The sequence below is a fragment of the Fulvia fulva genome, chromosome 1 (assembly GCF_020509005.1).
Source record: "Fulvia fulva chromosome 1, complete sequence".
Lineage (NCBI taxonomy): Eukaryota > Fungi > Ascomycota > Dothideomycetes > Mycosphaerellales > Mycosphaerellaceae > Fulvia > Fulvia fulva.
The window spans coordinates 9477444-9619424 of NC_063012.1; the positions used below are offsets into that span (position 1 = coordinate 9477444).

Here is a 141981-nt window from a genome sequence, read left to right on the forward strand (position 1 = left end):
GGGAAATGACAAATCTATCTATCTATAACGCGTCTAATATACTACTCTTCCCCCTAGAGCTAGAGCTCTATACACTAGAGGAGTCTAACTATATAGTTATAGAGAATAGAAAGCGCCTACGAACGGCCTACTTCTACTATATACTATACTAGATTATAGTCGCTAATATAATTATCGGCTATATGTCCGGTATACGACCTAGAATACGCGCCTATCGCGATAAGAGCGATCGAAGCCCTATACGAAGAGGTAATAGCCCTCTAAGGCGTATTAATACTACTACCTCTATATACCGCGATAACCTTCCGCCCGAACCTTCTAACTACCGAGCCGCTATAAAATACCGCTTCTCCTAATAGTAGATCGAAGCTATAGCTAAGGAGTCTACTAAAGCCCTAGTAATAGGCACATTTAAATAGGTAATAAAGGAAGAGAAGGATTAGGATACTTAGTAAGAGGAGGGACTTTAGCTACTACTACCGCTAAAGTAGGTATATAAATATAAACTAGACGAGTACGGTATACTAAAGAGCTTTAAGGCTAGGCTATACGTAAGAGGCGATTTATAAGGAACACACTTAGATATATACGCCGCTATACTACTACTAAGTAGATTCCGCCTCTACTATACTATAGCCGCGAGCTTTGACCTAGAAGCTAAACAATTCGATATTATTAACGCCTTCCTAAACTCGGACCTACTATATACTATATATCTATAACTACCTCCTAGAATCGATAGGCTATCCTATAGACACGCCCTTAAGCTAGTTAAGGCCCTCTACGGTCTAAAGGAGTCCCCTTTATTATAGTATAACTCCCTAACCGAGACGCTAGCCTCCCTTAGACTAGTACCTCTATCGGACTCTAAATATATCTACTATAACAATAAGGTTATATTCTTCTTTTACGTTAACGACCTAGTTATACTCTACTACCGTAAGTATAAGGCCTATACTACTAATATTAAGTAGCGGCTACTTACCTAGTACGAGATATACGAGCTCGGTAATCTCTCCTAGTTCCTAGGAATTAAGGTTACGCGCGATAGAAATAAGCGCTTACTATAGCTCTCTTAAGAAGACTATATTAAGAAGCTAGCCGCTAAATTCAGTATATCTATAAATATACGTAAAACGATAGTACTAGTAGATTAATACCTTAATTAGACCGTTCTAGAGGGTTATTAACCTACCTCTATCGCTATCCTTACGTACTAATAACGTATAGGATCCCTTAACTTCGCCGCTATATATACGCGGTCTAATATTACCTTTTCCTTATCTATACTATCGTAGTATCTAACTAAGCTAACTAAGACATACCTTAAGCTTATAGATTAGTACTTACGCTATCTCCTAGAGACTAAGAACCTCTGCCTTATATATAGCGCTAGGAAACATATTACTAGCCTTTATAGTTAACTAGAACACCTCGGTAGTAACTATAAGTTCTTTAGAGTATCGGACGCGTCCTACGGTATAAATAATAATAGGACTAGCTTAAATAGCTAGGTCTTTATACTGTTCGGTAGACTAGTAGATTATAATGTATCTAAACAAATTACTATTACTAAGTCCTTAATAGAGGCTAAGCTACCCGGGCTTTCGTAAGCCGTCTTAGAGCTTATATAGATAGATAGATTTGTTATTCCCCTGTTCTAGGACCCTATCCGGCCTATATAGGTATATATCTATTATTATATATAAAGGGAAACCCGAATAGGTGAAAACCCTTCCCGCCCCCGACTACTCCTTATCTAGTTTAGCTTTCCCTCTAAACGTACGTAGTCTATGTCACTACCCCGTTAGCCCCCGCTCCTAGCCGGTCTCGTCGCGCTACGTCGTGTCCTCTCTTCCTATACTGCTCCTACTAGGCGGTACTGTTCTAGCTAGCCCTTCTCTAGTATCTAGTTCGTAATACGCCGTAGGTCCTTAGCGTTGTTAAGAAGTGCCCTAATCGTCTAGTTCCTCGCCTTTACTATCTACTCCCCCCTTCCTAGCGACTACCTCGGATAGACGAGGAGTACGTACCGTACGTTCTAGGAGCGATAGCCTTAGGGGTAGCTAGTATTCGTGTATCCTAGAACCTTCCTCTACAATAGGTAACCCTAGAGGCCGATGTGTTCGCTTCGTAGATAGGTTACTATACTACTCTATGCCCTCGTAAGGCGGTAGTAGATAAGCTTCGGGGGGTACTTAACCGCGGATTTTGTAGCTAACTATTCCTTAGGTTGTCCCGCTAGCTAAGGGCGTCTACTATACCCTATAACCTAGTTGTTCTACCTCTCTTTCTATAGTTGCTCTATAAACGATTTCCTACCTTCCTATTATATTGCTAGCTATTCGTCCCTTACCCGGTAGTTCGGCTCGTTTCCGGGTCGAATGCCCTTATACGCTAGTACTAATTCGCGGGCCCTTACGACTGTACTAGCGATGACCTTCTATACTAGGTACTATGCCGACTTGCCTAAGTAGGAGGTCTGTAGTCCCTAGATATATAGGTCGATTGGCGGTATAGCGGTCTCGTACTTAAGTATCCTTATTAGTATCGACTTATATACCCCGGTAACCTTCCTTAGGCATTAGTTTTAGATCTTCGCTAGCGGCGCGACGAGTCTCTTCGATAGGTAGGCCCTCTCGCCTAAGGACTATACTTAGCTACTATAGGTAAGGACTGGCCGTATAATAGCCGTATATAGAAGTCGTAACTACCGAAAGTCCGCCCCCTATATAGACGTAGTGAGCCTCTAGTATAATACTATATTTTGTTTAGCTTTCCGTAATATTACCTATACGTACTTCCTCTACCGTAGCGCCGGGTCTACCTATAGTCCGAGGATCCTAAGCTAATTTACCGGGTTAGTCGTATACCCCTATATCTAGATAGAAGCTTATATATTATAGAACCGTAGCCGGCGCGTAAAGTGTATTAGATTGTACTTTTCTAGGGCAAACCGAGCCCCGTGCCTCCTAGCCTAGTCCTCGTAGATCTTGTGCTTCTCTTCTAGTAGCCTATAGTTCTCCTTAGTCGAGGAAGACTACGCTAGGATGTTTATGTCGTCTACGAAGCCGCTCGTAGCGGTGTTCTAGGATTCTAGGGCTAGGAGTAGCGTCGCTATAAAGAAGAGGAATAGAATAGGTACTAGCGTTAAGCCTTACGGGATTCTAGTATAGACTACCTAAAATAGGCTTTTATACTAACCGACCAGGATCGACGTACTACGGTTTTGGAGGTAGGACCGTACGAAGTTGACAAGCCACTCAGGGAGTCCTTTCGACCTTAGGATATAGAGTAGCCGCGGGTGTGACACGTAGTCGAAGGCTCCCGATATGTCTAGGCTAAGTAAGGAAGCCACCTTGTCCCTATTCTTATACTAGATGGCCTTTACCTAAGAGGTGATAAGTTCCATCGCGGATAGCGTCGATCGCTATAGGCGCGCACCTATCTAGGTATCCGGGAGTAGGGAGTGTTCCTCTACCGCCTCGGAGAGTCTCGTTATAACCAGCTTCTTAAGCGCCTTCCTAAGAGTGTTAAGGAGCGCAATTAGGCGGTACGACTTTACCTACGTATAGTCTTCCTTCTACGGCTTACGTAGGACCACTGTCGTCGATTGTTTAAAAGCTATCGGGTAGTACCCGGTCTGTAGGTAGGCGTTAAAGATCGCTATAACTGCTAGGGCTAGTTGATCTCTATACTTCTTTAGTAGCTCGTTTAGGATCCTATCCGGCCCCGGGGCTTTCTTCACCGGCAACTTCCTTAGTATAGCGGCAACTTCTCCCTCGGACACCTCCTATTAGACCGCGATGCTAGGGGCTAGGGGAGTAGAGCTATTTATATCGCTTAGATCAGCCTCGACTAGGGGCGGGAAGAACTTACTAGCTAGTAGACGCGCCTTAGCCTCGGGGTCGCTAACCGGGCTACTAGGCGATTATAGCGCTAGGATAGAGAAGGAGGGGCCCTATATAGGGTCCTATCGGGCCTATTTCGCTAGCTTCTATATCCTCTCTAGCTTGCCGGCGATTTCTTCTACTATAGCCCTCTAGCCGACTGCTTTCTCCTTTCGTATTATAGCTTTCTTCTGTTAGTATACCTCCCTATATACGTTCTAGGCCTCCTCGCTATAGCTGCTTATCTATACCCGGCGGGCTCTCCTTACTTCTCTTACTACCGTAGTGTACTCTGGCGTCTAGTATAGTTTAGACTATATCGTTAGTTAGGTAAGCGGAACGTAAAGTAAGGTCGCTTTTCTTATTTCCTCTATTAACCCCTAGACTGCTTCGTCTATCTCGTCTTTACTATTGTATTGCTACTACGCAATCTAGACTAGCCTCTTAGAGTCATCGAGGTATACCTAGATGTTAGCCTAGTAGGCCTTTCCCTAGTTTAGCTTAGGGGTTCTCGCTAGTATACGTTATATCTATATCGTAATAGAGGTCCTGACTAGTATATAGTCTAACGACGCCTCGAGTTTATGTTCGATCCTATAGTAGGTTACCGTATAGTAGTAGCTATCTAAGATCTAGGAGAGGTCGATTGTGCCTTAGAGTCCCCCTCTCTTCTAGGTACCTAGGTCCTTCGGGGTATTAAGGGCAATTACGTTGCTCGCTATTAAGTCGAGTACTTCGTCGGCTATAGGGTACGGCTATATAAGGCTTCTCTAGAAAGGGTAGTATATATTGAAGTCTCCTACTACGATGTGGTATCCTTGTCTCTTAAGCGCACTGTCTAGGTGTCTATAGACCCCTAGGTCGCGGCTAGACCTCGAGGCTAGCGGTTGTATATATAGGTTGTATATCTAGGTACTACCTATGTAGAGGGAGGTAATATCGCCCCCGCTTTCTTCGTCTACGTAGTACACTACCTCCTAGTCGGATTCTAGTATATCCTTACTAATATAGAAGCACGTACGGGGTCTACCGTCGCCTCGTAGGCATGTCGTATAGCCTAGTGACTTATAGGTCGTTAGTCTCTTATAGTACGGATTAATCTATAGCTCCTAGATTATAAGGACGTAGTAGACGCGCGGGTCCGCCTCGTATAGGAAATGGTTCTAGACTATATCCTTGCTATAGTTGACGTTATACTAGATAATACTAAGCGTGTCGAGGCTAGTTATCGGTATCGACAATTATTTCCTCTATAGCGTCCTATGCCCTACTACCTTATACGTCCTAGTCTACGCCTATCGGCTATATACTAAAGGAGAGCCGGGCCTAGTTAGATTCCCTCGCCGTAGCTAGTAGAGTACGTGGCCTCCCGTACGCCCTAGGTTACGTATCCTTTATATCGTTCTCGGCCCTAGGGCGCTTATACCCGACCGCCGCTAGTTAGTTCCGGTATAGGCTAGCCTTACGGTCGCCGTAGAATCTTAGGGCGACGGTTCTGTTTGTGATTGCCTTGTTTTTCGCTAGTTTCCGCTATAGGCATTCCGTACTATACGATAGGTAGTGCCCCGGACAGTTCGCGTACCGTCTCGTAGTCGATATATAGTCCCTAGATATATAGTCTCCTATATAGTTCGAGTAGGCCTACTTGTTTATGTACGTATAGGTTTAGTGTCTATACTGTTAGTATTTAAAGCATTAGAGGACACGAAAGGATAAGGAGTGCTTTTCTACTATCTTAAGGCTATATTACTAGACTAGGCCTTGTTCTATCGCTAGATCCGCCGCTTTCGCGTCTTATAGCTATACTATTAGCGCCGAGGCCTTCTTGCCTTCTAGCTATTTCCTATAGAGCCAAGTCGCCTTCTAGATTAGAGAGTTAAGAGTGACCGGGTTGTCCTCTTAGAGAGCGCGTAGGTGACCCTAGTTAGTTAGGTCAAACTCCTTAGGTATATCGTAGACTAGGATTATAAATTATTTCGTTAAGACCTTCGCTAATACCGCAACCTTAGATGCCTACTATAGCTATGCCTCTAGGTGCCTCCTAGTAGTAGTAGAGCTAGTATAGATCTGTAGAGTGCCGTTAGACTATTAGTTTACTACGACTACCCCTAGTTAGTTAATTTGTTAGGCGAGCTCCTTGCTCGATAGCTTCGTAACTTCGGCCTAGTCTTCCTTTACTATAATACGGATCGTAACTATATCGTACGTTAGGCGGGGGCCTAGTATCAATACCGCGACCGATGCCTAGCTATAGGGGTGTTAATTCCGGGTGGCCTTACTAATCGCCTAGGACGTCGTCCTTATTTCTTGTTGCCCTCGGTAATATAATAGTATAAGCGCCGTACGTAGCTAAGTGATTATTACCTATAGAGACCGGTATAGGAGCTGATTATTACTTTCTATACTTTTTACGTCCTCTATAAGTTGCTACTAGTTGTCTTAGGGGAGCTTCGCCTATAGAGCTATAGGCGCCGTTAGTACCGTAGCCTAGGCTACTATTACCTAGGAGTTGCCCAATGTAGCTAGGCACCTCCGCGGCGTTAAGAGCTAAAGAAATAGGGTGAAGAGAACTTCAAGCTATCTAGATTGAATAAGGTAGAACTCCCTCAATTCTAGGGGTAGTGGCCTGCTTTATATATCGTTAGAATGGCCTTAATAAGAGCTTTCGAATATGTCGTGTTTTAGCGTAGAGATCGATTACGCTCGTATTAAGCTTATATAGTAGGAACGAGTCTTCGCTAAGATATACCTTTAGTTCAATTAGCGCACCTACTTATACTATAACAACACGTAGACTATCCGCCTTATTAACTAATAAGGGCAAAAGCTTAATACGAAGCTACGCTACGTTAATATCTACTACTACTAGCTCCGATAGCGAGACTAGCGCGGAGACATTAAGATTAAGTATCTTAGTACTAACGATATACCTATAGACGGGCTGACTAAGCTACTTTTACTATAGAAGTATAAGCACTTTGTTAAGCTACTTAATATAGCTAAGGACGGCGTAGACCTACGTACCTTAGTGCCCTCTATAGCCGTATTAAGAGGTAACGGGCTAATAGACGCCTAAGAAGCCCGTAGTAGCGGCCTTACCTTATCTCGAAACGAACACCGAACGGCTTTATCTTTACGGACACCTCTCTAGAAGCGCTAGTAGGCGTAAAATACGGCTACTAGTAGCTACTAATACTATAGACGATAACGAAGCTAGGGCAAAGTATTTACTATTTACCGGTACGGCCCTAGTACTATTATTAATAGGTGTTTCTCGGACTCCTATTAGCTAATAGCGTAAGGGCAAGAAACACCCCTATTACTAGTAGTAGCGTATGCGCGTACGACAAAAGTAGCGCGTCTAATTAGAACGCGAGAAACGCCTCTAACTTACTACTAGTAACAATACTACTACCTTATTACTATATTATCCGCTACTTTCGTACCTTATATATAGTATACACTTGCCTAAAACAAAAAGGTGTTACTACCCTAAGGTAATGACCTTTAAAAGTATAGAAAGTAAGGTACCCTATATCACCTTTTTAACTTTCTAATACCGTTACTCTGGTCTTACCTATTAGAGCCGTATTACACTTTATATAGTACAAGCTCTGTCGTAGATAGCCTAGTACATTACACTACTAACTAGTATCTTATACTCCCTAGGGGTAGAGCAAGCTCTCTTACTATTCGCCGGAGTAAAATAACTTAGTATAGAGTAATTATTGGACAATTCAAGAAGTTAAGCGGACGACAATATATGTTTGAGTATACGATAGGACTAAGGCTACCCCTAGATTAAACCTAGGACCTCTAATGTTTACTAGTAGGTAAGATGATTATATACTTAAGTGAAAGTCTATATAACGAGACTATTACCTAAGCTATCTTACCGGTAACAGTCACACAATCTATACTTTATTATATAGGTAATAATAGTAGCAGTTAAAGTGAGGAATAAGGGAAGGGGTACAAAGCTCACCTCACTCACCTCAGCTCACTTCACTTGAAACAGCTGACTTACCCTCACTGCAGCAGCAGCAACACCGAGGGCCTGACGTCACTGCCATAGGTAGGGGGGTGGTTATGACAGGGTGCACGCGATCACATGGGAATCAGCTCATTCACTCCAGCGCACGAGCTGAGGGGGTGTGTCGCGATCTGAGCGTGCACATGGGCAACATCCCATCATCAAAACTTGAGGCCACGTACGCCAAGAATCAGGTGACTGATTAGTCACCTGCAGCCTCTTCAAGAGCAACACCTGTCTATTCTAGATAGACACATGCAATACACAACCTGCTTTTGAAACACCCTATATGAGCCCGTACAATAACTTCCCACACTTCTAACGTGATACTACCCACCTCCTAGGTACCCCTGGCTTTCACCGAACTTCCCTCCTCAATTTTACAACTGCCGAACTTCACCAGGCCAACACGACCACAATGCTGGCCCACGCAGTCTTCAAATAGCAGTCTGCCATGTTGGCAACATGCCTGGATATCGTCCACCTTTGACCATTTAACCGCCTTTTGCTAGTCGGCTTACGAAGACGACCAACTGCCGTGGCCATGGCGATGGACATGGGTTTGGATAACCGTGTCATCAGCAGTGAGGGCATATACATGTAGGCCTCAATGGCATACAGAATGACCAGAGGTAAGCAGATTGTGCTCCCATCAGAAGCAGCAGCCTTCCGCATCTTCGAGCTCTCGACAATTTCAACACCACGTTCCCACGAGCGCTGCCATTTCAACCATGGCCGTCGTCCACTCGGAGTATAGCGAATCTGCAGTCCTGACTGCACTGAGAACCCTGTTATCATACTGGCCTATTGTTCTTCTCCTCGTCCTCGTCGCTCGTTTCTTGTACTACAAGTACGCTTCGCCGTTGCGACATTATCCTGGACCATTGCTGGCCTCTGGGAGTCGTCTTTGGAAGGTCTGGAGCACTTGGTCAGGGCACACTGAGACAGACCACATCAGGATTCATGAAGTCTATGGTAGGTGTCCCTTTGCAATGCACTCTCGCAGCAACTGAAAACATAGGCCCGATTGTCCGAATCGCCCCCAACGAACTCTCACTCTCCTCGCCCCACGCCGCACGCGAAGTCCTAGCAGCAGGTAAAGGCTTCCACAAGACCGACTTCTATGGGGTCTTCCCACCTCCAGAGAATCCGGATATCTTCACCGAGACTCGCGAAGCCGTCCATGCAGTCAAAAAGCGCTATGCCTCGAATCCGTATAGCATGGCTACGATGCACACAATGACGGACTACATCGAGGACACCGAGCGCCTGTTCATGCAAAAGCTAGATGGAATGTGTCAAACAAAAGATCAGTATTGCGACCTGGGAAGCTATCTGCACTACTACGCCTTCGATGTGCTTGGCGAGATAGCCTTCTCCAGGAGATTTGGCTTCCTCGAAGCGGGATATGACCTCGAGAAGGCGATCAAGACCATCGACGACATGCAATGGTATGATGGAATCGTTGGACAGATCCCAGAATGGGACTTCGCATTCCGTCGGAACCCGCTGTGGAAGTGTGTGCCCTCCTGGCTGCTGACCGGGAACTTCCTGATCACGCGCATGGCCTTGGAAGAGATGGACAAGAGGAAGAAGCTTGGCAAGCAGCTGGATAGAAGGGATCTGATGGCTTCGCTGTTCGAGGCGCATGAGAAGGCGCCACAGAACTTCACGGAAGGAGATGTCTTCGCTGTCGCTCACGGTGCAATGTGAGTAGAAGAACAACGGTTGACATGCGCTCTGCTAACTGATCGCAGCTTCGCCGGGTCTGACTCGACGGCTTCGACAATGCAGAGCTTTTCTTGGCACGTCTTGCGCGATCCTGAGGTCTACGCCAAGCTCAAGCAAGAACTTGATGAAGCTACCGCAGGCGGTAAGCTCTCTGCGATGCCACAGTGGAACGAAGTGCAAGCGTTGCCTTATTTCCAGGCTTGCTTGAAGGAGGCAATGCGGGTTCGACCCGCGGTTGGGCTGAACATCACAAGACATGTACCTCAAGAAGGAGCAGAGATCGACGGCCACCGGCTGCCAGGGGGCACCCGGGTCGCGCTCAATGGCTGGGTCCTACATCGCAACAAGCTCTTTGGACACGATCCTGAGGTATATCGACCAGAGCGATGGATCGAGGGCGATGCCAAGATGATGGAAAGGTATATGTTCCAGGTAAGCTTTCCCCATAGCGAACGTCTCTCTCGCCGCTAACATCAAGCACAGTTCGGTGGCGGGAGTCATCTGTGCATCGGGAAGAATTTGGCTCTGCTCGAGATGAACAAGACGCTGCCGCTACTGTTCCGTGATTACAACTTCGAGCTGCTGAGACCGAATGAGGAGTTGAAGTATCATTCGACGTTCTTTGTGGTGCACGAAGGCTTAGAGGTTCGCATCTCAAAGCGGAAGGTAGATTGAGACCTCAGATGCCGCTTCGTCTCGACCCGAAAAACCAATCACCAGAGTGTGAGCGAAGCCAATGCGCGAATCTCCAAGGCTGAGGTCGTGGCGAAGGCGTGTTGCATATAGACGGCGAATCTGATGAAGTCTTATCCAGGCAGCGGGCTGCTTCCGCCCACTTTGTCAGCCTCACGGCTACACGGTATATGACGGTCTCCACTCCGGGCAGTTCATGAATATTCGCTTCGGAGAGTGATGTCTACTTAAACCAATCGGGCATTCGGTGAAGCATTCGGGACCACTCCATGTGCTCACGTTGACTGAGAGAAGCCGAGTCTCAATGCAATGCAGTGTCAGCAAGAGCGAGCAGCAGCCATGCTCACGTGTCTTTGTCCAAGCATGGTGACTGATAGATGAAAGGGCTGTATATCTTCACTGGGGATTTTGATCCTCCTCCGACAAACGCGACATGTTCGGCCGAAGCCTTTGCAACCACGCGGACGCGGACGCTTCACCCGGAAGGGAGTCGGGCCCACCCAAGGATCTCGAAGATTCACCAACCAGAAGCCAAGCCAAAGCTTGACCAACGCCACTACGCGGCTTGTGCTTTGACGCGAGGCTCTTCAAACTCCACCCACACACATCCTTTGACGACCCACTCGGGCCCACTGCGACAACGACGCATCTCTCTGCTTCGGAGAACGTTCACGGCATCTGGGATTGTAGCACACGTCTCCAGAAAGTGAGGATCGGCTGCGGGTGAATGTGTGGAGGCTAAGATGGAGAAGTACTGCTTTACTTATCTACTTGAGGGGCTCGAGCCAGTAGTGCCGTTGAGGTTCTGTGTGTCTCCGGTATGATGGACTATTAATACAGCGAAGGCGTGGGACAAGGATTGTAGGCGATTCCTCTCTTTTGGTTCCACTTTCTTTGCTTGTAAAGGAACTCCTATCTTCGTATCTGAGGCTGGGCTGTCTTTCCACGGAGCAGAGCTTGGCTTTATTGCTGCTTTTAGGACGAAGCGAAGTTGCTGAGTGCGGGACGAAAGAGCGTCCATCTTGAGTGAAGAGTCTGCAGCTCGTTTCGTCCTTCCGTCCTGCTTTCCACTCCTCGACAATGGCGACAACTACAGGACAACAGGACTTCGCGTCAACGATCGGAAAGCAGAACATACGACAGCCGACAGAGACATTCAAGGACGACGACAGCTCCGATGTGCCAGTCGAACCCATTTCAGATGTCGAGATTGGACACCGAGCCACGAACATCAGTCTCGGCGCAGCAGCGTCACTACCACAAGAGCATCGCGACTACCTCATAGCAAGACATGGCACACTCGATCTGGACCCCATCCCATCAGACGACCCAGCAGATCCTTATAACTGGCCAGAATGGAAGAAGATGGCAAATCTGATCCTTGTCGGCTTCCACGCCATGATCACGACCTTCACAGCGGCGGCCATCATTCCAGCATATGAGAGTATCGCCGAGGAGTTCGAGACGAGTATAACGAAAGCTAGCTATCTCACGTCTATGCAAATCGTCGTCCTGGGCTTTGCACCTCTTTTCTGGAAACCTGTTGCGAACAGGTATGGACGGCGACCTGTGTGGCTAATCAGCACGATTTGTTCGCTGTTGTTCAACGTTGGGTGTGCGCTTTGCCATAGCTATGGATCTATGGCGGCGTGCCGTGTGATGGGAGCATTCTTCATCAGTCCGGCGATTGCGATTGGTAGTGGTATTGTGACGGAGACGTACTTCAAGCGTCAGCGTGCGCAGTTTATGGGTGTTTGGACTCTGCTGGTAACTTTGGGTAAGTCGTTCTCATCTTGCTGGTGATCGATCTCGTTCTGACTGCCGTGGCAGGTCCTCCAGGCGGGCCTTTCATCATGGGCTTCGTCACCGAGCAGACCGGTGACTACCGCTGGATCTACTGGGTTCTGGCCATCATCAACGGTATCCAGTTCATCGCATACATCTTCCTTGGGCCAGAAACTCGCTACATCCGTCGTGGTGTCGAGCACAGAGGATCCGCATTCAAGCAGGAGTACATGCAATTCCGCCGGATCGATCCCAACCCATTCAGCTTCTACGATTTCGTCCAGCCGCTGTCGCTATTCAAATACCCGACCATCGTCATCCCGACCTGCGCTTATTCTATCGTCTTCGGCTTCAGTAGCGTCCTGATGACGGTCGAGATTCCACAGCTCTTCGTGCCGAAGTTCGGTTTCGATTCCCAGCAGATTGGGCTCCAGTTCATAGGAATCATCATTGGTAGCGTGGTTGGCGAGCAGATTGGCGGAAGGCTCAGCGACTTCTGGATGCGGCGAAAGGCCAATGCTCTCAACCAAGCAACTCAACCGGAGTTCAGATTATGGCTCAGCTACCTGGGCTTCTTGCTGGCAATGGTCGGTGTGATCGTCTTCGGCGTACGATACGAACAAGCTGCTCAAGACCACTGGAACGTGACGCCCATCATCGGCGTGGCAATCGCAGCTGTCGGCAACCAGATCGTAACGACGGTGATCGTAACATACTGTATCGACAGCCATATTGAGCAGAGCGCCAGCATTGGTGTCTTTGTCAACGTCGTTCGACAGACGTGGGGCTTCATAGGACCTTTCTGGTTTCCGGACATGTTGACTGCGCTCGGTGGCTCTGGTAGTGGCGGACTTATGGCTGGAATCATTTTTGTGGTTAGCTGGATCCCAATAATATTTGTGCAGTGGCAAGGAAGGAAGTGGAGGAAGGCGGAGCGATCTCCCATATCTTCTCCTCGAGTCGACAAGATCGAGACTGCGCAGAAGGAAGGCCTCAAGGATGAAGTCTGACGGTTGAGGGAATCCCTTGTAATGATCGAAGAAATGTGATATAGCGACAGGCGTTGATAGACAGGAAGTGTGGCCGAGGGAAAGACTTCAAAATAATATTGCCATGCTGATCCACTCACGGTCAGTGCTCGGGCGATGTCGGAAGCTGGTCATATTGATTGTACGACCCGAGCTTCGAAATCGCTGCCAAATCAGGAGACCGGTCGCCAGACGTATCGTGAACTCCGATAGTGCGGCTTATTTGGTCGGCTAGACGTCGAGATGTCCGAGAGGCTCGGAGGTTCTCGATCAGTGCACATCCACTGCATACATTGGAGGTTAGTCTAGCGTTGTGATTTAGAACACTCGTAGGTTTTCTACGTTTGTGAGGTCGTGGAGTCGCTGGCCATGGCGAAGGCGCATCGAGTATATGATGTGCCTGAGAACGTCGGTTATCGATCGTTGTTCAAAGCAATACCAAAATGAATCCTCAGCCGGACATTCGAACCCAGAGCAAAAGGGAAATGATCTCGCGAGCGAGACCGGAACGAAATTGCTTTGACTCAGCTACTTCCCTGATGATACTCCAGTCTTTTGCAGATATATTGGTAACGACTACTCGGGGACGTGGTTGACTTCTTTGGAGCTGTTGCCTGGTAAGCGAAGGGTGGCGTGGAAGCACCTGAGGACAAAAGGCAGGAGTTGTGGGCCACAGTCAGAGTGACCAACAATGGAGACGGAACTCCGTATTTTCAGTTCGTCGAAGGGACCAGAAAGATAACCGCCGATGATTCAATCGTGGCCACAGTCCACCTGCGCAGCAAGTCGAAATCGAGCGCAGCTATACTAGTGGATTGGGGCGATGCGCCAGGGCAACAATGTTCACTCTCCGACTAGACCATTGTGCCAACAGTGGTTGCTGAGGACGAGATGTTCTTTATCGAATATATCGACACTTCCATCCAAGATGGTGCTTGGACGAGTCGCGAGGGGCCGTAGCGTCAAAGCAGTTTCTGAGGGTATCTCGGTGGACAACTATAAATCGTGGTCACATTATCACACAGATGTATACAAGTAGATCATCTCTCCTTCTTAGTAACCCCCGGAGCAGTCTCCAGCCCTTGCAAGATCTCAGCTCCTTGCACATAGGCAATGTAGCCCGGAATGAAGATCCACGGAAGATTCGGGAGAGCAAAGAGCGTGATCCAGTTGAACGCGGTGTTGTGGCCAGTCGAATCGAAGCCGGAGAAGAACTCAATGAGCCCTGTTCCAGCGTTAGCACATCAGTTGTTCATGTTCCCACGTCATCGTCAACTCACAATAAAGCACCGTCTTTCCAAACGTGAAAGTCGCCGTCGTGTAGCAGATCAGAACAGCCACAGCCGCCTCCCTCCCCACCAGCGTCCGGGATTTACTCAACCCCCTCAGTCTACCCATAAGACTTCTATCCGGCGCTCCCCTGCCCTGCTTTGGTTCCTGCTCTCCATATGTGTAGACCATCCAGAGATACGCCAAATACAACGCCGTCTCAATCGCATTACTCAACCCTTGCGCGCTCGGCCATCCATCGTTCCGCTCCAACGCAGGGAGACCGTACATGTAGTCCGTAACCGCGTACAGCTCGTAGGGAACGTACATGGGCCAGTGCAGCCAGCCGCCTTTCATGGTGGCGGGGCGGTTGAGGATGTAGATTGTGTCCCAGATTACGAGAGGCAGGCTGAGGGCGAGCCAACCTAGGGCGCGAGGGCTAGGTGTATGGGTCCATGTTGAAGTGGAGGACCTTGAGCGGCGGGCTGGAGTCGCGCGCGTCGGGGTATCGGGCGGTGATGTCGCTCGGGCGGAGGCGGAGTCTTCGTCGAAAGACAATGCTGCTTTGGCGGTGCGCGTTGTATGCTTTGTTGGAGAGGGCTTAGGGGGAGTGTCGGCGGGTGCTGGGTCGAAGTCGCGGGGGTGGTTTCGTGTCGCGACCATGGTGATGGAGTCGCCGGTGATGTGCGATCGAAATGACGGTGTGCTTGGTAGTCACCGATGTGATGTACGTCGTCAGCATCGATTGTCGCAGAGAAGTGTTGTTCTTTTAGGGGAGCGCTGAGATCGACAGGAGGAGGCTGGGAGTGGACCGAGCGGTGACTCTAGCCCCGGTCAATAGCATCAAAATGCCATCTACATCCGATCGGTGACAGTACGAGAGGAACCGAAAGTGGTGGTCAAGCAGCCGTCATGCCACCGCCGTCACCAGTGATGAGCAGGATCGCATATGGCGTTGCCAGCGCAGTAGGGGTGTATGCCGTGCTCCTGGGTGTGCTGCTTACGCCGCCTATGCAACGATTGTAGGTGCCATTGCGGACGCGACGAGCATTGGCTAATCACGAGGTAAGTGCTCTGTATGCCAACAGCTTCAATACACTCTTCCTGGGCGATGACCTGCACAATGGCGAGCGTTTCGGCTTTGCGAAGAACCAGGTAACGCCATTCAACATCGCCACAGCTGATGGCGAGACTCTCTTCGCTTGGCATATCCTGCCTCTCAATGTATACGCACAGAACGACAAGGCATTGCTGGCAGAAGAGAGGCCTCATGGCCAATGCGTGGAGGACATCACAACTTCACTCGCGTTCAGACTGCTAAAATCGGATGAGGATGCCAGGGTTGTGATTAGCTGTGAGTGCTGAGTTCATATGTTGGAGTACTCTTGCTCCATATACTGATCTCAAACCATAGTCCATGGCAACGCTGGCCACATAGCCCAGAACCAAAGGCCACTCACGAACCGCTACATGACGACACAACCCAACACTCATGTCCTGACAGTCGACTACCGCGGGTTCGGCCTCTCAACGGGATCTCCAACAGAAGCAGGCCTCATTGCAGATGGCGTTGCACTGGTAGACTGGGTTCTTCATGTTGCCAACATCCCACCACAAAGGACTGTGATTCTCGGCCAGAGTCTCGGCACAGCCGTCTCGAGTGCTGTAGCATTGCGATATGCTGATCCATCGAATCGATACGGTCTCATTCCTGTCGAATCTGCGGAGATGAGGTCTATGGAGAAGGGCGAAATCAAGTCGGTCGTCTTCGCGGGCATTGTGCTCGCTGCTCCGTTCAACAGCGTACCCACGCTTCTTTCAACATACCGCATCGGAGGGCTACTACCAATCTTGCTTCCCTTGAGACCATTCCCATGGCTGTCGAGTGCGCTCACAAACCAAATGGTCGACAAATGGCTGACTGCAGAACGATTGACGGCATACTACGAAGCGCTCAAAGGCCACCCGCAGCTATCTGGCAACAACGGTGGGATGGGCAGTCTGCAGATCATTCACGCATTGAACGATGCCGACATCCCATATCATCAGACTGAGATGATCTGCCGGCGGATGCTTGGTCAACGAAGTGCTGATTCCGCGATGGAGCCCGAGGAACTTGATGCGGATCATTGCGTCGATGGGGCGAAGGCGACGGGGGTGCAGGATGTGAAGCGTACTGGGAGGCCGAGGTTGAGGTTTGAGTTGGTGGGTTATGGAGGTGAGTGACAAGGTAATGCTTATTTGTTCATGGCTCACAGAATGCAGGCCATAACGAGATTATAACACACACCCCAGTTTCCTTGGCAGTCATGCGAGCATTCGATGGCCTTTTTGAATAGATTGTAGACTTACAACTTAGATCGACAGCTGATCTGACTCCTACTGATCAGGAAATTGGACCTTTCGTTCGCCACACATGCCACCAGGGCATATTTTTGAGCCCAGAATATCGCTCCTAGACGATCGTGTTCGCCCATCGGTGGCACCTCAGTGGACTGATGGGGCCTCCTTGACAGGCTTTGGCATTGCTCGGCCATTGCGAACCCTTCCTTTTGCTCCCATCTCAACCTAATGGACGGTCACGTGCAGTATATTTGTCTTGGTACAGATGATGTAATCCTTTCAGGGATACTAACACTTCGTCCAGCTTCATCTCAAATGTCCAAGCACCAATGCTCCGGAAGCTCTTCGATCTCTTACCTGCGAGCAACATCATCTCACACCACATCTAAACGACATGAGTGGCCGTGGCATAGGCGGTGGCGGCACCGCCATCCTCGGGTACTTTACACTCCCCTCCCCTCAATCCCATCATCAGTCCACTAACTAAAACCTCACAGTGGTGGCGCTATAGCCGGCATAGTCGTCGGCTCCGTCTTCGGCGCTTTCATCCTAGCAGCTCTGGTCTACTGGTTCATCGCTCGACCACTCTTGGCCAAAAGGCGAGAGAAGAGTGGCGGGCAACCCAACGGAGGACAGAAGTATCCGAGTTTCTATGATGGGAGAAAGCCTCGGGCGGTCAAGGGGCAGAAGTGGCCTAGCTTCTATGATAGAACGAGGCCTGATCGGAGTGCTGGGATCGAGGCTGGTGGTGGGGTGGAGAGGAAGATGGAGGCTAGAGAGGGTGATGGACGGCATATGCCGTATCATGGATGAGGGTCTATCTCTATCGATTTGCACGAGCTTCGAAAAGCCAGGTCGGTCCATATCACGCCGCTCTACTCAAGACAAAGCACCACTTAACGCTCATTCTTCTCCTCCATCTCCGTGACAACCCTATCAGCCGCCATCGCCACAGACTGCTCCACAACTCCCTTCGCCGCATCAACAGCATGACCATTAGCCTCCACAACAGCAGAATAACCCAGATCAACAACAGCCCCCTCCGCACCCGTCGCAACTCCTAAGCCGACCAACGCGCATGCCCAATCCATCATAAAGGGCGCGATCCTATCTCTGCTAGTCTCCTGATGTATAGGCAGCCTGGATTAGCGCGAGTCGGAGGGTGGCGACTTCACGGCGTCGAAGACCGATAGGGACAGCCACGAGACTGACGCCGAAAGTCAGGCCGGCGGTCATAACGCCGCGGACGCTGGAGTATGCGCCGCCGTGGCGGCTGCGGCAGTTGTAGATTTCTTGGTGTTGGAGTTGGGGGTCGGACAGGGCTTGTAGCTTCGCGACGTATTCGGTGGAGTTGAAGTCGAAGAACTCATCGATGGTCATGGCTGCTTCAGAGGGTAGATGGAGTGTTTTACGTTTGTCTGTCGCTTCCGAAGTGATGTTGTGAGAGTGCTTGCCCTGGAAGTAGGGACTATACGTTATGTAGAGTGTCTACCGCGAAGCTCGTTGAATCGTCTTCGGAGACATGCTGCTCTGCAACTTCGAAGGATCTGTTGGTGTAACCACAACACGCTACCAAACAAGGTAGCCCTCATAGCCCCAAGCGAAGAGCATCCAGGATATGTGTTGCCAAATGTGGCAATGCGTCCCTGCATAATCCTTGCATGGCTCAGCTGTACCGAGTTTGGCAGTATCGCGACGTGCCCTAGCTCGCTAATTGGGTCAGACGCCAAGGCCATGCACAGCAGCCTCGTAGGGTGCAGGGGTACCAAAGATTTCTTGTGAGGGCTTTCAGATCTGCAGAAGCAGAGCTGTGGCCGTAAATACTCAAGCAGGCAGGTATGTTGGTCCCATCGCCTGTATGCTTGCTGATCATTCTCTGTATACGCTGTCGCCACCTTTGCCACGCGGACTCTAGGCGTTAGCTTGCTGCAATAGCCTTGGATCCACAGTCGCAGTGCACTGCTGAATCTTTGCATCGCCCATACTAGTCGAGATGCCGCTCCTCTTGTCTAGGATCGACATTGCCACTGCTCCGCCTTGGATGATGTTGCCAACGTGCTGATGATCAAAGTGCACACTAGCAAGCTCTGGCAGAATCTTGAGCAAGTTCAGTGGCCCAGAGTGACTGCTCCCGGTCGAGACACCGAACGCCCCGTACGCACTCCACTGATCCATACGTTGTCGTTGCAGCTTACAGCCATCATAGACTCCTGAGTGGCATATGATCACCACTTTTGCCCAGCCTTTCATGATTGATGTCTGCTTTGCCTCGCCCAAGCCGTCGATATCGCTTCGTAAGGCGATATGGATTTGGCCATAAATGGTGTGAAGTTGTACGATACTGTTATCCCGCTTTCCGGATTGCGCCATAGATTCCTGCTGGTCGGCAACAAGCACGGCTGTAAGAGAGCTGTTGCGAATCGCCCTTGCTCGTTCTGCAAGCATCTGATCAACCTGAGATCGATCATAGGCTCCTTCTCTGATACCCTCGATGATACTGGGCTTCATTCGCATATATCCGGCGGTCATAGCTTTACTCTGGAAGTACTTGCAATCGACTTGGCGGAAGCTACTCGCGTCGCTCATCCTTCTGCATGCTCCTGGATAGTTCGGAGACGTTGGCGACAGACCGGCTGCTCCACTTCTGCTGCGGTATAACAGATCCATTTGTGGTCGCGTATCGTACCTCCCCACTGTCGAGCCACTAAGTCCCGTCTGGCGTAGCGGCACATCGCTTATGGAGCTGACAGATTCCGCGTACTGTCGACCTCGCACGTCATTTGAAGACAGATCTGATTGACGGCTGCTTACGGACGTCGTGTCACTCACGATTGAAGCGGCCCTGTGCGTTGAATGGCCGCCTGTCGTTCGCAGCGTTGAGGATGATGTCTGGCGGCTTGCGTAGGGTGTAGAATCTGGGTTGTGTATCGGTTCAGCGTCTCGCTGCTTTGATTGCCTCCATGTGGCCGGATTGTAGAACGATCGCTTTCTCTCTTTGACTGTGGCTTGAGGGACCGGGTCGGCCGCGCTTATGCTGTTCATCTTGGCGACATGTGTTCGAACGTCATCACCGTCGCCGCCAGAGCTCGACTCTGCTATCGACGGGCTAGTCTGCATCGCGACAGGCTGGATCTCGGGTAGGGTGAGGTTCCCAAACATGCTCTCGAGCGACTCTCTTTCGGCATCAGGTACAGTCTTCATGTAAATTTTGGCGCGATAGTCATTCCCTTGCAGTTCGTAAACACGAGCCATGAGTGCCACCGACCTATAGTAGTCATCGTTCGTCTTACCCAGGAGCCGGCGCCGACCTTGTAGTGCGTTCTCGCAGTACAGTCTGGCTTGATCGAGCTTGTTCAGCTTGACACAGACCTGCGACAGTAGATGACCGGCTTCGCATACTTGAAGGAGTTGCTCATCCGGCCTTTCCACAAGCTGTGACGAGTCGTCTATCACGCTTGTAAGACTGGCTTCTACTTCGACGGGCTCCAAGGTGTGATAAGCGCAAACGCTAAGCATGAAGCGTAGATCCCACGTGTCGCATATCTTCTGGCGCTTCGCAGGTAGCTCGCGAACGATCTTGAGCGTTTCGCGTAGGTAAGAGCTTGCTTCTTGGTGATCTCCAGCTTTGAAAAGAGACTTGCCCCACCGTCTTCCACGATCTTGTTCATGATGTTGCTAGTATCGCCTGGCGGTTCTGTAGATAGCGGTGGTTGGCGGGCAGGAACGATATCACCGTTCAAGCTGGGAGAAGCTACAGATGAATGTCGTACGACACTGGTCGAGCGGGATATGATCGCATCGATCGCGGAGATGTCCTGCATCCACTCTGCTATGTTGATGCCTCGGGGTCCTGACATTCCATGGTCGCCACCTAGAAGAGATCCGCTTGCTTGACTTTTATTGTAGAGGCTCTCACCGTCGACAGTGATACCTTCACTCAATGCCAGCACATCGTCCTCGCTGGCTCGCACCTTGGTCGGGGTACCGGCACGCTCAAGTCGAAGGGCTTTTAGTTGCTCCATACACTCTTCCGTCCGGCTAAGTAGCATACGAAGCTGTTGGTCAGCCTTCTTTGGTGCGAGATAGCATATTTCGCTACACGACATGTTAGCTGCAAGATATTTGATCAGCGGTAGAACGACTTGCATTGCCACTGTTTGCAAGATAGTCTGTAAGCTGGCCGTATGAGACCGGATCCTGTTTCTAGCTTCGCCGATGTCCTTGGTCTGCATGTTGAGCTTCACCTGTCTCCAGGCTTGGGCAAACGCATTCGAGCCGTCTTTCACCAAGCCCGCGATGGCTGCTTCCAACTGGTCGACACTCTTCTGGCTGTCGACCACTTGCGCCTCGACACAAGCCCATAGCTTAGCGCGACTCTCGCTGGGCTTCGTAATTTCATGATCGAAATTCTGCACAATATCGCGTAGGCGTTCATCCACAAGAGTGCAAGCACCACTCAGCGCTTTGATCTCGGCGACCAGTCCGCCGACAGTCTGATCAATGACTTTGACGTCGTGGAAGAACATGTACAGAGCTTCTCCGACAGTCCAGGCGGCCTTGGCAGTGGTTGCAGCTGACCCTGCGATGGAGAGAACGGTGACTGGATCCATGTTGTCTGGACTTAGTGCTGATCTGCACTGAAGGAGTGTTTGCTGAGACCTGCGTTCGAGTTGGGGGTCATTAGTACAACGCCAGACCGCGAGTGGAGCTGTGCCGTGAACATGCTCTACATCCTGAAGAAGAGATAGCGTCGGTCGCCCGAACGGATTGCGGCTATGTTCAGCTCATGATGCCGTCCCGCAGCAGCCACACTGCTCAGACAGGTTAGTGCCGTGCTAGACTACGCGAGGTGAAGCACTGGCAGCAGGATGCCGTTTCTCATCTGGCACAAGTCGACACAGCATGCAGTGGCGACGCAGCTACTGCCATCACATATCGTCTGACATCTGTGGGTGACAGTCCTCGTGCAGTGCCAATTTCCTGCATCGAATAGCCACGAAGAAGTGATCTCCGCAACGAGCTGATGCAGATCACCTTTAGTGATCGACGAGCGGCTGAACCAGATGTCCGCATTAGAACCAAAACGCTCTATGCCTGATGTTGCTGCAACATCCACCTGAGGGCATGGCACTGCAGGTTGATGGAAGTTGATGGTCGTTGATGCAGGAACAGGACTCTGACAGCTAGGCAGATTTGGCAGTCCGCCTTGTCGGAGGTCGGCCTCTTGAACCTGAGGACGAATCGGGACTTGGGTGAGATACCGCTGCTCTGGTGTCTATAATCTTCAATATCACCACAACTTTCCCCTTTTAATTTATCGATGTAGTTTCAAATCCCTTCCAGTCTTCCAACGCACTCACGCAAGCCTTGTGCCATGCTGGAATTCCACCCGCATAAATGAGCATCTCCTGCTTCTTGCCTTCGACGTTGGCACCCATCCACCAGCTCGGGGTGTCTACGATAAGAGTCTTGCTCGCGAGGTCTAGAGTATGCTTCCTCCACGCCTCTTCCTCTTCCCTCTTTGGCTCGACGCTGCGAATCTTCTGTTCTCTCTGCTTCTCAAGAACGTCAACGATCCACTCGACTTGGAGCTCGAGGAATGGCGGGCCGTTGGTGAGGGAGGTAGGAGCCTGGGGGCCATAGATCATAAACATATTTGGGACTAAGAATCGTTAGCATGCTCTTCGACCCAGCTCTCTCGTTGCGCGCAGTACTTACATCCATTGGCAATCATACCAAGATGCGTGATGACACCGTCCTTCCATTTCTCGTCGAGGTCGATGCCCTCTTTGCCCTTGATACCCATAGTGCGGAGCCCGCCAGTGACAGCATCGTATCCAGTGCAAAGCGCGATGATGTCGACTTCATATACCTTGCCATCTTTGGTCCTGACCCCATTCGCCGTCACTTCCTCAATGGCCGAGTTTGTGATATCAACGTTCGCTTGATCGCACATCTCGTAGTAATCCTGTTCAAGCGACGGTCTCTTAGTGCTGATCCAGTACGGCATATCCTTAGGTGCTAGTATGTCGGCTTTCCGAGGATCGCTGATTCGCTCTCTGGTCTTCCTACACCAGTACTTGTAGGCCTCTCGGTTCGCATCCTTGCTGAGGATTGTGTCGGAGAAGCCACCTTGCGACCAATTGAACCCCCCACGCTTCCAAAGCTCGTCCCACGTCTTCATCCGTTCCTCATCGGAGACGTCGAAGGTGTTCTTGCCATTTCCAACGATTGGCAGGCCGGTCCTAGTTTCACGACACGCCTTGAAGACATGCTGGATGTGAGACTTGTTGGCATAAATCTCCTGCTCGGAAATCTGTCGTTGACGCATCGGAATGGCGAAGTTGGGAGTTCGGATGAACTGCACAACTTGGTCGGCTACTTTGGCAGCCTCTTGGACGACTTGAATGCCGGTGCTGCCTGCGCCGATGATCGCCACCCGCTTGCCTTCCATCTCTACGCCTTCTTCTGGCCATGCTGCGGAATGATGCATGGCACCCTTGAAAGTGTCAAGACCCTTGATCTTGGCGATATTGGGCTTGAACGACGTTCCTGTGGCAGCCATAAGCCATGTGCTTCGATACTGCTGACCATCGCGGGTCGTCACCAGCCAGACTCCCGCCTCTTCCTGCCAGACTGCTCCTGTCACCTGAGTGTTAAGCACACAATCTTGGGACAGCTTCCAGACCTCATCGACATGTTCGAAGTAGCTTCTTAGCTGTTTGTATTCAGGGAAGCGCTCAGTCCAGTTCCATGTGCTCCAGATGTCAGGATCGCTATAGCCATAATACGGAAGCTCGCAGTCCACTCTCGCGCCTGGATAGCAACTCCAAGCCCATACACCTCCAAGTCTGGCACCTGCCTCCAACAGTATCGTTGAGAAGCCTCGGTCTCGCAGCAGCTTCAAGAGATAACAGCCTCCGAATCCTCCTCCCACGATCGTGACGTCTCGGTCGATGATGTTTGCTGTTGCCGGCATCGTGAAGTCCTCTGAAGAATTGTACGAAGGTGAGAGAGAGGTGTAACGACGATGGAATAAGTAGATGAGAGGATGTGGGAGAAACTACTTGGTCTTGAAAAAGAGTCCTGTGCCTTGATCAGCAGAGATGTCCATAATCTGGAGCTCTGAATTCTTGACCGAGGTCATTACAATGGCTCTCGACCCTACCATAGCGGCAATACGCGCCACGGAGGACGAGTAGCTAGACTGTTTGTGTGTTGGCTTTCACCTTGCAGCTTGGACGGGAAGTGGCAATTGCCGAGTGTGCCATCCCGATGCAGCAATCCGTGTCCGTTTCCGAGTTATGCCTAGTGGACAGACTCGCCGGGATGCAGGGCAAAGAATCAAAGTAATATGTTGACTCCGTAACCACCCACCACCAGTGTCTTGCGAGTAGACAGGAGTATCAGCTTCATTGGCAGTCGTGTCCCTAGCCTACAATGGCGCATAGGCTGGTCGTCCAACCTCACTGCTGCCCGTACGAGGGCGGAGCAGGTTGTCGAAATCGCAAGCGCAGCCGTAGTCAGCATCATAGTGGCATGCAAGGAGTACATTGGGCGGAACATGTTTGCAAACAATGTAATCATGGTCGTGATGGACTACATGTAGCAAATGAGACGGAAAGATGTGCTCCGGAATTAGGAGGGAGGAAGGAGCGTCGTTGCCAAGACTTGGCCGCCCCTGTCATCTCTCCCGAGCAGCCGATAGTTCTATCGATATCGATATCGATCTCAACCTCACCTCGCACCTGCTTTCTCTTTCTCTTCATCTTAGACACATCTTATTTGACCCTTCGTTCGCCATCAAGCTGCATCACATAGGGAACTCTGTCATACGGCAGTGTCTCTGCAATTCCTACTTCAATGGTGCTATTGTACGCATCTCCGTCAGCCAGCTATTGTTCAGTCGACAATACAAGCTCACTTGAGCAATGGCGGCACCGCATTGTCGTGGTCGACAATAGTAGCTCTCGCGCCTCTGCAAGTATCCTACAAGCATCCTACATTACTTCTCATGTCTCAACTTTTCCAGACTTCTACACTCATACCACAAAGACTGACAGTTTCTTTGTCTGCTTACCTCTTACCCTGCTCGTCTAGCAATTCCCCCCATCTCTCGACATCAACGACAAAGACTTCGACCGGATCTGTACACTTATCACGTTATACTCGTACTCCGACCAAAATCAAAGCTTTCAACAGCGATGGACTGGCTCCATGCTCGCCTTCCGACTTGGCTGCAGTGGCGGGACCATCAAGCCGATGCTGGGAATGCCACAAGACATCCATTGGACGATCTCGCGCAGGAGTCATCCCTTCTTCTCGATGCGGTTGCGCAGAGAGAAACTGGTCAGAGCACGCGCCTGGCGACGAGACGACTTGGCGGTAAGGCCGCTTTCAGTCCTCCAGGCATCAAAACTGCGGAGACATTTGTCGACGTCTTGTCTCAGATCTGTATGTACGAAGTCAAGCGTAAGGACCTGGACGAAGAGCTCGTGAACCGTACGTTGGCCACTTCTTCCACGCTGCGTTGTGACTGACAAACATGACAGTGGAGCAGCAGGCCCGCATTCGGCGCCGCATCGCAGACATTCGGACAGAAGAAATCGCTATCCTCTCGGCACGAGACATTCCTGAGCTGCAACAGTACCTCGAAGATATACAAACGGATTGTGCATCACATCATGAGGCTTTAAGTTCTCTAACGGAGCAACTTGATGCTCGGAAAGTAGACCTCACTGGTTGTGCCAGAGCCCAAAAACATCTTCTTGGGCGTCTCTACAATAATGCACAGCCTTTCCTCGATGCCAGCCAACAGTCTGGAACACTAGGACACTTTCGTCCTAGCCAGTCCTTTGAGATGAGATTGAGACATCTGGTGATCCTCCACGAAGTAATCTTGAAAAGTCAGGCGACAACGAAGATCCTTCAGCAGGACTTTCTTGACGCGAGTAGCACATTCCGGAACCGGGACTGCGACATGTCTGGGGATGAGTACGAAGCGCTCTCTGCATCTCTACGGCTAGCGAAAGACAGTTCTCTCGAGGCACAACGTCACCTGAACCTTCGGAAAGCAGAACAGAGATCCCAGGAGACCAATTTCTTGCTTGAGGTTGTACTGCCAATGCTGGTAGAACAAGATCTTCTACAGTCTCCTCACTCTCCTGCCGCATCCTCGAACTACGACGATCTGATAATCTTCAAGGACGAAGAGAGAGAACGACGACCATGCGACACCATCAAGCTAAGCGCAGGAGAGGGACGTGACATCGCTTCAAGCAATGATCTATTGAAGAAGGTTGTGAAGAAAAGACGGATCATCTTCAAACGTCAGCGTAAAGTGGACTCCAGAAAGAAGGACCGCCAGAACAAAATGGCTCGTTTCCTTGTGCTGTACCCAACCTGCTCATTGGAGGCTTACAACGAAGCCTTCTCTGTTGAGAGTGCTTCTTATGAGGAGAAGCGTTTGTCAAATGAGCGGTGGCTGGACGTCCTCCGAAAAGAGTATACCGATCTGAAGGAGAAGGCCATCAAGGAAAACGTGGATCATTTACCACTATCACCAATGTCATTTGCCGAAAAGTCCGAGGATGATGATAACGATTCGATACGAGACGCGAACACCAAGAGTCGTACACGTGGTGGGCCCAGGATAGAAAAGAGAGTCCGTCGGTGGCAACGCAGAGTCGCCCGTCAGCCATCTGAAGAGCCACGAGAAGTGGAAGTGGCATCACTGAGAAGCATCACAGACTGGTCAGATGAGTATGAGACCACCGTCATGCAGTCGAATAAGAGGTGGGTGCAGCGGGAAGAGATGTACAAGGAAGCAATCAGAGACGCTTTGAAAAGAAGCGAGCCACAGACACCATTAGATACATAGAGAAGCTTTCTGCGCAGCGCGCAGGCCTTGACGTGCTTAAGCGAGACCCTCATCATCCCCGAAGATCTGGGAAACGCATCAACAGCTTGGCACTTGGAGTCTCTGGCTGCATTTGCGCCTCACTCTTCCTCTTCCGGCCAGTGGTTCCAGCAGTAGCCACATCAGAACGCGCACCACTTCCAAGGCCAAACCCGTCAAATAGCCCGCGCACGTCGCTTGTGAAGGACTGGTCGAGGGCTGGCACCATCGCGAGATCTTTGTTGCGATCGGACCATTCAACCAAGGCTCCATCCTCCTCCTCCTCCCCGTCCTCCTCCTCTTCTTCATCGTCATCTTCGTCCTCGTGTTCCTCAGCTAAATCACCATCTTTCGCGTGCTCAATGATGATGTTTTCTTCCACCATCGCAAGACCTCCAATACGGCCCGACCAGTCAGCCAAGCCTCCGTCCTCGTCGTTCTCCTCGTCGTCGTCGTCCTCTTCTTCCTCCTCTTCGTCTTCGTCTCCATCCTCGCCTCCGTCAGCCGATTCCTCATCGTCTACCTCTTCTTCGATCTCCATGGCGTTCACATCGCCTCCGACAGCCTCCAATTCCTTGTAAAAGGACTTCACGCCGTCGAGCCAAGAGCGCGCGTATTTGCCCTGAACATCGCCCACGGAGCACGAGTTGCAGATCGACCGATAGCTTCGAGAGATGGCATGGATGTAGTCGGTGATATCCCAGGGTCCTAAACAGATATGCTGATGTGATTTACACACGACGCAGTAAAGAATAGTGTCCGCTGATACGACTTTGTCCACGGAATGCTTGAAGTTCACATGGTAGTCCCACGACAGTGTGCAAAGCTTTGTTGTGATCAAGTATTGAGGTTCCAAGCCTTTCCAATAACGCTTGCTGTTCTGCAGAAAAGTCAATGTCAGTGACACTCTTTTGATAGATGGCCGCTCGGGCATGATTCGAGGTAAGCCTGGGGTATACGTACCAGTATGAAGAGCTCATGTGGGAAGCGTGAAAGAGGAAACTCTTCCAAGTAGCTGCCATCGTTCATCACAGTCAAGGTGAGATCGGGTGCGAGGCGGATGATCTTTTTCACAGCGCGCGTCTGATCGTCTCACTTCTCGTGTCCTCCTCCACCGCTGCTGGCTACAACCGGTCGAGTGACCTGCTCTTTGAAATCCGCGCCACCTGATTGCTCGTCGTGTCTGACCTTTTGGTGGACATCAACTTCATCTCTGTGGTCGAAGGAGCTGGTGGATCTTCGGCATGGTTCTGGCTGTTCGATCTCTTCAAAGTACGTGATGTGTACTGGCGATACAGGGGTGTCGTCTGCGTCGCTCTCATCATCGCTAGTATCATCGCTGCTGTATGAGGTTGTAGGCTTGCTGGTTTGCTTGCCTCGAGGTGGCGAACCACGATTGGTGGTGGGGGGAGAGGTAGTGCTGGCGGACATGACGAGAAACGGCGACAAGAGTTCGAACAGTCGTGGTGAGTGATGACAGCAAGTCGTACGTCGGATGTATGTTTGAATTGTTGGTCGAAGTTCTGATGTGATGTGAGTATCTAGCGTGGAGTATTGAGGATTGTGTTTACGCGAAAGAGAAGCGCGTTTCGGATGTGGTTGAAATCGAGGTTCCCGAATGAATGCGAGCTGTCTCGCGCAATTGGCGTTGTCTTTACAGGACCCACATTCACGAAGTGAACAAAAGCTGATACATTTGTGAGTCAAGTGTGGGCTGAAGTAAGTTCAAGGTGAGGGGACTCGTCGCGAGAAACATTGGCGTTCACATGTGCCTGGACCCTGAATTCACGCTTGCGCAATATTCCCATGGGCTCTTGACAAAAAAAAGGTCGCTGTGGTCTAAATGGCGAGAATGATTAGAGCCTGCACAAAACGCTCCGGGCACCCCAGGCCGAAGCAGTTTGTAGAGAGAGACGCGTCGTGTAACGCTTCCGCTTCTACATCCGTAGCAATCACTACGCTGCGAGAGCGCTGTCGTAGATACCTAAGGAGGTGACTCTGTAGTTGTACAAGCGGCCACCTCTTTGGTCAGGAGCTGTCGTCCCACAGCAGGCGGATGCCCCCATCGATATGCTAAATGACAATTAGACACTAATCTAGAATCGCGCACCACAGCCAAACTCGAGGATCTAACTGATAACCATAAGCACAGTCAAGCTGATGGACTTCTTCTTCGCTCGTCCAAGACGGGAGTCTACTGGAAGTGTATCTATACAAGCCTGGCACTGACGAAATACAGTGGTCGACTAATACGATAACATCGAGAGTGTCAAACGTCTGAAATTACCATTTCACCAGTGATGCTGAAGTGTTTATCGCAAGACAGCGCGCAAAGCGCGTCGCTCCGACCCACCTTCTCAGACATGAGCCGAGATGCATAGCACAGGCCGCAACGCAGAAGCTTGCTAAACATTGCAGAGAAGATCATGACTGCTGCCTGTAGCTTTCAAACAGTCCCAGATAACTTGTACTTAGCTGAAATGTCGTTTTACAGCATTACTATCACGATACAAAGGACTATATGACCGCGTTAACATACACTGGGCACTATCAAACATAAAATCATCACAACACTCCTACACAAACAATGATGCCACTCCTCCAGATGGGTGTACCCTGCTTCCCTTACTAACCTCTGGCTCTACCCCTGCCCCTCGACTCGCCTCCTCCACCTTGATGTCTTGGACCTCGCTGCCCGCGACCATTGCCGCCTCCTCGTCCGTTATTATTCGCACCTCGTCCCCGATTCCGCGGTCCCCCTCGACTGTGCGATCCCCCTCGATTATGCGATCCTCCTGGATTCTGCGATCCTCCTCGATTTTGCGATCCTCCACGTGTGCTATTACGCGAGTCGCCTCGACCTCGACCTCCATCAGACCTCCCTCCTGGCGCCGGGTCGTCCGGAGCATTTGCAAACCTCGAATTGAAGATACCACCAGAGGATCCTGCGGCAGTCGCAGCTGGTTCTGGTCTGTGGCCTTGATCGGCTTGACTTTGCGTAGAGGTATCGTCGGACTCACGCAGTACCCATCTTCCTTGCTCTGTTTTAGCCATGACTTGCACCTGCCGCCAGAACTCGTCATGTCCGGCATCGTTTCCCCATCTCTTCTCAAACTTCGCCTTGAATTCGGCAAGAGATGGTCTCTTCGCGAGCTCAGCGCGAAGCTCATCCGTGGTTGGAAAACTGCTAGGCTGAGTGGTCGATGCGGTCGACTTGGTACTTTCAGAGGAGCCCTTTGTCGATTTGGCCTTCGTAGTTTCCAACGGAGGGATGCTTGGCTCAGATTGAGACGATCCTTCCGATGGCCTCTTGCTCGAAGTAGCTGCTGTAGGTGGGTTGACCGGCTTCTCTTGTTGTTTCTTGTCTTCCGGCGGCGGATCTTGCTTGGATTGAGTAGCATGAGGCAGGGTTTTCTGATGACCTGCGGCTGCCTCTCGCAGTTTCCAACGGATGATGGACTGATATCTTTTGGCCCTCTTCTTCCCTGCCTTGGGTCCCTCGTCTTCTCTGACCTTCTCTTCCTCGGCCATGGTGTGGACTCTCTTCCAGAATTGATACTCTCCATTGTCATCAGCCCATCTACTGCTGAAGTGGGCCCTTAGTTCGGTATCTAAGGGGTTTGTCCTGAGCACTGCGATGATCTCGTCATCCGTCGGGGCGCCGGCGGGAGGCTTTGTTTGAGGGGCTCTTTGTGGACCTCCGACAACGCCGTCAGATGCTTGGTCGGTCCCTATACTCGTCGGAGTGGTAACGACTGGCTGAAGGGATCCTTTCAGCGGAGCTTCCTCTGCCGGCGCAGTAGAAGTGGACGAGGCCGTCTCCACCGCTGGAGCCCATATGGATGAATCCATGCCAGGTTTGACTACGTCAGACGAAGGTGGCTCGGTCTGCGCTCCGTTTGTAGCCTGACTACTGGCAGCAGGCGTTGGCTGTGGCGCAGCTTCCGAAGCTGGTAGCGCAGTTGGCTCTTCCTTTAGCTGGAACTTGGATCCGCTGATTTGTTTCGAGACGAGCCTACACATTTCCCAGAACGAGCTTCTGCCCTTAATGTTGCCCCATCGGTTCTCAAATCGTTCGCTTAATACCCCTATGTCCCCATTCTCTGCAATTGCAGCTCGAACCTCGTCGATTGTGGGAAAGTTGGGGGCCTCTAGGTCTTCAAGCAGTATAAGGTCACCCTTGATATGCCTCGCCAGTAGCGATGGCGAGGCATTGTCAGGACGGGAAGCCTCTAAACTCTCTTTTCTGGATGCAGAGTCTTTCTGCAAGTCCTCCGCCTTTGATGCTGTCAACATAAGCTCTGCTTCTGGCGAAGAGCTGGGAGCCGAAGCGTCTTGCTTTGCATCTTCGCTGGCTACTGTTGAGCTGGTAGTCTTTAGGTCGTCCTTGTTTCGATCATCTGAAGGCGTGGTGTCATTGCCGAGCGTGGCTTGATTGTCAGCTTCACTTTGGTCGACAATGGTAGATACTTCTCTTGCGGTCGTCCCTGGTTTGACAGAAGTACTCAAGGTGACGTTCGGGACTGTAGGGGAGGTTTGGTCGTTAGCAGGAGGCAGGTTTGGGTTGCCTTCCTCAACGAGTGGTTCCGTCGAGCTCGTAGTGATTTGCGCAGATGTTTGTGTCTGAGGTATTGACTCACTCGAAGCAGGAGCATCATTCTGTGCAGCTATGGGTGAAGCTGTCGCGAGCACAGCAGGCTTCGATCCGGTATCATCATTCAAGATTAGTCTGTCTCCGGACACTGTGCCCATCTCAAGGATTCGCAGAACGAAGTCGCTTTCACTTGACCACCTGTGGCTGAAGCGCTCACGCAATGAAGCGATCAAGTCATTCTCGTGGACTGCTTCACATATCTCCTCGTCGGTGATAGGGTCAAGAACGTCAATGACAGAGCTAGAGCGCTCTGAGTCTTCTCCAGGGGTCTCGCTGGGCCCGTCTCGGACCGGTGACGCGGGAGGAGTCGAAATCAAGTCAGAACCATCGCGAAGGATGAAGTTATCACCTTGCTCAAAGGCTACCTCCCTGACCTTTTTGAAGAATGGTATGAGGTTCTCATTGCCATAGCATAGATAGATATCAATGATGTTACGGCCTTTTGGATTCCTTCGGATATGAGCTCGAATCTCTTCGTAAGATGGGAGCTTGTTGACCAGTTGTTTCCTCGGGACCATATGCGCGGTAAAACGTTGCACGTTACGTTGGGGCTCCTGCTCCTGAGTAGCTGCGAGATTTGAGGACAGGCTATTGGCAGCTCCAGTGGCGCCGCCATGCCCAGAGGCGGGCTGCAGACTGCCTTGTGACTGGGCAGGTTGACTGGCTTGGTCGCGATTCTCCCATGGCCGGTGCGGTTGAACGTTCGGATTTTCACTTGGCCTGGTGGTTGGGCCAGGTAGATAACTTGCAGCTGGAGGATGCATCATACCAGGTGTTGTGGGAGTATTGACGGCTCCTGACGAAGGGCCCGCAGGTTTGTAGGATGCCTTGCCATACTCTTGAGCTGTAGTTCTAGGCTTCGAGAAATCCGTTGGGCGTTCAGACGTGCCCAAATTTCCCCTAGGAGTGAACGTATTCTTTAACGACCGGACGCGTTTGAGATCTTCGCTGGCTCTGCGACCTTGTGGAGTCGTGAGGCCGCTAGGACTTTGCTTCTCTAGTGGACTGCCACTGTCCGAAGTCCCTGTGACGGCTCCTCGATGCTTGCCACTGCTTTTAGGGTCCTTCGGGCCAGTCGGAACATTTGGCGGAAGATTTGTTGTAGCATTAGGTCGAGGCTCTGTCGCCCAGCGCGAGTCGTATATGTCTTCCGATGGTCTGGCAGTAGCGCTGCCACTGGTGACAGTTTCATCGACCGCTGGCTGGGTGCTTCTTGCCGCAAGTGGCGCTATAGAAGGCGTAGAAAGCTCACCAGAGCTCTCGTCCTCCAGATCCTGCGCAGCTGGCAGAAGTTGTGTCGTGATGTCCATGGCAGGCGAAGCCAAAGTTGGCGCCGAAGCGGCGACAGTCTGTTGAGAATCCCCAGTCGCACCTGAAATCGAAGTTTGCGCAGAATTGACTACCTGTGCCGTGGTGGTTGTGTCCTGCTGCCCTCCGCCACTCTTATCCAACTGTTCTTGGGTAGGTGTATAATTATGGGTCTTCTCCCACTGCGACAAAACACCTCGCAAGTAGTTTTCTCGACCCGCTGGTGTCATGCTTGCGTAGCGTTCTCCTGAATTATACATTGCCTCCCATTCCTGGCTTAGGTCAGGAACAACCATGGGTGGCAATGGGGTTGTCACTCTACTCGTTGCTCCAGAAGGGGTAAAGCTTGGCGCAGTGCCACTCAGTGCAGAGGAAGGTCCCGAACTCAAGCCGTGGCCACCTTGTCCATAAGTGTTCAATTGCAAAGAGCCCTTCGACGGCGGTTCCTCCGTTTTAGCCTCTATGAAAGGGTCCTCATTGTCGTCGTCTTCGTTGTCAGCCTCATCGATGTCGTCCTCTTCGCCGCGGGCCATTCTGTCTTCCCATCTGCGAATTTCATCAAGAGCTCTTCCTTGATTGGCACGATCTCGTCTCAGAAAGACGATGTCATACTGTGCTTGTCTGCGCGCCTCATCCTCTTGTGTGGATTGCGGCCAGGGGAAGAAGCCCTCTGAGGTCTGATCACCAGGGCCAACAATGCTGAACAAGTAGTAAAGACCATCACGAGTGATTTGTTGATCCTGGTACAGCTTCATAAGCTCCTGCTCGTGGATGGTCAGCGCCTGGCTTTCGGGCACCGGGCATTTTTCAACCGTGTGTGGTGCTACAGATCTGTCGGTATCCCCGCATCTGGGGCAGGGGTATTGTCGCCAGTGGTCCCTGAATGTACCGTTGATCCACCGGCATCGAGAGTGAAGAGGTTGCCATGTGATGTCTGGGTGCCGTTCTCTCCACGTCTCATTGGTAATGTGCCATTTCTCGTGTCTGCCCAGCGGGCGTGAGATGTCGTCGTCGCGTCCCCATTGATCGGAGCGAAAGTCGGCTGGCTTTTCCCACTGGGTGTGGCCAGTGGTCTCGTGAAAGGACGTCTTCACCGGGGCCCCATCACGCGTAGGGCGAAGAGGGCAAACGAACCAACGTCGCACCCGTGGTGGCTCTTCAAGCTTTCGCTGTGGGTCATGATCGTTGTGGTCATCTCCTCCCTCCCGGTCCTGCTCAAACTTGTCAGGCGAGAACCACTGCCGCCTGCCGCTCGTCTGCACGTAGTACATTCGCCCTGCAAACGGATCCCACCTTCGAAACCAAGTACACTCCGGCTGCACAAGTCTCTTGTCGAGTCTCGCATCATAAGTGTTTGCGTTTGACCGCTGGCTCTGGGGAGTATTCTCCTTCGACATGTGAAATACAGTACTAGCGGGACTCGCGCTCTTGGCATCGGTCTCGTTGTCTTCAGACTGTGCAGTGGGTGACTTCACGTCGACAGACAACTGTTCATCGTTCTGCTTGGGCCCTTCCTCTGCTGCTATTGCTGCGACCGGGGTGGCTGCCGGGGCGTTGTCTCCAGCAATAACCTCATCAGCAGCATTCATCCACTGGCGGAGAGTGTCTGCAGCCTCCTGGACCGTAGATCCCTGCCACCAAGCTGGGTCAACCATCAACAGATAGCGCACCGCCTGCGGGAGGTGATGATCTCCGAACAAGACCGATGGGCCGCTCGTGCTGGTCTGGTCACTATGTGCAGCATAGAGAGCTTTTGCCCGATCGTTGATCAGATGAGCGATATCTGGATGATCCATAGATCTGAATAAGTCTCCTTCGGCAAAGTTTTGTTCGCGGGGGGACTCATGCCGCGAGCGGATGTACTCAACAGCTTCTTGAGCGACTTCGTAGATGCGGGCGACAGCAGGCGAGGGACTGGCTGGGTCTGAAAGCGGCGCGTTTGGCACAACGCGAAGTCGATCTACATTTCGTGGCACACCGTTCTCATGAAAGCCATGTGGCCGTTCGAGGCTGAGATCGTGCTCGTCTACGCGCTCCAATGGAATACTGGCGTCATTATCCATCAGCCTGAGGAGGTCTTGCTGCACCTCGGAAGCCGTGAAGTGCGGTATTGCTTGTGGAAGCAGTTGGAATCTGCTTCGCAGCGCTGTGACCAGTTCGTTGATGCTAAAGACTCCGTCCCTGAACAATGGCGCCTGAAGCACAGGGCGTAGCTCGCTGTCCAACAGATCTAGGAGCTCGAGCGGGTCGTTCTGCTGCGGTTCGCCGCCAAAGGGTGCAGTCTCCGCGGCAATTAGGGCATCACTCGCGGCTTCTTGGGTACCTGCTGCTGGTGTTGAATCTTCGCTCGAAGTCTGCTCCTCCGACTTCTGGTTGTTCTCAGTCTTAACGGAGTCGTCCAAGAGAGTCGAGTCTTCCTTGAACTCCTGATCACCAGTCTCGCTCGTGGGAGGCGCGCCATCTGCAGTTCCTGCTCGCTGAGATGATGAGCCTCCTCGACCCTGCCTGTGTCTAGCCTTGGAGTCGTTGTCGTCGTTTTTGTCTTCGTCCTCTTTGGGCTTCTGATCCTTGGCTTTCTTGTCTCCAGGCTTAGAACCAGAACCGTCACCCCCAGCCCGAGAATCTTCATCTTCCGAAGACTGCCAACTATCATCAGGACTGCCAGGACTTGGGCGCCTTCGTACAAAATCCACTTTGCCTTTTGCCTTTGACTCGGGGTCTGGGAATATCACAAGCTCTTGATTTTGCGACAGCCACTCCAATATCACACGGAGTCTATCATCGCTTGTAGCGAGCGATTCGAAAACTTCAGCCTCGCTAGGGTTCGTCCAATTGAGCAGAGAACTAGATTGGAGCCTCGTCTCCCATCCTCCCTTTTCTGTCTTTGGAAGGATGTAGAGCAGCGTCCTTAGGGTATTGAAATCAGCACCCCTCAGTTCTCTGAAACCCGGTCTGTTCAATATTTCCGCCAAGGCGACTCGTAGGTCATGGAGCAGTTCTCCATCCACGCCTTTGGGAAGACGTCTTGGTCGCGCATTGGATGGTCGGGATACCGGCGGGGTAGGCGTTGCCGACTGAGACTGAGGTAAGGCTGGCGTGTTCGGTTGCGAAGAATTCCGCCCCTTTCGATGGCTTTCACACTCCTCCAACTTCTTCTTCTGCGCTTCGAACGCCTTGCTCAGCTTTGCAAGTTCTTTGCGAGCCTCATCGAGATCTTTCGGAGCTTGCTCGCGTTGCGTCTGAGCGGCAGGATCTCTGACCCGTGGCATTCTCAGCCTAAGCACATTGTTGTTGGCGCGTGACCTTGCTTCGCTTCGACGTCGCTGCTCTGCTCGACTGATGATGGGCATAGCGTTGTAGTTGTCTTCAAGTACGATTGAAGCATCACTGTCATTGGCGTTCTGCGACCCAAATAGTTCATCAACGAGCGCGTCATCCCAAACCTGTCGGGCTTCCGCTTGCTCTTCCACTTGCTCCTTAGCATCCCGCAGCTCCATCTGCAGCTTTTCGTACTGCGATAGAGGAACAGTGGCGACATCAACTGGGTTTAACAGGTCGTTCCTGATTCGTGCTTCGAATAGTGAGTTCTCACCCACTAGAGCCTCCTGCTCACGTTCCAGCCTGCGCATCTCGTTGTGTTTCCTGTCGCACTCGGCTTGCAGCTCTCGATGTATCGCCAGAGGAATGACTCGGTTGTCCTCAGCTTGAGCATTGTTGGCCGTCTCATCGCTTCTAAGCTGTCTTCCATGCCTCGCAATCTCAAGCTCGTGTTCAAGCCTTCTGTTCTCATTCTCCAGATGGTTCATCTGACGCCTCTGCTCATCAAGCTTGGCTTGAGCTTCTTGCTGCATCTGTTGAGCCCAGTCACCGTTGTCGATTTTGGATTTCTTTTGCTTAGGCTTCGACTGATCATCATTGCCTTGGACCTCACTTTGCTCCTGCTCGTGCTTTCTACACTTGGCCAGCTCACGATTTACACCTCTGAGCGTGACCTCCAACTCGTGATTCCTTTTTGCACGTCGATAGATTACCTCCTCCAGGTCTCGTATTTCGGCAGCTGCGAGCTCTGGAAGCCATGTAGACCTTTCTTCCTCCTTCGACCAGCTCGCGAGCCATAGTAATGGAGTGTTCGCCTTCCACCGCTCCAGCTTATGAGTCTGGTCATCGAGCTGAATGCGCAGTAGGTCTCTGTCGGATGCGAGCTTCTCGTTCTCCTCTTCGAGCTGGTGAAGCTGACTCTGGAGCGCATCATACTCAGCTTTCAATGGATTTCCCCCTTTTTCGGGCTCGGCTTGCTGCTTCTTGTGCTGCTCACATACATCGAGCTTGTGCTTTACCTCCCCCAGCTCTTTACTCAGAACTTCCGCCTCGCCCTTCAACTTCTTAACCTCCTTCTCCCGCTCATCGAAACCATTCTTGAGCTTGTCGAACTCTCCCTTGGAAGGACCGTCTCCACTCGCAGGACCATTCTGCGACTGCTTCCCCGCCTCGCATTCAGCCAGCTTGCGGGACGTATCCTCGAGCTCATTCTTCAGCGCATCATAGTCATGCTGAAGCTTTCTCTTGTCAGCCTCTGATTGCTCGTTGGCATCCTTAAGGTCCTTATCGCCACTTCGTGGTCCACGCTGGAGCCCTCTATGCTCCTGACACTCCTTGAGCTCCTGCTTCAATGCTTTGACCTGATTCTGCAACTCCTTGTTGTATTGCTTGAGCCGATCTCTATCGTTGACGTTCTTCGACTGCTCAGTTGCCGCTGCTTCGGGGTCGGGCTTGTCTTTGGCGTCTTGGGCTCCGCCGAAGAAGGATGGTCTTTTCTTCTGCTGGAGGTTGTCCTTGTCGTTTGGCTTTTCATGGTCTGCGTCTGGATCGTTACCCTGGGAATCCTCATTGTCCTGAGTCTTGAGGTCCCGAAGTCGAATCAGTATTTCGTCTCTCTCTTGCCGCACGAGGTCGTAGTTCCTCTGGAGCTCATCGTAGTCCTCCTGAGTAACTCGCTCGCCATCAGCATTGACCAGTCGCCTCTGAGCCGCTGGTCCAGCTGCTATGTTGCCTGTCTTCAGCATGTCGTCGACCTCGTCATCGAGTCTCTTGATGGCCTCGGCTTGTTCCTCCACTTTCGCTTTGAGGTGTTTGATGGTGTCGGCCTGCTCTTGATTCTCATCGACAAGTCCGTCAATCCGTGTGTTGAGTCCCACGATCTGCTCGTCTCGGTCTTGGACTTGGTCGTTCAATATCTTGTTCTGTGACCGCAGGTTTTCGACTTCATCATCGTTCCCAGCCTCTGAACCACCACCACCACCACCACCACCACCTCCCGGGCCGCCTTGACCTCCTCCGTCGCCGCCACCGGCAACTGGAGGTTGCTGACCCTGATGCAGTGCCGGCCAAATCCATTGCAAGACCGCCTGCGTTATAGTCCACGCGCCGATCAAAGCAAGACAACACTCAGCAAACCAGAAGAGCTTCTCGCCCCAACCGAAGCCACTCCAAACGTCCTTCAAGACATCATCCGAACCTGCATACACATAACCTTGACTCCAACTCTCATTCCCACTGCTCGCCGTAACAGTAACAGTGGCCGTCTCCCTTCTCACGACCGTCGCCGTCTCGGTCCTGACAAGTGGGACGGGGTAAGAGTACGGAACCGGGATTGAATCATGGATGATGATCTCTCTGGTGTATGTCGGTTCCACCTCATATCGCGTAGTGTCCCATGGGACATGTCCTTCCCAGTACGCACCTGACAAGAGCCAGATTGCTGCTACTAGGAGCGCCATGTCGAGTTATCGTTGTTGGATTTTCGGATTTGGTGCTGGTGGTTAGTGTCTCCAATGATTCTGTGATACGCACCAAGATGTGTAGCAGCGCGGCTCGCGCAATGGGTCCCAGCAAACGCAGGGCAATTGTTATGCTCTTGTGGGAAGGATGGGAGATGTTTGCCTGACTTTGTTGGAGGGAACTCGTCGAGTTGCCTTTTCCGGCAGACTTTGCATGCAAAGAATGGGAGCTGACATTGTCGACATGGCATAATTTGCAGGCGCCAATAGGCTGTGGCGTCGTGCGACAAAGGCTGCAGCTGCAATCAAGCTCTGGGCCATGCTTCTTTGTTCGGCCTGCAATCAGTCCTTTGTGTGAATGTCCGCATCGTTTCGATGCATTGATGCTCTGCGTTTTGTCAGATGGCATCTGTATGTGTAAGTGTGTAAGATGTAAAGAAATTCCCGGAAGGGGGCCTGAAGATAGTCAATGTGTTGACATTGGGGGTTTTAGCCATGTACACGTCCCTCATGTACCACCAGGATCCTCCATCGATTGGCTATGCGCATCGTGATATATCGTCTCATCGGTATTATCCTCGCCATTGCCCATGTTAATATCGCCATCCACCGCAGTATTCTTTCCGCACGAAGGATTGAGCACGTTGGTGTAGACAGGTACAGGCGGACTGCTAGGGATGTCTTGGCTGAAGTCCACGGTCTCATCTGACTGCTCAACCTGTTTACGCCGGCAAGGTGCACTGGGGCCTGCCTCGACACGGGTATCAGCGTAGCCTTGCGGCATGGGTGCATTGGCGACGCTTCGCCGTGGTTCGACATGTGGTGGCGTTGGCAGACCTGGTCCGTGCAGTCCTGGCCCAGTGAATCCAGTAGCTCCAAACCGTGCTTAGCCAAAAGACACCTGCTTCTTGCTTCCAAATACACCCTTCCTATGCTTTGGTCTAGCACGTACACTATGCTCGAGCCTTGAAATCAAATGCTCAATGGCAGTCTTTGCCTGCGTCCGGCGTAAATGGGTGGTTCCGGCATCGCGAACTCGGCTGACAATGTGCTTCAGCTCACGGCAAATGGCGTCCATCTGTTCGTTGTGGCGCCGTTCGGTCTGCGTGGGCTCAGCGGGCCCATTCCATGGCCCCGTTGATGGCCCTGGAATGAGGTCTTTGTGATCTGTCCAGCCGCTCGATATCGCAATGTCAAGGACGGCGGTCAATCCAAGCAGCAACCCGAAGTCTGTCTCTTCGTTGATCTGAAATTCTGGCCAATGTCTGAGGGCATCAATGATAGTTCTCGCCCATTCTTGTCCAGCAGGATCCTTCTTGCTCGTCGTCTTCGAGAAGCACTCTGAGGCCAGCCGCCTCCGCAGCCTATATGCTCGTGGAGTGGCAGCTGGTAGAGCCACAATCGCTCGACAGCGGAGCTCAAGCGAAAGCTCGCTAGAAGATTTGAGTGCACTGACAACTTCCTCGATCAGCTTGTCGAAGCCATCTGCGGGCAATGCATCCATCATGTCCTCGATACTTTCTAGAATGGTCAACGACAGGCTTGGGTCATCCTTGACTTGGTCGTCAATGTTCATAAGCGCGAGGTCGAGCAGAGCTACAGACGTGTCTTGCGGTGGAGCAGCTGTCACAACACTGTCGCATGCTGGTGCCAAGAACGCTGCAACCCGCACAATATGTCGCAGACCCGGCGGCAATTTTGCACTTGCGACTGCCTCCTTGTAGTTGAACTCGAAGATCGAGCGTGTCTTGTATAGCGAGTTTATTGAAGCAGACGTTCTCCAAACAGATTCTTGATGAACGCTCGAAGCTCGAATGATCTCGAGGTAAGCTTCACATAGAGTCTCATCCGCCTCGTGAAGCAGTTCCTGTGTCATCCAGCGCACAACACTGGCAGGCAGTGGGTAATGTAGAACCAGTTCAGCAGCAAAGCCACTTATGCACGCTTGGGTGCGCGAGGCTGCGGTTTGGAACAGCTTCTCCCAGGGAGCATGCGAGTGCTCGTCAAGCTCAGGTGACGAGCCACCGCGATCCCAAAGTGGCTTGTCATCCAGAAAGAAGCGGTACTTGATTTCATCGTGCAGCGCTTCCGTTCGCTCGAGAGCCATGATCATCCTCTGTTGCTCGTCACTGTCACTTCCTGCCGCCTCGACCAACGCGCTCCCGTTGATGCCAGCCGCCTGCGCGTTCGCAAGTCGTTCCTCCCGTTTCTTGGCCTCGACGACTGAGCTCTCGAGACTCGCAATCGTAGCAGATTCCAGCTGATATCTCTCGTTCTGCGCTACCAAGTTCGCCAAGCTGTTTTTGAACACCTTCTTCGGCGGTGATCGAGGTAATGTGTTCGGCGTCTTTTGCTTCTTATCCTGGTCTGACAGCCTTGTGCTTTTCTTGACTGGCTTGGGCACTGCGAAAGTCGGTGTCGACTTATCGTCCGTGGTTGGAGAAAGTTTCCTCCTTTTCACAGAGAAGCTAGAAATGTCTGCCAGTCCTTCGCTGCTGCTTCCGCTGTCGTCTGAATCAGAATTTGTGACACCTTTCAAGCCATCCTTGGTAGATAGCACCCGTTTACTGTGCGAGCTGACGGGCATCGTCGACGCCTGTGATCCGGTCGGAACGCTCGAGAGGGTTGAGAAGGATGAGAATGAGGTTGCGTTGGTGGCTGACGCTGAAGACTTGGCCATCGATGCTGGAGTCGGTATCGGTGGCGCACACATGCTGCCAGAAGACACTGGTGACTTCGGCTTGGCTGACGGGACCTCAACAGCTACCGCATCGCGTCGCTTCGAGGGCATGTCGGATGCCGATCGATGAGGTGAATGGTGTGTAAGCGTCACGTCTACCGCACCGTGCAGCGGATGAATGACATCCTGCTGAGGCGACTTCCTCGGTGACTGCCGCGCCGGAGGACTCGTGCTGCTATCCTTCAGCTGTTCATCTCGCGCCTGCTGAGACTCTGACTTCCGCGGTCGTCCTCGTTCCCTCGCAGCAGTGCTGCTTTCGCTGGCTGAGCTCTGTGTCGCAGACCGCGACTTGTGCGGTGACTTCTTAGGTCGATCTGGCCTCGGTGGTGATTCAACATTGGAATGGTCCGTCTGTGACGGGTGTGCAGGCGATATGCGTCTTTCGGATGGCTGCCGCGAGCTCCGACCACTTTGTGAGGATGAGGCCACTACGATCTCTTCGGCCGTGTCGGACGGAGTGTTAAACTTGGTGAAGAAGCTCAAGATGGACCGGTTCTGCTTCGCGCCATGTCGTGCGGGTGGCATTGCTCTGAACAATATGTCCTGTCGTTCGTTAGCGAGCATTGAAGTCACGTCAAGTCGCGCTGAGGTACGCGTCGAGATCAATCAACTTGGCGAGCGGGCGTCGGCGTGTGAGGCGCATAGTTGCGATGGCGACCCACTAATATTTCACTTGCACAAGCAACTTCCATGAACCCTCGACTGAAAAGCACGTGTGCAACCATCATACATGTAGATCGCACAGTGCCTGCCAGGACTGCTCCAGCTGTCTACACAATGCAAGCCTAATCCTGATGCATAACGGCCGCGACTGAATGGCATCGATTGCACATGGTGGTGCAGTAGCAACATTGAAGTGCGACCTCTCAAACAATGAAGTCTCAGCTGAGCACAGCCCAGGCGTGCCAGAGGCAGACTGTTGGCGTAGGAGGGAGGAACAAATGTCATAAACCTCGAAGGTGCGGGCTCGAGCTGCAGCGGATGTCAGCGCTGGGGGATGAGGTGTCAGGGTGTGCATAAAATCTGCGTCTCTCATCATGGATCTCGTCGGTCTCGTCCGGTGGCTTCCGCAAAACAGTGCGGTCCCCACCGCCGTGCACGGTGCAGTAGCCCTGATGTTCAGTTTCCGCGTCCGAACGTATGTACGCGCTAAGCACCCACCCCTGTCCGTTATGTAAGATATCCTAGGTACCGTACCGGCGTGCCCTCTGCCGTCGTCTTCCACGACTGTTGGAAGCGAAAGGCTGGTCGTCTCGCGCTCTGGCATGCTGATGTAACTGCAAACCCCCTGCCCGTCAACGTCTTTAGGGGCCGGTGTCCGCAGCCTGTCTCTCAAACACCCGGGAACTCTAGCTTCCAGCGATCCCTCGAAGCAACATCCAACACCACACCCTACAAACCACACCCGCAGACGCCCCTCGCCACGGCTCGCGCCCACCGCACGTTCGTTGCCAACAAACACGTGCAACCACAGCTGCCACTCCAATTGCGCATCTACATCGCATACACACCAATGCACACTTCTCTCTTGATGCTGCGCCATACACGATAGCATAGCGGAACGCCGCGGGCTCCCACGCCCTTCCATCGACAGCAGTCTCCTGCCGCATGAGACATCCACCACCAACTATTGATCCGTCATCATGGCCACCGTGAGCTTTGGGGCCCAACAGCCGCGCCCTGAGGAGGCAGTGGAGGCAGGCAATGGCGCAGAACGGACACAACCACTTAATCGTATGCGATGGGCGACGGTGCGCCAGTCTGGCAAGAAGGGTGTGCAGAAACGAAAGTCCATATTCAATCGCCAGGTGGCACGATTAAGTGGCGTATCCAATAAACGGCAGTCAGCTGGCTCCAACATCAGCGATCTCAAGGCCGATGACATTGCGAACGACAAAGCCGCCCAAGGTCAGACGCATAGAACGATATACGTCAATCAGCAGCTACCGGACTCTGCGCGAGATGAGGAAGGGAGGCCGTTGCAGAACTTCAAGCGAAACAAAGTCCGGACGGCAAAGTACACGCCCATCAGTTTCATACCGAAGAACCTGTGGTTCCAGCTACACAACATCGCGAACGTGTACTTTATCTTCATCGTCATCCTGGGTGTAAGTACCACCTCGCGAATGCCACTCCAAGCTGAGTGTGGATGAGCTGACCAGCTGACAAAACACAGATCTTCTCCATCTTTGGCGTGCAGAATCCCGGTCTCTCCGCCGTGCCCATCATCGTTATTTTGACCATCACGGCTATAAAGGATGCAATAGAAGATTGGCGTAGGACGGTCCTGGATAACGAGCTGAACAATGCGCCGGTACATCGGTTGGTCGGCTGGGAGAATGTCAACGTGTCCGACGAGAAAGTCGGCATTTGGCGTCAGTTCAAAAAGGCAAACACCCGCGCGATCCTCTTGGTTTGGAAATGGTGGAAGGCCAAACAGGAAGAGAAGGCCGCGAAGAAGGGCAAAGGCCCCAGTGCGAGAGATGCGAATTTGGATGCGAAACTGGAAGAGCAGAATCGACGCGCGAGCATGGTCACAGCCCGTTTGGACGCAGAGGACTATCCACATGAGAATGATGAGGGCGATGTTGAGATGACACCTGTTCCGTCTCCCACGCCAGGACAACGGCCACAACATGGTGGTGATGACATGCGGGATCCTGGCCTGCAACGAGACCATTTGACGGTTCCCAAAGAAGATGGTAAAGTCGAGCAGATTCCTGTCCCCAAGAAATTCTATGGAAGCTTGATCAATCCCAACAGGGAACAGCTTGACAAAGCACGATTCAAGCGGGACTACTGGAAGAACGTGCGAGTTGGCGACTTTGTGCGACTCTACAACGACGAGGAAGTGCCCGCGGACATTGTGGTACTTTCGACAAGTGATGCAGACGGTGCTTGCTACATCGAGACGAAGAACCTGGACGGCGAGACGAATTTGAAAGTTCGGACGGCATTGTACTCGGGAAGGCAGATCAAAAGGGCGCGAGATTGCGAGCAAGCCGACTTCATCCTGGAAAGTGAGCCACCTCACGCTAATCTCTACGCATACTCCGGAGTGGTGCGCTGGAACCAGTACGATCGAAAACAACCTTCTGCGGAAACAAAGGAGATGGCTGAACCTGTGGGTATCAACAACCTGCTACTTCGTGGGTGTACAGTTCGCAACACCGAGTGGGTGCTCGGAGTGGTCGCCTTTACTGGAGAGGACACAAAGATCATGCTCAACTCGGGTATCACGCCTTCGAAACGGCCCAAGATCATGCGTGATCTGAACTGGAATGTGCTCTACAACTTTATCATCCTGTTTGTCATGTGTCTGGTTGCCGCAATCGTGGAAGGCGTGACCTGGGGCCAAGGAGACAATTCTCTCGACTTCTTCGAATTTGGCAGCTATGGCGGAACACCCGGCTTGAACGGTTTCATCACATTCTGGGCAGCCATCATTCTGTTCCAGAACTTGGTGCCCATCTCGCTGTACATCTCTCTGGAAATCGTGCGCAGTGTGCAGGCCTTCTTCATCTTCTCGGATACGTACATGTACTACGAGAAGATTGACTACCCGTGCACGCCAAAATCCTGGAACATCTCGGACGACCTTGGGCAGATCGAGTATGTCTTTTCCGACAAGACCGGCACGCTTACGCAGAACGTCATGGAGTTCAAGAAGTGTACAGTTAACGGCCAGCCATATGGTGAAGCTTACACTGAGGCTTTGGCTGGCATGCAGAAGCGTATGGGAATCAACGTCGAAGAGGAAGGTGCTCGGGCAAAGGCGCAGATCGCCCAAGACCGTGTCAGTATGCTGCAAAGGATCCGCAAGATGCACAACAACCCTTACTTGCGGGACGAGGACCTCACGTTCGTTGCACCAAGCTACATCGCAGACCTCGACGGCGACAGTGGTCCCGTACAGAAGGCTGCGACGGAACAGTTCATGCTCGCTTTGGCTCTCTGCCACAGTGTTATTACGGAAAGGACTCCAGGTGACCCGCCTAGGATCGAGTTCAAGGCACAAAGTCCCGACGAAGCTGCGCTCGTAGCGACCGCGAGGGATGTCGGCTTCACTGTCATTGGACGTTCGAATGATGGCATCATCGTCAACTATCTGGGCGAGGAGCGAGAGTACACCGTACTCAACACTCTCGAGTTCAACTCCACCAGGAAACGAATGAGTTCGATCTTGCGCATGCCCAATGGCAAGATTATGCTTTTCTGCAAGGGTGCTGATAGTATCATCTACTCGCGTCTGAAGAAGGGAGAACAAGCTCAACTTCGTGCCTCTACGGCCGAACATCTTGAAATGTTTGCTCGAGAAGGTCTGCGAACGCTGTGCATTGCGCAGCGTGAGCTCGATGAAGAAGAGTACCAAAGATGGAACGTTGACCACGAATTCGCGGCAGCTTCCGTCCAAGATCGAGAGGACAAGCTTGAAGAGTGCGCTGACCGCATTGAGCGTGAGCTTACACTGCTCGGAGGCACTGCCATCGAAGACAAACTTCAGGATGGCGTACCTGACGCAATCGCCCTGCTTGCCCAAGCCGGAATCAAGCTTTGGGTATTGACGGGTGACAAGGTTGAGACTGCCATCAACATTGGCTTCTCTTGCAACTTGCTTGACAACGACATGGATCTGATGTTGCTCAAGGTTGACGAAGACAACATCGAGCAAGCTGAAGCAGAGCTGGACAAGCACCTGGCCACGTTTGGGAAAACTGGATCTGACGAAGAACTCAAGGCAGCCAAGAAGAACCACGAACCTCCCGCGCCAACACATGCGCTTGTCATCGATGGTGACACCCTTAAGGTTGTGCTCGACGACAGGCTGCGGCAGAAGTTCTTGCTGCTCTGCAAAGAGTGCAGGTCTGTGCTTTGCTGTCGTGTCAGTCCTTCGCAGAAAGCTGCTGTCGTCGGCCTCGTCAAACATACTCTCGACGTCATGACGTTGTCCATTGGTGACGGTGCCAACGATGTTGCTATGATACAGGAGGCTGACGTTGGTGTCGGTATTGCTGGTGAAGAAGGTCGCCAAGCCGTTATGAGTAGTGATTATGCCATTGGCCAGTTCCGCTTCCTGACAAGACTGCTCCTGGTGCACGGACGATGGGATTACCGACGCATGGGCGAGTGTGTGGCCAACTTCTTCTACAAGGTACGATCTCTCATCCTTGTTGACGTACCGATGCTGACTTGATTCCTTAGAACATCATCTGGGTATTCGCGCTCTTCTGGTACCAGATCTACGCCAACTTCGATTGTTCCTACGCTTTCGACTACACGTACATTCTGCTGTTCAACCTGGCGTTCACATCGCTGCCAATCATCTTTCAAGGTATCCTGGATCAAGACGTCGACGACAAGGTCTCTTTGGCTGTTCCACAGCTGTATCGCCGCGGCATTGAGCAGAAAGAGTGGACACAGACCAAGTTCTGGATCTACATGTTCGACGGACTGTACCAATCGGTCATCGCCTTCTACTTCACCTACCTGCAGTTCATGCCGGCCAATTTTGAGACCGAGGATGGCCGCAACGTCAACGACTACAAACGTCTTGGAGTGTACATTGTCAACCCAATTGTGGTGGTGGTGAACGTTTATATCCTGATCAACACTTACCGCTGGGATTGGTTCATGCTGCTGATCACAGGCATCTCGATACTGCTCATCTGGTTCTGGACTGGTGTGTACACCTCTTTCACGGCCGGCTTCACATTCTACGGAGCCGCATCGCAGGTCTACGGAGCTTTGACTTTCTGGGCAATCGGACTACTCACTGTGGTGATGTGCCTCCTCCCTCGTTTCGGAGCAAAAGCGTTCCAGAAGATGTACATGCCCTACGACATCGACGTCATCCGCGAGCAAGTTCGCCGGGGCAAGTTTGATTATCTCAAAGATGTCGACCCTACCGCCGTCTCTACGCCAGCACCCGATAAGCTCGCCGAGTCAAGCTCAAGTTCCGAGATGTCCAACGGCAAACCCAAAGACGACAGGGGCCATAGAAGGTACACGCCACCGCGACAAACGTTTGAAGACGATCAACGACCAATCTATCCCCCGAGCATCGCCGCCACAGCGACTACGAATAACCCTCGGAGTAATAATGGCAGCGATGGTACAGACTACACCGGCCACCGCTCGAGCCTCGATCGCCAGTTCCCTATGGTGTCGAGCAATAATGCAAACCCGACCATAACCCGTCAAGACGGCGGCGACCCATTCGGCTTCGACCGACCACAGCAAGGGTCTCACTTTGCAAGGCCTAGCGTTGACCGACCTCGACCAAGCTTCGATCGACTACGGAGCAGTATGGACCGGACACGGCCTTCTTTCGAGGCTAGTAATGACTTCACAAGCGCAGCCTACCTATCGCGGGTGGAAAGCAGTCAAAGCCAGGGCAAAGGGGATACACCCACGACACCCGGAGCAGGGACGGGTCTGAGACAAGACATAAGTCAAGATCTCAGAGGTCCTGGATCGGGAAGGTGACGCCAACGCCAGCGACGGTCACAGTCGAATCTTTACCAGCGGCTTGACTGATCTACCCTACCGACAACTTGGAGTCGGGACGAAAGACCGGTCGCTGGCTTTGTTCGAGATGGCTGAGGAAGAATGGTCGGTTGGTTGGTTGGTGCTTGCATGAGGATACGCGACGCGATGGGATAGACGTAATGATGTTTTTTGAGAGAAAAGAGGGAGTGGGGGCTGGGGTTTTTCGTTTTATGGCTTGATTGAGGCCGTTGTACATACAGATGTGATGCTACGGCACATGTCACAGCCCGCCCCGCCGCTTATTGATACCACGCTCTTTGGGCTTTTGTTTGTTTGAGATGCGATGCGAGGCGTTTGGGAGTATAGAGCAGAGCAGATGAATTGGAATTGAGACTTTCGAGGATCAGGTTTTTTGGTCGTTTTGACGGTTGGGTAGATTGTTGTTACACACCTTATGCTATCGTAGAGAGAAGGAGAATGGAGGGAAAAGTCAGACTAGCATGCCATGCTTCCTAGATTCCATCACTCGCTACCTGCAAAAAAAGTCAGAACATCCACATCAGAACCCCTGACTCACCCAAAAATCCTTCTTCCACCCATTAACAACCTCCTTGCACTCCTTATTCGCAAACGGCACAATCTGCGTCCCAAGAACCCCCGCAAAGCCCTGTTGCATACAAACAAACCACGCAATATTACTCGCGCCACCCCAACACAACACATTCGCAGGCTGATGTATCTCCGGAACAGCCCCCTGCAGTAGAGCTCCTCCTAGCCCGTGATTGACACTTTCGTTCTCCTTGATGGGGCCCGCGACCATTTCCCAGGCTGGCTTGAGCGCGTAGAGCATCGGGAGCGAGAGCGAGGCGGAGATTCCGTGTGCGCCCAGTTGCGGGGTGAAGAGGAGGTCTATAGTGGAGGGGAAGAGGAGGACGGGAGTGGGGCTGATGAGGTCGGCGAGGATGGGGGCATAGTCGTCCATGGTGCAGGCTAGGCCGCCTCCGCCTTCGCAACCCTGTGGGTTGTCGCCGAAGGTGAAGGTGGTGGGTCTCAGTTTCCCGTCGGACGTGCGTTCGGTAGCTTGTAAAAGGCGCGGCGCGTACTCTGGATGGCTGGAGATGTGGAAGGTTGGGAAGGGGGCTTGACGGCCTAGAGGTTTGAAGATGTGTTCGATGAAGTAGGATTCGAGGGATATGTTGTTGTTGTTGAGGCGGGAAATTACTACACCAGGCCAATCGAGGGAGCCGCCGTAGAACCAGCCCTGACCGGGCTCGAAGAGGAGGGGGTTGTTGTAGCGTTCTGTGAGGAGGTTGGAGCCGGTATGGTGGCTTTCTTTTCCGCGCCATTGGGCTAGGAGGGGGTGGAGGAAGTAGTAGGCTAGGCCGCTGGTGTGGGTGAGGAGGTGGCGGGCTGTGATGGGAGTTTTGCTGGGTGTAGGGGTGTAGCCGTTTTCTGCGATTTTGTCTTCCTTGATGATGGGTTTGTTCTCGAGCTCGGGGAGGATTTTGGTGAGTGGTGCGTCTAGGGTGAGTTGGCCGCGCTCGATGCATTGAAGGAGTGCGATGCTGGTGATGAACTTGGTGGCGCTGGCGATTTTGAGGACGGCGTCTTCGCGGATTTCTGGAGCGTCGGCGTCTAGGAAGGAGTAGCCGGCTTTCTTGCTGTAGACGACTTTGCCAGTCTTGTCGACACATTCGATCAAGATACCGTGTAAGAGGGCGTCTCCTTTCTTGGTCACGTGCTGGAGCTGTTGGTCGAAGGTGGATGTCATTGTGCCTGTTTGCGTGATATGACTTGGCCGCTGTTGCTCAAGCTCTGGGAAGAAGAGCAAGCAAAGGATAGATGTATATGTGCAGTTAAATGCGGTGTCTACATAGCCGTGTCAGTCATACCTCGCGCTATGCTGTCTTTGCAGCTACAGTCTCCATGTATGCCGCCTGGGATGATGGCGTGTCCGAACAGAACCGAGCCTACAAGCTGCACCAAGGACGAAGGACGAAGGAAGCAGAAGGAACACTCGACGCCATCTTTCTTGGGCACACCGCACTTGCCGAAGTTGTAGGGCATTGACATGAAGGGCAGAGAAGGAGCGATGTTGGTGATGGAAGACCGCCCAAAGGGCTCACTAACCATTCAATGACATCAATGAATACTTGATTGATGACATCAGTCGCACCTACGCGCTCTCGCGTCGCCCATCTTCACAACCACTCACCAGACATGCCTTATCCATACTACAATGCCATCCGGCCCATTGAATGCTGAGACGGCCAAAGACGCTCCCGTACGACTTTCGCTTCCTCTCGACTTCCAGCAAGATGTCTTCCACGCACTCCGCGAAGAGGACATCCTCCTCATCCTCGCACGCGGTCTTGGTCTTTTGCGCCTCGTGACGAATCTCCTTCACAGCTACGATGCGGCTGGCAACAACCTCGTCATCCTTGTCGGCGCAGACGAACGTGAGAACGACTGGATCGGCGAGTCGTTGGCGGAGCATGCAGCAATGTCTGGCTCGCCAAAGTGCAGAGGCATGCAGTTGGTCAATACAGACTTGACCAACGTCGGAACAAGAGAGAAGATGTACAGGCGAGGCGGAATTTGCAGTATCACCAGCAGGATATTGATCGTTGACTTCTTGTCTGGGCTGCTAGATCCAGCTACAGTCACGGGCCTGGCGGTGCTGCATGCTGAGAGGGTTGCGGCCACCAGCTTGGAAGCATTCATCGTCAGACTCTATAGGCAAAAGAACAAGGCCGGCTTCTTGAAAGCCTTCTCAGACTCTCCCGAACCGCTCACGTCAGGCTTCCAACCACTGACCAGCATCCTGAAGAACCTCTTCCTGCGAAAACCGCTGCTGTACCCACGATTCCATGTCACTGTGGCTAAGAGTCTCGAGGGCAAGAGGAAGGCAGAGGTCATCGAGCTGGAAGTACCCATGTCCGATGCCATGAAGGACATCCAGAATGCACTATTGGAGTGCATTGACGTCAGCATATCCGAGCTGAAGAAGGGCAATACTGGCATCGACATGGACGACTGGAACGCAGACAGCGCTCTGCATCGCAACTTCGACTCCATTGTCAGAAGACAGCTGGATCCAGTGTGGCATCGTACGAGCTTTCGAACAAGACAGATCGTCCGAGATCTGAGCATGCTAAGGACGATTCTCCACCATGTACTGACCTTGAACGCTGTCGACTTCAACAAATACCTCGACACCGTCCTTGCTGCATCGCAGCCACCTCCAGGCTCGACGAGACAGAACCAGTCACCTTGGCTGTTCCTGGATGCTGCACACACAATGTTCGATTCTGCTAAGAGACGGGTATACACGGGCAAAATTACAGAGAATGCTTCGGAAGAAAGTCTCAATGCAACGCTCGAAGAGATGCCGAAGTGGTCACTCCTAGCAGAGATCTTGGAAGAGATCGAAAGAGACGTATCCTTCAATCCACAACCCAACGACGAGTCTAGTGGTAGCATTTTGATAATGGTGGGAGATCAAGGTACTGCTAGACAGCTGCGAGAATATTTGCAGACCATGTTCAAGGGCTCTGATATGCTGGAGAAGGACGATGCAGACGACGAACCGCAGGATCGGAAGCCCAGTGCAAAGTACCTGCTACGCCGGAAGCTCAGAAACTACCTGCAATGGAAGAGAGACTTCGCTCGAGTCAGCAGCAACCTCTTCACCGAAAACCAGAAAGAGATCAACGGTACCTCAAAAGTACATGCGACCGGTCAAGGTCTTCGTGGAGGCAGAGCACCTCCGAACAAAAGACGAAGAGTACGTGGCGGCGGCACTGCCGGCTCTGCTCCAGCAAGAGCAGCCAATGGCTCTGTTCAGATCGCTGGCGATAAAGAGTCCCACATACAATCTCTGATGCACGACTTGACACAGAACGACACGCTTGATGAGAATGCGGCAGCCAAAGTTGACCTTGGTGCTGATCCGCTTGACGACATGGAAGACTATTACGAACTTTTCGACATGAAAGACCTTGTACTAATTCATCCCTACGACGGTGATATGGATGATCACCTACTGGAAGAGATCAAACCCAGATATGTCATTATGTACGAACCAGATGCGGCGTTCATCAGGAGAATCGAAGTATACAGGAGCAGCCATGGAAACCGACAGGTCCGTGTCTATTTCATGTACTACGGCGGAAGTGTTGAAGAGCAAAGGTATCTCAGCACTGTACGCAGGGAGAAAGATGCTTTCGCCAAGCTCATCCGAGAACGAGGAAACATGGCCCTGACGTTCACTCACGATGCGGAGAAGGCCGATCCGCAAGAGAGCTTTCTGCGCACTGTCAACACTCGCATAGCAGGTGGCGGTCGACTGGCAGCCACGGCAGAGCCACCTCGCGTCGTCGTTGACGTTCGAGAGTTTCGAAGCAGTCTACCATCGCTATGCCACGGGCGCCAGATGATTGTGATACCTTGCATGCTCACAGTTGGCGACTATGTCCTGACCCCCGAGATCTGCATCGAGAGAAAGAGCGTTCGCGACTTGATCTCCTCTTTCTCGGATGGACGCCTCTACAACCAAGCAGAGACAATGCTCCAGCACTACAAGTCACCCATGCTCCTCATCGAGTTCGACGCCCAGAAAGCCTTCACCCTCGAACCCTTCGCAGACCTCTCCGCCACCATCGGCACCTCATCCGTAGTCGGCACAGATCTCCAATCAAAACTCGTCCTCCTCACCCTAGCCTTCCCCAAACTCCGCATCATCTGGTCCAGCTCACCCTACCAAACAGCGGAAATCTTCGAAGAACTCAAGAAGCAGCAACCCGAACCTGACCCTATCAAGGCGGTCCAGCTTGGCCTTGAGAATGGCGAGGATCCAGAGACGAGGACTTTTAGTCAGACGCCGCAGGATATGCTACGGTGTGTGCCTGGCGTCACAGGAAAGGCCCTCAACAAACTCATTCTTGAGTATGAGAACGTGCAGGAAGTCGCGAATGAGGATGAGGCGAAGTTGTCGGGGTTGATTGGGAAAGAGAATGCTAGGCAGATTAGGGCGTTTTTTGATAGGAGTGTTTGGGATGTGGATGATTGAAGTACTTCCCACGAAAGTCTTCACTTCACATGGAAAGAACGACTCGCGATTGAGAGCTTGTGCATACAGATACTGGGCGCGTGGTCTCTCCGAAGCCTTCAGCTTCAAGGCCAGCCTTCCCGCGCAGCAGCTCACTTTCGGCGCCCTCATAGCCTATGATCTCTTTCACTGCACATAATATCACTGACGTATCGACAACCTGGCGACAAATATCACACACTTGGTCAAGGTTGCACTGGCATCGACCAACAGTCACCGCATGAATGGCACCGTTCCATCAACGAAACATCGTCGCACAACATCTGCACTCAGCATACCGACCAGAAGAAGACGCCGACTCACTGTTCGAAGCGACCTTCAACACCAAGAACCACGCCAAGATGCCTCGCACTCCTTCCTCCGACCCAGGCTTCAAGCCTGATCTCAAGCTTGAGGAGCAAGAGACCGACTGCGAAGAGCCACAAGCACCACACCGCACTTCCCTTCATCCACAGCGACCCCTCTATCAGCACCAGATTCCAGGCACGTTCGACCACACGTCCAAGAACCAACGCCTCTCCTTGACTTGTCACATCAAAAAGTTCATGAAGGACAGCAAAGCCAACGACCTCACTCCTGACCAGCGTTGGCCCATGCTTTTGAAACTACGAGAGAGCAAGCTCAAAGAGATGGAGGATATGGGCAAGCTGACCCTGCAAACGCACCCCGACCGCCTGGCCAACGGATGGATTGAACACGATGACGAATCCCGGATCCGGAAGCACTTTGCTAGCTACCTAGATGGTCGTACCGCAGGAACAAGCTACTTTCAGTCCACCGCCACCACCGACAGATCCGGAAGGCCAGTACAGAGATGGGACTACAAGGAGAGCTCAGACGAGGAGGGCGACGACGATCAAGACGACGAAGAGCCAGACGCACCTAGGATCAAGCGCGAGCATCTCGGTAACAGCGAGGTTAGCACACCACGCAGCGGCGCCACAGTTGCACAGATTGGCCTAGGCGTACCAGCACACCTCGAGTTGATCGATGGCAAAGCTGTCTCGCGTAGCTTCTGCTTTCGTGCGATGCTGAACGAGGCCAACGGCCTCGCGGCTGCCGAGGGAATGGAGAGCGTGCGGAAGACCTGGAAGTGGATCGATGGGGTGATGGTGGTGTGGCCGGCTTTCGATACAGAGTCTGAGAATGATGGCCGCAACACAGATCCTCCACGGGCTGACTCGGTGGTTCATGGGGAGAGCAAAGTCGACAAGCAGAAGGTTGAGGAGAAGACCGAGGCTTCATCATCTCAATGCGGCCCCGATGAGGTTTCTGGTGGCATTCAAGGCATCAAGCGACCGGGTGAGGATGGCCTTGAGGGAGAGGAAGCTGTGGTGAAGAGGATCAAGATCGAGGCTGCAGAGGTGCTGTGAACACCTTATTGCTTTCGAGACCGGACATATCATAATCTACGTAACTGACGACTCGGTGGAACGACTGCTTCTTTTGCTTCAAGCAGCAATATGTACCATACCATACTATGACCTAGTACCAAGCAGCGATCTGCGCTGCCATTGAAAGTGCACCATGCAAGCATATTCCTACACCTCAACGTTCAACACACATTCAGACCCATCCCTCATCGACGTACTGACTCATTTAATACTCCCCTTAATCTCCGCCTTCATCCTCTCCGCCTCCCTCCGTCGATCCAACTCCGCCTGCACCCCCGCCGCCCTCTTCCTCTCTACATCCGCCTCCCACTCCGTCCAAACTACACACACCCCCAAGTCAGCAAAAAAGAAAAAAGAAACCCACACCATCACAATTCCAGCAAATAAAAAGTACTCACTATGCCGATCCGTCCCACTATACTTCTTCAAATTCGTAACGAAATGGTCAAACTCCTCCTGCTTCTCCTTGCGCCGCTCCAAACTCCTACGCTGTAGCTCCGGGTTGTACTTTAGGAAGAGTTCCTCTTCGGTGGGTGTGACGTAGTAGATTAGAGCGGGACCACCGATGCAGCAGATGCCGCCTGCTGCGACCATTTTGATCCAGGTTATTGTGCGCATTGTTGCTGGTGGCGGGGGAGGTGCCGCAGGTTTGTGGTGGGATGGGGGTTCGGGCTAGTTGCAGGCTGAAGATGGGTGGTCTTGAGGGGGGTAATTGATTGCGAGGGTTGGGTTGATGGAGTGGATGGTGGATGGGATGTCTATGGATTGTGTAGTAATAGCATGAAGTCGATTGCACCGAGATGCAGATTGGCGCTAGCTGTTTTGGGGAAGTGGAGCTCCATGCCTGGGGCAACAATTTCCATCAACGACAGGATATCAATTACTCACGATGCGGCTGGCGGACCATGAGTTATGACGACTGATAAGCGTTGCTGCCACGAGTTCCATCGTATTATGTACCGGCCACTACATACATGTTATCTGATCCTACCTCGTCTCAACCATTCCCATAATCAAACTGCCGCAGACGCAAAGGATCAGTAAGGCTAGGATTCTTTCTGGTGCCGAACCTATTCCCATGTTCCTCCGTGCCGTTCTCTAGATTGGTGAATTGCAAGTTCGATATGTCCACGGTAGCGCAATGACAGCCACAACCTGTCGGGCACGTAAAGTCACCAGCCTCTATCGACGACACTACATCTTCAAGACACGCTGGATGCGTGACGTGCAGGCAAGAAGGACACATCTGTTCCGCCGCTTGAATCAAGCAAAAGCAAATGCTGCACTCAACAGCAAGTCGACCAGTCGTTGCCATGGGTATGACGAAAGCATCGGAAATCGGACCTGCAACCTCAGCAGGACGATCGTCGAAAGCTCCAACATTCTCAAGCTCGGTTGCTTCAAGCACCATATCCCAAGAACGAAGTTGCTCGGCATAAGATTGCCGCCAGGAATGACCTTTTATGGCAAGCTGTTCCGTGAGAAGTGGCTCCGGAGCGGGCAACAGCTCCTCGCCAAAGAACATGTCATTCTTGGTCTTGAACACAACGCTTATGCCGGACTGCTTAGGCGTATGCGGGAGACTGTCATCGACAGTCCTGTCGCTGTCATAATTGTCATCTTGCTGCGCGAGACTCAAACTGCGTCGATCTGTTTTGCCAGCATCAAGGTTTGACGCAAAAGAGACAGTCTTACTCCAGCTGCCAGTAGACCGATCTGGCAGACTTGTGGAAAGCTCGTTTCCAGGACTCGTGCCCAGCCGTTTCGTAGGCGGTGACGATCCGTATGAGGACAGCTTTTCGGCGATCGAGGCAGCATAATTCTTTGCAGCTATGCTGAAGCTGCTGCGGTGATGCTCAGGACTGACTGACCCCGATACAGTGAGCTTGGAGTTCTGTCGTGGCAAAGATGGCAAAGTCAGAGGAGGGGTACTGTTAGATGAATCGATGTATGGTGTGCCTGGCTGCGAGGCATTGCGCGAGGAGTTTTGAGATCCATGGCGCTTTCTCGGTGAATTTGTGGAATGGCCTGAGCGGACGGAGCTGGCTTGCAGTATTGGGATACCAGGAGGATACCTTGTGCTATCTATCGAAGCGACTTCGCGAGTCGGCGATCGCTTGGCTTTTACCACTGATTGTGTAGTCGGCGGTTGTTGAGGTAGTTTGGGAGACTGTAGGTGCCGTTGGGAAGCTTGTTTCAGGATGGCCGACATACATGCTAGGAGCTGCACACTGGCCAAAGCCTCTGCTTGAGCGAATATGCGCTCGAACGCCCATGCTTTATCAAGAGGGTGATATGGGAACGTCAGGTTTGTCGATCCGCTAGGCAGTCCAGCAAGGGGCTGGGCGAGGGAATTGTTCATCGAGGTTTCAAGACCAGCGTAACCCGTCGATACAACAGACATGTCATTAGATCGTTGGGGCTGATAGCCATCTGCGGCTGTTGATTCGGGCAGGAGTGCCAGCAGGCGCCAAAGATCAGCCGTTGCAGGCAAGTCCTCATCCTCAGCAGAGCTAGCGTTCTCACGACAGACCTTACCTAGATCCTCTGTATCGTCTTGCAGCATCCGATACTTGGCAGCGAGCAATTTACGCGTAGGTGTCAGTTCCTCGACATTATGCACCGAGACGTTGACAGTACCTCCATTGAAGAAAGTAGCAGAAGTGGCCTTGATAGGTGATGTCTTGAGCTTCCACGATGGCCTGCTGTCGAAAGACGACGGCTTTATGGCGAATTGCGGTACAGTAGGCTCGGTCTTCTCGGCATTGGACTCATTATCGCTATCCAGGACACTATCTCGGCTAGGTGAGGACGACGCCAAGTTCCCGAAGCTAGGGAACAGCTGCGTGGTTCTAGTACCGCGGCCTGCGGACCGAGTCACCTCGTTTTGCTGTGGCTGCAGCTCTATCTGATCTTCGTACCTTGTGGGGAAGAAGGTCAGAAGTTGACCATTTGCATTGAAAGCCGCCCCACAACTTCTTGGAAGAGGCACGTTGACACCCCCAGGCAAGTAAGAGCTACTGCCCTGCATGTCTGCCGCGAACGTCTCATCATCAGAGTCGCTGTCATTGTCATTCGTGGCCATGGTGCTGATAGAATCGAATGATGCTCGTGGTGGAGGAAGATATAAACTCTCGTCAAGCGGTGCCAGCATCGAACCAGGAGACACCTTGCGCGCCGGAATTGAGGGCGACAAGAATGGCATCGGAGAATCGTTCTCGTCTCCGTCCGCATTGCTTTCATTAGGCAGCTCGAGGCTCGAGGTCATTGCTCGAGAGATAGGAGTTTCAGATCCTGACTCTTCGACCCTGGGAAGCTTCTTTTGTGCTTTCCTTTTCTGCTTGACTGGTGACTTGATGACAGCCTCGGGCGTTGGTGACAGTAAAGGGCTCCGGGACGAAATAATCTTGACACGGCGACTGGGCTCAGCTCTCATCATGCCTTTGGCAACGCCGGAAGGCTTTGAACCACTGTCACGGATCACCGTCTGCTGTAGAGCCTTTCGCTCTGCTTCCCAACCCATGCCATCGAGCACTTGCACGGGCACAGTATATGATTGTGCCGACGTCGCATAAGAAACGAGTACGTTTGCAGCGTTGTTGCGGCTGATAGTGGCAAAGCTGTCGATCAAGATATCGGCATGTAACCGCCACAGCTCCATGAGTTCTCCATGATCCATAGGATAAGCATAGAAGAATAAGGTCGTGCTTTGGAAAGGCAGTACTACTATTCCGTGGCGACCGAATGCGCTAGCTTGCCTGATCCGATAGCCCACCTCGAAAGTTACCAGCAGGGACAAGCTTGCGTTATCAGAGTGATACCAAGGCGTATCATCGTTGTCCAAATCCTCATGTATAGACGCCAATCGCGTGAGGCCGGGCGCCTCCAGTGGATTGGGAACCTTCAAGAGTTCAACAGTGCCCTCAGGGCTGATATTCAGAATCGTTCCGCGGTTGGTTTGGGTCCAGCGAAACACTTTTGGCTTCAAGCTTCGGCGTCGAGAGACTGCAATGGGACGGTTCCGGGCAACATTCCAGGTTGACACTGAACCATCGTGACTGGCTGCCAGATATCGCCAATCGTCCGACTTGAAAGCGATCGCATAGCACGGAGAATTTATGCCTCGCAGCTGATACAGCGGCGTAGATGATGTTCTCAAGGACCAGATGCATATCGCTCCATCAGCCGAACCAGTGGCAAGCGCTCTGGGATCGTCATGAGCCCAAGCAATGTGAGTAACGACTCTGCCATTGCCCTTCAAGACATTACGAGCTCGCCTTTTCTCCACGTCGAAGATCAAAACTTGTGGCCCATTTGCAGCAGCCAAAAGGTTCAGCCTCAATGGACTGAAGGCCAGGGCCAGACATCGTTGCGATCTAGATTGATATCGAACGGTATACTTGTCTTCGTGACTGGCAGAGATCTTTCGAATGACTATGCCGTCCGGACCAGGAGACGCGACATACTCGCTGTTGACGGCCAAGTCAGAGCTGTCGCGGTCATCGTAGTGGTCCTTGATAGTGGCATCCCGAACGTCCATAAGCAGACTTTCAAGGCACTGCTGTGAATGTTGATGGCGCAGTCAGTACCGTGTCCATCAGGAAATGATGCCAAGGGTGAATGTAGAGGTTGTTGTCACATGCTAAGGACGAAGTTGAACACGCGACTGCCTCATGCCGCTGTCGCGATCGCCAAGCCGATGACCAAACAGGTGACGTGGGGCAAGTCTTCACTTGAGCCTCTTTGACTACTTCACGCACCATCTGTTTGTCGCCCACAGTACCTCTCACACAGCGACACAGCGCAGAGGATCTACGACATCTCCACTCCGCATCAGGCCGCGCAAGACCGACCACGAACAACCTCCTAGCCTGCGATCGACCACCGCCCCACCAGGCTGGTACAAACAGAGACACCACCACCACCACCACCACCACCACCATGTCCGCCCCTCTCCCCAAGCGCATCATCAAAGAAACCGAACGCCTCCAAAACGAACCCGTCCCCGGCATCTCCGCACAACCCCACGACGACAATGCCCGCTACTTCGACGTGATAGTAGAAGGCCCAGGCGGCAGTTGCTATGAAGGTACCGCCTACCGTCACCACGAACTCCCACAATCGTATACTGACTAAAAGTACAGGCGGCGTCTTCCAGCTCGAACTCTTCCTCCCCGACGACTACCCCATGTGCCCACCGCGAATACGCTTCCTCACACGAATCTACCACCCCAACATCGACCGTCTCGGCCGTATCTGTCTAGATGTCCTAAAGAACAACTGGAGTCCCGCGCTGCAGATTCGGACGATCTTGCTGAGTATACAGGCGCTTCTGGGAGCGCCGAACCCGGAGGATCCGTTGAATGAGGCGGTTGCGAAGCAGTGGAAGGTAAGTGAGGAATCTAGACATGGAGAGGACAGAGTATGGATGGGGTTCGGATGCTGATAATGAGTTGTAGGAGAACCAGCCGGAAGCGATCAAGACTGCGAAGGAGTGGACGGCGCAGTATGCGCAGCCGAAGAAGTGAGCATTGCCCAGGAAGAGGTAAGACGACACTTTGATATGCAAGGCGACATGGGCGCGGCGGCGGCATGGGCATTCCTGGGACATTTAGCGAGGTAGCGCGTCCCAGGAAAAGAGGGCATGAAGTGGAGAGCAGAGCAGAGCAGATGAACTGACTTACGGTGCTTTGGAACTCGGCGAGGCGGCAATAGCGTGGCGCTGGATATATGGCTCTTACACCCGTGCAGCAGTACGGTTCGACCTTACAATCATCTACATTGCAGAACATCCGACGATATCTCACGTCACATCCGCCTGGCAGCCTCCTCATCCCACAGACTAGGCCTTCTCCTCTGATACACACCACTCCTCCTCGGCACATCCATCGAAGCGTCTTTCCAAGTAACGTCCCCACTCCTCCTCAAACTCTTCGCCACAGACAAAGTATGCTCAATCTTCAAAGTCTGCCTCTCATACTCTACCTCCTCCCTCCCCCTCCGCCTAGGCCACCACTGCCTCAGCCTCAATCTCACCCTCTTCATAGTATAACTCAACTCATCCACAGATAACGCAATCGCTATACAAGGGATAGAGATCGCAAGCCCAATCCCGAAGATATACTGAGATACGTACCCCAGACTCATCTCTGGCTGTCCGCTAGCAGCATTGTGCGGGAAGGACTCGACATTGATAGCGAAGAAGGCGGCGATGAAGGATAAGGGGAGGAAGATGACGGTGACGATGGTGAAGACCATAATCGTTTGTCCCTGTCGCTGTGCGCCGAGAGCCTGTTCGCGTGCGAAGCGCGCTTCGAAGGCGTTGGCGTGTTTTTGCTTGAGGTCGAGGAGATCGCGGATTGATTCGTAGATGCGTTTGGCTTGTTCTTCCATGCGCTCGATGTCTTTTAGTGGGTTGGAGATGGTCTTCTCTTGTTCTTCGAAAGTTCTGGTGACTTTTCGGATTGCACCCAAGGAGCGGTCATCGTGGTAGAGGGTTGTGATGGCTTTTTGTAGGTCTGGGAGAAGATTTTCTTGGTGTCGAAGAACCATCTTGAGGATATCCAGTTCGTCGCGAATGTCCTTGATCTCTGCTAGGAGGTCTGTTTCAGGACCGACATCAAGGAGCTTGTCGATGAACTCTGTATCGGGGTCGTCGTACTCGTTTGACTCAGATTTGTCGATTCTTTTGGCGACGTGGTGATGGACTTTGGATTCTACTTCGAGGTTACGGAGGATCTTGTTGGGCTTCTTGTGGCTCCTTAACCAGATCGAGGCCTGTTCTGATGCCCTTGAGAACTCCTGAAAGCGCTTGGCTTCACGATCCATGGCCACGCCCAGTGACGCCCCGAACATATCGAGGAACTGGAAGCCATCGTCGTTCTTCCTGTGTCTGTCAAAGGTGCCGAAACATCGTCCTGCGATGGTCATGGCCAGCTCGTACACATTCTGTACGGGATCTCGCATCTTGATGGAGTTGATGTCCTCTACAATTCCCTCGAAAACGTCTAGTGGGTCATTGCGAGGCTGCTTCCATCTTTGTGGAAAGCTTGTGACGATGAGATCACGTCCCACGATCCACATCCACAACTGGTCAACCATGAAGATCTTTGGATCCGGTTCTGGTGCATCGCGAAGATCGCGTTGGAATCGGAAGACCACTTGGTCCTCGTCACGGTATCTCGTGTCGATATTGTGGTAGAAGAATTGGTCAAGTGTTCTCCTCACATGTAAAAAGGAGCTAGACTTCGATAGATGGGCACGGATCAAGATCTCGTCGGCTTCGGCGTGCATGCTCAGACCTCGAAGATGATCTGGGTGCTCCAACGCACGCTGCATCTCTTTCCTGCGACGATGTGTTTCGAAGTGCAAGTAGGGCATGAACATAAACAGATTGCACGAGTTCGACACTCGATCAGCAGTGACGTTCGTGCCGCTTCTGGAAGCTCTGCCCGTCACTGGCCTCCTCGAGGTCTTGTTGGTCTTAGAGCCCGTGGTGCTGGTGTGACCGTTCGCTTGGCCAGTGCTGCCACTCTCCGAGGCTGAGACAGTTGAAGCTGTCTCCTGACGCTTCACTTGTTGCTTACCAGGCTTACCGCGCTGTCTTCCAGCACCTGTGGGTTGGGGAGTTGCGGCCGTTGATGTTGAGTCTGTTCGTGGACTTTGTGGTCTGTTTCCTGTCTTGGCTGCATTCTGTTCGTTGCTGGACTCCGCGCCGGAGATGGTAGGCGGTGAATTTCGACGTTCAAGGTTGGGTAACAGTGGTTGATCACCGCCCTGCTTCGTAGACTTGGCTTCCGGAGTTGCTTCTGAGACAGTGTTCAAGCTTGATCTAGGGACCCTCTTCGACTGCGGCGCAAGGGTCGAGCTTGCAAGCACAGACGAATCCTCGTCACCAGCTGCACGACGCACAACTTGGCACATAGGGCGCATGAAGCGAGAGTGATGATGATGGCCACGATGCTGATGGTTGAAAGAAGTCTCCAGAGCTTTGTAACCGTCCACATCGGCGACATCCTCTTCAATGAAGCGCTTCTTGAGCAAAGCATCGCACCAAGCAACGTTGTTCGCAGGCAAATGAATCCATCGCACATTCGTAGCTTTCATCTTCTTCGGCATGGTGGTCCATAAGTGTTCCATGCCACGTCCAGGGTTCTTGGCATACAGCAGATCGTAGATTGTGGGAGGGTTCTGCATGACCCGGTTGCCATTGGGAAAGTCCCCGAAGTCCACTATCTTTGCTCGGAACTTCTTGCATGCATCGAGTTCCTCTTCAGACAGCTCGTTGAGATGGTTCCAGGGTGCGAGCATTTCCGCGATGTCTTTATGTCGGTGTTGAGCAGCCAGTAGAAGCGGAGTGTTGCCAAAGCGATCCCTCGTCGCCGACTTGCAGCTCGATTGCTGGAGAAGAAAAGCGACAGCATCCCTGTTGCCAGTCTCTGCAGCGACATGAAGTGGAGTTCTGCCATTCATAAGCTCGCCATTGATCTCAGCTCCTGCCGTAAGTAGCAGCTCAAGCAGATCTTCCGAGCCGTGTGTGCAGGAATTATGCAAAGCGGTCCAACCTCCATCTGACCTGTTGAGCACATCTGCGTCATGGTCCAACAATATCCGCACAAGATGTCCATGGTCTCGAGAAGCGGCGAATTGTATGGGAGTCATCTGACGATCATTCTTCGCATTGACGTTCGCCTTTGGAGCTGCACCATTCGTACGAGAAGTCAGAAGCGCACGTAGGAGGTCTTCAAGATCGGTGACACAACACCAGTGCAGAGGTGTTCGACCATCTTCGTCTTGAGCTTCGACATCGACGCCTGCTTGTAAGAGGTAATGAACGACCTCCATGCTCCATTTGCGGGCAGGCTTACTTCCAGGCTTTCTGACCAAGCCTTTGTCAGCGGCGAGATTGAGTAGGACATTCCGTTGCCTGTGATCTCGAGTCTCAATCTGGACCCCCCGAGCTACCAACAGTTCAACCATCTCTAACTGTCCTTTGTAGGCAGCCGTCATAAGTGCTGTGCGGCCTTTCTTGTCTCCAGCTTCCAGATTAGCTCCATGGTCGATGAGAGCCTCTGCGATCTCCTTGCGACCGAAGTCAGCTGCACGAAGCAGGCTCGCTGGTTTGTTTGCTGAGGCATAGTCTGGATTGGCTCCGTTTTCGAGCAGAAAGCGAGCAACGGCCGGGAGGTTCTTGTCGCAAGCCTTGATCAGACCAACGCCCAGGAAGACATCGTTGCATTGATTGCGCCCTTGCGCTTCTTCGATTACAGTCTTCACCTCCGAGACACTGTTTGCCTCGACAGCTCGCACTAACTTCGGCTCCAAGCGATCAGAGTCGCTTTGTACACTCGCAGCCTTTCTACCCATGATGATGCTGTGCAATGTCGATGACCACTTGGCAGAGCATCACCATCGTGCGTCCACCAGAGATGTGTTTCGAGATGCTGTCTTTGTACGATGCAGCTCGGAGTATGGCATGATCTACACCCTTTTGAATGTGGGTGCAGCAGTCAGTATAGCTGCAATGGTATCATGAGACGTCGGAGGCACAAGAGGTTCTGCCCCGTATGGATGTCAATGCTGAAAAGTCGTCGAGATCAGCTCATCGTTCTTGATGGGTTCCAGCCACTCCTTCCGTGGTGCGTGCTACAGTGGCTTGATGCTCTTCAGAAGAGACTTCCTGCGACATGTATGGCTTTTCGCGAGGTCCCATCATGGCGGTGATAACGACGAAGACTTCGGCTACCTGGCTTATGGATCTGACCGGAGAATCGAAATTGAGAACGAAAATACTCTGTTCAAGAAGAGAAGGAGTGCTCAAGACATTGTCCGAGGGGCTCCAAGAAGAGCATAGCTCGGGTCACAAGCGAAAAGCCTATTTCGCGAGAGCGACGCGCTCGATATTATCCTTGACCTGTCTTGCTGACAACACTCTACAGTATCACTGACTGGGAGAGGCTCATACTCATCGCATGCGTGTCCCCGTGGGCCATCTGTCAAGACTGGAGGGTTTTCAACGATCGAGGGGAATGCTAGTGGCTGCTGAAAGCCAAGAGCGTATCACCGTTATGACGTGCGTGAATCATGGCATACATGTCCATGTACCGCTTCGAGACCGGGAACCAGATGGCGTCTGAAGACCTCGGAGCGGTGGCTGGCAGGTACGGTAGCAAGCTGAGCTGCTCCTACACACAACCTGCAAATTACCTGGTATTTCGTCCTTGACAATGGCCGTCCGTACAGCTCTTGCCCTGCTGGGTGGTGCTTTCCTGTTGTACTACGCGACGCGTCTACCATTGTTTGTTCAACTGCACTTTGTCCATCAAAGCACACTGAGCCGCTATCGAAAAGCGAAGGGCAGACCAGAGGAATCAGCATGGGCATTGGTGTTCGTAGTACTGGGTCCTTGATGATATTGTGCTGACCTGCTTCAGGACTGGATCCACTGACGGCATCGGCAAGGGATTTGCGGAGGAGCTCTGCGAACGCGGCTTTAATGTCATTATTCATGGACGCAATCAACACAAATTGGAAGCTGTCAAAACGGACCTAAACAAGCGATGGCCAAATCAGCAAGTCCAGATCCTGAAGCTCGACGCCGCCAAAGATGCTGCCAACGCCGAAATCTTCTCTCGTACGGCGGCCAACCTGCGAAACTTCGATCTCAAAGTACTCATCAACAATCTGGGCGGGAATGGTGGCATGGATGTGAGTTTCATGCCTCTTCATGAAAGGACCTCGGACCAGATTGGCACTTTCATAAATGTCAATGCCCGCTTTCCTACTGAGATGACTCGGGCAGTCTTGCCACAGCTTCGCGAGAACGGCCCTGCCTTGATCGTGAATGTTGGAAGCACGACCAGCGACTTCGGCCTGCCTTATCTTTCCATCTACTCGGGCTGCAAGTCTTACAACAAAGGCTGGTCGCGCTCCTTGACAGCAGAGATGAAAGCTGAGGGAGCTAATATTGAGGTATTCTGCTTACTGGTTTCGGCTGTTGCCACAAACTACGTTCCGCGAGCGGCCTCTTTATTCGCCCCAACCGCACGGCAGATGGCCAGCTACAGCTTAGATAAAGTCGGCTGCGGCAAGAGCATAGTCTTTGGCTACTGGGCTCATGCTGTACAGGCAGCTTTCTTCTGGGTCCTTCCTGACTGGCTCGCGGAGAAAATGATCATTGAAGTTGGAATCAAAGAAAGGAAGGAAGATGAGGATCGTGCTAAGAACAGGTAGATGTGTGTGCTGCAAATTCATACCTAAGAGTCCAGCTCATCGACCACGATCTTCTGCAGCGTGAATACTGCGTCCTTTCTCCCACCTTTCACGGGTCCATCGCGGAACAGGGAATACTGCGGCTCTTCGGGGTTGGACAAGTCCTGTAGGATGATTCTGCGGAAGCAATACGGCGGCCAGGTGATCAAGTTTGTGATGGCTTGTCTGGCTCTCTCGGCAGTCTGGAATCCTTTCCAGCGCTGCTCTGTTGGCCGAGTCAACCCGTTGTCGTAATGCGAGGCTTCGAGTGTGAAGGACGAAACCTGACGCACATCATGTGTGTTGTTCTGTTGAGGACCACCTGCTTCTTCTCTGCCGGCGTCGTTCTTACTGGACAACAGGCTTTCTGTTGCTGGCCCCATATTGTCGATATGAGTGGAATCTGGCCGGAACTCCTTCGCCTCGGGGCGCAGACCATCCCGCTTCTGCATATCTTCCTTGTCCGACTTGTCTATCGACGCGTGTGTGCTGCTGCACTGCTTTTGGGACATGATGCGGTGGTAAAATGACCGAATGTCGGGTGGATTCGAGAGATACAGGTTGCAACAAATTAAGTATTGCCTGCGATTTATATGCAGTTGGGAATGAATTGCGTTGTGTTTCTCTTTGCATCACTGACGAGCCCTCTAGATCGTGTCTGACGCAGTGTCTGTGATCATTCACATCGGTGGCCCAAGCAACATTCACTATCTCAATCCTGAACACGGTCCCGCAGAATGTCTCGAGGCGAGATCTGGAGGTTTCAGGGGCCCAGAAGCACTGCTCCCTGGTCCATCTTGGCTCGACCAGTGTGCGCTCGAAGCATAGTGCACCACAAAGCGCCCTGTACCAAAGCAAACAGCAAGTTGTTCACGGTCGCCCATCCGACAAGTTGATACCAGATAGTTGCCCAGGTCCGCAAAGGCACAGTCTGGCCATTGAGATGCCCGTAACATCCCGGAAACTTGAGCCTGAACGCCCAGGAGATACCAACCGCTGCCAACACGAAAGCCTGTGCCGCGAGTCCGGCCGTACTGAGCGAACAATATGGAGTATTCACTTCGAATAGCTGAGCCCAGAAGGATACAAAGATGAGGCTCGTGATAATCGGATTGGTATGGATTCCACTAAACGTGGCACGAACCATGCGTCCGTCATGCCAGGGGTTGTCAATCTTTCGTGGGAGGGTCGTCTCGTATGCTACGAAAGCCAGTGATATTGCCAAGGATGCCACGAAGAGGACGATGGCGAAGCTCTTCACAACGCTGTCGGTTGGTGGTAGCCAAAGCGTGCGGCCAAAACTAAACGGAGACATGTCAGCTCTGAGATGTGCTTGGTTGGAGTGCATCTTACAGATCACATGTCCAGCCCAAACGACCACGAGTTGAGCAATATCTAGCCAGTCGTTTAGGGTCGGTGGCTCACGGTGCAGGAAGCTCTCGGTCTCCACGATAATGAGGTGCAAGCCCAACGCGAGTTGCTCCGTCGCAGACATGGTGATGAATAGAACATATGCGAGAGAGAGAGAGAGAGAGCTGTCTTCTCTCTGCGGAGCCATAGCAAGCGCAGTTGGAACGTGAACGGCCAGGCACTCAACAGAGTCAGAATGCTGCAAACCGTTATCTAATCGTGACCAGAGGAACGCGCACTGGGGACCTACATTCTTGATATGTCAGGTATTTGGTTGCAAAGTATTGCTGACGTTAATTACCCTCGGAAACAATGTGCGGCAGGTTATGACGATGCAGCTTGCCAGTTGAAGGGTGTGGGAGATGTCATGTCGGCGAGTGATTGTCATGAGGAAGCTCAAGAGTGCAGGTTGCTCTTATTAAGCGAAGGGTAGCTTGGAAGGCACCGAGAGCGAGCGCCAGTCGTACCGTAGCGAGCTTGCGACCGTAGGTCAACGACGTCAGCGAGCGAAGGTGTTTGGAAAGCGCCCGTAGCGATAACTACAATCATACGAAGGCCACATTGCGTTGATGCTGGAGAGCCACGTGATGCTGGAGAGCCACGTGATGCTGGAGAGCTACGTGATGCTTGGCGCCTGTATATGGAAGAGAGATAATTTAGAGCGCACGCTCTCATTGGTCAATAAAAATCAGCAAGTTCGTGATTGGCTGCGCATACTCCCGCTAGCGGATTTCCAGCTTAAACATCAAAATTCGTATGCGATGAGCCTACACTTGATGCGACGGCATAGCTCGCGACGCGATTCTCTTGAAACAGTGCTTATGTGAAAGAGCGGCTCCGAAAACAAGCTGAGGGTCCTACTCGGGCATCGATGCGCAGTCATCGAGACGGGCGCACCCTTCGCTTTACCTTGAGACGGATTCACCGGCTCTCCAGCACTACATTTTACATTGACTGGAGCATGAAGTGATGTGGAGTGCTATATCTCTGCTGTAATGCCCGGGTCGGAACATCAGTATCAGCATGCGCTCGTAGAATATGGACCAGTTGATTATGTGATCCTCTGCCACGCGTTGTCATTACAACAGGATATTGACTGCCTCGCCGACAGCGAGAAGGAAGTCTCAGACTCAGACACCCCACGGCTTTCTTCTATCCATGATCTTCATCATGAAACACATATTATTTTCTGCGTCAACATTGCTTCGACAAGCACAATTGCTAACCTACGCGTCCAAAAGTCTAATAGGCATACGTGATCATCAAGGGCTATCTACAGCCGTGGATGCCGCCGGAGACACGATGGACTGCCACGGGAATCACTGCTCCTACCTGCCATTCAAAATCTCTGACCGAGTCGACAATGAGATCACCCCGTGATTTCATGCTTAGGTCGCGATGGGCAGCTCGATGCCAGTATGGGGAGCGACTTCACCTCTGGCCTGATGAGGGACCTACTAGCCTGCCAGACAGAGAAAGACCGAAAACGCTGGCAGCTTCTTGTATGTCAGCTCGCTCCCGGACGTCCTACCGAGTCCGAAGAGTTATACAAAGACGGGGGTTCCAAGGCAATACTCATGCGTCAACGATACTTTATCGAAGTTCCATCATGTCGACTCCGAAGGGCAGGATTCTTCATCCCACTGATGCCTCCGTTAGCAACGAGAAGATCCAAGCATTGGTGAAGGAAGGCGCGGACAAAGCTCGAGCAGCTGGCTACGAAGTGCCATTGACGTTCGTAGAGCCTGTCGACCTTTCGGCATCTATGACTGCTCTTAGACAGAGTCTGCAGTCAGGGGATTGGGATGCCTTGATTGTTAGTGGTGCCCTTGGCGTAACCCCAGCTTACACACCACAATTCGAGCGGACGATCAACATGCTGCCCCGAAAACAAGAATACTCTTCCAGACGGGCCTGGAGATATCTACGAGACAATCCAGAGAGGTCTTGAGGAGAAATGGTAGCCTTATCAGGTATTACACTCGAAGCCGCCGATTGCTTCGGCTGACACTTGTGCCACAGAGGCTTGAAACTGTAGTACAGATGGCTTGACCTGCGTTCAAGCCTGCTAGACGCTCCACACATATTACGAAAAGTGTTTGCTCCCAAGAATACTATAAAGACCCGATATAATGTTCGTAGACAAGCTTTATATAAAGCTAAACCTTAAGAACTACGCTATATAGCCGAGCACTTCCTCTTCGTCTAATATCGCCTTACGCTCCTTAATATTAGCTTACTACCGGTAGATAGTTAATACTTATTAACTCTTAGTATTAGTGACTATTAGCTATTAGTACTAGGTGTCGCAATCCGAGCGTATATATAGGTAGTAGCCTATTATTAAAAATTAAGACTACGTACGCTAAGAATTAGGTAACTAATGAGTTACCTATAGCCTCTTTAAGAGCAATACTTGTCTATTCTAGATAGATATATACGATATATACTCTACTTTTAATATACCCTATAAAAGCCCGTATAATAACTTCCTATAACTTATAGATAACGGATATATACTAGATCTATTGCTACTATCGACGAGGACTATCTATTCGATAGCCCTTATTAAGACGAGCAATCTACTTAAGTAGTAGCGACCCGCCTACGCTAGCGGCGGCGTAATCGTAGTATAAAGAACCCTAAAACTAAGGTTCCGTTCCCCTAACGGTAGACTCTAGAGTTACGGAGTTACGAAGGATAACTACCTAATTAGGAAGCGCGACCTTACCCCGAATAGTAGCGAAGGATAGTAACTAACGAGAGCTATAGCCTTACGAGGCTAACGACATATAATATAGCGTAGACGACCCTATATACGGAGGCGGAAAACTTACTAGAGGATAACGAACACCTAGCCCGGGTATATAAGAACACTATAGTATAGCTACTAGGAGCGCTAAAAGCGCTATTATACTAAATCCCGAAGATAATCTAATAAGTAATATAGAAGGTAGCCTAGAGACTAACTATATAGGTAATAGTAGTAGTAGGTAAGAATTAACCCTCTATAAAGGTAAGTAATACGGTACGTCTATACATTACTAATCCGGCGGAGAAACAAGAAATTATAGCTCTAATAAGTAAGGAGATTGTCGATAGAATCGGCTAAAAGGAGGTAGTTAGGGCGAAGGTAGAGGTAATAGGCGTAGTAAGACTCTTTACCGTATAAGAGTCTAATAGACGAAAACTAGAGACCTATAAGGAGTAGACTACTAAAGTTGTAAAGTCGGTACGACTCTCCTACTAATAGTATACTATCGTTACCTACGGGGTCCCTAGGACATTTAAGGTCGAAGACCCTCCCTAACTCTAAGTATAGAACTAGAATATATCCCTAGGAGTACGGCTGACGAAGGCGGCATAGTTATATAAGATAGTAGACTAAGAGAAGACGTATTTATCGCTTATTATCTAGGTAGAAACAGTAGAACAAGCTAACTAGATACTAGATAATAGGCTATTCTAGAACTACGAGAGAATAGATACGGAGATCTATTAGAGTAGCTATAGGGTACTATAGTACTTCTAATACTAATAGTACGGTTATATAGCCCTAAAATACGGGGAGAAGACCCTAAGGTGTCCTTACTACGTAGGTGTCATAGTCTCCCTATAGAGTATACAGAAGGTAGGGACAGAAGAGCCTTAGAGTGCTTAGAAGTCGTTAAGAAGTAAAAGTCCAGCTTGGTATATAAGCGCTAAGAATCACATACCTTGTAACATTTACTATAGGACCTAGCCCTCTAAACTCACTACTCTACTAAACCTTAACAGATTCACTTCGGCTCGCGACTATATGACTTACGGCACTCCCGCGAGTACCCGCGACTACGCTAGACCCTAGAAGAAGCTCGTGGAAGACTCGGAACGTAGGGCAGGTTGGAATAAGGTTTTGAGTAAAGCTACTAAGCGCGGCTTCGTACGGGTTAGCCCTATTAATACGGGGACACGTACTCGCGAGGGTCGCGTATAAATATCTAGCCTTCCCTAGGCCTCTCTTACTTTCTTCGTCTTTCGTTTTGTGTAGCAATTATACTATACCCTTTACATCTACACTTCGTACCTATATTCTCGCTTTTATTCTTATATCTTATAGGCTAGGCTCTCGCCCTAACATTACGAAGGACTAACAAACCGTCAACTACTCGAGTCATCCTTATAGGTGACTACGCTACCGATAGAGGTGTTAACCTCGACAACTAAGACACTCTATTCCACTTTAGTAAGTAGACTAATATCCCCTTCTCGAACGCCGCTACCTTTAGTGCCTAGGTAAACGCTAACCCCGACACCGCCTACGCTCTTATTAACCGTACCGTCTCCTCTTTCCGCGAGACCGCCTAGTAGGTCGAGTAAGTAAATAACTAAGTAACATACCTTCAAGGTATTATAAACATCTTCTAGAACCTCGCCCCGTACGCCGACGATAACCGCCGCTAGTACTTCTCTAAGAAGGTTAACGACCTAGACGAGTTCGACGGTAATAAGAGCAAGTTTAAGGCATTTAAGACATAGCTCACTATTAAGCTATTAGCTAATACCGACCACTTTCCGTAAGAGAAGGACAAGGTTACGTACGTCTTCTCCCTCCTTCGGGGAGACGCCGCGGCTTAGGTATAATACTATATCGATAACGCTACGTAGACTATCGGCTACCCGGACGTTCTCACCTTAATATAGGACCTCCGTACTGCCTTTAGTAATCTAGACCGTAGAGCTACCGCCTAGAACGCTATCTACAACCTCCTCTAGAAGAACAAGAGCTTCGTAGAGTACCTCGCGGCCTTAAACCGCGATATCGGGTTTACCGGCTATAACGAAGAGACTAAGAAGAGCACTCTCCGCCGTAGCTTATTAGTAGAGCTTCTTCGAGCCCTCGAGGACAAGGACGTCGGTACTATAAGCTTCCGTGAGCTCGTCGAGACCTACTAGCGCCTCGACTCTAATATAAAATACACCGCCTCTCTCCTCGCTTCCCGTTCTTAAGGTCGTTAGCCTCGTAGTCCCGGAAGCCACTTCGCTACTCTACTAGGCGCCGCCGCTACTACGGCTCTCCCTCCCGTCTCTATAGGTAACGCTATAGATCTTAGCGCTAGTGCCGCCGTCCCTCGAGTCTAGGGCCTCGTTAACGGTAAGCTTACTCCCGAAGAGAAGCTTCGCCGTCGCTAGGCCGGACTCTATACCTACTACGGCGGTCTAGGCTATATCGTAGTTAACTATCCGTAGCTCGCTACCCGTAACGCCCGTAACCCGGTTCGCGGCGCTATCGGCGCTATCGAGCCTACTCCTACTACTCCCGCTAAGTAGGAAAAAGCCTAGGTCTTCCTTATCGACGCGATAAAGACTAAGAATAACGTTTACTAAAAGTAAAGAGAGGAAAGAAGTTGAGGATCAATATAGTATAGCTAGACCTATACGACGAGACGGTAAGGACTACGCTTATAAACCGTTCGTTACGAATATAAGTACCGGCTTAAAGAAACTCTCTTCTTCTAATCTCACTCTTATAGACACTAGCGTACTAGGCGAGTCTTTTATAGACTATGAACTCGCGACCTCTCTTAACCTCGAACCCTAGGAACTAAAGTACCCTACACCCTTAAACTCTTTAACGGTACGGAGACTACTACTAGTAAGATTACTTATATTATACACACGTTAATCACCCTCGGAGGCAAGCGTATATCGATTACTAGCTTCCTTACGTCCCTACCGTATTAGAAGTTTATCCTCGGCCTCCCCTAGTTTAGACGATACTAACCTATTATCGACTAGACTTCCCCTACTATTAGCTTCCCTCTAGAAGCTCCTCCGGTACCTCCGCCTTCTCCGCCGCCTTAGCGCGGTCCTAAGTATACTAAGATCTTCTAGGTGAACGCCGCTACCTTTACTACTACTACTAAGTAGCCTAAAGCTTAAGTCTTCGCCGCCTCTCTCCGCGATATCGACATCGCCCTCGAGAAGCTCGATAAGAAGCGTACACCTACCGACCCTACTACGAAGGTCCCTCTTTAGGCACACTATATCCTCTACGTATTCGATACTAAGGCCGTAGACGAGCTACCTCCTTATCGCCCTTACGACTATAAGATTAAGCTAGAAGAAGGTATAGAGATACCGTTCGGACCGCTATATTCTATATCCTAAGAAGAGCTTATTGTCCTTAAGAGATACCTCGAAGAGAACCTAAAGAAGGGCTTTATTCGAGCGAGCCGTTCTAGCGCTAGTAGTCCCGTTATGTTCGTTAAGAAGCCCGGCGGTAGTCTACGCTTCTACGTAGACTACCGAGGCTTAAACGCTATTATAAAGAAGAACCGCTACCTAATACCGTTGATTTAGGAGACGCTCGAGCGCCTCTCTAAGGCCAAGTACTTCACTAAGCTCGATGTCATCGCTACGTTTAATAAGTTACGAATGGTAGAAGGACACGAGTATCTTATAGCCTTCCGTACTCGCTACGGGCTATTCGAGTCGCTCGTTATACCCTTCGGCGTTTATAACGGGCTTAGTACCTTCTAGAACTTTATTAACGACATCCTTTAGGAGTTCCTCGATCAGTTCTACACTACCTATATCGACGACATCCTAGTCTATAGCGAGACTAAGGAGGAGCACCGCGAGTACGTCTATAAGGTCCTTTAGAAGCTCGTAGACGCCGGCTTATAGCTCGATATCGACAAGTACGAGTTTAAGAAGACCGAAGTCAAGTTCCTTAGTTTAATTATTACCGTAGACGGCATTAAGATAGACTAAGAGAAGATCGACGCTATCGTCGAATAGGATGCTCCTACGAACGTTAAGGAGGTCTAGGGTTTCCTAGGCTTTACTAACTTCTACCGCCGCTTTATCTACGTATTCTCGGGCGTAGTACGCCCTTTAACGAAGCTTACGCGTAAGGGTAAGAAGTTTGCCTAGACCGACGAATACTAGGAGGCTTTTGACTTACTTAAAGCGAAGTTTATTAAGAACCCGCTTCTACGGCACTTCGATTTCGAACTAGAGACCCGTATAGAGACCGACGTATCCGACGGCGTAGTAGGCGGTGTCCTGCTACAACGCCGCTCGCCTAAATCCCCCTAGTTACCTATCGCCTTCCTCTCTAAGAAGATGACCGCCACGGAGTATAACTACGAGATCTACGACAAGGAGCTTCTCGCTATCGTCAAAGCTTTCGAAGAGTAGCGCCCCGAGCTCGAAGGCTCTGCTATGCCCGTCTAAGTAAGCTCCGACTATAAGAACCTCGTCTACTTTATAAAGAGTAAGCTACTTAATCGTCGCTAGGCCCGCTAGAGCGAGTTCCTCTCCCGGTTTAACTTCGTAATCTCGTATACGCCCGGTAAGGCCAACTCGATAGCCGACGCCCTTACCCGCCGCCCTAGTGACTCTCTAGTTAATCGAAGAGGGGGCCGGCAAATCGTAGGGTAACAAGTCATTAAAGAGTACAACCTCTCTTCCGAGCTTCGAGAGTACCTATCGAACGGCTAGCCTATACTTACCGCTTCCTTTACTACTCTTATACTCGCTCCTACCTACCTTAACGAGAGTAATAATCATTTCCGAGCCTAAAGAATACGCCTCGGACGCTAAGGACTTGAACGACGATAAAGAGGGCTTAGTAACGACCGACGGCTTATCCGAATTAGACTTTAAGGGGTTTAATAATAAGGAGTAACCTAAAGGTATTATAGCACGAGTACGAATAGCGTACGATGCCGACCTAGGCGCCTAAGAGTTAGTTTAGGCCCTTAGATCTAGCGCGAGGACATTCCCGGGCTTCTCGCTATCCGAGTACGAGCTCTAGAAAGGTATCGTCTACTTCCGTAAGAAGCTTTACGTACCGTAGCCCGAAGGCTCTAATATCCGAGCTAAGATTCTTCAAATCGTCTACGACTCCGCCTCTAGGGGTTACCTAGGCGTAGCTAAGACCTATAAGCTCCTCGCTAGGTATTACTAGTAGCCGTATTCCTAGAAGGACGTCCGCCGCTAGGTACTAAACTACGCTACTTACCGAAGAGCTAAAGCTAACCGCTACCGCCCCTACGGTCTCTTATACCCTCTCCCGGCTCCTAATCGTCCGTAGAAGCACATCACTATAGACTTTATTACCGATCTTCCTTACGGTAAGACCTTTAGCGGCGTGAAGGCAAAGGCCCTTCTAGTGATCGTAGACCGTTACTCTAAGGACCGGTATATAATCCCGTACTAGAGTATAACCGTAAAGGAGACTACTCGCTTATTCTACGAATTCGTCTAGCGCTTTTAAGGCCTCCCGGGTAGCATTACCTCTAACAGAGGCTCCTAGTTTATCTCGTACTTCTAGAAGCGTCTATGTGCTATCCTAGGTATTAAGTATAACCTCTCGACTAGTTTTTAGCTATAGACCGACGGCTAGACCGAAATTACGAACGCTATCCTCGAGTAGGTCCTTCGTTACTTCGTCGACTACTACTAAAAGGATTGGCCTTAGTATATCCCTACGGTAGAGTTCGCTACTCGTAACTAGGACTCGGAGACTACTAGCTACTCTCCCTTCTATACTACGAGAGGTTACTACCCTCGTATAGGTATAGAACTAGAAGAGCCTCTCCCGCCTACCGAAGACGTAAACGAGTAAGTAGTAGACGAGTTCGCTACTATACTCTTATAGATCTATAAAGAAGTCTACGACGAGATAGTATACGTATAAGCAATCTACGAGGATTAAGCTAATCGTCGTCGCTAGCTAGCTCCTAACTACTAAGTAGGCGATATAGTCTACCTTAACTCTAAGAACATTAAGACGGACCGCCCCTCTAAGAAGCTAAGCTAGAAGAACCTAGGTCCTTTTAAGATTACCGAGCGTATTAGTTTATACGCCTACCGTCTAGCTCTTCCTACGAATATAAAGATCTACGACGTTTTCTATCCCGTACGCCTTCGGCCGTCGGCTAAGGACCTATTCCCGAACTAAAACTAAGATATACTAGGTCCTCCCGATAAAGTAGAAGTCGACGAGCCTATTAACCTACCTTCTAACGACTACTTCGTCCGTAAGATCCGGGGAATCCGCGTAGAGCCTAACGACGTTAAAGGACTACCGCCGATTAAGTATAAAGTCGAATAGTAAGGTTGCCCTAAGTAGGATACCTTATAGGAACCTATCTAATATATTATCTTTAATCGTTAAGTATTCGAAGAATACTACGCCCGCGTAGACGGCCTAGAAGTCAATATCGGTAGGCTCTTCGAATCTAAGCTCTTCGACGGGGCTTACTAATAGTATATCGACTATAATATTAGGCCTAGGCCTAGTACTAAAGCTAAACATCCTCGATATATAGGACTACTACGGCTTTATAGGAACTTAGCTTTGTTCGGGGGGGCTACTATTATAGTCTCCCTATAGAGTATATAGAAGATAGGGACAGAAGAGCCTTAGAGTACTTAGAAGTCGTTAAGAAGTGAAAGTCTAGCTTAGTATATAAGCGCTAAGAATTATATACCCCGTAATCTTTACTACGGGACCTAGCCCTCTAAATTCACTACTCTACTAAACCTTAACAGATTCACTTCGGCTCGCGACTATATAACTCACGGTACTCCCGCGAGCACCCGCGACTACGCTAGACCCTAGAAGAAGCTCGTGGAAGACTCGGAACGTAGGGCAGGTTAGAATAAGGTTTTGAGCAAAGCTACTAAGCGCGGCTTCGTACGGGTTAGCCCTATTAATACGGGGACACGTACTCGCGAGGGTCGCGTATAAATATCTAGCCTTCCCTAGGCCTCTCTTACTTTCTTCGTCTTTCGTTTTATGTAGTAATTATACTATACCCTTTATATCTACACTTCGTACCTACATTCTCGCTTTTATTCTTACATCTTATAGGCTAGGCTCTCGCCCTAACAGTAGGCCTATACTAGGGAAGGGAATGCCTAAAAAAGGAGTATAGGTATATATACTACGGTAGAAGGTACCTAGCGTACTTAAACTAATACCTAGCTAGAATAGTAGTATAAGAACGAGCGAGATAAGTAAGGATCTCTATACTAGCTAGGTACCCCTAATAATAGTAGGAGGGACCTACCGTATATAAGGGCTTCGAGCCGAGTAAGAGGAAGAGGGTAGAAGAGACGAATAAGGGAACCTAACCCTAAATATATCTACCTCCCGGTAGGCCTCGACACCTTAACCGGGCTACTAACAAACTAGGCTAAATACGAATCTTTAGGGCGCCCTAGCGGCCCTAGGGCTAGCCGAATAGCGGGATATAGGCTTAGGAGATATAGTAGGCTAGTACGAAAATAGACCTTACGGATAACGAATAATACTATACGACGACATTACTATCGTATAGTATAACGTAAACAAAAGTAGGGACAAGGTCTAGCGCTACTTTCTATAAGAGCTAGACCCGCTACGATACTACGTTATTACGGTATAGGAACTATAGATCAACCCCTACGTAGGACTCCTAGCTACTTATAATAACCGGAGATACTATACCGTAATTACGGGCGAACGAGGCGTTATCCCGAGGATATATATATACGTAAGTAAGACTATAGACCTTAAGTCGTAGAAGGTTATACTACCGTAATAGGGTAACCTAGGAGACATAATATTAATCTAGATCGATATAAATTAAGGCTCTATCTAGAGCTATAACGTCTATAACCCGCTACCGCGGGGTCGGACGAGTAGGGAACTAGGAACCCTCGCCTACCTAGAGCGGACCCTAAGCTAAGATATAAAGTAAGTACTCCTCGGCGACTTTAACCTCTACTACCTATAGTAGAGATTCGACTTTACCCCCCGTACGCGCTTTTAGGGGGAAAGCTACTAGATACAACCGTACGCTACGGAATGGCCTTAGTAATACTAAACGGGATAGAGACGTAGAAGGCCCGTATAAGTATAAGTATAATCGACCTATACTTTCTATTATAAGAACTTAAAGAGAGACTAGTCTAATACCGACCGAACTACGCGCTAGAGGCCTCCTTAGACTATATCCCTATTTAAACGACGCTAGGGGTAAAGGCGATAGAGGAGCTAATAAGCGAACTACGCCGTAACTAGAAGAAGGTACGCTAGGACGATATAAGAGGCTTCTTAATAGCGAACCTACTATAGTATAGAGAACTCGAGACGACAGCTTAGCTAGATCAAGTAGCGGAACAGATTACCTCGGTTATATAGTAAGTAGCGGAACAATATACGCCGTTACTCCGGCCCTTAACGTAGTAGAAGGCCTTCTAGACCCCTAAATACTCTACGAAGGTAAAGGAGGCTAGAAGGGCAAGGCGACAGTAGACGAAGGAGCATACCTAAGAGACGTAGGAGCAATACTATCGCGCGACATAAGAGCAGAAGGCATAGATAAGACGCGATAAGCTATAGGACTAGAGAGCGACGGTCGGGCTCGTTATAGAAAACCCGGAATAGATATATAGACTTACTAAATAGGCACGACTACCTAAAGAGCAACAAACCTCTTACTTCCCTCTAATCGTAGACCGCGACGGGATTGCCTAGGCTACGCGCGGGGTAAGGCAAAAGTATTAGCCGACTATTTCTTTTCGATCTAAGTAGAGGTAGACCTTACGGATATCGACCCGAGTATATACCCGGAACCCCTAGACATAGATTAGGCGGTTAGCTCTAATATAGTAATAGGAGTTATAAGTAAGCTAGAAGGACGAAAAGCCCTAGGCCTAGATAGGAAACTAAATATACTACTAAAAGAGTATAGAGAAGAGATCGCGCCGAGCCTTATAAACCTATTTACCGCGTGCCTACGGCTAGGGTATTACCCGAAGCCGTATAGAGAGTCGATAACAGTAGTACTACGTAAGCTATAGAAGGAGGACTATACTTAGCCCAAATCGTATAGACTAATAGTACTTCTAAACACGATAGGGAAGGTCCTAGAAAATATAGTAGCCTAGAGACTTACGTAGCTAGCCGGAGACAACTACGTACTCCTAGTAATATAGAAAGGGAGAAGAAGCTAGCGATCGATACTAATAGTAATAGAACTAATTACGGAGCAAATTTAGACCCTCTAGTACTACGGTAGGAACCGAGCGGCGTCCTTACTATCCCTCGATATCGTAGGAGCCTTCGACAATGTCTTATACTAAAGGCTAATATATATCCTATAGTAGAAAGGCATCCCCTAGTAGGTAACGAAGTTCGTCTACTCCTTTCTCTAGGAACGGACGACATACCTAGTCCTAGGAAGGTATACGTCCGACCCGGTAAAGGTAGAGGCTAGAATACCTTAGGGATCTACTCTCTCCTCTATCCTATTTCTGATATTTATGTCTAATCTAATCCCCCTACTCACCTCTCCGTAAACCTTAGTATTAGGATTCGTAGACGACATAAACATTCTAGCCTAGTTAGACTCGATAGAAGAGAACTGTCGCCTCCTTAAAGATAGGTATAAGAAATACGAGGAGTAGGTAAAGAAGTATAGTGCCCGGTTCGCTCCTAAAAAGTACTAACTTATATACTTTAGTAAAGCGAGAACATACTATAATATAAAGGCGGCGGTAAGAATCTAAGGCTACGAGACTAAGCTATTAGTAGAGCTACGAGTACTAGGGATCTGGCTCGAACCGAAGCTAAGCTAGAATATATAGATTAAGAAAGCCTAGAGTCGAGCGTAAGTTAATGAAGCCTTAATAAAGAGGCTTACGGCGTCTATATAGGGAGTAACATTCGATAAGGTAAGAGTAATATATAAGGCGATCGTTAGGCTAGCTATATTATACGGGGTATAGATTTAGGGAATAGGAGGCGTAGGCAAGCCGATCCCGAAACGGATAGAGCACCCCCTAAATAGGATATAGGTAGGTAACCTATATAGGACACTAGGCGTATATAAGATAACGTTAATAAGCACGGTAGAAATAGAGACAGAAACACTACTAATCGGCTAATATATCCGGGGAATAAGAATTTAATACGCGGTAAAGACGATAGATTGCCTAGTATAAACTACGATCTAGGAGGCAAAGAATAAGATAGAAAGCCGCTACCGGAGAGGGGCCGGACATAGGACAAGCTAAAAAGAGGATGACCTTACTACCTTTACGGCCGTATAGATAAGTACCGAATAGCTAGTACGAAAAGAGGAGGAGCGTAGGACTCGCTAGGCCGGCGGGAGTAAGGCTAAGACCTAAAGCCTAGCGGAATAGATAGCGAGCTACCTATAGGAGTAGAACTAGAAAAGGAAGCCCCCTAAGATAAAAAGCCCGAAAGTACTCCGAGCATTCTAGAGACATAACTACTAGCTATATAGGGACCTAATAAGGGCCAAAGTAAGTATAGCGATCTAAATCAGGTCCGAATATATTAGACTAAGGGCCTACCTATTTAGGAGACGCGTACTAGATATCTAAAGCCTAGCCTACTATTATAGCTACCTATTATAAAACCTAGAATATATATAATAGATTGTAAGGGCGCGCGTACTATAGAGTCTAATTGAGATAGTTATTGTTCTACGAAGCTACGAAAGAGGAGCGCGAGGCGCGGCGGGCTTATAAGGAAGCGCTAAGCCGCGCTAACCCGATACGGAAGGTCCGCGGTTCAGCCGGGCCGACGCTTCGGTAGTGAAGTGGCGCGGGTCGCCCGTGATAGTACCCCCCCTCCCAAAATACGCCTTAGTCCTCTAAGCGTTATCTATCTTATAAGGCCACTTACCTATACTACTCTATAGTCTCGCGAAAGCCTAATTATCCTCTAGAGCCTTGTCCTTATCTAGTAACACCTCTGTCTCTAAATCTACCTTTAGTTCATCCTTTAGCCTATCCGCGACCGGCTTCCTTCGAGAAACATATTGCCTAGTTAGCTAGCTTACCCTAAACCTAAGTCTGTCTTTGGCTAGCACTCGCGTATAATCCTTATAGCTAAGGTTAGGTATTATTATAGGCTCTATAGGTCTTACTAGAGTATCGGTATAACTACTAGTACTGTCGTAGAGCTAAGGGCGGTAGATAAGACCGGTGACCCTAGTTACGACGGTAGGCTTTCCCGTAATCTAGCTAGTATAGCGGTACGTAGTAAATATATACGGAGTAGATTCTATTAAAGGTATAGTTCGAGGCGACTTATTCGTAACGGTGTCGTTCTACTAAGTAACCCTGATCGTATTAAGCCTAAGCACCTTAGTAGCTAGTAGAGACTAGTCGGATAGAGCTACGAAACCTATAGGCGTGGATAACTCCGGCCGGTTATAGTGAAAGTCTATAATAGCGGCGGCTACGTGTTTAAACATATCCTTAGCCGGTTACTAGGTCTTACTATCCTCCTTATTCTAATATCCTAGCTATTTCACCTTGTACTAAGTGTCTACCTTACGCTTCTGTCCCTTCTTTACCTTACCTGCTCGCTTACGAGTATATATGTCTAGAATCTTCTCTACTTCGTATATCGGGGAAGTAGGTATAGCTACTACGTCGGCGATCGTATTAGCTTCGGTCGTATCGGGCTCGATAACTACCGGCGGCGGCGGTACGAGGTGCTAGTCTTCGAGTAGAGGCAAGTTTAGGTCGTCGGCTTTTTGTAGAAGGGAGGTATAGAAGTAGTTATCGAGCCCTACTATCGTATCTAATAAGTCTAGCTTGTACGAGAGTCTAGTAGGCATCACCTTAGTGATTCTATAGGGACTAGCGTATCGTCTGTCGAGCTTCTTAGACGGCCGTATCGTACGGATGTTCTTTATACTAAGGTACACTATGTCGCCTACTTTATAATCTAGTAGGATGCTTCGATAGCGATTTGCGGCCTTAGCTTATAGCGCTTACGACATTCTTATAGTCTCTTATAGATTCTTATATAGGCTATATAGTTGCTTAATAAACGTCTCGGTAGATTTGCTATCTAATCGCTATAGTGTCGTTATCTATCGGTCTTTGCCTACCTACACGTCGATACGCTCCGTGAATTCTAGATTATAGCTAAGCGTAGTATAGAGAGGAGATACGCCGGTAGTCTCTAAGATATAGTTATTGATTACGAATTGCGCTAGACAAAGCTAGTCTACCTAATCACTTTATACCTCGTTAACAAATATACGTAGGTACTGTTCTATAGCCTAGTTCGTACGCTTAGACTGTCCGTTAGTCTTAGGGTAGTAGGAAGAACTTAGCTTACGATTAATACGTAACATCTTATAGAGCTTCTTCTAGAAAGTCGCGATCTACTACCGCCCTCTATCCGAGGTAATAGTATTAGGTAGGCCTCGACGGCAAAAGACGTGTTTAAGGAAAAGTCTTGCCGCGTTCTGTGCTATTATAGCTCCGATAGGAATCAACTCGACTTCTTTAGTCAGTCGGTCCGTAACGGTTATAATATTGTTATAAGTTATACCGTTAACGGTACTGTCTAGAAGTTCGACGACGAAGTCGACTACGATATGTCTCTAAGGTCGGTTCGGAATAGAAAGTAGGTACAATAATCCTAGTAGCTAGGTATATAGAGATTTCGATATACGGTAGGTACGGTAATTCGCGGTATATCTACGTACGGATCTTACTAGCCTAGGCTAGTAGAATTCACGTACTACGAGTTCGTATATACGTGCCCGCCCTAGATGTCCTACTACTAGAGCATCGTAGTTCATCTTGATTAATCGAGTCTATAGAGCTTAGTCATTTAGTACCTATAGGCTCTAACCTTCGTACTAATTACGGACATATAATATGTTGCTATCTACCTTATAATACGTAGGGTGTATCTTCGCCTTCTATAATAAAGGAGGGATAGTGCTACTATCGTTCTATAGTAGCTTAATAGCTACTTTGAGCTCGCTGTCTAAAGCGTAAGCGGTCGTTATACGGTATTCGAGTTCGGCTTTAATCTAGACTTTATACGTAGGCTATACTAACTACGGTACTAGCTTAGGTTCTAGAATGAACTCTACGGCTTTAGGGTTCAGTAGAGTCGTGTCTTCCTCCTCGGGCGTATCTTCGACGGTAGCTTATATAGAGTCGATCTTAAGGAATCGCTCCGGCGGAAGTAATGTCTAATACTAGTGCTAATTTCTCGGATCGTCCACCCCCTACGGAAGGTCCTAGCTACGTCTCGTTAGGCTATCTAGCTTAGTTCCTTATACCCTAGGGCGATATATAATCTAGAAGTTGAATTACGATAGGAACTCTACCTATCGTACTTGCCGACGATTTAGCTACTTCGTCGTTATAAAGTATTCTAAGTTCTTATAGTCCGTGAATACCTTAACTAGCTCGCTGCTATTATCTACTTTATTGGCTAGCTCCGGTCGCTATTCCTCGAAGGCCTTAATAATTACGAGGAGCTCCTTATCGTAAATCTCGTAATTATACTCCTACGGACTAAGCTTCTTCGAATAGAAGGCCACCGGGTACAAAACGCCTTCGTTATTATACTATAATAACACTCCTACGTTCATAAAGTCTAAGGAATCCGTCTCTACTACGGTCTGTCTACCCGGAACGTAATACGCGAGTATACCCGCTTTACTAAACGTAGCTTTTAATACGTCGAAGGCGCGCTAACAATCTGCTATCTAGTCGATTCTCCGATTCTTATAATTGCTAGGTCCTTCGCTTCTTGTCAGATTGGTCAAAGGTGCGGCTAGTCGTAAGAAGGCCTTAATAAAGCGGCGGTAGAAGTTAGCGAAGCCTAGGAAGGCCTATATATCTTTTAGGTTTGTTAGTGCTTCCTATATCTATATATATTCGAGCTTCTCTAGATCTATCTCAATTCCGTTAGGCGTAATAATTAGTCCTAGGTACTTAACTCGCTACTAATAGAATTCGTACTTGTCGATATCTACCGTTAGCCCTACGTCTCTAAGCTTAATAAGGACTTTACGTATATACTCGATATGTTCTTCTAGTATATCGCTAAAGATTAGTACGTTATCTAGGTATACGGAGACGAAGTTATCTAAATGTTCCTATAATACCTTATTAATATAAGACTAGAACGAGGCTAGGCCGTTATATAGTCCGAAGGGTAATACGAGGTATTCGTATATACCGTACCGTGTCGTAAACGCCGTTAACTATTTATGCCCCTCTGCAATACGTAACTTATTAAAGGCTACTATAATGTCTAGCTTCGTAAAGTACTTCTTACCGTATATACGGTTAAGCGTCTCCTATATTAGGGGAATCGGATATCTGTTCTTGATCGTAATAGCGTTAAGGCCGCGGTAGTCGATATATACTCGTAGCCCTCTACCTAGTTTCCTTATAACTAGGACCGGCGTAGGCGATTGACTTGTCTTTTAGCCTACTTTACGTATTTTGCCTTCTTCGGATTGCTCTAGTATCTACTTCTTCACAGCTTCATTTTCCTTCTTAGCCAAGCCGTAGCGTTTGCGATATAGTGGCTCCTAGGGCCCGTCCGGTTTAATTCGAATCTCGTGATCTATCCCGGGTCGATAAGGTAGGAGTCCCTTATAATCTTTCGCCGAGAAGGCGTCCGCGATGTTATAATATATCTATAGGAGCTTCTCCTTCGGATTGTGGTTGAATTACTTATTTAGGAACTGATCTAGGTCATTAGCCGCTATATTACTTAGCTTTAGGTCGCCGCCCTCGTCCTTACGTCCCGTAGACAAGATATAGAAGCACTTAGCTCTAGGCCGGTACGCGTACCTCTCCTATACGCGTTAAGAAACGCCCTAGTAGTCTACCTCTTCTTCGTCGCCTATACTAAACGATAAGACATTCAACTCCGCCCCTCCTACTATAAACCTACCGGAGGTTCTAGTAAAGGGCTCTAGTCCGTATCGTACTTATGCCTACCTTCTAAGGTAGTTTAGGGACTATACTATTGTCGATGTCCGGTTAGGTAGATAATAACTAAAGCAGTAGTCGGATCTAAAAGCCACCTCACCTATAGCCTAGAAGATGTCGGGATTGTACTAGCTTAACTATAGTAGTCTAAGGACGATGTCGTACTCGAGGTCGGTTACGTAGTATATCATTTGCTCGTAATAACTACCGATAACTATGTCGATCAAGGCTACGTAGGTAATGCGCCGTGCACTTACCTTTCTATCTCCTAGCGTAAGCCTCTTGCTTTTTACTAGCTCGAAGAGGGGTATTATATGTTTACGTGTGAATTTCTAGTTAAGAAAGAGAGATGTGCTCGTAGAATCTAATAGGCCTCGAGCCTTTTTATATTATATTATTACTAGTAGTACTACATAAGGATATATATCTAGTTGTTATCCTTTTAGTACGTAAGCTAATAATCTTAGCTCGCCCTTACTATAGTCCGCCTCTTACATTCTGTGTCTCTTAATCTTATACTCTTTCTAACCTAGGAAGTTCGGTTAACCGCTATCTACTACGCTTAGGTAGCGGTCGTGCCATTTCCCTATTACTATAGGTCTGTAGTAAGGTGTTACGGATCGGACACGACCGAAGGAGCGTCAGCCAATCAATAGCCCGCACTAATGACAGGCGCGGCCCACAGCTAGGCGGGCACAGCCGCTGCAGAGTGCCTGGAGTGCCTGGAGTGCCTGGAGTGCCTACGGACTTAGGCACAGTAGGCACGATAGGCACGGTAGGCACAGGAAAGGAATGGAATTTCCTTTGTATTTAGGAACGCATCGTACCCTTATGGTTCGAGGCGTTCAACTCACTGTTCAATATCACTGTTTGGAATACACCACAACCCAACCTCTGCCTCACTGCTGCTTGGTCTTTACAAGACGAGACAGCTACTGCTTCATCACTCTCCCTCACCTTCCATCGGCCACGAGACAAAACCCGATTGAGCTTGGTCTTCTGATCTTGTGATATCATTAGGTTATACCAAACCTAACAGCTTTGAACGCCCTCAACGATGGGAGATCGACAGAGTGACCGGGGAACACCCGCCCCCAGTGAAGCAAGCAGAGCCCGACGACCTCAGACCGCGAACGATGCTATCAATGCCTTGGCTACTCATACAGGCAACGAATCCCTCAAGGTTGGCAAGCCAGAGTTCTTCTATGGCGACCGAGACAAGTTCGACACTTGGGTCTCTCAGATGGATATGTACTTCTTGTTCAACTCCATGACTGAGAACCTCAAGCCTATCTTTGCCACCACCTTCTTGAGAGGACGAGCACAGCATTGGGTCAAACCATTCCTTAGGAAATACCTGGATAGCAACGGAGAAGACAATGCTGACGGAGTCTTCAAGTCTTACAACCATCTCAAGCATGCTATGAAGAGCGTCTTTGGTGTCTCGAACGAGATTGCCACTGCCGTTCGTGTTATTCAGCACTTGACTCAGAAGACTTCCACAGCCGAATATGCTGCCAAGTTCCAGGAATACGCGCAACTCACCGATTGGGACGACGAAGCACTTCAAGTCATGTATCGAAGAGGACTGAAGGAGCATGTCAAAGACGAGTTGATGAGGGACGGTCGGAAGATCGATGGCTTAGGCGACCTAGTCCAAGTCACGATCGATCTTGACGACAAGCTCTACGAGAGAGCTATGGAACGACGATACGACTCCAAGGTATCTGGAAAGGCCGGATACACGCCAGGCTACGACAACCGTAACAGAGGTTTCAACGACAACTACAACAAACCCAAGGACAAGCCGTACTACGGACCACAGCCAATGGAGCTCGACGTTACCGAGAAAGGTCGCAAGATCAGGAACAGCAAGGGGAACAGAAGACCCCCGAGTTCAAGAGAAACACGAACTTGCTATGGATGCGGCAAACCTGGCCACATAGCAAGGGACTGCCGCGGTAAAAATATGGTGCGCCGCGAACAGTTCAACATGATGCAACGACGAACTAGTAAATCTGAGAGCAGTGTTGAGTCTCTGGGAGACATCGACTATACTCGGAGAGTGGAGGAGAGAGCTAGCAATGGAAGCACGGAGCCTCTCCTGGACCCCTCACAAGGACGAGGAGGATGCCATGGGCAGCAAATGGTGGTCATTCCATTCGAGCTGCAGAACCAGCCACGACAGTTCAACATGATGGCACGAAGAGTCGACTACGAAATCGAGTCCGAATCTCGAAATGGTCACGGAAGCCTTCATTGGCGATTCTGTTACCAAGACTCGTGTCAGGTTCACTACTCCGCGAAATCAGGAGCAGGGTATTGGCCTCAGCAACCGCGAGGAACCCTGGGAGCAACACATAGGCAAGACGCCACGCTCCAAGAAGTGGACATCGACGAATCCTGCTTCGACGACGATGGAAGCGACAAAGAAAATCAGGACCCAGGATGGAACGGATCGTGGTCACCGGAACCACAGGAAGAAAGTCAAGAAACCACCGGGCTGGATACCATCGAGGAAGACCAGGACCCGGAAGAATCAAGCGAAGAAGATTCCTCCGAAGGAGAAGAGAGCGACACTGACGACGACAACGAACAAATGACCTTCACCGTAGACGCACCGAAGAAGCTCTACGACATGATAATTCACCTGCAACGAAGGCATGAAGAATTCCTACCGAAAATAGGCGGACGACGAATGCTACACTCCATTGAGTTTGACAAGACACTCGACACCCTACGAGGCATGGCCTGGGGATACCCACTCATGGAAACGACCGAAAACCTAGCAACTGCTGTCACAGAGCGACCGCCGATAGGAAGTAGAATGATAGGTACCGGATACCTCACACCGTCAGGAACATTCGTATCAAACGAATTGCGCAACATGGTGCAGCACGCACGCGCACTCTACTCAGAAACGCAGAAGATCCAGGAACGTCATCGAGTACAGATGTGGACACAGAAAGGCTCGCGCCAGGTTCAAGCGGAGGCCTCGAGACACGAAGCACGACGTTCCATATACGAACAGGGAAAAGGATCAACTCCCCAGGAATGAGCGACCGAAGGGAGTTATGCAACACAGAAAAGGCTCAAGCATCACCAACGACAACAGTGTTTCGAACCAAGATTATCGTCAACGGGCACAAGACAGATGCCATGATAGATTCCGGAGCGAGCGGGAATTTTGCCTCCGAATCATTTGTTACAAGAAACAGGATCGCTACCTGTAAGAAGAAAGAGGGTTATGAATTGATCGCGGTAGACGGATCATCCTTACCCAGCGTGGAGCGCGAGACGATACCGCTACCACTTGCTATCCAACGGCACCACGAGGAGATTACCTTGGATGTTACTGATATGGCCAGTCATGACATCGTACTAGGTATGCCTTGGTTGAGAAAGCACAACCCAGTAATCGACTGGAGAAGAGGAGTACTCACATTTAGGGAATGCGAATGCGTTATCGACATTCAGCCTGCGCAGTGGCAGCGTTCACTGGCAGATGAGGCAAGGAAACAGCTCAACAGGATACAGCTTGCGCCGACTAGAAGGACAGAAGAACCACCTTCGACCGGGACAGACACTGGCGTGGGGCCGCCGGGTCACGAAGTCACTGGAAGTGATGGAAGTAACGCACCATCGAAGGATACCAACATCTCAGAGTTGAGTATTCCCAAGGAGTATCGCAAGTGGTCGCGACTCTTTGAAGAGGAAAGAGGCAAGGACGCCTTACCTAAGCACCAACCATGGGATCACAAGATAAACATTCAGCCAGGGAAAGAGCCTCCATGGGGACCCCTATATCAAATGTCTGAGAAAGAGCTACAGACCCTACGAGAATGGCTGAAGGAGAAGCTAGCCAAAGGATGGATACGACGATCCACCTCAAGTGCAGGAACTCCATGCATGTTCGTTCCAAAAGCAAACGGGAAACTACGACTCGTACAAGACTACCGAAAGTTGAACGAGATCACGATCAAGAACCGATATCCGCTACCCAACATCGAAGAAGCACAAGACAGATTAACCGGATCAGACTGGTACACGAAGATTGACCTACGAGACGCCTTCTATGCTATCCGAATGGCAGAAGGAGAAGAATGGAAAACCGCTTTCAGGACAAGATACGGACTCTACGAATTCTTGGTCATGCCAATGGGATTGACCAACGCACCCGCATCCTGCCAGGACCTTGTCAACGAAACACTTAGAGACCTACTCGACGTATGCGTCATTGCTTACATGGACGACATACTGGTCTACACAAAAGGATCCCTCCAGGAACATACCAAGCAAGTTCAAGATGTGTTCGAACGACTCACGAAGTCCGGATTCAAGACAGCACCCGAGAAATGCGAATTCCACAAGAAAGAAGTCAAGTTTTTAGGCTTTATCATCAGTACAACAGGGATAACGATCGACCCTGCAAAGACACAGTCAATCAGAGAATGGCCAGAACCGAAGACAGTCAAGGATGTACAGTCATTCCTTGGACTCGCCAACTACAACCGGAAATTCGTTAAGGACTATTCAAAGACAGCAGCACCAATGACGATGCTTACAAGAAAAGACGTCAACTGGAAATGGGGAAAAGAACAGACCGAAGCGTTCAAAAGACTCAAGGAACAGTGCGCTTCAGCCCCAACGCTTCGACTATTCGATGGTAGCAAGGAAGTCCACATCGAGACCGACGCGTCTGATATGGCAATAGGCGCATGTCTAACACAGACACACGATGGGAAAAGACACCCAGTGGCCTATTATTCCCGGAAAATGACCACAGCGGAACAGAACTACGACATCCATGACAAGGAGCTTCTAGCCATTGTTGCCGCCATGCAACATTGGAGAGTGTACGTCGAGGGCCCACCGAAGTTAACGATTCTTTCAGACCACAAGAATCTCACGTACTTCACGACGACGAAGGAACTTACCCGAAGACAAGCCCGCTGGTCGGAGCTGCTTGGGCAGTACAAGTTCGAAATCAAATACACTCCAGGAACAGAGAACGGCCGCGCAGATGCGCTGAGCCGAAGAAGCGATTACATGGAAGGAAAAGAACCAGTGCAACACAAAATACTTAAGACAAACCCCGACGGAAGTCTTAGTGCCAACACGAGAGAGTTCAACAACATTGTACGAATCCTAAGCGACAAGGAAGAACAGTTCCCTATATCGCAAGGAAAGTACCAAGTACCAAAGGATCGAGAAGAAGAATGCATACGACAACATCACGACGAGCCAACATACGGACATCCTGGAACTTCAAAGACAGTCGACCTAATACAGCGCAGCTTCTCATTCCCACAGATGAGACTTAAGGTGCTACGCTACATCAAGAAATGCGTACACTGCCAACAAAACAAAGCTGCACGGCACGCGAAATACGGTCACCTACAGTTCAGGACACCACCAACGAAACCATGGGACGAGGTTACGATGGACTTCATTACGAAACTCCCGAGGTCAAAGGATCGAGTCACAGGACAAGCCTATGACATGATACTAGTCATGGTCGACAGACTCACAAAATATGCACACTTCATTCCTGCATCAGAAATATACACTGCAGAGCAGCTCGGATACCTCGTACTGGACAGATTGATCCGATATCACGGATTCCCGGAAGTATTCATTACAGACAGAGACAAGCTCTTCACATCAAACTACTGGAAGACGCTCATGGGAACGATTGGAATCAAGCACAAGTTGTCAACAGCATACCATCCAGAGACGGATGGGCAAACGGAAAGAACGAACCAGACACTCGAGCAATACCTACGGCACTACATCAACTACGCACAAGACAACTGGGTTTCATTACTGCCAATGGCGCAGATCGCACTGAACAACCACAAATCAGAGACAACTTCGACGACGCCATTTTATGCGAACTTTGGCAAGGACCCTAACCTATCCGGAACACCTGGATCCCACCCACAGGCCGAGAGAGCAATCGTGACGACGGAAACTCTCAAGGAAGTGCACAAAGAAGCACGCAAGGCGATCGAAGATGCACAACAAAGACTGTCTCAACGACGGCAAGACGAGAGAAAAATGGCACCTCTGCTAAAAGAGGGGGATGAGGTCTATCTCCTCACAAAAAACCTGAAGACAAGAAGACAGACCAAGAAACTGGATCACGTTAAGGTCGGACCATTTTTTATCGACAAAGTCGTAGGACCAGTCAACTACCGACTACGACTACCACCTGATGCGAAAATCCACCCGGTCTTCCATATCTCCAAGTTGGAACCAGCGGACGCCGAAACACCTTGCCAGGAGAGCTTCCATTTCGAGCCGGAAGCAGAAAACGAATTTGAAGTCGAAAAAATCCTAGACAAGAAGGGTCAGCGATACCTTGTCAAATGGAAAGGATACGACGAATCAGAAAATACCTGGGAACCAAGAATTAATCTGGCGAACTGCTACCAGCTTCTGCGACAGTTCCAGAAGTGGCGCCAAGATTCCCGGAAACAAGAAGCTCAGGAACGGAGAGCAAGTCCGGATCAGACCAGAAGTCGTCCGAAATACCCTCACGCAAGGACCAAGTAGGAGGGGAAAGAGACAGCGAGGGACCTGGGACCACGTCTTCGTCCGGAAGCTCCATGAGGGCAGCCTCCTCCACTGCGATCGCCTCGGTCTCTCGACGCTCTAGAAGCTCCAGCTCCCTTTGGAGACGGGCCTTCTTCTCCCAAGCGGCGGCCTCTTCCTCCTGTATCCTCCGGCGCACGACCTCTTCTTCCTGTATCCTTCGAAGCGAAGCCTCGTATGCTTCATTAAGCTCCCGCATCTTTCGACGATGCTCCGACACCTTTTTCTCGAGAGCCTCGCGCTGACGGCGCAGACGCGACCATTCCGCCTCTGTAACCTTGACATTACAGTCGCGACGATTTTCCTTTGTACAGACACCACACCGACCAGACCCGACATGGACACGACAGACCGACTTCGTCTCGCGACAGTGGAGACAGGGACGAACCATGATTTCGCCCAGGGCTTCGATTTTCTCGAATTGACGAATGCGACGTTCGGTGCTGGAAGGTTTCAGCTTGGGCATGTTGAAGGAAAGAAGAGAGCCATGACGACCGCTCAAACCAAGGAGACCTCGATTATTCATAAGCTCGGGACGAGCTAAGCTAGAGAGGGGATGGTGTTACGGATCGGACACGACCGAAGGAGCGTCAGCCAATCAATAGCCCGCACTAATGACAGGCGCGGCCCACAGCTAGGCGGGCACAGCCGCTGCAGAGTGCCTGGAGTGCCTGGAGTGCCTGGAGTGCCTACGGACTTAGGCACAGTAGGCACGATAGGCACGGTAGGCACAGGAAAGGAATGGAATTTCCTTTGTATTTAGGAACGCATCGTACCCTTATGGTTCGAGGCGTTCAACTCACTGTTCAATATCACTGTTTGGAATACACCACAACCCAACCTCTGCCTCACTGCTGCTTGGTCTTTACAAGACGAGACAGCTACTGCTTCATCACTCTCCCTCACCTTCCATCGGCCACGAGACAAAACCCGATTGAGCTTGGTCTTCTGATCTTGTGATATCATTAGGTTATACCAAACCTAACATAAGGGAGCTAAGGTTTGGGTTAGCGTTCGCGTTGTTTCGTAGTCGCGGTAGGCGATAGTCGCTATCGTAACCGTATATCGGGCACTCGGGGCTAGTCGATATATACGAGCCTATACGGTAGCGGTAGTACTTGCCTTACTTCTTAAGTTCTTCGCGCTACTTATAGTTAAGCTATAGTAGATTCTACAATTGAACGGGTAGATCTTCCTTCTTCTTAGTACCGGCGTATCACGGAGGACGCTAGACTACGGTACCTACTATGTCTATAGCGGCACTAGTAGCTACTAAGCTATTCTAGTTATTCTAGCCGCCGTTACCGTTACTACGAGGACGCTCCTTCTACGGGTATAGGCGGTCTGTTTTGTAGAAGCTCTCGTATAGGGTAGTATACTCTTTAATAACGTCCTATATATTATATAGTCGACGGTCGACTTCGCGGTCACCGAAGGTCTTAATAAAGTACTTACGGTTTAGTCGGTTACGGAATAGTATAAGCTCGGTCTTATCGCTCTATTCTATCTAGGTACGTAGCTTCGAATAGCGAGCGTAGAAGGCTACGAAGGTCTCGCCCTACTCTTACTTATAGGTAGCGATGTTAACTATAGCCTTAGTTCCTTCGTTACGGATGCTATACTAGCGTGTTATCTAATCTAATAGTTCTTCGCCCGTCTTGAACTTATTAAAGGACTGTTGCCCTAGTATAGGGATCCTCGGCTTAATGCTTCGCTAGGGATCTCCTTAGGTCTATCCGTATACAAAGCGTAGACTATCTACTTCTATACGGGAAGTAGCTATAGTCAACTTTAGGAGCACGCTACTATACTAGCTATCGAAATTCGGATCGTTATCGTTCTTAAAGTGTCTAGGATCTAGTACGCCTTTCCTAATCTCTATGCCGCGAGTCAGGGTGCGGTCGATAGTAAATAGGCGTTTAGAGAGGTCCGTAAGTAGTGTCTATATACGACTAGAACGTAGTCTCGAGTCGTAGTTGTCTAGGCGTAGGCGATTATCGCGGCGGTTGTTACGTCTTCCGCTATTACTATTATTATCGTCATCTCCACTACTACTATCCCCGTCTCTACTAGTAGCTTTACGGTACTTACGTATTAGCTGCTCGAGTAAAGTCTTACGTAGGCGGGAACGAGAGGGTCCGCGACCAGGTCGGCCTCGATTGCCTCCTTCGTTCTATATAGTGCCTATAGCTTCGAGTCGAGCCTTTAAGTCATCGATCTCCTTCTATAGGGCCAGGTTTTTTGCTTTAGCGTCCTACTTCTTTACCTCGGCATCCTGTGCCTTCTTCTTCTCTTTCTCGTAGATCTTACTAAACTACTTATACAAGTTATTAGCTTCCTTATACTTCTTCTCTACCTCTTACAACTTAGCTAGGTCGCAATCCTTCTTACTCTTAAGGTCCGCGGCTATTCTCTACGTTATAGCCTCTTCGCTTTATAGCATCTTATAGATACGGTCGTACTCGGTATATAGCGTAGTGTACTAGTCGTTCTAGACGGTATTAGCTCGCTCTATTATATCGAGTTACTAGCCTTTAGTAATTGTAGTATTAACTGCCTATAGTACTAAATCGTAGGTAGTCTTTAGGTACTAGGAAGCGAGGTTCGCGAGTTTGTCTAGATCGACATTCTAGTATTCGGATACGAGGATATACTCTGCCTCGTCGAGTGATAGATATACCTCGTCTAGTTCGTCGGGGTCGTTAGGGTTCTCTTCGAGCTTGAACTCGAACAGTTCTATAAAGTTAATCTCGCTAGCTACTACTCGGTCGACAGCCTTCTAGTATACTTCGTCAATCTCTTACTATAACGCGATACCGGTATTAACTATAACACGCCGGTTATCGTCCTATGTCTAACTCTAAGGAAAAGAGGAGAGGTCGAGGAAAAGAGAGGTACGTTACTACTTGCCTTTGCCCTTCTAATTAGGCTTCTAGGGTAGCGGTATACCGCTATCTATCTATAAGGTCATGTTGTCTAGGTTGTTCGGGGGAGGCGTAACGATACCTATATCCTAACTATTTACTAACGCGCGACTACCTACTAATAATGTCGCCGTATTACGCTCTCTAGGCATCTACGCGTAATACGCCTTACCGTATTCTAGGGTGTCGCGCTCTCGCGATTCGAGTTCTGTCCTATTATTACGCGTCCCTTACCTAAATCCGTAATCTAGGTAGGGTAGTAGAACAAACTATAAGGGCGCGCGTACTATAGAGTCTAATTAAGATAGTTATTGTTCTACGAAGCTACGAAAGAGGAGCGCGAGGCGCGGCGGGCTTATAAGGAAGCGCTAAGTCGCGCTAACCCGATACGGAAGGTCCGCGGTTTAGCCGGGCCGACGCTTCGGTAGTAAAGTAGCGCGGGTTGCCCGTGATATAGATACCCTTACCGTAGAAGACCGTAAGGAGATTATAGCTAATACGGACCCTATTCGCGAGCTATATCTATTTATATTTATACTATGTTAAGAACATATAGGCCGTAGGACAAGTATATAGGTATAGGTATGTTATATAACTAGATTACGTAACTAGGGTTTACTAGCCTATAGGCTAGTAAACATCCGGACACCTAGTATCTATCTATACTAACACTAGCGATACTATATATAGATATACGCTATCCTATTAGGTCCTTCTTTGTCTTTCGTATAATCCGCCGTCTTCTACTACTACGTAACTCGTACCTATTTAATATACTACTAGAAACCGCGTTAATCAATAACGCGTCTAATATACTACTCTTTCCCCTAGAGCTAGAGCTCTATATACTAGAGGAGTCTAACTATATAGTTATAGAGAATAGAAAGCGCCTACGAACGGCCTACTTCTACTATATACTATAACGTACTTTACTACCGAGCGGGCTATACTACCGAGCGGGCTACTTTTACTAAGAACTATACTATATCTACTTTAATTACGACGGTATCTTAATACGACGACATCCTATAGAATCGTTACTAGGAGGACAATTCCTCTTTAGATTCTTCGCTATCTAGTAAGTCTACTTAATAGGTAAGTACGTTATACCCCGACTCGCTATATCGCTTATAGCGTCGTAGCCTTAGTACTAGCCGAATACTATCTAGCGACTCTCTACTCACTTCCTACCTCCTAGTATCCTCTAGAGGTATCAATTACGACGCCTTATCGAAGGTTAGAGACCCTCTAGACTAAATGTACTTGCGCTTTCGTGCTTTCCGCTATATAAGGGCCTCGTTAGACTTAGGTAGCTCACTAATCTCGCTTCGTATAAGAGCTATCTAATACGCTATCTCTCTACTCCCTCTCTATTACCCTATTAAACGACCTTCCTCTTTCTACTACGCCTTTCTAAACCCGTAACGACGCTGTAAGACGTAATGACACCTATTATAAACCCTGTCTCGTCGAAGTTATAGGTGTCCTAGTTAAGGATGCTATACTTCTCCTTTATATTACGTATAAGTAAGAACTACCTCTCGATAACGTCTAGATCTTCTATTAGGGCTCGCTAATGATCGTATCTACGTATTATACGAACCTTTAGCTCACGATACCGCCTAATAAACCTGTCTATCTAATTGAGACTAGCGGGCTTAAGACCCTTCTCTTATAGTAATAAATCGGCTATTACTCGTATACTAGCCTTTAATAGCGGGAAACCTCTAAGATCTAGCTCGAGTATATACTTAAGTATTACCCTCTCTTCTAGCTCTATAAGCTTCTTCGAATTAGGCTCGTAGTCACCCCGAGGAGGTGGTCTATTCAATCGATACCCTAGTATAGTTCGAGACGCGTCGTATACCTTTATAGTAAGTCGATTTGTGATTACCGCGTCGCGTTTCGTGGCCTAGACAGCTAAGGTCAGTTTGGCCTCGTTAAAAGATAATATACGCTATAATAGTAGTTATATAGCTATATCTATAGAAGTGGTATAGTTCTTAGTAAAGGTGGCCCGCTCGGTAGTATAGCCCGCTCGGTATTAAAGTACGTTACTAGATTATAGTCGCTAATACAATTATCGGCTAGATATCCGGTATACGACCTAGAATATACGCTTATCGCGATAAGAGCGATCGAAGCTCTATATAAAGAGGCAATAGCCCTCTAAGGCGTATTATTACTACTACCTCTATATTCCGCGATGACCTTCCGCCCGAACCTTCTAACTACCGAGCCGCTATAAAATACCGCTTCTCCTAATAGTAGATCGAAGCTATAGCTAAGGAGTTTGCTAAAGCCCTAGTAATAGGCACATTTAGATAGGTAATAAAGGAAGAGAAGGATTAGGATACTTAGTAAGAGGAGGGACTTTAGCTACTACTACCGCTAAAGTAGGTATATAAATATAAACTAGACGAGTACGGTATACTAAAGAGCTTTAAGGCTAGGCTATACGTAAGAGGCGATTTATAAGGAATATACTTAGACATATACGCCGCTATACTACTAGTAAGTATATTCCGCCTCTACTATACTCTAGCCGCGAGCTTCGACCTAGAAGCCGAACAATTCGATATTATTAACGCCTTCCTAAACTCGGACCTACTATATACTATATATCTATAACCACCTCCTAGAATCGACAGGCCATCCTATAGACACGCCCTTAAGCTAGTTAAGGCCCTCTACGGTCTAAAGGAGTCCCCTTTATTATAGTACAACTCCCTAACCGAGACGCTAGCCTCCCTTAGACTAGTACCCCTATCGGACTCCGAATATATCTACTATAATAACAAGGTTATATTCTTCTTTTACGTTAACGACCTAGTTATACTCTACTACCGTAAGCACAAGGCCTATACTACTAATATCAAGTAGCGGCTACTTACTAAGTACGAGATGTACGAGCTCGGTAATCTCTCCTAGTTCCTAGGAATAAAGGCTACGCGCGATAGAAACAAGCGCTTACTATAGCTCTCTTAAGAAGACTATATTTAGAAGCTAGCCGCTAAATTTAGTATATCTACGAATATACGTAAAACGATAGTACTAGTAGATTAACACCTTAATTAGACCGTTCTAGACGGTTATTAACCCACCTCTATTGCTATTCTTACGTACTAATAACGTATAGGATCCCTTAACTTCGCCGCTATATATACGCGGCCTAATATCGTCTTCTCCTTATCTATACTATCGTAGTATCTAACTAAGCTAACTAAGATATACCTTAAGCTTATAGATTAGTACTTACGCTATCTCCTAGAGACTAAGAACCTCTGCCTTATATATAGCGCTAGTAAATATATTACTAGCCTTTATAGCTAACTAGAACACCTCGGTAGTAACTACGAGTTCTTTAGAGCATCGGACGCGTCCTACGGTATAAATAATAACAGGACTAGCTCAAATAGCTAGGTCTTTATACTGTTCGGTAGACTAGTAGATTATAAGGCATCTAAACAAATTGTTAAGATGTAGCATCTCAAAGGGAGTCAATAATCAGGAAGTGATCTGGCAGCCTGAGGCATCCACGATAACTCAGCTTGTAGGGAGATACCTTCTCTCCCCTTTAGCTTAGATAGACATCGAACACAATCAACATATTGGTTCCTGATATATTGCTACATGCTCGTGCTATTAGTCAGTTGAAGATTGATCTCTTACTCCACTCCGCTGCCATCCACCCGTACCTGTTCAACAGGTTATGAGCCCGGGTTTGTGCAGGAATAAGAGCAACCTATATCAGTACAGGTTACTTGTATCCCTTGCTATCGTAGCAGAAAACATCTGGGAATCAGAAGTCTACCCCGTCTATCCTATCAAGGAGCTTAGTTCGATACTAAGTGATAGGTAACCCAGACAAGGACTCTGTGCGGCTTACTCAAAGCCAATACCTTGAAGATACTCTGTAGGCAGAACTGCATCGAGATACTATCAAGAAGGACTTCAAGTAAGTCATTTGAAGCTCTGCTAGGAGAGACAGACCTGTGTCCTAGCCCCGAGACCTCACACCGCTCCTTCTTTACTTTACTAAGCAGGCCTTGGTATCCACACCTACGAACTTTCCCATTCTACACCAGAAGCCTCAGCAGGATCTGAGCCACCACCTTGGAACATACACACCTTGTTTCATTACATCCAATTTATTATGGATTCATACCAAGAGAAGACAGAGGAGAAGGGAGGCAAAATCCCAATTCTTGGGAGGGACAATTGGAAGAGATGGTTCAACCTTCAGAGATACAAGATGGAGAGCCAATCAGCATTCTTTGCAATTGATGACCCAATGGAAGTGTCTTTTGACAACATCAAGGGCAAGACTCTGAAACTCCAAGAAGAGGCTACAACCAAAGAGATCCTCAATACGCCAACATGGACAAGACACAATGCAGTATGCAACTTCAGTATCCTTAGTAGGATCACAGAAGAAGATGAATTTGAGCTTGAGGGCTCATGTGAATCTGGAAGAGCTGCTGAGAAGTGGGTGTATCTCTGGAACAAGTATAGCCAGGTGCTACCAACCCATGCACATGAGCTCACAAAGCAATTTGTGACCTTTGAGATGAGTGAAGAGTTCACCATCAGATCCGCATGGACACACCTGGTTTCTCTTGGAAAAAGGATTGCTGATGTTGACCCAGAGGGTCAGCATTACAGGAAAGCTGATGTGAGGATGACCCAGCTCTTAAGCTCACTGCCACCTGACTACCATGTAGCCAGGGATACTATCATGGCTCAGCCAAAGATGGATCATGAAAGGACCTTAAAGATCCTTGAAGCTCAAGAAGCCAGGTTGGATCCCTCTAAGGCTGAGTATGGCATGGCAGCCACCTGGGTCAAGCCCTCAGGTCTAGCAAGACCACTCTCCTGCCTTCTCTGTGAGAAGGATCATCTGATCAAGGACTGCCCTAGTTTGCCTGAGGCAAGAAAGGTCCTTAGATCTCATTCCCAACCACCATCTTCCCAGAATACAACACATGTCAAGAAGAAGAGAACTCCACCACCCACTTCAAGGAGGACACCAAGAGAGAAGTCCTCTATGGAAGAACTTAAGAAAATGGTGAAGAAACTCAGCTCTGACATGCTGTCACTCCAGAAGAACCAGGCCCAGTCTTATACCTCTAAAGCAAAGAAGACTGGAAAAGGTTTCTCCGCCCAAGAGTCACCATGCAGCTCATCCCCAGAGACAATGTCTGATGATGATGAGTATGATGAAGTGGCTCACTCAACTGCAGAAGTCCAAGGCAAGTTCCCCTCGTCAGAGTGGTTACTTGACTCCTGTGCTTCATCCCATATGACTGACCAAAGCTGCCTCTTTAGATCTATGACTCCCTTGACAAGGAAGAAATGGATCAAAGTGGGAGGTGGGTTTTTATTGGCCACTCATATTGGGAATGCAGAGATGAGTGGGAGAGCTGGCAGAAAAGTTGTTTTGGAAGATGTCCTGCTTGTACCCAAGCTAGGAGTGAACCTGGTTTCATGGAACCAGTTTAGCAAGCAGTTTGGTGTGTAACCTCCATCATTTTCTCTTGTTTCCCCCTCTGGTGAGACTGTTGTCCAGACAAAGCTCCTTGGGGGGGTTCCATTCATTGATGAGATTTCTCCTCTCCTACAAGAACGGGCACATTACTCATCATGTGCACCACCAATGGAGAATGCCTTTGTGACTGCTCAATCAGAGACCGACCTGAAGCAGTGGGAGCTTTGGCATAGAAGATTTGCACACTTTGGGAAGAATTTGCTCCAGAATCTTCACAAGGTAACAGACTTGAAAGAACCCATTCCTATCCCTAAGGATGGCTTTCACCAGTGCAGAGTATGCTCAATAGCAAAGATGAAGAAGTACAAAGGCAAAGTTACAGAGAGAAGACCTGAAAGACTTGCCCTTGTATCTATTGACATATGTGGCCCACTACCAATCTCAAGACTAGGATTCAAATACTGGCTTGAGATTGTTGACAACTTCTCTAGGAAGAAGTGGACCTTTCCTCTTAGGAAAAGAGAAGATGCTCCAGTTGCTCTCCAGAACTGGAAGATCAAAGCAGAGAGGAAATCATCAGCGCAGCTGAAAGCAGTAAGACTTGACAATGCAAAAGAACTTATTGCATTAGTGAAGCAGTGGGAGAAGGATTTGGGGATTGGGCTCGAGCCGACTGAGGCATACAACTCTCTACAGAATGGACCAGTTGAGAGGTCAATACAAACCTCAGAGGACTCTATAAGGGCAATGCTTGAAGAGGCTAAAATGCCGGTTGAATTTTGGCCTGAAGCACTAGAGGCCCAAACTTATATGAGGAACAAACTGCCAAATGGCCCAGATTACGATGGGTTCAAGGTTTCACCAGATGAGGCTTTTGATGGTATCAAACCGACCATCAACCATTTGAAAGTTTGGGGATGCAAAGCTGTTGTCTATATGGACACAAGATCCCAACCTCAATGGGCAAGAAGTGACAAGCTAATGAATAGGGGTAAAGAAGCAGTGTTTATTAGGTATGTTGAAAACACAGCTAAAGCCTGGCTCTTTTGGGAACCAGACATGAGAGCTGTTGAACAACACACACATGCAGACTTCTTTGAGGACCAGCCTGGAGGTGATATGGGTCTCAATGTTCCAACATTGAATCTACCAAGCAGTGCACCAGCTAGGAAGCCCTTAGGAAGGCCGAGGAATAACGTATCCTTAGGACAATCTACCTACCATTCAGGCGTCCATCAGAGCCCCCCCGAAATAGATCAGCCAATTGAGAGCCCTAAAGTCGCTCAGCCGAGAAAGCTGTTTGTGCAACTTCCCCAGCCTCCGGAGAACGTAGGGGAATTTCAGAAAATCGATCAGCCAATTGAGAGAAGCTCCCTAGATCCCCAGGAAATAGACGTTACTAGGTCACAAGTGACGGTCCCTAAATCATCCCTTAGAAAGAGAAAGGCTGACTATGATGTTGAGGGCTATGACATGAAACAGAAAGCCCCAAGATCCATGGTCCCTAAGCCCGAACTAACCACTGAAGTGGGAGAAGCAATGGACCTCTCAGAGAACCTTGCTGCTTTTCACCAAGCTTTCTTTGCAGCCATGCAATCAGTGGACAGTTCAATACCATGGGATAGCGAATTCCTGGAAGAAGTTGAGGAAATGGCCTTTGCAGCAACTGTAGAAGCCATTGCATACAAGCAAGAGGTCCCAATTCCAAAATCCTACAAGGATGCTGTGAATGACAAGAAATGGGGACATCTTTGGAAGGAAGCAATCCAAAAGGAACTAGATGCTCTACAGAGTAACAACACCTGGGAAAATTCTGTTCCACCAAAAGGAGCAAATCTGGTTACATCAAGATGGGTCTTTGATATTAAGAGAAGCATTAGTGGAGCTATTGAAAAGTTCAAGGCTAGACTAGTTGCAAGGGGCTTCTCACAGAAGTTTGGTGTTGACTTTATGGAGACATTTGCACCTACAGTAAGACAGGACACCCTTAGGGTGTTTATGGCTATTGTGTGTAAGAAGGATCTTCATCTTCACCAAGTGGATGTGAACAATGCATTCACAGAAAGCACCCTCCATGAAGACATCTTCATGTTACCACCACCAGGAGTTGAGCTTCCACCAAACATGGTGTTCAAAATCCTCAAAAGCTTGTATGGACTTAAGCAAGCAGCTAGAGATTGGAATCAACTCTGTGTGTCAAAGCTCAGAGAGATTGGATTCACACAGTCAGAAGTGGATCCATGCCTACTTATCCATAAGAAGAGGGAGATCATAATCCTTATACATGTGGATGACATTCCAATTGCTGCACCAAAGTTGACAGATGTTCTCTGGTTCAAAAGAGAACTTGGCAAGATCTTCAAGATCAAAGATCTAGGTGAACCTGAAAAGATCCTTGGCATGAGAGTCACAAGGGACAGGAAGAGAGGAATCCTGAAACTTGACCAAGGACACTTTGTTAGGGACAGCCTAGCCAAGATGGGAATGAACCATGAGAAGGCAGCACCTACACACTCACCCATGGACAGCTATGAGGCCCTCAAACCTTCAAGCCACATGGATGAGAGGTGTGACAAGGCAGAGTACCAGAGTATTAATGGTACTTGGATGTGGCCAGCAACAATCACAAGGCCAGACATCGCTTTTGCCCTAGGAAGGATGAGCTCATTTGTGAGTGACCCATCCACCTACCACATGAAGGCTTTGAAGAAGATCACTAGGTACCTAAGATCATACCCTGATCTAGGACTTCAGTTCTCAAAGTCTGGAAAAGGACACCTTATTGGATACTGTGATTCTGATTATGCAATGGACAAAGCAGACAGAGTCTCAATCCTTGGGTATGTCTTCTTCCTCTGTGGGGCACCAGTTTCTTGGATGAGCAAGAAGCAAAAGTCTGTAGCAACATCCACAATGGAGGCTGAATACATGGCTATGAATGCATGTGCGAAGCAGTCCCAATTCGTAGCTTCACTGCTAAGGGAAATGGATTGTCCAGAGTTAGTGGGAGACTGTTCCCATCAACCAAGAATCACTGGAAACCAGGAGACTGTATCAAATTTGAGACCAGTCCAATTAAGAGGTGACAATCAAGCTGCCCTCACCCTAGTGAAAGATGCACATGTTCATGACAAGTCGAAGCACATTGACATTGCCTATAACGCTGTTAGGAAACTTTGGTGGAGGAGGCTTATTGCTGTTGAGTACACCCCAACCTCTGAGATGGTTGCAGACGGGTTTACAAAACCAAAGACTGGTCCACACTTCCAGAGGTTTGTAAGCCAGCTGAACCTGTCATAAAAAGGTCCAAGTACTATTGACAGGAAGTGAGCAGACTGTAGCCTCCCATACGAGATGAGTGGGAGTGTTAAGATGTAGCATCTCAAAGGGAGTCAACAATCAGGAAGTGATCTGGCAGCCTGAGGCATCCACGATGACTCAGCTTGTAGGGAGATACCTTCTCTCCCCTTTAGCTTAGATAGACATCGAACACAATCAACATATTGGTTCCTGATATATTGCTGCATGCTCGTGCTATTAGTCAGTTAAAGATTGATCTCTTACTCCACTCCGCTGCCATCCACCCGTACCTGTTCAACACAAATCACTATTACTAAGTCCTTAATAGAGGCTAAGCTACTCGGGCTTTCGTAAGCCGCCTTAGAGCTTATATAGTAGGAACAAGTCTTCGCTAAGATATACCTTTAGTTTGATTAGTATACCTACTTATACTACGACAATACGTAGACTATCCGCCTTATTAACTAATAAGGGCAAAAGCTTAACACGAAGCTACGCTACGTTAATATATACTACTACTAGCTCCTATAGTAAGACTAGCGCGGAGATATTAAGATCAAGTATCTTAGTACTAACGACATACCTATAGACGGACTAACTAAGCTACTTCTACTATAGAAGTATAAGCACTTCGTTAAGCTACTTAATATAGCTAAGGAAGGCGTAGACCTACGTACCTTAGTACCCTCTATAGCCGTATTAGGAGGTAACGGGCTAATAGACGCCTAAGAAGCCCGTAGTAGCGGCCTTACCTTATCTTGAAACGAATACCGAACGGCTTTATTTTTACGGACACCTCTCTAGAAGCGCTAGTAGGCGTAAAATACGGCTACTAGTAGCTACTAATACTATAGACGATAACGAAGCTAGGGTAAAGTATCTACTATTTACCGGTACGGCCCTAGTACTATTATTAATAGGTGTTTCTCGGACTCCTATTAGCTAATAGCGTAAGGGCGAGAAACACCCCTATTACCTAGGCTTACTTTACTTTAAATAGCTAACTTACCCTTACTATAGTAGTGGTAATACTAAGGGCCTAACGTCACTACTATAGGTAGGGGGGTAGTTATAATAGAGTGTACGCGATTATATAGGAATCAGCTTATTAACTCTAGCGTATAAGCTAAGGGGGTGTGTCGCGATCCGAGCGTATATATAGGTAATATCCTATTATTAAAACCTAAGGCTACGAACGCTAAGAATTAGGTGACTAATTAGTTATCTATAGCCTCTTTAAGAGTAACACTTATCTATTCTAGATAGATATATATTGTTAAGAACATATAGGCCGTAGGACAAGTATATAGGTGTAGGTGTGTTATATAACTAGATTACGTAACTAGGGTTTACTAGCCTATAGGCTAGTAAACATCCGGACACCTAGTATCTACCTATACTAATACTAGCGATACTATATATAGATACACGCTATCCTATTAGGTCCTTCTTCGTCCTTCGTATAATCCGCCGTCTTCTACTACTACGTGACTCGTACCTATTTAATAGGTTAACGTCTCGTTTCTAAGCCTACCTATTAATCTAGCCCTAAAAATACGACACATTCGAAAGCTCTTATTAAGGCCATTCTAACGATATATAAAGCAGGCCACTACCCCTAGAATCGAGGGAGTTCTACCTTATTTAATCTAGATAGCTTAAAGTTCTCTTCACCCTATTTCTTTAGCTCTAAACGCCGTAGAGGTGCCTAGCTACATTAGGCAACTCCTAGGCAATAGTAGCCTAGGCTACGGTACTAACGGCGCGTACGGCTCTATAGGCGAAGCTCCCCTAAGACAACTAGTAGCAACTTATAGAGGACGTAAAAAGTATAGAAACTAACGATTAGCTCCTATACCGGTCTCTATAGGTAATGATCACTTAGCTACGTACGGCGCTTATACTATTATATTACCGAGGGTAATAAGAAATGAGGACGACGTCTTAGGCGATTAATAAGGCTATCCGGAGTCAACACCCCTATAGCTAGGTATCGGTCGCGGCTTCGATACTAGGCCCCCGCCTAACGTACGATATAGTTACAATCCGTATTATAGTAAAGGAAGACTAGGCCGAAGTGGCGAAGCTATCGAACAAGGAGCTCGTCTAGCGAACTAATTAACTAGGGGTAGTCGTAGTGAACTAATAGTCTAACGGTACTCTATAGATCTATACTAGCTCTACTACTACTAGGAGGCACCTAGAGGCATAGCTATAGTAGGCATCTAAGGTTACGGCATTAGCGAAGGTCTTAACAAAGTAATTTACGATCCTAGTCTACGATATACCTAAAGAGTTCGACCTAACTAACTAGAGTTACCTACGTACTCTCTAGGAGGACAACCCGGTCACTCTTAACTCTCTAATCTAGAAGGCGACTTAGCTCTATAGGAAATGGCTAGAAGGTAAGAAGGCCTCGGCGCTAATCGTATAGCTATAAGACGCAAAAGCGGCGGATCTAGTAATAGAACAAGGCCTAATCTAGTAATATAGCCTTAAGATAGTAGAAAAGCACTCCTTATCCTTCCGTGTCCTCTAATACTTTAAATACTAACAGTATAGACACTAAACCTATACGTATATAAACAAGTAGGCCTACTCGAACTATATAGGAGACTATATATCTAGGGACTATATATCGGCTACGAGGCGGTACGTAAACTGTCCGGGGTACTACCTATCGTATAGCGCGGAATGCCCGTAGCGGAAACTAGCGAAAAACAAGGCAATTATAAACAGAACCGTCGCCCTAAGATTCTACGGCGACCGTAAGGCTAGTCTATACCGGAACTAGCTAGCGGGGGTCGGGTATAAGCGCCCTAGGGCCGAGAGTAATATAAAGGATATATAACCTAGGGCGTACGGGAGGCCACGTGCTCTACTAGCTACGGCGAGGGAATCTAACTAGGCCTAGCTCCCCTTTAGTATATAGCCGATAGGCGTAGACTAGGACGTATAAGGTAGTAGGGCATAGGACGCTATAGAGGAAATAATTGTCGATACCGATAACTAGCCTCGACACGCTTAGTATTATCTAGTATAACGTTAACTATAGTAAGGATATAGTCTAGAACTATTTCCTATACGAGGCGGACCCGTACGTCTACTACGTCCTAGCAATCTAAAAGCTATAGATTAACCCGTACTATAAGAGACCGACGACCTATAGGTTACTAGGCTATACGACATATCTACGAGGCGACGGCAGACCCCGTACGTACTTCTATATTAGTAAGGACATACTAGAATCCGACTAGGAGGTAGTATACTACGTAGACGAAGAAGGCGGGGGCGATATTACCTCCCTCTACGTAGGTAGTACCTAGATATATAACCTATATATATAACCGCTAGCCTCGAGGTCTAGCCGCGACCTTAGGGTCTATAGACACCTAGATAGTGCGCTTAAGAGACAAGGGTGCCACATCGTAGTAGGAGACTTTAATATATACTACCCTTCCTAGGAAAGCCTTATATAGCCGTACCCTATAGCCGACGAAGTACTCGACTTAATAGCGAGTAACGTAATTGCTCTTAACACCCCGAAGGACCTAGGTACCTAGAAGAGAGGGGGACTCTAAGGCACAATCGACCTCTCCTAGATCTTAGATAGCTACTACTATAAGGTAACCTACTATAGGATCGAATATAAACTCGAGGCGTCGTTAGACTATATACTAGTTCGGACCTCTATTATAATATAGATATAACGTATACTAGCGAGAACCCCTAAGCTAAACTAGGGAAAGGCCTACTAGGCTAATATCTAGGCGTACCTCGATAACTCCGAGAGGCTAGTCTAGATCGCGTAGTAGCAATATAATAGTAAAGACGAGATAGACGAGGCAGTCTAAGGGTTAATAGACGAAATAAGAAAAGCGACCTTACTTTACGTTCCGCTTACCTAACTAACGACATAGTCTAAACTATACTAGACGCCGAAGTGCACTACGGTAGTAAGAGAAGCAAGGAGAGCCCGCCGGGTATAGACGAGCAGCTATAGCGAGGAGGCCTAGAACGTATATAGGGAGGTATACTAACAGAAGAAAGCTATAATACGGAGGGAGAAAGTAGTCGGCTAGAGGGCTATAGTAGAAATAGTCGCCGGCAAGCTAGCGAGGATATAAAAGCTAGCGAAATAGGCCCGATAGGACCCTATATAGGGCCCCTCCTCCTATATCCTAGCGCTATAATCGCCTAGTAGCCCGGTTAGCGACCCTAAGGCTAAGGCGCGTCTACTAGCTAGCAAGTTCTTTCCGCCCCTAGTTAAGGCTAATCTAAGCGATATAAACAGCTCTACTCCCCTAGCCCCTAGTATCGCGGTCTAATAGGAGGTGTCCGAGGGAGAAGTTGCCGCTATACTAAGGAAGTTACCGGCGAGGAAAGCCCCGGGGCCGGATAGGATCCTAAACGAGCTACTAAAGAAGTGTAGAGATCAACTAGCCCTAGTAGTTATAGCGATCTTTAATGCCTACCTATAGACCGGATACTACCCGATAGCTTTTAAACAATCGACGATAGTAGTCCTACGTAAGCCGTAAAAGGAAGACTATACGTAGGTGAAGTCGTACCGCCTTATTACGCTCCTTAACACTCTTAGGAAGGCGCTTAAGAAGCTAGTTATAACGAGACTCTCCGAGGCGGTAGAGGAATACTCCCTACTCCCGGACACCTAGATAGGTACGCGCCCGTAGCGATCGACGCTATCCGCGATAGAACTTATTACCTCTTAGGTAAAGGCTATCTAGTATAAGAATAGGGACAAGGTAGTATCCTTACTTAGCGTAGATATATCGGGAGCCTTCGACTACGTGTTATACCCGCGGCTACTCTATATCCTAAGGTCGAAAGGACTCCCTAAGTAGCTTGTTAACTTCGTACGGTCCTACCTCTAAAACCGTAGCACGTCGATCCTAGTCGGCTAGTAGAGAAGCCTATTTTAAGTAGTCTATACTAGAATCCCGTAAGGCTTAACGCTAGTACCTATTCTATTCCTCTTCTTTATAGCGACGCTACTCCTAGCCCTAGAATCCTAGAACACCGCTACGAGCGGCTTCGTAGACGATACGAATATCCTAGCGTAGTCTTCCTCGACTAAGGAGAACTATAGGCTACTAGAAGAGAGGTATAAGATCTACGAGGACTAGGCTAGGAGGCACGGGGCTCGGTTTGCCCTAGAGAAGTACAATCTAATACACTTTACGCGCCGGCTACGGTTCTATAATATATTAGCTTCTATCTAGATATAAGGGTATATAACTAACCCGGTAAATTAGCTTAGGATCCTCGGACTATAGGTAGACCCGGCGCTACGGTAGAGGAAGTAGGTATAGGTAATATTACGGAAAGCTCAATAGAATATAGCATTATACTAGAGGCTTACTACGTCTATATAGGGGGCGGACTTCCGGTAGTCACGACTTCTATATACGGCTATTATACGGCTAGTCCTTACCTATAGTAGCTAAGTATAGTCCTAAGGCGAGAGGGCCTACCTATCGAAGGGACTCGTCGCGCTACTAGCGAAGATCCAAAACTAATACCTAAGGAAGGTTACTAGGGTATATAAGTCGATACTAATAAGGATGCTTAAGTACGAGACCGCTATACCGCCGATCGACCTATATATCTAGGGACTACGGACCTCCTACTTAGGCAAGTCGGCACAGTACCTAATATAGAAGTTATCGCTAGTATAGTCGTAAGGGCCCGCGAATTAGTACTAGCGTATAAGGGCATTCGACCCGGGAATAAGCCGAACTACCGGGTAAGGGACGAATAGCTAGTAATACGATAGGAAGGTAAGAAGTCGTTTATAGAGTAACTATAGAAAGAGAGGTAGAACAACTAGGGTATAGGGTATAGTAGACGCCCTTAGCTAGCGGGATAACCTAAGGAATAGTTAGCTACGAAATCCGCGGTTAAGCACCCCCCGAAGCTTATCTACTACCGCCTTACGAGAGTATAGAGTAGTATAGTAACCTAACTACGAAGCGAACACATCGGCCTCTAGGGGTACCTATTATAGAGGAAGGTTCTAGGATACACGAATACTAGCTACCCCTACGGCTATTACTCCTAAAACGTACGGTACGTACTCCTCGTCTATCCGAGATAGTCGCTAGGAAGGGGGGAGTAGATAGTAAAGGCGAGGAACCGGACGATTAGGGCACTTCTTAACAACGCTAAGGACCTACGGCGTATTACGAACTAGATACTAGAGAAGGGCTAGCTAGAACAGTACCGCCTAGTAGGAGTAGTATAGGAAGAGAGGATACGACGTAGCGCGACGAGACCGGCTAGGAGCGGGGGCTAACGGGGTAGTGATATAGACTACGTACGTTTAGAGGGAAAGCTAATCTAGATAAGGAGTAGTCGAGGGCGGGAAGGGTTTTTACCTATTCGGGTTTCCCTTTATATATAACAATAGATATATACCTATATAGGCCGGATAGGGTCCTAGAATAGGGGAATGACAAATCTAATCTAATCTAATCTAATCTATTTAATAGGTTATAAGCCCGAGTTAGTAACTCGGTATTTTACCCTCGACAAAGCCGTATTAGAGTTATTCCTCTTTAGAACAAAAGGAAGGTAGACTAGAGGCCGTACCCGCCTTATATAGGAAGCTATAGCCGTACTATAGGTATATATAAGACGTGAAAGAGCCTAGTAAGGCACTATTAGACTCCGAGTTAGGGAGCCTATACTAATACCTTAGACAAGTAGGCGAGCTTACTAGAAAGAGTCGCTCTCCGGACATCGTGTTCGTATCGACTAAATATTTATTCTAAGAGAGCCGTAGTGTCTTAGAAACCCCCTGTCATAGTCTCCCTATAGAGTGTATAGAAGGTAGGGACAGAATAGCCTTAGAGTACTTAGAAGTCGTTAAGAAGTAATAGTCTAGCTTAGTATATAAGCGCTAAGAATCATATGCCCCGTAATATTTACTACGGGACCTAGCCCTCCAAATTCACCCCTCTACTAAACCTTAACAGATTCACTTCGGCTCGTAACTATATAACTTACGGTACTCCCGCGAGTACCCGCGACTACGCTAGACCCTAGAAGAAGCACGTAGAAGACTCGGAACGTAGGGCAGGTTGGAATAAGGTTTTAAGCAAAGCTACTAAGCGCGGCTTCGTACGGGTTAGCCCTATTAATACGGGGACACGTACTCGCGAGGGTCGCGTATAAATATCTAGCCTTCCCTAGGCCTCTCTTACTTTCTTCGTCTTTCGTTTTGTATAGCAATTATACTATACCCTTTTATATCTGTACTTCGCACCTATATTCCCGCTTTTACCCTTATAGCTTATAGGCTAGGCTCTCGCCCTAACATTACGAAGGACTAACAAACCGTCAACTACTCGAGTCATCCTTATAGGTGACTACGCTACCGATAGAGGTGTTAACCTCGACAACTAAGACACTCTATTCCACTTTAGTAAGTAGACTAATATCCCCTTCTCGAACGCCGCTACCTTTAGTACCTAGGTAAACGCTAACCCCGACACCGCCTACGCTCTTATTAACCGTACCGTCTCCTCTTTCCGCGAGACCGCCTAGTAGGTCGAGTAAGTAAATAACTAAGTAACATACCTTCAAGGTATTATAAATACCTTCTAGAACCTCGTACCGTACGCCGACGATAACCGCCGCTAGTACTTCTCTAAGAAGGTTAACGACCTAGACGGGTTCGACGGTAATAAGAGCAAGTTTAAGGCATTTAAGACACAGCTCACTATTAAGCTATTAGCTAATGCCGACCACTTTCCGTAAGAGAAGGACAAAGTTACGTACGTCTTCTCCCTTCTTCGGGGAGACGCCGTAGCTTAGGTATAATACTATATCGATAACGCTACGTAGACTATCGGCTACCCGGACGTCCTTACCTTAGTATAGGACCTCCGTACTACCTTTAGTGATCTAGACCGTAGAGCTACCGCCTAGAACGCTATCTATAACCTCCTCTAGAAGAACAAGAGCTTCGCCGAGTACCTCGCGGCCTTTAACCGCGACATCGGGTTTACCGGCTATAATAAAGAGACTAAGAAGAGCACTCTCCGCCGTAGTTTATTAGTAGAGCTTCTTCGAGCCCTCGAGGACAAGGACGTCGGTACTATAAGCTTCCGTAAGCTCGTCGAGACCTACTAGCGCCTCGACTCTAACATAAAACACACCGCCTCTCTCCTCGCTTCCCGTTCTTAAGGTCGTTAGCCTCGTAGTCCCGGAAGCCACTTCGCTACTCTACTAGGCGCCGCCGCTCCTACGGCTCTCCCTCCCGTCTCTATAGGTAACGCTATAGATCTTAGCGCTAGTACCGCCGTCCCTCGAGTCTAGGGCCTCGTTAACGGTAAGCTTACTCCCGAAGAGAAGCTTCGCCGTCGCTAGGCCGGACTCTATACCTACTACGGCGGTCTAGGCTATATCGTAGCTAACTGTCCGTAGCTCGCTACCCGTAACGCCCGTAACCCGGTTCGCGGCGCTATCGGCGCTATCGAGCCTACTCCTACTACTCCCGCTAAGTAGGAAAAAGCCTAGGTCTTCCTTATCGACGCGATAAAGACTAAGAATAACGTTTACCGAAAGTAAAGAGAGGAAAGAAGTTGAGGATCAATATAGTATAGCTAGACCTATACGACGAGACGGGTAAGGACTACGCTTATAAACCGTTCGTTACGAATGTAAATATCGGCTTAAAGAAACTCTCTTCTTCTAATCTTACTCTTATAGACACTAGCGTACTAGGCGAGTCTTTTATAGACTATAAACTCGCGACCTCTCTTAACCTTAAACCCTAGGAACTAAAGTACCTTCGTACCCTTAAACTCTTTAACGGTACGGAGACTACTACTAGTAAGATTACTTATGTTATATACACGTTAATCACCCTCGGAGGCAAGCGTATATCGATCACTAGCTTCCTTACGTCCCTACCGTATTAGAAGTTTATCCTCGGCCTCCCCTAGTTTAGACGATACCGACCTATTATCGACTAGACTTCCCCTACTATCAGCTTCCCTCTAGAAGTTCCTCCGGTACCTCCGCCTTCTCCGCCGCCTTAGCGCGGTCCTAAGTATACTAAGATCTTCTAGGTAAACGCCGCTACCTTTACTACTACTACTAAGTAGCCTAAAGCTTAAGTCTTCGCCGCCTCTCTCCGCGATATCGATATCGCCCTCGAGAAGCTCGATAAGAAGCGTATACCTACCGACCCTACTACGAAGGTCCCTCCTTAGGCACACTACATCCTCTACGTATTCGATACTAAGGCCGTAGACGAGCTACCTCCTTATCGCCCTTACGACTATAAGATTAAGCTAGAAGAAGGTATAGAGATACCGTTCGGACCGCTATATTCTATATCCTAAGAAGAGCTTATTGTCCTTAAGAGATACCTCGAAGAGAACCTAAAGAAGGGGTTTATTCGAGCGAGCCGTTCTAGCGCTAGTAGTCCCGTTATGTTCGTTAAGAAGCCCGGCGGTAGTCTACGCTTCTACGTAGACTACCGAGGCTTAAACGCTATTATAAAGAAGAACCGCTACCTAATACCGTTGATTTAGGAGACGCTCGATCGCCTCTCTAAGGCCAAGTACTTCACTAAGCTCGATGTTATCGCTACGTTTAATAAGTTACGAATAGTAGAAGGATACGAGTATCTTATAGCCTTCCGTACTCGCTACGGGCTATTCGAGTCGCTCGTTATACCCTTCGGCGTTTATAACGGGCCTAGTACCTTCTAGAACTTTATTAACGACATCCTTTAGGAGTTCCTCGATCAGTTCTACACTACCTATATCGACGACATCCTAGTCTATAGCGAGACTAAGGAGGAGCACCGCGAGTACGTCTATAAGGTCCTTTAGAAGCTTATAGACGCCGGCTTATAGCTCGATATCGACAAGTACGAGTTTAAGAAGACCGAAGTCAAGTTCCTTAGTTTAATTATTACCGTAGACGGCATTAAGATAGACTAAGAGAAGATCGACGCTATCGTCGAATAGGATGCTCCTACGAACGTTAAGGAGGTCTAGGGTTTCCTAGGCTTTACTAACTTCTACCGCCGCTTTATCTACGTATTCTCGGGCGTAGTACGCCCTTTAACGAAGCTTACGCGTAAGGGTAAGAAGTTTGCCTAGACCGACGAATGCTAGGAGGCTTTTGACTTGCTTAAAGCGAAGTTTATTAAGAACCCGCTTCTATAGTACTTCGATTTCGAACTAGAGACTCGTATAGAGACTACCGTATCCGACGGCGTAGTAGGCGGTGTCCTACTATAACGCCGCTCGCCTGAATCTCCCTAGTTACCTATCGCCTTCCTCTCTAAGAAGATAACCGCTACGGAGTATAACTACGAGATCTACGATAAGGAGCTTCTCGCTATCGTCAAAGCTTTTAAAGCGTAGCGCCCCGAGCTCGAAGGCTCTACTATACCCGTCTAAGTAAGCTCCGACTATAAGAACCTCGTCTACTTTATAAAGAGCAAGCTACTTAATCGTCGCTAGGCCCGCTAGAGCGAGTTCCTCTCCTAGTTCAACTTTGTGATCTCGTACACGCCCGGTAAGGCTAACTCGATAGCCGACGCCCTTACCCGCCACCCTAGTAACTCTCTAGTTGATCGAAGAGGGGGCCGGCAAATCGTAGAGCAATAAGTTATTAAAGAGCACAACCTCTCTTCCGAGCTTCGAGAGTACCTATCGAACGGCTAGCCTACGCTCGCCGCTTCCTTTACTACTCTCGTGCTCGCTCCTACCTACCTTAACGAGAGTAACGATAAATCCGAGCCTAAAGAATACGCCTCGGACGCTAAGGACTTAAACGACGATAAAGAGGGCTTAGTAACGACCGACGGCTTATCCGAATTAGACTTTAAGGGGTTTGATAATAAGGAGCAGCCCGAAGGTATTATAGCACGAGTATAAATAGCGTACAATGCCGACATAGACGCCTAAGAGTTAGTTTAGGCCCTTAAATCTAGCGCGAGGACATTCCCGGGCTTCTCGCTATCCGAGTATAAGCTCTAGGAAGGTATCGTCTACTTCCGTAAGAAGCTTTACGTACCGTAGCCCGAAGGCTCTAATATCCGAGCTAAGATTCTTCAAATTATCTACGACTCCGCCTCTAGGGGTCACCTAGGCGTAGCTAAGACCTATAAGCTCCTCGCTAGGTATTACTAGTAGTCGTATTCCTAGAAGGACGTCCGCCGCTAGGTACTAAACTACGCTACTTACCGAAGAGCTAAAGCTAACCGCTACCGTCCCTACGGTCTCCTACACCCTCTCCCGGCTCCTAATCGTCCGTAGAAGTACATTACTATAGACTTTATTACCGATCTTCCTTATAGTAAGACCTTTAGCGGCGTAAAAGTAAAGGCCCTTCTAGTAATCGTAGACTATTACTCTAAGGACCGGTATATAATCCCGTACTAGAGTATGACCGTAAAGGAGACTACTCGCTTGTTCTACGAATTCGTCTAGCGCTTTTAAGGCTTCCCGAATAGCATCACCTCTAATAGAGGTACCTAGTTTATCTCGTACTTCTAGAAGCGTCTATGTGCTATCCTAGGTATTAAGTATAACCTCTCGACTAGTTTTTAGCTACAGACCGACGGCTAGACCGAAATTACGAACGCTATCCTCGAGTAGGTCCTTCGTTACTTCGTCGACTACTACTAGAAGGATTGGCCTTAGTATATCCCTACGGTAGAGTTCGCTACTCGTAACTAGGACTCGGAGACTACTAGCTACTCTCCCTTCTATACTACGAGAGGTTACTACCCTCGTATAGGTATAGAACTAGAAGAACCTCTCCCGCCTACCGAAGATAGTATACGTATAAGCAATCTACGAGGATCGAGCTAATCGTCGTCGCTAGCTAGCTCCCGACTACTAAGTAGGCGATATAGTCTACCTTAACTCTAAGAATATTAAGACGGACCGCCCCTCTAAGAAGCTAAGCTAGAAGAACCTAGGTCCTTTTAAGATTACCGAGCGTATTAGTTTATACGCGTACCGTCTCGCTCTTCCTACGAATATAAAGATCTACGACGTCTTCTACCCCGTACGCCTTCGGCCGTCGGCTAAGGACCTATTCCCGAACTAAAACTAAGATATACTAGGTCCTCCCGATAAAGTAGAAGTCGACGAGCCTATTAACCTACCTTCTAACGACTATGCCGTCCGTAAGATCCGGGGAATCCGCGTAGAGCCTAACGACATTAAAGGGCTACCGCCGATTAAGTAAAAAGTCGAATAGTAAGGTTACCCTAAGAAGGATATCTTATAGGAACCTATCTAATATATTATCTTTAATCGTTAAGTAATCGAAGAATACTACGCCCGTATAGACGGCCTAGAGGTCAATATCGATAGGCTTTTCGAATCTAAGCTCTTCGACGGGGCTTACTAATAGTATATCGACTATAATATTAGGCCTAGGCCTAGTACTAAAGCTGAACATCCTCGATATATAGAACTACTACTGCTTCGTAGGAACTTAGCTTTGTTTAGGGGGGCTACTATTATAGTCTCTCTATATAGTGTATAGAAGGTAGGGACAGAAGAGCCTTAGAGTACTTAGAAGTCGTCAAGAAGTAATAGTCTAGCTTAGTGTATAAGCGCTAAGAATTATATACCCCGTAATATTCACTACGGGACCTAGCCCTCCAAATTTACCCCTCTACTAAACCTTAACAGATTTACTTCGGCTCGTGACTATATGACTCACGGTACTCCCGCGAGTACCCGCGACTACGCTAGACCCTAGAAGAAGCTCGTAGAAGACTCGGAACGTAGGGCAGGTTGGAATAAGGTTTTAAGCAAAGCTACTAAGCGCGGCTTCGTACGGGTTAGCCCTATTAATACGGGGACACGTACTCGCGAGGGTCGCGTATAAATATCTGGCCTTCCCTAGGCCTCTCTTACTTTCTTCGTCTTTCGTTTTGTGTAGCAATCATACTATACTCTTTTGTATCTACACTTCGTACCTATATTCTCGCTTTTACCCTTATATCTTATAACCTAGGCTCTCGCCCTAATACCCCCTCTACTAAGAGAGTTACGCTATAGTGTCTTAGTACTAATACGATCCTTCGAATTTCCTCCTCTTCCCGGCGTATAGCTATCCTCTCCGCTATTAACCTCGCGTTCGTTTTATCCTATTTCGATCCGATTACGTACGACCGAATATATCCTTTTACCTAAGGGTAGCTAACCTATCCCTTAACTTACAAAAAATAGAGAACGAGACTAGGTTTATAAGAAAGAGAGCAGTACCTATTCTAATAAGAGAGAACTATAAAACATAGTTCAAGCTAATAAGAATATACCTAGTATTAAAGAAGGTTAACTAGGTCCTTAAAGACATTATTACGGACATTCCCGCTATAACCCTCTCTATAGCGACACCCTCTATATTATCGGAGTTATCCCTTCCTTTCGATTAAGCGATAAGGAAGGCATCGTATAGACGGCATAATATAACGGCCCTATATAAGATGTATATCTATCTGTTAATAGATAACTAAGAGATAATATACGAGATCCGGTATACGAAGGAGTTGTAGGAATAGGCTAAAGCTAAATATAAGAGAAGACTTCCCGCTACTAGAAGAAGTTTGCTTTAGTAATACACTAATTTCGTGATAATAGAGGACTAGTTAATAGATGACGCCTAGGAGCTTAGCTTAATTATAAGGAGGGCTGTTTTAATCTCGCCTTAGTTCTAAGACATTAAGACTAAGGACAGAAAGATCTAGTAACTCTTAGTAGCTCTACTAGACTTATTTAGCTCAATTCGCGATATAATTAATGCCTAGGTGAATCTTTTACTATAAGACATTCTTGTAATCCTTAGGGAGAAGCAAGAATTAATAATTTATTAAGGGACAGCTATATTCGCTAAGAAGGGTTTCTAGGGCAAGCTTACGTACTATCTCTATAATAGTGACCATTTTATAAGCAAGTGCCTACACCTTTCAATAGCTTAGTAGGCTGTTAGGAACAAGGACAAACTAGCTAGGGTTACCTACTCTACTAAGAGATAACCGTCACTACCTCGTAGGAGGTCATTATTACTAAACCTTCGTAATGTCCTTAAGGTAATAACGGACCTTATAAAGTAGATAAAGGAGAGCCGTAAGCTGAAGGCCTCCTCTAGTAAGAAGCCTATAAGGGCCTATACGACCTAGGAAGACGTATTAGACTCTAAGATACTATTAGAAGATAATAATGTTGATAAGGTTGCCTATTCTACTATAGAAGCTAAAGGTAAGTACCCCTTGTCCGAGTAGTTACTTAACTCTTATGTATCATTATATATAACTAACTAAGATTTACTATTTAGGACACTAAAGCCTCTTTAGAAAAGGAAGTGGATCAAGGTTAGGGGTGGCTATCTACAAGCTATATATATAGGAAGTGTAGTAATAGGTAGTCCTTCTAGAAAGCAAATTGTCTTAGAAAATGTCCTATTTGTTCCTAGCCTTAGAGTTAGTCTTGTTTCGTAGAATTAGTTTAGCTAATAGTTTACTATCTAACTACCTAGTTTCATCCTAAAACCCGTTATCTAGACTAAACTTCGAGGAGGAGTACCGTTTATCTACTCGATCTCGGAAATTCTTAAGCTATAGTATACTAGTATACTCTCTTAAGAACGTAACGGCACCGCTATAGCTAATACTAAGTCCGAAGATTAGTAGGAGCTATAGTATAGAAGATGTGCACACCTTAGTAAGGGACTGCTAAGAAACCTATATAGAGTCACTAATAAGAAAGATCCTATTCCTATTCCTTCTAAACACTAGAATTGCAAGGTCTGCTCCCTTATAAATATAAGGAAGTTTAAAGGACCTACTATAGAGAGGAAAGGGGAGAGGCTAGCCCTCATCTCTATTGATATCTATAGGCCTTTTTAGGGCGTAGTCTCTAGGCTAGGATATAAGTATTGGCTTGAGATTATAGACAACTTCTCTAGAAAGAAGTAGGTAATCCCTTTAAAGGCTAGGAGCGACGCTTCTATAGCCCTACGGGATTAGAAGGTCTAGGTAGAACGGTAGTCAAGGTGCTTTCTGTCTACGATCCGTAGTAATAGTACAAAGGAAATTCTCGCCTTACTAAAAGAGTAGGAGAAGGAGTTTAGTACTTAGATAGACATAACTAATGCCTATCACTCCCTTTAAAATGGACCTATAGAAAGGTCAATTTAAGCCTCTTAGAATATAGTCTAGGCTATGCTTAAAGACTCTAGTATACTAGTTAAGTTCTGGCTAGAAGCTTTATAAGTATAGACTATAATTAGAAACAGACTGCCTAATAGTCCGATCATTAATAGTATTGCTCTTTTACTAGGAGAAGCCTTTACTAGCTAAGTACCGTTAGTCGACTTTTTCCGTATCTAGGGATATAAAGCTATAGTCTATATAGACCTAAGAGCCTAACCTTAAGGCTTAAGGAGAGACAAGTTAATAAACCGAGGAAAAGAAGCCGTATTTATCGGCTACTTAGAAAACACTATAAAATAATGGCTGTTCTAGGATCCCGATATAAAAGCTATAAAAGCGTATAGTTACGTCGACTAGTTTAAGAATAAGAAGGGGGGAGATATAGATCTTAGTATCACCTTTACTAACTAGCCGAGTCGAGCGCTATAGCGCAATCCTATTAGGAGGAAGCCCTTTAGGGCGAAATTTTCCGATAGGGGATTATTAGAGACACCGTTACGAAGGCTAGGAGAAAATATTGAGGCGGTTTCAACACTATCGAAGGCCAATAACGGTGGATCTATACAGAACCTACCTAAGTCATTAACACTATAGCAAACGCTATTTGTGTAACTTCGCCCTCCCCTAAAGAACATTAGGGAATACTAGAAGTTTAGAGACTAGGGTACTCTAATAAAAGAAAAAGAAGATGTCGTTCAGTTCGACCTATCCGGATACCTAGCGCTACCTTAGGTTATAGGCAATAAGAGGTTAAGGGGGGACGGAGATAATAACTCTAAAGAGTATAAGGCTAAATACTATAAGACTCTTATTGCCTAGATGTTCTATCTAGACCCTATAATAAGCTAGGTAGAGGAGATTCTGAACGACGTGGAAGAATATACATTTGCTGCTATTAGGCAGGCTATAGCCCATTAGTAGGAAGTACTAATCCCAAAGTCCTATAAGATAGCCGTAGGAGACCCCGAATAGGGATATATATAGAGAGAGGTAATCGAGAACGAACTTATTGCCTTAGTAAGTAACAATACCTAGGAAGTAGTTGTACCGCTAAAGGGTGCGAATCTAATTACTTCTAGGTAGGTCTTTAATATAAAAAGAATGATTAGTAGAGCTATTAAGAAGTTCAAGGCAAGACTAGTTATAAGAGGGTTTTTATAGAAATATAGGGTTGACTTCGAAGAGACCTTTGTACCTACTATTAGATATAATACTCTTCAAGTATTTATAGTAGTAGTGTATAAGAGAGATCTCGAGATACACCTAGTAGATGTGAATAATGCTTTTACCTAAAGTAGCCTTCTTAAAGACATCTATATAATCCTACCGCTAGGAGTTAAAGCACCTCTAAACATAGTGTTTAAGGTCCTACGAAGCCTTGATAGGCTTAAGTAAGTAGCTAGAGACTAGAACAAGCTCTATATTACTAAGCTAGAGAAGATTAGATTTACCTAGTCCTAGGTAGATCTATACCTACTTATCTATACGGATAGAGACCTTATAGTCCTTACCTATAAAGATAACATACCTATTATAGCTCCGAAGCTATTAGATGTTTAGTAGTTTAAGGCTAAGCTTAGAAAAGTGTTTAAGATTAAAGATCTTAGTAGACCTACGAAGATCCCTAAAATGAGGATTATAAGAGGCAGGTCCTAAGGTACTTTAAAGCTTGATCAAGGACACTATGTCTACGCTAACTTGGCCAAGATAAATATAGCTAGAGAGAAGGCTACGCCAACCTACTTACCTATAGAGAGCTACGAGCATTTAGTGCCTACGGCTCCTATAGATAAGAGGTGTAACAAACAGGATTACTAGAGCTATAATAGTATCTAGATGTAGCTAATAATAATAACAAGGCTAGACTTAGCATTCCCCCTTAGAAGAATTAGGTCATATGTTACTAATCCCTTGTAGTAGTATATAAAGGCTTTGAAGAAGCTCTCCCGATACCTACGGTCGTACCTAGACCTAGGTCTTATATATAGAAAGAGAGGGGGCAATCTCTAGGGATACTCGGACTCTAACTACGCTATAGACAAAGTGGATAGAGTCTTAATTCTAGGATACGTATAGTTCCTTTATAGATCACCTATATCCTAGATAAGTAGGAACTAGAAGTCTATTATAACATTAATAATAGAAGCTAAGTTCATAGCTATAAACGTAGGCGTAAAGTAGTCACAATTTCTTGCTACTGTTCTTAGGGAAATAGAGTGCCTAGAATAGTAGGAAAGAGCTCTTTGTAGCCGAGTATAAGGGCAAGCAAGGGCACTATTAACGAGCTAAGGCTAGTCAAGCTTATAGGTAACAACTAAGCCGCTTTAACAGTTATTAAAGATGCCTATATATATAAAAGGTCAAAGCATATTGATGTTATATATAACTATGTTAGACATCTCTAGTAGTAGAAGAAGATTATAGTAGACTACTACTATATAAAGGACATAGCTACTAATAGGTTAATAAAGCCCCTTAATAGCTAGTAGTTCTAAAACTTTATAAGGTAGCTCTAGCTTACGTAAAGGGATTGTAGGAGACTATATAGCCTAAGTAGGAGTGTTAAGAACATATAGGCCGTAGGACAAGTATATAGGTGTAGGTGTGTTATATAACTAGATCACGTGACTAGGGTTTACTAGCCTATAGGCTAGTAAACATCCGGACACCTAGTATCTACCTATACTAATACTAGCGATACTATATATAAATAAACGCTATCCTTTTAGGTGCTTCTTCGTCCTTCGTATAATCCGCCGTCTTCTACTACTACGTAACTCGTACCTATTTAATATATATAATATATAACCTATTAAGATACAGCATCTTAAAGGGAGTTAATAATTAGGAAGTGATCTAGTAGCCTAAGGCATCTATAATGACTTAGCTTATAAGGAGATACCTTCTCTCCCCTTTAGCTTAGATAGACATCTAATATAATCAATATATTAGTTCCTAATATATTGCTATATACTCGTACTATTACTTAGTTAAAGATTGATCTCTTACTCTACTCCGCTACTATCTATCCGTACCTATTTAATAGGTTATAAGCCCGGGTTTATATAGGAATAAGAGCAACCTATATTAGTATAGGTTACTTATATCCCTTACTATCGTAGTAGAAAACATCTAGGAATTAGAAGTCTACCCCGTCTATCCTATTAAGGAGCTTAGTTCGATACTAAGTAATAGGTAACCTAGATAAGGACTCTATACGGCTTACTTAAAGCTAATACCTTAAAGATACTCTATAGGTAGAACTGTATCGAGATACTATTAAGAAGGACTTCAAGTAATTCATTTGAAGCTCTACTAGGAGAGATAGATCTATATCCTAGCCCCGAGACCTTATACCGCTCCTTCTTTACTTTACTAAGTAGGCCTTAGTATCTATACCTACGAACTTTCCTATTTTATACTAGAAGCCTTAGTAGGATCTAAGCTACTACTTTGGAATATATACACCTTGTTTCATTACATCTAATCTATTATAGATTTATGCTAAGAGAAGATAGAGGAGAAGGGAGGCAAAATCCTAATTCTTAGGAGGTACAATTAGAAGAGATGGTTCAACCTTTAGAGATATAAGATAGAGAGCCAATCAGCATTCTTTATAATTAATGACCTAATAGAAAAGTCTTTTAACAACATTAAGGGCAAGACTCCGAAACTCTAAGAAGAGGCTATAACTAAAGAGATCCTTAATACGCTAATATAGGCAAGACACAATATAGTATACAACTTTAGTATCCTTAGTAGGATTATAGAAGAAGATGAATTTAAGCTTAAGGGCTTATATAAATCTAGAACAGCTACTAAGAAGTAGGTGTATATCTAGAACAAGTATAGCTAGGTGCTACTAACCTATATATATAAGCTTATAAAGCAATTTGTGACCTTTAAGATAAGTAAAGAGTTCACTATTAGATCTATATAGACACACCTAGTTTCTCTTAGAAAAAGGATTGCTAATATTGACTTAGAGGGTCAGCATTATAGGAAAGCTAATGTAAGGATGACCTAGCTCTTAAGCTCACTACTACCTAACTACTATATAGCTAGGGATACTATTATAGCTTAGCTAAAGATAGGTTATAAAAGGACCTTAAAGATCCTTAAAGCTTAAGAAGCTAGGTTAGATCCCTCTAAGGCTAAGTATAGTATAGTAGCTACCTAGGTCAAGCCCTTAGGTCTAGTAAGACCACTCTCCTACCTTCTCTATAAGAAGAATCATCTAATTAAGGACTGCCCTAGTCTGCCTAAGGTAAGAAAGGTCCTTAGATCTTATTCCTAACTACTATCTTCCTAGAATATAATATATATTAAGAAGAAGAGAACTCTACCATCCACTTTAAGGAGGACACTAAGAGAGAAGTCCTCTATAGAAGAACTTAAGAAAATGATAAAGAAACTCAGCTCTAATATACTATCACTATAGAAGAACTAGGCCTAGTCTTATACCTCTAAAGTAAAGAAGACTAGAAAAGGTTTTTCCGCCTAAGAGTCACGTGACTTATACAGCTCATCCCTAGAGACAATGTGTAATAATGGTGAGTATAATAAAGTAGCTTACTTAACTATAGAAGTCTAAGGCAAGTTCCCCTCGTTAGAGTAGTTACTTAACTCCTATACTTCATCCTATATAACTGACTAAAGCTGCCTCTTTAGATCTATAACTCCCTTAATAAGGAAGAAATAGATCAAAGTAGGAGGTGGGTTTTTATTAGCCACTTATATTAGGAATGTAGAGATGAGTAGGAGAGCTAGTAGAAAAGTTGTTTTAGAAGATGTCCTACTTATACCTAAGCTAGGAGTAACCTAGTTTTATAGAACTAGTTTAGTAAGTAGTTTAGTGTTCAACCTCTATCATTTTCTCTTGTTTCTCCCTCTAGTAAGACTATTGTCTAGACAAAGCTCCTTAGGGGGGTTCTATTTATTAATGAGATTTCTCCTCTCCTATAAGAACGGGTATATTACTTATTATATACACTACTAATAGAGAATGCCTTTGTGACTGCTTAATTAGAGACCGACCTAAAGTAGTAGGAGCTTTAGTATAGAAGATTTATACACTTTAGGAAGAATTCGCTCTAGAATCTTTACAAGGTAATAGACTTAAAAGAACCTATTCCTATCCCTAAGGATAGCTTTCACTAGTGTAGAGTATATTTAATAGCAAAGATAAAGAAGTATAAAGGTAAAGTTATAGAGAGAAGACCTAAAAGACTTGCCCTTATATCTATTAATATATATAGCCTACTACTAATCTCAAGACTAGGATTTAAATACTAGCTTAAGATTGTTAATAACTTCTCTAGGAAGAAGTAGACCTTTCCTCTTAGGAAAAGAGAAGATGCTCTAGTTGCTCTCTAGAACTAGAAGATCAAAGTAGAGAGGAAATCATTAGCGTAGCTAAAAGTAGTAAGGCTTAACAATACAAAAGAACTTATTGTATTAGTAAAGTAGTAGGAGAAGAATTTAGGGATTAGGCTCGAGCCGACTAAGGTATATAACTCTCTATAGAATAGACTAGTTAAGAGGTCAATACAAACCTTAGAGGACTCTATAAGGGCAATGCTTAAAGAGGCTAAAATGCCGGTTGACTTTTGGCCTAAAGTACTAGAGGCCTAAACTTATATAAGGAACAAACTACTAAATAGCCTAGATTACGATAGGTTTAAGGTTTCACTAGATGAGGCTTTTGATAGTATTAAACCGACCATCAACTATTTGAAAGTTTAGGGATGCAAAGCTATCGTCTATATAGACATAAGATTATAACCTTAATAGGTAAGAAGTGACAAGCTAATAAATAGGGGTAAAGAAGTAGTGTTTATTAGGTATATTAAAACATAGCTAAAGCCTAGCTCTTTTAGGAACTAGACATAAGAGCTGTTAAACAATATATATATATATATAGACTTCTTTAAGGACTAGCCTAGAGGTGATATAGGTCTTAATGTTCCAATATTAAATCTACTAAGTAGCGTACTAGCTAGGAAGCCCTTAGGAAGGCCGAGGAAGAACGTATCCTTAGGGCAATCTACCTACTATTTAGGCGTCTATTAAAGCACCCCCGAGATAGATTAGCTAATTGAGAGCCCTAAAGTCGCTTAGCCGAGAAAGCTGTTTATATAACTTCCTTAACCTCCGGAGAACGTAGGGGAATTTCAGAAAATCGATTAGCTAATTAAGAGAAGCTCCCTAGATCCCTAGGAAATAGACGTTACTAGGTTATAAGTAACGGTCCCTAAATCATCCCTTGGAAAGAGAAAGGCTGACTATAATGTTAAGGGCTATGACATGAAATAGAAAACCCTAAAATCTATAGTCCCTAAGCCCGAACTAACTACTAAAGTAGGAGAAGTAATAGACCTCTTAGAGAACCTTACTACTTTTCACTAAGCTTTCTTTATAGCTATATAATTAGTAGACAGTTCAATACTATAGGATAGCAAATTCCGGGGAGAAGTTAAGGAAATAGTCTTTATAGTAACTATAGAAGCTATTATATATAAGCAAGAGGTCCTAATTCTAAAATCCTATAAGGATGCTATAAATGACAAGAAATAGGGACATCTTTAGAAGGAAGCAATCTATAAGGAACTAGATACTCTATAGAGTAACAACACCTAGGAAAATTCTGTTCTACTAAAAGGAGCAAATCTAGTTACATTAAGATAGGTCTTTAGAATTAAGAGAAGTATTAGTAGAGCTGTTGAAAAGTTCAAGGCTAGACTAGTTGTAAGGGGCTTCTTATAGAAGTTTAGTGTTGACTTTATAGGGACATTTACACCTATAGTAAGATAGGACACCCCTAGGGTGTTTATAGCTATTGTGTATAAGAAGGATCTTTATCTTTACTAAGTAGATGTGAACAATGTATTTATAGAAAGCACCCTCTATAAAGACATCTTTATGTTACTACTACTAGGAGTTGAGCTTCTACTAAACATAGTGTTCAAAATCCTCAAAAGCTTATATAGACTTAAGTAAGTAGCTAGAGATTGGAATCAACTCTGTGTGTCAAAGCTTAGAGAGATTAGATTCATATAGTCAGAAGTAGATCTATGCCTACTTATCTATAAGAAGAGGGAGATTATAATCCTTATATATGTGGATGACATTCCAATTACTACACCAAAGTTAATAGATGTTCTCTCGTTTAAAAGAGAACTTAGAAAGATCTTCAAGATCAAAGATCTAGGTGAACCTAAAAAAATCCTTAGTATAAGAGTCATAAGGGACAGGAAGAGAGGAATCCTAAAACTTGACTAAGGACACTTTATTAGGGATAGCCTAGCTAAGATAGGAATGAACTATAAGAAGGCAGTACCTACACACTCACCTATAGCCAGCTATAAGGCCCTCAAACCTTCAAGCTATATAGATAAGAGGTGTAACAAGGCAGAGTACTAGAGTATTAATAGTACTTGGATATAGCTAGCAACAATCACAAGGCTAGACATTACTTTTGCCCTAGGAAGGATGAGCTCATTTGTGAGTGACCTATCTACCTACCACATAAAGGCTTTGAAGAAGATCACTAGGTACCTAAGATCATACCCTGATCTAGGACTTCAGTTCTTAAAGTCTAGAAAAGGACACCTTATCAGATACTATAATTCTGATTATACTATAGACAAAGCAGACAGAGTCTTAATCCTTAGGTATATCTTCTTCCTCTATAGGGCACTAGTTTCTTAGATAAGTAAGAAGCAAAAGTCTATAGCAACATCTATAATAGAGGCTGAATATATAGCTATAAATATATATACAAAGTAGTCCTAATTCCTAGCTTTACTACTAAGAGAAATAGATTATCTAGAGTTAGTAGGAAACTGTTCCTATCAACTAAGAATCACTAGAAATTAGGAAACTATATCAAATTTGAGACTAGTACAATTAAGAGGTGACAATCAAGCTACCCTCATCCTAGTAAAAGAGGTACATGTTTATAACAAGTCGAAGCACATTGACATTGCCTATAACGCTATTAGGAAACTTTAGTAGAGGAGGCTTATTGCTATTAAGTACACCCTAACCTCTAAGATAGTTATAGACGGGTTTACAAAACCAAAGACTAGTCTATACTTCTAGAGGTTTGTAAGCTAGCTTTACCTATCATAAAAAGGTCTAAGTACTATTAATAGAAAGTAAGTAGACTATAACCTCCTATACGAGATAAGTAGAAGTGTTAAGATATAGCATCTCAAAGGGAGTCAACAATTAGGAAGTGATCTAGTAGCCTAAGGTATCTACGATAACTTAGCTTATAGGGAGATACCTTCTCTCCCCTTTAGCTTAGATAGACATCTAATACAATCAATATATTAGTTCCTAATATATTACTATATACTCGTGCTATTAGTTAGTTAAAGATTGATCTCTTACTCTACTCCGCTACTATCTACCCGTATCTATTTAATATATATTATAGAACCGTAGCCGGCGCGTAAAGTGTATTAGATTGTACTTTTCTAGGGCAAACCGAGCCCTATACCTCCTAGCCTAACCCTCGTAGATCTTGTGCTTCTCTTCTAGTAGCCTATAGTTCTCCTTAGTCGAGGAAGACTACGCTAGGATATTCGTATCGTCTACGAAGCCGCTCGTAGCGGTGTTCTAGGATTCTAGGGCTAGGAGTTGCGTCGCTATAAAGAAGAGGAATAGGATAGGTACTAGCGTTAAGCCTTACGGGATTCTAGTATAGACTACTTATAATAGGCTTTTATACTAACCGACTAGGATCGATGTACTACGGTTTTAGAGGTAGGACCGTACGAAATTAATAAGCTACTTAGGGAGTCCTTTCGACCTTAGGATATAGAGTAGCCGCGGGTATAATACGTAGTCAAAGGCTCCCGATATGTCTAGACTAAGTAAGGATACTACCTTGTCCCCATTCCTATACTAGATAGCCTTTACCTAAGAGGTAATAAATTCTATCGCGGATAGCGTCGATCGCTATAGACGCGTACCTATCTAGGTGTCCGGGAGTAGGGAGTACTCCTCTACCGCCTCGGAGAGTCTCGTTATAACTAGCTTCTTAAGCGCCTTCCTAAGAGTATTAAGGAGCGTAATTAGGCGGTACGACTTCACCTACGTATAGTCTTCCTTTTACGGCTTACGTAGGACTACTATCGTCGATTGTTTAAATACTATTAGGTAGTATCCGGTCTATAGGTAGGCGTTAAAGATCGCTACGACTACTAGGGCTAGTTAATCTCTATACTTCTTTAGTAGCTCGTTTAGGATCCTATCCGGCCCCGGGGCTTTCTTCGCCGGTAACTTCCTAAGTATAGCGGAAATATCTCCCTCGGATATATCCTATTAGACCGCGATACTAGGGGCTAGGGGAGTAGCGCTATTTATGTCGCTTAGATTAGCCTCGACTAGGAGCGGGAAGAACTTACTAGCTAGTAGACGCGCCTTGGCCTCGGGGTCGCTAACCGGGCTACTAGGCGATTATAGCGCTAGGATAGAGAAGGAGGGGCCCTATATAGGGTCCTATCGGGCCTATTTCGCTAGCTTCTATATCCTCGCTAGCTTGTCGGCGATTTCTTCTACTATAGCTCTCTAGCCGACTACGTTCTCCGTCCGTATTATAGCTTTCTTCTATTAGTATACCTCCCTATATACGTTCTAGGCCTCCTCGCTATAGCTACTCGTCTATACCCGGCGGGCTCTCCTTACTTCTCTTACTACTATAGTATACTTCGGCGTCTAGTATAGTTTAGACTATATCGTTAGTTAGGTAAGCGGAACGTAAAGTAAGGTCGCTTTTCTTATTTCGTCTATTAACCCTTAGACTACCTCGTCTATCTCGTCTTTACTATTATATTACTACTACGCGATCTAGACTAGCCTCTCGGAGTCGTCGAGGTACGCCTAGATATTAGCCTAGTAGGCCTTTCCCTAGTTTAGCTTAGGGGTTCTCGCTAGTATACGTTATATCTATATTATAATAGAGGTCCGAACTAGTATATAGTCTAACGACGCCTCGAGTTTATATTCGATCCTATAGTAGGTTACCTTATAGTAGTAGCTATCTAAGATCTAGGAGAGGTCGATTGTGCCTTAGAGTCCCCCTCTCTTCTAGGTACCTAGGTCCTTCGGGGTGTTAAGAGCAATTACGTTACTCGCTATTAAGTCGAGTACTTCGTCGGCTATAGGGTACGGCTATATAAAGCTTTCCTAGGAAGGGTAGTATATATTAAAGTCTCCTACTACGATATAGTACCCTTGTCTCTTAAGCGTACTATCTAGGTGTCTATAGTCCCTAAGGTCGTAGCTAGACCTCGAGGCTAGCGGTTATATATATAAGTTGTGTATCTAAGTACTACCTACGTAGAGGGAGGTAATATCTCCCCGCCTTCTTCGTCTACGTAGTATACTACCTCCTAGTCGGCTTATAGTATATCCTTACTAATATAGAAGTACGTACGGGGTCTACCGTCGCTCCGTAGATATATCGTATAGCCTAGTAACTTATAGGTCGTTAGTCTCTTATAGTACGGATTAATCTATAGCTCCTAGATTACTAGGACGTAGTAGACATACGGGTCCGCCTCGTATAGGAAATAGTTTTATACTATATCCTTACTATAGTTAACGTTATACTAGATAGGACTAAGCGTATCGAGGCTAGTTATCGTTACTAATAATCATTTCCTCTATAATATCCTATATCCTACTACCTAGCGCGTCCTAGTCTACGCCTATTAGTTATATACTAAAGGCGAGCCGGGCCTAGTTAGATTCCCTCGCCGTAACTAGTAGAGTACGTAGCCTCCCGTACGCCCTAGGTTACGTATCCTTTATATTATTCTCGGCCCTAGGGCGCTTATACCCGACCGCCGCTAGCTAGTTCCGGTATAGACTAGCCTTACGGTCGCCGTAGAATCTTAAGGCGACGGTTCTATTTATAATTGCCTTGTTTTTAGCTAGTTTCCGCTATAGGCATTCCGCGCTATACGATAGGTAGTGCCCTTAATAGTTTACGTACCGCCTCGTAGCCGATATATAGTCCCTTATTACGGTTTACCTCTTAAGGCTATACTTAGTATTACGTAACCTAGTACGCTAGCGCGCCCGGACCCTAGACTCTAACCTCGACGTTTACTTTATCGCGGCTTCGCGGCTTTCTTATCTTCTCTTCTTTATAGAACTTATTCGATTCTAAGGTATTAATACGTTTACGCCCTATCTTACGCCTTATCCGTATTATTAAGTTCTACCGCCCTTAGATCGCCGAGCCGTACGATTATAGACTACGTATTACTACTACGACCGCGTACGACCGAGACTCGAATAGCCGTAGGTACTAATATAACTATCGGACTAGACGAGTTATCCTTTATCCTAAGACTTAACCTAAACCCTCTTACGAAGGCGTTCCTCCGAGAAGCCCGATAAAAGCGGAACGGCGTTCTTAGCGTAGCGTAGTAAGAGGTAGAAGACGAGTCGTAGTAGGATCCGGATTTCGATAATACCGTAGGTATAGAACGACTACGTAATATAGCGTAAGAGATATAGAACGAGACTTAGGGTCGCGGAGATACTAAGTAGGCTCGTTAGTAAGAGGAAGAACGTCGGCGCTAGAAGTACTAAGAGCTACTACGTAATAAGTATAACCGACGTTAGTCTAAGAAGGAAACTCGACTCCGTATAGGTAGAGAGGATAAGACCTTATAATAGGGTATACGTACGCGGAAGGAGGAATATCTTAGCTACCGCTATATAATACCGATTAACTTTACCTAGAAGGGCGAAGAGGTAGAATATAGGCTACGGTATAACCCTACCGAGTTCTAGATCGCTATAGCTAAGGAGCTTTCTCGCTCGGTTACTAAGAACCTAGAAGCCTAGGTAGATATCCTAGACGAATACCGTCTCGCCTACCTCGGTCTTAAGGAGGTACGGGAGGTACTAACTACTTAGAAGAGTCCGCTATAGGCTAAGGCTAATCGGTATAAGGATAAGTTAGTATCGCTCTAAGTAATACTCGACGAGCTTAGAGACGATAAGGACTTAGTAGCTAAGATCGCTTACCTAAAGAAGTTAGGTAAGAAGGCGGCCGCTAAGATTTAGAACTTACGTAGTCGTAATATAGATCTAGCTAGCGAACTCGAAGCGACCTAGACTAAGTTAGCTACTAAGTAGAGCTTAGGTAAGCGTACTACCGCGTTTATTACGGATCTATAAGCCTAGCTAAAGGAGCGCGATAACTATATCGCTTAGCTAAAGCCTAAGGAACCGACACTTCTACTACCTCCTACGAGGTAGAAGTCCGCCCTCGAGAAGCTACTCGACGGCGAGGACTCTAGTATTAAGATAGGTATAACGAAGACTAAGAAAGCTACCTCTACCGTAGCTAGCGACAACAATAATACTACGGTAGGTTTAGTTAACGCCGCTATCTAGCGTAGTAACGGCGGTACCCGTAACCCGATTAACTCGAGGAAGATTCCTATATTCTTAGCTAACATACCTAATTATAAGGATGAACTAGGATCTATAGAGTAGAAGGAGAAATTAGAGGACTATATAACTATAGAAGAGTTATATAGCCGATTATCTATAGTATACTTAGTAGTATTTAATAACTTCGTCGTCGGTAATACTAACGCCCGCCTACGACTATATAAGAAGAAGGTAACCGGTTAGCGTAAGTTAATAACAGTACTAAACGACTCTTACGGCGAGCACTATAAGCTTAAGAAGTATAAGAAGGCTTATAATAACTATACCTAAGGTAATTATATATTTGACGTATTTTATACTAAGATCCTAGAGTACGGGTACTACCTAGAGAAGATAGATAAGGAACTTATCGACGATATCTAGGACAAGCTAAATGATAAGTTGAAGTAGGCACTAGTATATTGCGACGACTTTGATGACCTCCTAGCCCTTTAGCGATACCTTCGCGATGTCGAACTGAAATTAGACGATGTTAACGGTTCCGGCGGAGGCGGTAGCGGCCGTAATAATAGTAGCCGTCGCGGTAGTAACGAAGGTAAGCCTAAGTGTATCTACTATAACGAGAAGATTCGTAAGGAATATAATCTTAAAGCCGCTAAGTACGATATTTATACCTTCCGTAATCTTACTAAGGAAGAAGTAGCTAAGCCTAAGGGGGATATATTCTACTACGTATATAAGGCTATAGACTATAAGGGTGCCTAGTCGCCTAAGTGTCCCTTTAAGAAGTATAAGAAGACTAGTAGCGACGCTAATAACGCTACGAAGAATATATCGATCTAGGTCGGTGTCGTACTAGTAGAGCTTAAGGCTACCGAGTCGGGGGAAGCCTAGGCTCTAGTCGTATACGTACCGACTAGTAGCCTATACTCGCGCCTAGTACTAATCCTCCGAAGACGGTACTACTAGAACCTCCTAAGGTTACGCCCTTATTATATTACCGTTATAGAGGAAAGAGGAACCCTATATAATAGGAAATAGTAATTAGTGACATCCCCGTAATCTTTAGTCTAGAGGTTATACTATATACTATAAAGACAATAGACCTTCCGCTAAGAAGCTTATATATTATAGTAGTAGGCGTAGCGGGTAGTAAGCTAGTACGTATTCTAATAGCTCCTAGTACCGAGTCGCTATTTTATAATACGAAGTTTACGAAGAAATATCTATTACGAACACGACTACCTTAGGCTTAGAAGATAGGCCTAGGAGCTAACCCTAAAGTATCTAGTTAAGCTACGGAATGTGTTAAGACTAAGGTCGACCTAAACGGTTATATCGAGGAAGTTAGTTACTTCGTTACTAACCTCGACTACGACTTCGTATTTAGTATACCCTAGTTCTAGAAGCACTGCCCTATACTAGACTAGAGAGCTAATACATTTATATTTACTAAAAAGTACTATACGGATCATTACGATCCTTACCCTACGACTATCGGCGGTACGAAGGTTCGTATATAGCGCGCTATCCCTTATTTATAGACTCTAGAACCTAATATCTAGGTGTCTAGTATAACGATTAGTAAAGACTACGAAGAAGACCTAGACGAAGGTTACCTTATTTAGGAAATAGGGACTCTTAACCCTAATAAGCTAGAGCCTACGACTAAGGAACTTATTTACGACATTAGTATACGGCTAAGTACTATATTAGCTAAAGACAAGGCTATCTATATAAATAAGAAGTAAGCGACTATACGAGAAGTCGAATCCTTACTATCCTAATAGCTAAAGGACCTAAAGTATAGATTTAACCCGTCTATTACTAAAGGCCTACCTCTCTATCGCCCCGAATTAGATTTAGCGATTGAATTCGCTAAAGGCGCTAAGCTACCTTTTAAGCGTCCTTATTCTATATCGAAACTAGAGCTCGATATAACTAAAGCCTACGTCGATAAGGAAGAAGCCGCTAGTAAAATCCGACGCTCTACGTCCTAGATTACTAGTCCTATTATTATTGTTAAGAAGCTAGGTAGAGGACTCCGTGTCGACGTAGACTATAGAGCTGTAAACGCTATTACCGTTAAGAATAGGTACCCGATACCTTAAGTCCGTAAGACCCTAGCTCGTATAAGCGGCGTATAGTAGTTCACTACCTTAGATATTATTATAGTATTTAACGAGCTACGTATCCGTAAAGGCGACGAATAGAAGACAGTCTTTACTACCCGATATAGTACCTACGAACAGCTTATAGTGCTATTTAGTCTCTATAACGTACTAAGCGCGTTCTAGGTATATATTAACAAAGCATTATATAGACACCTAGACGACTTCGTGTCTATATACCTAGACGACTATATCGTGTTTACGTATAGTTCATTAAAAGAATACGTGAAACACGTACGTACTATTATTAGGTGTCTAATTAACGCTCGACTTCCTATAGACGTCTATAAGTACCGCTTCTTCTAGAAGAGCGTTAAGTTCTTAGGACTAATTATTACTAACAAGGGCATTTAGATAGATAAATCCAAGGTCTAGACTATTATAGATTAGGCTACTCTATAGAGCTTAAAGGATATACTATCTTTCCTTAGGCTAGCTAACTTCTATAGGAGGTTCGTTAATAACTTTTCTGGTATCGTTATACCTTTAACCGACCTTATACGCGGTAACGTACTTAAGAATCGTACACCCTTCGTATAGAGCCTAGACTACTAAAGTACGTTCGAGACCCTAAAGGTAGCATTCTATAAACGCCTAGTATTAGTACATTTTGGTATTACTAAGCCCTACGTCGTAGAAACTAATTCCTTAGATAGGTGTATAGCTAGCGTATTATCTTAGGTTAGAGAGGACAGTAAATTGTATCCTATCGTATTCTACTCGATAAAGATAAACCTAGTAGAATATAATTGCGAGATTTACGATAAGGAGCTAATAGCTATTATTAGAGCGTTTAAGGAATAGAGGCCGGAGCTAATAAGCGCTCCCTCTAAGGTTCTTACCGACTATAAGGGCTTAGAGTAGTTCATAACGACTAAGTAGCTTACCCGCCGATAAGTACGCTAGAGCGAGTTCCTATCCGGGTTCGACTTCTAGATAGAATATCGCCCTAGTAAGCTTAGGACAAAGCTCGATAGCCTTACGCGCCGTAGACAAGATATAGACAATAAGGATAATATAAAACATAGGTAGTAAGCTATATTAAAGCTACGTAACCTCCCTCCTAATATATATAAGCGCTTAAAGCTATTAACTATAACTACTCCGCGTACTACGGCCGACTAGTATTAATTACTACTTTACGTACTTAAAGTAAACGAGGCCTCTATCAAAGAACTTATCGAGGAAGCCTATACTAAAGACGAGCTAGCGTACGGCATTAAGAAGGCCCTAGACGACAATACTTGTACTTTACTACGAAATCTAGAAGGCTCTAGCTATATCTCGCTTAGTAACTATAAGTTAGACGGTGACCTAATTAAGATCTAAGGACGTATATACGTACCGTATAAGCTTCGTCCGGAGCTAATAGCGAGGCACTACGATACTCTATTAGCTAGGCATCCTAGGCGTAAGAAGATAGTCGACCTACTTACGCGTACGTACTACTAGCCTAGTCTAGTAGTAGATGTCGCTAAGTACGTTAAGATCATTACCTATATATACGATCTAAGGCTTTTTATAATATATACTAAGGTATACTCTAATAGTTACCCGTGCCCTCGGGTATCTATAAGGAGGTAGTACTCGATTACGTAGTAGAGCTACCGGATAGTTATAGTACTAAGGGCGTAAAGTATAACGCTATCCTCACCCTAACCTATAGACTTACTAAGAGGAAGTATCTTATGCCCGTAGTAGATTTGACCCCTAAGGTAGCGGCTAACGCCGTATTAAAGTACGTAATAGAGGATTAGGGCCTATTTGATACGGTAGTATTAGACCGTAGTAGTTAGTAGGTAAGCTAATTCTAGAAGGCTCTAATAGCGTGTCTAGCTATATATATAAAGATCTCGACTGCCTTTTACCCTAAGACTAATAGGTAGTTAGAACGTACGAACTAAGCTATAGAATAGTACCTACGCGCGTACGTTAACTATACGTAGGACGATTAGGTCTAGTAGTTATCTATCGTAGAGTTTGCCCTAAATAATTAATAGAGCGCTACTATAGGTATATTACTGTTCTTCGTAACGCTAGGCCGTAATCCTCGAATAGAGGTAATACCTTAGGCTACAAGCGGTAACGGTACTAAGCTTCTAAAAGTATAGGCCTTATTAAAGTAGTACGTAGAGATTTCGCGACTTTTATAGAGAACGTTAACGTATACTATATTATATAGCTCCCCGCACGTGCTTCTATGTCAGCAAGGACATACTAGAATCCGACTGGGAGGTAGTGTACTACGCAGACGAAGAAGGCGGGGGCGATATTACCTCCCTCCACGTGGGTAGCACCTGGATACACAACCTATACATGCAACCGCCAGCCTCGAGGTCTAGCCGCGACCTAGGGGTCTGCAGACACCTAGACAGTGCGCTCAAGAGACAAGGGTGCCACATCGTAGTAGGAGACTTCAACATACACCACCCTTCCTGGGAAAGCCTTATGCAGCCGCACCCTATAGCCGACGAAGTACTCGACTTGATGGCGAGCAACGCAATTGCCCTCAATACCCCGAAGGACCTGGGCACCTGGAAGAGAGGGGGACTCCAAGGCACGATCGACCTCTCCTGGATCTCAGATAGCCACTACCACACGGTAACCTACTGTGGGATCGAACATGAACTCGAGGCGTCGTCAGACCACATGCCAGTCAGGACCTCTATTGCGACACAGATACAACGCACACCAGCGAGAACCCCTAAGCCAAACTGGGGAAAGGCCCACTGGGCCAACATCCAGGCGTACCTCGATGACTCCAAGAGGCTAGTCCAGATCGCGCAGCAGCAATACAACAGTAAAGACGAGATAGACGAAGCAGTCCAGGGGTTGACAGACGAAATAAGAAAAGCGACCTCACTCCACGTTCCGCTTGCCCAACCAACGACATGGTCCAAACCATACTGGACGCCGGAGTGCACTGCGGTAGTAAGAGAAGCAAGGAGAGCCCGCCGGGTGTGGACGAGCAGCCATAGCGAGGAGGCCTGGAACGTATACAGGGAGGCATGCCAACAGAAGAAAGCCATAATACGGAGGGAGAAAGCAGTCGGCTGGAGGGCCACAGTGGAAGAAATCGCCGGCAAGCCAGAGAGGATGTGGAAGCTAGCGAAATGGGCCCGACAGGACCCTACACAGGGCCCCTCCTTCTCTATCCCAGCGCTACAATCGCCTAGTGGCCCGGTTAGCGACCCCGAGGCCAAGGCGCGTCTACTGGCTAGCAAGTTCTTCCCACCCCCAGTCGAGGCTGATCTAAGCGACATAAACAGCTCTACTCCCCTAGCCCCTAGCATCGCGGTCTAACAGGAGGTGTCCGAGGGAGAAGTCACCGCTGTGCTGAGGAAGTTGCCGGCGAAGAAAGCCCCGGGGCCGGATGGGATCCCAAACGAGCTACTAAAGAAGTGTAGAGATCAACTAGCCCCAGCAGTTGCAGCGATCTTCAACGCCTGCCTACAGACCGGATACCACCCGATAGCTTTTAAACAATCGACGACAGTGGTCCTACGCAAGCCGCAGAAGGAAGACTATACGCAGGTGAAGTCGTACCGCCCAATTGCGCTCCTTAACACTCTTGGGAAGGCGCTTGAGAAGCTGGTTGCAACGAGACTCTCCGAGGCGACAGAGGAACACTCCCTACTCCCGGACACCCAGATGGGTGCGCGCCCACAGCGATCGACGCTATCCGCGATGGAACTTATCACCTCTCAGGTAAAGGCCATCTGGTATAAGAATAGGGACAAGGTGGCTTCCTTACTTAGCCTAGACATATCGGGAGCCTTCGACTACGTGTCACACCCGCGGCTTCTCTACATCCTAAGGTCGAAAGGACTCCCTGAGTGGCTTGTCAACTTCGTACGGTCCTACCTCCAAAACCGCAGTACGTCGATCCTGGTCGGCCAGTACAGAAGCCCATTTCAAGCAGTCCACACTGGAATCCCGCAAGGCTCAACGCTAGCACCTATTCTGTTCCTCTTCTTTATGGCGACGCTGCTCCCAGCCCTAGAATCCCAGAACACCGCTGCGAGCGGCTTCGTAGACGACACAAACATCCTAGCGTGGTCTTCCTCGACTGAGGAGAACTGTAGGCTACTAGAAGAGAAGCACAAGATCTGCGAGGACTGGGCTAGGAGGCACGGGGCTCGGTTTGCCCCAGAAAAGTACAATCTGATACACTTTACGCGCCGGCCACGGTTCCACAATATGCAAGCTTCTATCCAGATACAGGGGCACACGACTAACCCGGCAAATCAGCTCAGGATCCTCGGACTATGGGTGGACCCGGCGCTACGGTGGAGGAAGCACGTACAGGCAATATTACGGAAAGCTGAACAGAATATAGCATCATGCCAGAGGCTCACTGCGTCCACATGGGGGGCGGACTTCCGGCAGTCACGACTTCTATATACGGCTATTGTACGGCCAGTCCTTACCTATGGCAGCCAAGTGTGGTCCTTAGGCGAGAGGGCCTGCCCATCGAAGGGACTCGTCGCGCCGCTAGCGAAGATCCAAAACCAATGCCTAAGGAAGGTCACCGGGGCATATAAGTCGACACCAACGAGGATGCTTGAGCACGAGACCGCTATACCGCCGATCGACCTATACATCCAGGGACTACGGACCTCCTACTTAGGCAAGTCGGCACAGTACCCAGTACAGAAGGTCATCGCCAGTGCAGTCGCAAGGGCCCGCGAATCAGTACCAGCGCATAAGGGCATTCGACCCGGAAACGAGCCGAACTACCGGGCAAGGGACGAACAGCTAGCAACACAATGGGAAGGTGAGAAATCGTTTGTAGAGCAACTATGGAAAGAGAGGTGGAACAACCAGGTTGTAGGGCATAGTGGACGCCCTCAGCCAGCGGGACAACCTAAGGAATGGTCAGCTACAAAATCCGCGGTCAAGCACCCCCCGAAGCTCATCCACTACCGCCTTACGAGGGCACAGAGTAGCATAGCAACCCAACTGCGAAGCGAACACATCGGCCTCCAGGGGTACCTATCATGGAGGAAGGTCCCAGGATACACGAATACTAGCTGCCCCTGCGGCTATCGCTCCCAGAACGTACGGCACGCACTCCTCGTCTGTCCGAGGTGGTCGCTAGGAAGGGGGGAGTGGATGGTAAAGGCGAGGAACCGGACGATTGGGGCACTTCTTAACAACGCTGAAGACCTACGGCGCATTACGAACTGGATACTAGAGAAGGGCTGGCTAGAACAGTACCGCCTAGTAGGAGCAGTGCAGGAAGAGAGGACACGACGCAGCGCGACGAGACCGGCTAGGAGCGGGGGCTAACGGGGTAGTGACATGGACTACGTACGTTCAGAGGGAAAGCTAATCTAGACAAGGAGTAGTCGGGGGCGGGAAGGGTTTTCACCTATTCGGGTTTCCCTTTGTACATAACAATAGATATATACCTGCATAGGCCGGATAGGGTCCTAGAACAGGGGAATGACAAATCTATCTATCTATCTATATTATATAGCTTAGATATACCTAAGAGCGGTACGTAGACACCGTAGCGAATAAGCGTAAGCCTATACTAAGATACGCGATTAGTAATAAGGTTTAGCTAGATACTAGAAACATCCCTACTTAAAGGCCCTATAAGAAACTTGACTATAAGAATGTAGGTCCCTTTATAATTACCCGTAAGATTAACGTAGACGTATATAAGCTCGACCTTTAGGAAAGTATACGTATATACCCGAGGCTCTATACTAGCGTACTACGCCTAGTAAACGACGACCTATTCCCTAATTAAAGCTAAGGTCAACTACTTATCGAGGCCTCCGAAGGCAATAGCGAGGAGCTAGATAAATACGTAGTTAAGGCGATTATAGATAGTAGATAGACTAGTAGAGCTAAGAAGTATATAAAGTATACCGTCCGTTAGGAAGGTAGTACTATTATAGAAGTACCTTATAGCAAATTAAAAGGTAGTACCGAGGAAGCGATAGTAGATTATTATTATAAGAACCTATTAGCGGCCGGTCTACTACCTAGATAGCGTAAGCCTAAAGGTTAGATATTGGACGACCTAGATATTGTTCCCGATAGTCGACCCTACGACGCCTGCGTAATATAGATATAACTTAAGGTAAGCTAAGGCTTAATATATAGTTAGCTTATCTAAGGTATACTACGGTATAATATAGACTCGACTTAAGGCTTACTACGGTAAGATATATAGTCTCTCTATAGTTAACCCGGCGTAAGCTAGTACTTCCTAATAGTACGGTTCTTACTTACGGATGTACCCTACGGCGATATATTTCCGCGTACGAGGGCGTACGGCGGTTTAAGAGGGGTAGTAGTATTACGGTTTATCTCGTAAGGCTATACTTAGTATTACGTAACCTAGTACGCTAGCGTGCCCGGACCCTAGACCCTAACCTCGACGTTTACTTTATTACGGCTTTGCGACTTTCTTATCTTCTCTTCTTCGTAGAACTTATTCGATTCTAAGGTATTAATACGTTTACGCACTATCTTACGCCTTGTCCGTATTATCCTATTACGAGCGAGAGTACTATAATAGGGTCGGGCAAAGATATATATAGTTACGCGAGCTATCTAAGAGAGCGCGAGATATTACGTTAGAAGTATAGAAAGTTATTATACGGGCTTATATAGGGTGTTTTAAGAGCAGGTTATGTATTGTATATATCTATCTAGAATAGACAAGTGTTACTCTTAAAGAGGCTATAGGTAACTAATTAGTCACCTAATTCTTAGCGTACGTAGCCTTAAGTTTTAATAATAGGATATTACCTATATATACGCTCGGATCGCGACACACCCCCCTTAGCTCGTACGCTAGAGTAAATGAGCTGATTCCTATATGATCGCGTATACCCTGTCATAACTACCCCTCCTACCTATAGTAGTGACGTCAGGCCCTCGGTATTACTACTACTATAGTAAGGGTAAGTCAGCTATTTTAAGTAAAGTAAGGTAAGGTGAGTAAGGTGAGCTTTATACCCCTTCCTTTATTCCTTACTTTCACTACTACTATTGTTACCTATATAATAAAGTATAGAATATATAACTATTGCCGATAAGATAGCTTAGGTAATAGTCCCGTTATACGGACTTTTACTTAAGTGTGTAATCATCTTACCTATTAAACAGGTACGAGTTGCGTAGTAGTGGAAGACGGCGGATCACACAAAAGACGAAGAAGGACCCAATGGGATAGCGTGTATCTACATACAGTATCGCCGGTGTTGGTGTAGGTGTTTCAGGAGGGACAGCTGTACTCAGGACTTGACTAGCAAGCCCTGATTACTAATCCCCCTAAGCACTCAATGTTGACCCTATGACCTGCATATTCTCAACACTCCCACTCAGGTCAGAAGGTCTCAAACAATCCCTTATACAAGCTAGAGCTGCCTCACAAAGTTTTGAAACTGCTGGCCATTGAGGGGCTTAGTCAGCCCATCAGCAACTATGTCCTTTGTGTGGCAGTAATCTACTGCAATCTTCTTTTGCCACTAGAGATTCCTGACATAGTAGTATGCCACATCAATATGCTTTGACCTGTCATGGACATGGGCATTTTTGACAAAGGTCAAAGCTGCTTGGTTGTCACCCATAAGCTTCACGGGTCTCAGCTCATCAACAGTACTGCTTGCCTTCATCCTAGGTTGGAATGAACACTCTCCAACCAGGTCAGGACACCTCATCTCTCTAAGGACTGCAGCAAGAAACTGTGACTACTTAGCTGCTGCATTCATGGCCATGAACTCAGCCTCCATTGTTGATGTGGCAACAGACTTCTGCTTCCTACTCATCCAGGACACAGGTGATCCACAAAGGAACCACACATGTCCAAGGATTGAGACTCTGTCTGCCTTGTCTATGGCATAATCAGAATCTGAGTATCCCTGGAGAATACCTCCTCCTCTTCTGTACATCAAGCCCAGGTCTGGGTATGATCTCAGATATCTGGAGAGTTTCTTCAAGGCTCTAAGATGTTGCTTTGAAGGGTCAGCAACATATGAGCTGATTCTTCCAAGGGGGAAAGCAAGGTCTGGCCTTGTCATTGTCATTGGCCACATCCAGGTACCATTGCAACTCTGGTACTCCTGTTTGTTGCACCTCTCATCCATAGTAGCTGAAGGTCTCAGATCCTCATAGCTGTCCATAGGTGAGAGTGTGGGTGTGGCCTTCTCTGGAGAGATGCCCATCTTGGCAAGGTTAGTTTGGATGTAGTGTCCTTGATCAAGCTTTACAGTACCTTGGGACCTGTTTCTGGTAATCCTCATTCCAAGGATCTTCTCAGGTTCCCCAAGATCTTTGATCTTGAACACTCTTCTAAATTCAGCCTTGAACCACTGAACATCTGACAGCTTTGGAGCTGCAATGGGGATGTCATCCACATAGGTGAGGACCATGATGTCTCTTCCTCTGTGGATGAGTAGGCATGGATCCACCTGGGACTAGGTGGATCCAATCTGTTCTAGCTTGGCAACACAGAGCTTGTTCTAATCTCTAGCTGCTTGCTTCAGTCCATACAGGCTTCTAAGGACCTTGAAGACCATATTTGGTGGAATTTCGACACCTGGGGGTGGGATCATGTAGATGTCTTCAAGAAGGCTGCTTTCGGTGAAAGCATTGTTCACATCCACCTGGTGCATCTCAAGATCTCTCTCACATACTACAGCCATGAAGACCCTAAGGGTATCATGCCTAACAGTAGGTGCAAAGGTCTTTTCAAAGTCAACACCATATTTCTGTGAAAACCCTCTTACAACCAGTCTTGCCTTGAACTCTTCAATGGCTCCACTGATCATTCTTTTCACATCAAAAACCCACTTAGATGTAACCAGGTTTGCACCCCTTGGTAGTACAACTGGATCCAAGGTGTTGTTGCTTCCTAAGGCAATAAGTTCTTTCTGGATTGCCTCTTTCCACATATGTCCCCAATTGGGGTCTCCCACTGCCTCCTTGTAGGACTTTGGGATTGGCACTTCCTGCCGGTAGGCTATGGCCTGCCTAACAGCAGCAAATGCATATCCCTCCACATCATTCAGGATTTCCTCAACCCAGCTCATAGTTGGATCAAGATGAAACATCTGAGCAATCAATGCCCTATGATGCTTGGCTTCATGCTCAGCAGAGCCATCATCTTCATCCCCCCTTGACCTCTTGTTGCCTGCAAGCTGAGGTGGCTGGTGAGGTTGATCCTCCTGAACAAGTTCCTCTTCCTTTTCTTTTCTTGGAGTCCCCTCTACTCCAATCTTCTGGTACTCTCTAATGTCTTTTGG

At 47.8% G+C, this 141981-nt stretch overlaps 24 protein-coding genes across 24 annotated transcripts; 10 read left to right on the top strand and 14 right to left on the bottom strand.

Annotated features, from left to right (window-relative positions):
* Nucleotides 1–8654: 8654 nt before the first annotated feature.
* CLAFUR5_01938 (Cytochrome P450 monooxygenase cicH) lies at nt 8655–10329 on the top strand (the record flags this gene model as incomplete). The annotated part of the gene is made up of 4 exons (XM_047901086.1): nt 8655–8898; nt 8930–9632; nt 9681–10086; nt 10138–10329. 4 exons carry the CDS (start codon nt 8655–8657, stop codon nt 10327–10329), a joined length of 1545 nt encoding a protein of 514 aa, XP_047755737.1.
* Nucleotides 10330–11427: 1098 nt separating this feature from the next.
* CLAFUR5_01939 (MFS transporter cpaT) lies at nt 11428–13142 on the top strand (the record flags this gene model as incomplete). The annotated part of the gene is made up of 2 exons (XM_047901087.1): nt 11428–12124; nt 12178–13142. The coding sequence occupies 2 exons, from the start codon at nt 11428–11430 to the stop codon at nt 13140–13142; spliced, it is 1662 nt and encodes a 553-aa protein (XP_047755736.1).
* Nucleotides 13143–14200: 1058 nt separating this feature from the next.
* On the bottom strand, nt 14201–15092 carry CLAFUR5_01940 (uncharacterized protein; the record flags this gene model as incomplete). The annotated part of the gene is made up of 2 exons (XM_047901088.1): nt 14201–14385; nt 14441–15092. The coding sequence occupies 2 exons, from the start codon at nt 15090–15092 to the stop codon at nt 14201–14203; spliced, it is 837 nt and encodes a 278-aa protein (XP_047756860.1).
* A 249-nt stretch (nt 15093–15341) lies between these two features.
* CLAFUR5_01941 (uncharacterized protein) lies at nt 15342–17585 on the top strand (the record flags this gene model as incomplete). The annotated part of the gene is made up of 5 exons (XM_047901089.1): nt 15342–15451; nt 15500–15783; nt 15844–16647; nt 17114–17210; nt 17270–17585. The coding sequence occupies 5 exons, from the start codon at nt 15342–15344 to the stop codon at nt 17583–17585; spliced, it is 1611 nt and encodes a 536-aa protein (XP_047756861.1).
* A 303-nt stretch (nt 17586–17888) lies between these two features.
* Nucleotides 17889–18152, bottom strand: CLAFUR5_01942 (uncharacterized protein; the record flags this gene model as incomplete). The annotated part of the gene is made up of 1 exon (XM_047901090.1): nt 17889–18152. One exon carries the CDS (start codon nt 18150–18152, stop codon nt 17889–17891), a length of 264 nt encoding a protein of 87 aa, XP_047756862.1.
* A 531-nt stretch (nt 18153–18683) lies between these two features.
* CLAFUR5_01943 (uncharacterized protein) lies at nt 18684–21382 on the bottom strand (the record flags this gene model as incomplete). The annotated part of the gene is made up of 2 exons (XM_047901091.1): nt 18684–20395; nt 20419–21382. The coding sequence occupies 2 exons, from the start codon at nt 21380–21382 to the stop codon at nt 18684–18686; spliced, it is 2676 nt and encodes an 891-aa protein (XP_047756863.1).
* Nucleotides 21383–22081: 699 nt separating this feature from the next.
* Nucleotides 22082–23751, bottom strand: CLAFUR5_01944 (Baeyer-Villiger monooxygenase; the record flags this gene model as incomplete). Its single annotated transcript, XM_047901092.1, has 2 exons — nt 22082–22434; nt 22491–23751. 2 exons carry the CDS (start codon nt 23749–23751, stop codon nt 22082–22084), a joined length of 1614 nt encoding a protein of 537 aa, XP_047756856.1.
* Nucleotides 23752–24976: 1225 nt separating this feature from the next.
* CLAFUR5_01945 (uncharacterized protein) lies at nt 24977–26652 on the top strand (the record flags this gene model as incomplete). The annotated part of the gene is made up of 2 exons (XM_047901093.1): nt 24977–25274; nt 25325–26652. 2 exons carry the CDS (start codon nt 24977–24979, stop codon nt 26650–26652), a joined length of 1626 nt encoding a protein of 541 aa, XP_047756857.1.
* Nucleotides 26653–26704: 52 nt separating this feature from the next.
* On the bottom strand, nt 26705–28101 carry CLAFUR5_01946 (uncharacterized protein; the record flags this gene model as incomplete). Its single annotated transcript, XM_047901094.1, has 3 exons — nt 26705–27550; nt 27634–27685; nt 27767–28101. The coding sequence occupies 3 exons, from the start codon at nt 28099–28101 to the stop codon at nt 26705–26707; spliced, it is 1233 nt and encodes a 410-aa protein (XP_047756858.1).
* A 1145-nt stretch (nt 28102–29246) lies between these two features.
* Nucleotides 29247–38409, bottom strand: CLAFUR5_01947 (uncharacterized protein; the record flags this gene model as incomplete). Its single annotated transcript, XM_047901095.1, has 2 exons — nt 29247–29711; nt 29734–38409. 2 exons carry the CDS (start codon nt 38407–38409, stop codon nt 29247–29249), a joined length of 9141 nt encoding a protein of 3046 aa, XP_047756859.1.
* A 508-nt stretch (nt 38410–38917) lies between these two features.
* On the bottom strand, nt 38918–39193 carry CLAFUR5_01948 (uncharacterized protein; the record flags this gene model as incomplete). The annotated part of the gene is made up of 1 exon (XM_047901096.1): nt 38918–39193. The coding sequence occupies one exon, from the start codon at nt 39191–39193 to the stop codon at nt 38918–38920; it is 276 nt and encodes a 91-aa protein (XP_047756854.1).
* Nucleotides 39194–39295: 102 nt separating this feature from the next.
* CLAFUR5_01949 (uncharacterized protein) lies at nt 39296–41674 on the bottom strand (the record flags this gene model as incomplete). The annotated part of the gene is made up of 1 exon (XM_047901097.1): nt 39296–41674. One exon carries the CDS (start codon nt 41672–41674, stop codon nt 39296–39298), a length of 2379 nt encoding a protein of 792 aa, XP_047756855.1.
* Nucleotides 41675–42792: 1118 nt separating this feature from the next.
* Nucleotides 42793–47635, top strand: CLAFUR5_01950 (Phospholipid-transporting ATPase DNF1; the record flags this gene model as incomplete). The annotated part of the gene is made up of 3 exons (XM_047901098.1): nt 42793–43257; nt 43326–46301; nt 46352–47635. The coding sequence occupies 3 exons, from the start codon at nt 42793–42795 to the stop codon at nt 47633–47635; spliced, it is 4725 nt and encodes a 1574-aa protein (XP_047755637.1).
* A 515-nt stretch (nt 47636–48150) lies between these two features.
* CLAFUR5_01951 (Acyltransferase calJ) lies at nt 48151–49409 on the bottom strand (the record flags this gene model as incomplete). Its single annotated transcript, XM_047901099.1, has 2 exons — nt 48151–48171; nt 48216–49409. The coding sequence occupies 2 exons, from the start codon at nt 49407–49409 to the stop codon at nt 48151–48153; spliced, it is 1215 nt and encodes a 404-aa protein (XP_047755636.1).
* A 468-nt stretch (nt 49410–49877) lies between these two features.
* CLAFUR5_01952 (DNA repair protein rad16) lies at nt 49878–52709 on the top strand (the record flags this gene model as incomplete). Its single annotated transcript, XM_047901100.1, has 1 exon — nt 49878–52709. The coding sequence occupies one exon, from the start codon at nt 49878–49880 to the stop codon at nt 52707–52709; it is 2832 nt and encodes a 943-aa protein (XP_047755635.1).
* A 263-nt stretch (nt 52710–52972) lies between these two features.
* On the top strand, nt 52973–54121 carry CLAFUR5_01953 (uncharacterized protein; the record flags this gene model as incomplete). The annotated part of the gene is made up of 1 exon (XM_047901101.1): nt 52973–54121. One exon carries the CDS (start codon nt 52973–52975, stop codon nt 54119–54121), a length of 1149 nt encoding a protein of 382 aa, XP_047755634.1.
* Nucleotides 54122–54343: 222 nt separating this feature from the next.
* CLAFUR5_01954 (Assembly factor cbp4) lies at nt 54344–54760 on the bottom strand (the record flags this gene model as incomplete). Its single annotated transcript, XM_047901102.1, has 2 exons — nt 54344–54462; nt 54541–54760. The coding sequence occupies 2 exons, from the start codon at nt 54758–54760 to the stop codon at nt 54344–54346; spliced, it is 339 nt and encodes a 112-aa protein (XP_047755641.1).
* Nucleotides 54761–55139: 379 nt separating this feature from the next.
* Nucleotides 55140–58682, bottom strand: CLAFUR5_01955 (uncharacterized protein; the record flags this gene model as incomplete). The annotated part of the gene is made up of 1 exon (XM_047901103.1): nt 55140–58682. The coding sequence occupies one exon, from the start codon at nt 58680–58682 to the stop codon at nt 55140–55142; it is 3543 nt and encodes a 1180-aa protein (XP_047755640.1).
* A 401-nt stretch (nt 58683–59083) lies between these two features.
* CLAFUR5_01956 (Ubiquitin-conjugating enzyme E2 35) lies at nt 59084–59670 on the top strand (the record flags this gene model as incomplete). Its single annotated transcript, XM_047901104.1, has 3 exons — nt 59084–59231; nt 59287–59531; nt 59602–59670. The coding sequence occupies 3 exons, from the start codon at nt 59084–59086 to the stop codon at nt 59668–59670; spliced, it is 462 nt and encodes a 153-aa protein (XP_047755639.1).
* Nucleotides 59671–59950: 280 nt separating this feature from the next.
* Nucleotides 59951–63508, bottom strand: CLAFUR5_01957 (Serine/threonine-protein phosphatase 6 regulatory ankyrin repeat subunit A; the record flags this gene model as incomplete). The annotated part of the gene is made up of 1 exon (XM_047901105.1): nt 59951–63508. One exon carries the CDS (start codon nt 63506–63508, stop codon nt 59951–59953), a length of 3558 nt encoding a protein of 1185 aa, XP_047755638.1.
* An 860-nt stretch (nt 63509–64368) lies between these two features.
* On the top strand, nt 64369–65374 carry CLAFUR5_01958 (Very-long-chain 3-oxoacyl-CoA reductase; the record flags this gene model as incomplete). Its single annotated transcript, XM_047901106.1, has 2 exons — nt 64369–64529; nt 64576–65374. 2 exons carry the CDS (start codon nt 64369–64371, stop codon nt 65372–65374), a joined length of 960 nt encoding a protein of 319 aa, XP_047755643.1.
* A 23-nt stretch (nt 65375–65397) lies between these two features.
* Nucleotides 65398–65904, bottom strand: CLAFUR5_01959 (uncharacterized protein; the record flags this gene model as incomplete). The annotated part of the gene is made up of 1 exon (XM_047901107.1): nt 65398–65904. One exon carries the CDS (start codon nt 65902–65904, stop codon nt 65398–65400), a length of 507 nt encoding a protein of 168 aa, XP_047755642.1.
* Nucleotides 65905–66155: 251 nt separating this feature from the next.
* On the bottom strand, nt 66156–66887 carry CLAFUR5_01960 (uncharacterized protein; the record flags this gene model as incomplete). The annotated part of the gene is made up of 1 exon (XM_047901108.1): nt 66156–66887. One exon carries the CDS (start codon nt 66885–66887, stop codon nt 66156–66158), a length of 732 nt encoding a protein of 243 aa, XP_047756747.1.
* Nucleotides 66888–68411: 1524 nt separating this feature from the next.
* CLAFUR5_01961 (uncharacterized protein) lies at nt 68412–68753 on the top strand (the record flags this gene model as incomplete). Its single annotated transcript, XM_047901109.1, has 1 exon — nt 68412–68753. One exon carries the CDS (start codon nt 68412–68414, stop codon nt 68751–68753), a length of 342 nt encoding a protein of 113 aa, XP_047756748.1.
* Nucleotides 68754–141981: the final 73228 nt, after the last annotated feature.